This window comes from Engystomops pustulosus, chromosome 6 (assembly GCF_040894005.1).
Source record: "Engystomops pustulosus chromosome 6, aEngPut4.maternal, whole genome shotgun sequence".
Lineage (NCBI taxonomy): Eukaryota > Metazoa > Chordata > Amphibia > Anura > Leptodactylidae > Engystomops > Engystomops pustulosus.
Genome location: NC_092416.1, coordinates 157,313,532 through 157,435,283, shown reverse-complemented (window position 1 = coordinate 157,435,283; position 121,752 = coordinate 157,313,532). Strand labels below are relative to the sequence as shown.

Sequence of the window (121,752 nt, the reverse complement as noted above, 5' to 3'; positions counted from 1 at the left end):
CTCTAAATTTGGGTTGGATTATAGGATAGGAGCCATATCCCTTTTCAACCTGATATCTACCTTTGGAAACAATCTGCAGGTTCCATAAACATGGATATAGGGCCTGTGCCTAGTAGACTTTCTTTTGGCTCAACCAAAGCTGTGGGTTTGCCGTATATGTAATATAGATATGTATATTTTACCAGATATGCCCAAACTAAATAGAGCGCGTTATGTATATGTGCAAAGTTAAGTGTTGTTGGGGTTTTGTCTGAGGATTGTGGAAGACGCAGCTTGGTTGGCTTTTTATTCATTGTTTTTTCTTGCCTTTACCATGTCCTGTAGATGTTTCCATTATTGGTTTGTGCTATGCTTCTGGGTGGTCATCCAGGAGAAGCTGCTCCAGAGGCAGATAAGATCTTTAACCTCCCTGGTCTGGATAACCAACCTTCATTTCAACAGTTTTCCGGGTTTCTTAATGCGTCGGGTGGAAAACATCTCCATTATTGGTGAGTTGACAGCAACGTGTACACCTCAAGCTCTTGTCTCTGTATATCTTCACTATCTCCCACTTTGTAGGTTTGTGGAGTGTCAGGATGATCCCAAGTCTTGTCCTTTAGTCTTGTGGCTGAATGGAGGTCCTGGCTGCAGCAGCCTCATGGGTTTATTGACTGAGCATGGTCCATTCCTGGTGGGTCTAGTAGATCATTTGACAACCTCACAAGATCTTTTTGAGAATTTTGATATATCATGTTCCTATTCATCTGTATAATAGATTCAACCTGATGGCAGGACCCTGGAGAACAATGAACATTCATGGAATAAGGTGATAAGTCTCATGGTCCCATTTTGGCATAATCTGTGTTTCATATTTCATGATCTCCTAAAGGGATGTTAGCTTATCAGATATGGGTTCATTGTCATTGCCTGTAGATTAGCAACAGCTAAAGGATATTTTTTTAATTTTCTATGTGATTTGTAGCTTGAGCCATACAGAATATTATGCTATTCAGTGTGTGTGTATAATACATATAATAATATATACTTTGCCCTTCCTTATTTCTTTTCTTCATGTTGTAGATTGCAAACGTTCTGTATCTGGAGTCTCCTGCTGGGGTTGGATTTTCCTTCTCTGATAACAAAGAATATTACACAGGTGACGCACAGGTAGAAACTACCATTTTTTTTACAAAGTACAAAGTAACTCAAAATAGGCGGACCTGCAGGGATTTTCAATTTACCATTGTTAGAGAAGAAGTTAAAGTAAACTTTATTTAGGGGTCTCCAACCATGAGCAAGATGAAATACACATGGGCTACTCATTGTAACTATGTGTAACTCTGAGATGTCGCTGCCTTTCAGCAAACATCATGGCAGTTCTTAAAATTTTACAGTAAATCGCATTTAGATGAAGATCCGGCATGCACAAACTTTAAAAGTCTAATAGCTGCATTGTCATACCGTGCCACTTTAAGGGGCAGCACTAATAACCAATCCCCTAGATCAGTGATGGCAAACCTTTTAGAGACCGAGTGCTCAAACTACAACAAAGACCCGCTTATTTATCGCAAAGTGCCAACACAGAAATGTAATTTGTGATTTATACTCCCTTCTCTGTCACAGTTTTCATTGATACCAGCACCCTGAGGAGAGCAATAAAGCAGAAAATAGTCCCAGGTAGAGCTCTCACTTTAAAATAGCTCTGTGCACAGCAAGTCCTGGGCCGTCTGGGACTGCAGGAAGATACCTGGAGTCATCTCTGGTGATGGCCTGAGTGCCCACAGAAAGGGCTCTGAGTGCCACCTCTGGCACCAGTGCCATAGGTTAGCCATCACTGCCCTAGATGTTCCCACTAAATTACATCACTTAATACCATCACCGGAAACCAAATACTGTTTTCAGACAATAACTAATATAGATCCCAGACCGTCCAATGAATAATAATAGAGAGCCCAGAGTAGAATATAGTTTATAAACCAGGTAACCAATAATGGAGACGCATGGGTCAGATAATAATAATAATAATAGTGGAGACCCCAGATCAGATAATAATAGACACCCCACAGCAGACAATAATAATGGAGACAGAATAGAAGATAATACTTATAATGGAAACCCTAGAGCAGACAAAATCAATGTAGACCGCCCCCCCCCCCCTCCCAGAGCAGATAAAAATAATAATAGAGACACAAGAGAAGATAAAAATAATAAAGGAGACCCCAGAGCCCCAGAGTAAACCATTTAAAAAAAGAACCCCAGAGCAAATAATAATAACAATGGAAACCCCAGAGCAGAAAGCTAATAGTGGAGAGGCCCAAGGAGTGGTATCTCTTGTTAGAGGTACTTACTGCTAACTAGGCTCCTGTACCAAATACTGATGGAATTGCTCATTGGCTTGTTATTTCTTCCTGAGTTTAAGGACCTGGATGATGATGTCGTCTCATGTCCCTGTAGCAGGAGAACCACAACAAAAAATGTATGTAATTTTTGCCAAGAAATTAAGAGTAAATGGATTAAAATCACAACCCCCAGCATTACATATGATGGAAAACTAGGCAGGTGCATAACCTCCCCTAACCCTTATCCCAGCCCTGGTTTTACAATCTGAGGCCTAGGGAAAGCAGAATAATAAGACTATAGTATGTTCATGGACAAGGCTCTATACATCTCCACTTACCGTAGACCTCAATAGTCTAAGACATTTCTCTGCTGTGCCATGCTGCTCCGTCCATGCAGATTATACAGTAAGGATGAGGTTTATTTGTATATAACATGTCTTCCTTTCTTCTTTCCCAGAATGCTAAGGACAACTACATGGCTCTGAAAGATTTTTTTAGTCTGTTCCCAGAGTTCCGTGATAATGATTTTTATATAACGGGAGAGAGTTATGGAGGCTTTTATTGTCCTTCTCTGGCAGTAGAAGTCATAAAAGATAATAGTATAAACTTAAAGGTAACAAAGCCACCAATGTGTTGTCCAAATATATCTTCCTACTAATATGTTCTTATTTTCTTATTGTAGATAATGGGGCAGATTTATCAAGCTGTCTGAAAGTCAGAATATTTCTAGTTGCCCAAGGCAACCAATCACAGCTCCCCTTTAAAATATTCATGAGCACTGGTAAAATGAAAGCTGAGCTGTGATTGGTTGACATGGGCAACTAGAAATATTCTGACTTTCAGACAGCTTGATAAATCTGCCCCAATGTTCTTCTCTTTCCTTTCTGATGGGGACGGCCATCTTGATTAAGCTCTGTTTACTGCATTTAGTGATAACCCCAATACAAGGGGAAAGTCACATAGACATATAAACATATAAACCATATACTAAACCATGCAGACATTTATTAATCCAAATGACACAATAATAAAAATATAAAAAAAAACCCACAGACAACATGATGTCGGAGAAACACCTCTGTATCACTGCAGAGATAAATGTAGAACTCGGCAGTTGTAAAAATGATTAATTAGCCCTTCCTTTTAAATTTGTGTACCCAAAATAAATACTTCATTAAAAACTACGATTAAAGATTCCAATGATAGCAATGGGGTCCAGTAGATGCAGTGTTTATTGCCCTGCCTCCTTGTTCCTGATTGACAGATCTCACTGCAAGGACATGCTGCTGCTTGGAACATTGAGACAGGGCTCTGTTACAACATTGGCCACTTAATATCATGTGACCAGGGTGGTGTCATTTGAGGTCCTGTTACATTTGCAACGTCTATTCTATGTATGTATCCGATCACGTGAAATCGTAGCATACCTCCATGAAGGATGGGATGGAGTAGAAGTCCCTGGAGGCATGCTGTGATTTCATGTGCTAAGATACATACATGGGGTACACGTTGCAAAGGTGAAGGGCCTAAGATGACATCATCCTGGTCACACAACATGCTGAGAAGAGGCATGGGAGATGGGAAATAGTAGATGCTCCCTCAGCACTCCTCCCTCCCTCTGCCTAATGTAATCTCATTGCTGCAAAGGAGGTTTCAGCACACAGATGGAGGGTGGAGTGCTCCTGCTCAGTGTAACAGCATGTGAAGCTACAGCAAGGAGGGGTTCTGGTAATGTTTCCCCCCCCCCCCCCCCCCGAGAACTTCTGGCTCATAAGCATAATTTTAAAAGTTGATTTTGGAAAGAAGAAGGCCATAGATAACAAATATAAGACGATTACCACGATGCCTGGATCTATGAGTAAGCGGTTTATCATTATGGATTTTGATGTTAGATTTTTTTTTTAAACTGTTAAATATAAGGCATTTTACATAACAATATAAAAAAAATATAAAATTCATTAAAATAAATAAATGCAAGTGATTCTACAAAAAAATGTGTAAAATGTACATGAGAAATAAATAATTTTCTTATAATGTATTCACAATATTTACAGTATTTTTAGTAAATGGGTCACCCAATTTTACCCCACTTAACTACTTGACCCCTCAGGGAGGATATGAAATTACCTCTTTTATGTGAAAACTCATCAGTTTATCTATAACAAGAAAAAAAAAGCTCAATATATATAAGCAAATGAGCTGTGACAAGTGAAGTGAGGGGTGTCAATTCAGGCGCCTCTAACTTTGGTTGTGTAGTCCCTAGGGCAGTGGTGGCGAACCTATGGCACGGGTGCCAGAGGTGGCACTCAGAGCCCTTTCAGTGGGCACCCAGGCCATCACCCCACCACCAGCTGCCAGGACTACACGAGAAGGTGTGGATAGAGATGGATTATCGTTGGAGCTCCTGCTCTGGGTCCCCTGATTCTTCCTCTTCAGGGGACCCTGGAAGGAAGCTATAATTCAAATGTCTCCATCTTCTTTCTATTGTATTGGTGTCCTCAGGATGCCAATACGATTGAAACTTGTAAAACAGCTTGGATCACTAGGTTACTGTCGAAATTGTCATGTTGGCACTTTGCGACATAAAAGTAGGTTTTGTTTGTAGGTTGGGCGCTCTGCCTCTAAAAGGTTCGCCATCACTGCCCTAGGGGGTTGTGTAACAGGAAATATGAATGCTATATTTTTATGACTTTTAGGGCCTTGCTATAGGAAATGGACTTACTGATTTTATATTGAATGATAACTCCGTTTTATATTTTGCCTATTACCATGGTCTCCTGGATAAAAGGTAAGTAACAAGTTATTATACACTCAGTATGTATATAGAGGATACCTGTATGTCTAATCTCTATGCAGCATGCACTCTCACTCGCTAACTTGTATATGGCTTCTTCCCCTGCCAATAATATATTTCATCCTACCGCTGTTGTAGAAATTCATTGAAATTAAGGGTTAATTAACCTATACAACTTTGCTTTGTACATATAAAATCCCTATGGAACAGGAACGGAAAGGGAAGGATGAGAGATTCGTGAAGATGTGAGTATTTTAAAACTTGACTTTTATAAAAATAAATATTTATTAAAAAATTGAATGTTTTATTCCCGTTGATGCAATTGTCAACTTTTAGAATTTAGATTAAAAAAGTATATGTGTCCCCGGCTGCATCCGCTCCTGATCAGGGTCGCCATTAGGTATTTTGGGGCCCCTGACTAGAAGATTTTTCTGCCCCCCACCAGCGTCCATTCCCACATTGATACAAAACATTGTACAAAACATTTGACCAAGCCATTTTTAAGCCATAACTTAGAAAACAAAGCGGGAAATGGGGTGGGTGGGGGGCATTTATAAATTGTGGCACAGGGTCCGTTGTTTTTTGGCATACGAATCGTGCAGTAATTTACACTGGGATGTTAGATTGTGGCACAAGGGCGGACAACCAAAAATGGTCTGAGCCGCCTCCACATTCATGAAGGTGAAGTAGACCTCCGTAGACCAGCTTTTTGCAGCTGTAACCGTGTACCAAAAATTGCGCCAAATAAACTGTCGGAAAAAACTGGCAAAAAGTCAATAATAAATACGTTCCTCTATAGGGAGGGTTTCCCTTCAGAGACGCTGCTGCCCGAGTAGTGTCTTGGTCAGCAGTAGTGGTGGAGCAGTGACTCAGCAGTCATGTGTTGATGGAAGCCTAGAGGAGTCAAACCCGGCGCTCTGTCCTCTAGTCAAGGGACAGATCTCTGTGGTGAGTATCAATGTGAATAGTAACATATACTGGCACACGTTAGGCAGCTGGATCTCAGAAGGGGAACGCTGAAATAGAGATGTGTTTCCATTTTATAATAAGGGTAAAAGATAATGCAAAAGATATATAGGAATGCATTAACCACAACAATGTTCCTATTTCTACCCTAATATTATAGTTCCTTACAATAGAAAAAGGAGCTATGAAGAACCTAAATTATATCAGTGGAGGTTCTAACTAAAGGAAGAACACATATACTTTTTAGTGTAAATTGTAAAAGGTGCCTTCTCCATCCACGGGGATGAAACATTTAATTTTTTAACAGTAATATTAAATATTCCTTGAATAAAAGTGAAGTACACTCACTTCTTCATCCCAATCTCTCCCCTTTCACTTTACATTCAAATTACAACAATAGGCGGTTTACATAGGAGTTTAGTCTACTTGGTAAAGTCCCACTGGGTCACTATTATAGACCTATAGGCTGCATGGTGCCCCCTGGAGATATAAACTTCTAGTAGTAATGGTTCCTATCAATAACCTAACATAAAGCTCGAATATGACAAAATGTGTGAAAATGACGCAAAATACTGATAATTGATCATATCAGAACATAATATCTAATACTTCTCAGTCTGTCACTTCTTGTCTCTCCTGTTGTTCCTGATAGTTCATGGTCTCAGCTGGAATCGGCTTGCTGTGGAAAGAAACAATGTCATATCCTTTTGCCCAACAATAAGGATTGTAAGAAAGAAGTGAGTATTATGGTGACTTTCTTCCACCCAGGGCCATTGCCAACACTGGGCAAGTACTAGGGCCCAGCGCTGCTGGGGGGCCGACATAAGGAATCCGTAGGGGTGAGGGGGGGGGGCTGAATCTAATGAATCCATAGGGTGTGAGGGGACTTTATATAAAATAATCATAAAGGGTATGATAAACTAGAGAATATTTTAGAGAACAGGAGAATGTTTTAGTTTCTAAATTTTTTAATGCTGCCACATTCACTGCAAAGGGGCCCACTGAGGCTCTGTCACACAGGGGCCTACTGAAACCTGGAGCCGACCCTGCCTCCACCGATACAGATATCAGATATATAATAAGTGATAGCTCTGTACAATAATTATACATATGGATGTGACTACATGAGAGTATCACATACACACCAGTCACCTAACTTCATGTAAGTATGAATATGGTTATCCTTCTCCTTCTAGATTGGCTCGGCTATCTCCAAGGCAATAAATCACAACCTGAATCCGTATAATCTTTTTCAGCCATGTATTGAGGGAGAACCTGGTGAGATCAGGTACCTTGATCAAGATGTGTATATACAGACGAGATATACTGTGCTGCAATCCAGAGAGTGGGTGACCACATAGATGCCCTTGGTTACTATATACAGTGCTTCCTCCAATTTAATGTATTTTGGTTTATAAAGTGACCACCCCTTTCATTAAAATTATAATAATATAGTGCACCCTGTATAAAATTTCGATAAGAACTATATACATATAGTGCCTCTATATTAAGTGTCTTAAGTGTCTATAAGTCTATCCAATCCCTCTAACTTTATTATAACTTTACTATAAAATTCAAAGTGAAACAATAATAATTTGTCTAAAAATACAGCATCAGCTCAGTATATCAATACAGTACCACAACCAAGCTCTGTATTTAAATATAGCAGGAATTGTGCTGAGTACATAAATACAGTGCCAGCACCAAGCTCATCCACTTGATTCTTTCACTACATATCATCTGTAGTGCTGCTTTTTGCCTTTCTACATTCTCCTTCTCTCTCTATTATATTATATGTATATATATATATATATATATATATATATATGTATGCAGTAGATCTACATTGTATATATACAGCATTTATTGATGTTTGTATGTATGTATGTATAGTAACTACAACTATGTTCAGCACATGAATATGACATCCAAGCAAAGCTTATTTTATATGTACAGCACTTGTCCCAAGCTCAGTACACAGATACAGAATCAGAACCAAGCTTAGTCCCCAAATGCAGCACCATAAATACAGCATCAGAACCGTGTTCCCTTAAAAGAAATACAGCACCAGAAGCAAGCTCACTATGTTAGTAAAGCACCAGAAGCATGTTCATTACATAAATATAGAGTGGGAGCCCTACTGCAGAGATGTCATTAGTATACAAGTCTTAAACACACAGATACTATTTTTAGATTATTTTATATACTGGAACCTGGAGGGCAGGGGAATCCCCCACCAGTAGCACATGGGTGGCGGCACTCCCCATACAGTGGTAGAAACAGGCCTGCAGAAGTACAATAATACTCATTAACCAATACCTCCAGACAGGTCGCACCCGGGCCCAAGAGGTTTATGGGGCCCCTAGTGGTGTCACTTTCCCATATGAGAAGACTATTACTATAAACCATACATTATAGTCGGGGGCCTGGCACAGACTGTGCACTAGGGCCCATCAACATCTAGTAACGCCACTGCCTGCAGGCCCATTCCTTGACCTTCAAGAGAACCCTACTTACATACAGTGCACAATTTTGTTTGTACACAGGTGTTTTACAACGTGTAATAACAGGCCGAGTGATTTTCCACCTACAAAGGGACTATTCAAGCACAATTAGCACAGATTACACTCCTGAAGGGTCACACATAAGCGTTATTTGTTTTCCTTTCTGCAGAGACCATGGGGACTATATTAGGGCCTATCACCCTGGTATAATGTCAAGTGAAGGTCATTCCCATTTCGTTGAGGTGAGTATTTGAAAGTAAGATAAGGCGCATACAGAATAGCAGATAAACGTGGGAAATCAATAATTAAGTTATTTAGACATTATTAGTAGTTTGTATTCATTTTTCATAATGTTCGTTCACATTCAACAGAGGCTGAGGGATCTGTCCAGCTTAAACAAGCCAATATCCATGGGGGTTCCCTGTGTGAGTGACACAGACATCACTACCTACCTGAACAACCCCAAGGTGCGCTCAGCGTTACACATCCCGGATGAACTGCCCCGCTGGGAGATCTGCAGGTTCATTTTTTTCTGTCTTTTTTTAACCATTTATAACAATATGGAACAAATCCCCACCAGTTTAAATATTGGCTTTTTTGTTAAAAAAGTACACCTTGTATAATTCCACAGTGAAAAGGTGTCTATTAGCTATGCAATGGGGATGGATGATGCACGCAACCAATACCTCCAGCTTCTGAATGAGAAGGTAAGTAAAGCAGGAGCGTGTGATTTTGGTAAAAGGAATTCCCTATGTCAAAGACTGGTCATTAGGTCCTTGATAGTGATACCCCCTAACCTAGCTTCTACAAGGTGTAATGCCCCATAATGACTTGAAACCCCCTCACAGTAAAATTCCCCTAAGGGTACATGCACACGATGTATGCCCGCCATGCTGGAGGGAGAGAGCACTGCTCACCTCTGCCCCTCTCCATAGAGTAACATAGGGCCCGGCGCCGTATTCCATAGAAAGATAGGACATGTCTTATCTTTATACTGGCTAAGGAACGGTACAGTGCCGTGAGGCCATTGCGGTGCATGGGGGACGTATATACACCGTATATATGTCAGCCGTATATACATCCCCCATACGTTTGTTGGAATGTAGCCTAAGTTAATGAATCCCTATTAGGATATTACATCCTCACACAATGTAATGTCCTCCATTAGTGCCCCAAACCAAAAATGCCTCCACTTGGTACAATACCCCCTTTGTGTATAAATGTATAATGCCCCCCCCCCCCATTGTACACTATAATTCATGAAATTGGTATATCCATACAGAATAATATTCCCAAACCATATTACACCCACTTATTGGCCTTTCCACGCAGCCTTTGTGCAAATGAATAGTAATACTTACCTTATCCTGTTCCCATGCAGCACATATCAGATTTCCGTTGTCAGTTCTTGAAGCAGCAAGGTCACTATTTTGTTTTGCCTGCATCCAGCAGTACAAGGTGAAAGGTAGAGCAGGGAGCTGACAACTCCCTGCTTCACTATTCAGATCAACTCTACCTTCTTCTTAAGATGGGGAAATGTTGAAGCACACGTATCTAATTTTTGGCTTGAATTTTCTTTCTGCTTTTGCGAGTTTCTTTGCGTCTCAGACAGTCTCCATTCAAAGTTTGCCATTGTCAACTTTGCTGCCGAGTTATTAACTCAATATAGGGCGGTTTGTGACTTTTTTCAGATTCACTAAAGACCTTAACTCCTCAAATGCTTTTTACAGGCTGTTACACTGTGCAGGACACTTCCCATTTTCAATGTGTGAGATGATATGGAAGGGAAGTGCTGAGGTAGCAGGGGGAGGGTAAAACAGTGTAACAGCCTGTGAAGCTAGAGCATGGGGGCTCTGGTAACACCCCCCGGAGCCCTTCTGTATTATTAGCATAATTAAAAAGTTGATTTTAGAAGGATAACAAATATAAGAGTCATGGTGCCTGGATGTATGAGTAAGTGCCACCGATTTACGATGCTTGATGGTAGTTTCCTTAAAGCAGAATGGAAGACTATTGCTATTTGATGTCACATCAATCATTATTTTATACCCCACTGTTGCTAGGCAAAGCTTTCAACCAATATGCACTATTGTCTATCCATCTCCGCAGAAGTACCGCATCCTGGTGTATTCTGGAGATCTAGACATGGTATGCAACTTTCTAGGAATTGAGTGGTTTTTCGATTCTTTTGGCCTGGAGGTAGGTAGACATAGGTGAATCTCAATTTCACAGTAATTCTGAGATAGGTTTTCCCTGTTTTTGTTGTATCTAACCATCTTCTGTAGGTAGAGGAGTCTTACCATCCTTGGATGTACAAAGATGGCGGCCAGTCCCAGATTGCCGGTTATGCCAAACAATATACCAACCTCACCCTTCTAACTGTAAAGGTATCCACTTGTCTTCCTTAACAGTTTTGTTGCTTTTCCATTTTTTCACTTTATGTTGTTCCTCTGAATTATCATCCTTGCCCAACTTTTCATCACCATTATCTAATCTCTCAGGAACTAAAACAAAAAACTGTAGACATAATTCGGCCAGTATGTGCCCACTACCTATAGATGTTGGGCCTAGATATTGTACTTACTGTTCTGCTCATCTGCTAAAAGTCATCCTGAATAATCAAAAATTTTTTACATTTTTGCTTTTCATTGATTGGCAGGGAGCCGGTCACATGGTGCCTACAGACAAACCATTAGAAGCTTTCCAGATGTTCAGGAGATTCATCAAGAATGAGCCCTTCTAGACCTCACGGCCACACGTATCTCTCTTCATGTTACTGCTCACATATGTATGGGACTTTTGGCTTTTATTCTCTGCAATGATTAAATATCAGAATCAGGTGTGTGAAAACATTAAAAGATTAAATATCAGAATCAGGTGTGTGAAAACATTAAAAGATTAAATATCAGAATCAGGTGTGTGAAAACATTAAAAGATCCTCATGTAATAAACATATGTGTCCACCATTGGCATAGCATGTGAAGTATGTCTTCCTTCTGTTTAAGGACTGGTGGTGCCAAGGTGATGAAATTGGTAGAGGAACCCAAGTGGAACCCTTGAACCAAAACACCAACACTTGTGGGGCACTAGCTATGCTTCTGAAAGCAGACATAACACCATTAAACACCATTCTGGGTGTCTGTGCCTCTGATAAATATAAGACTACCGCTACTAAACCCTGAGCCATTAATATATAGTATGTGACTGCAGACTGAACACTCGTAGATTACACGTATTTGCATTTGGTAGCCCACATGCCTATGAGGCGGCATTAATTGGCAAACTCTCCATAAGGAGAACTCATACTTTCTGACACTACCAGTTCCCTACGCTGTACTGAAGAGACCCAACTAGGTCGAAACAGTGCTGTCTACAGTTGGGAGTCTGTTCCTTCTGGAATAGATCTACTGGTTTGGCTTAAACGCACATTGGGGCTCATTTACTAAGGGTCCATCGGAAGCATTTTCATCGGGTTTCCTGATGATTTCCGTTTTGCTGCGAATTATCCCGGGATTTTGGCGCACGCGATCGGATTTTGGCGCATCTGCGCCGGCTTGCACCCAACAGAAATCAGGGGGTGGGCCGTCACACAACCCGACGGATTCAGACAACGCACAGGATTTAACATTTAGAATTGTGTCACAAGACACGCACTTACAAGCATCAGGAAGAAGAAGGTGAACTCCAGCGGACCTCAGCGCAGAAGCGACGGATGCAGGAACTCGGGTGCACGAGCTTAGTGAATCGTGGCAGACCCCGAATCCTCGCCGGACAACCGCGATCGTGACAGGACCGGGTAAGTAAATCTGCCCCATTGGGGCACATTTACTTACCCGGTCCAGGCCCGATCCTTCGGTGCGTTGTCCGACGAGGATTCGGGTCTGCCGGAATTCACTAAGGTCATGCGCCCAATATCAAGCAGGTGTCGCTGCTGCCCCGAGGTCCGCCGGAGTTCACCTTCTTCCCGGTGCATGTAAGTGCTTGATCTTGCGACACAATTCGTTTTTTTAAATTCTGCTTTTTTTCCGAATCTGTTGGGTTGCACGATGGCCACGCCCCCGATTTCTGTCACTTGAAAGTCAACGCCAATGCGCCACAATCCGATTGCGTGCGCCAAAATCCAGGGGCAATTCGGCGCAAAACGGAAATATTCGGGAAACCCGGCGAAAATAAGGCGTTCGGACACTTAGTAAATGAGCCCCAGTCTCCTTGTCTGGAGAACCCCTAGTTTTCTCCAGGCCAAGCAGCTTCTATCAAGCTCCAGAAAGTTAGGGATAGTACTGCCCTGCAAGTATAACAGTGTCCCCATTGTCTGTCTCTTTCTAGTTTGTATTACCAGAATGGAATGTATGCCAACTCTCCTGCAATGTCGGGGAATCTAACAAATCTGTGGGCAGATCTCCCGAGTTCAGTGGAATTCTCTAATGTCTGTTGGACTCTCAGACCTTGTACGTGTGATATGGGTTCAGTCAAGCGCTTAACTTGCAATGTGTAACATGCCGGTCTGTCTTTAGGTAATGGTAATATAAATTTGTAAAAAAATTTACAAAACACACATTACAGGGAATTACCAATTTGAGCAAATAAAATGATTAAATATTCAAATATTATTCATGCATAATACAGGGAATAGCAATTTCTTTTTCCATAAGCAACCTCCAATGGGTTTCAATGCCCCCCTCCCCCTTTATTTGAATGGCATGTCTAATGATCCACAGGTGGGGTCCATACTAAACTCTGCCTGTAGGTGGCTGGAATAGGAATAATCACTTAAGCCACCTTTAAGCTCATAACCCCTTTAAGAGCCATCAGCCCCTTTATCCCAGTGCTAAGCTATCTTGTGGTAATACATTACTGCCACCTACTGTCCAGACAGTGGGGCACATTTACTTACCCGGTCCTGTCGCAATCCCTGGCGAAGATGATGTCCGGCGCGATTCACCAACATCGTGCGCCCGAGATCCTGCATCTGTCGCTTCCCCCGCTGAGGTCCGCTGGAGTTCACCTCACGGCCCGCCTCCGATTTGTGTCCCGTGAAAGCCGGCGTTGATGCGCCAAAATCCCCTGTTAAATGCGGCGCAAATTGGAAATCGGCGGGTTTCCGCAGACCCTTAGTAAATGAGCCCCAGTATGTTTGTACATGCATTTCATGCTGCTCAGTTACACTGTTTAGCAATAATGTTGCTATTCTGTAACCATCTGGGGTAATGCAGGCTGTCTATTGACTAGCACCCTGGAACTTTCCAGAGTCCTAGAAAATATAAGTATAGGCTCAACCCTCGGTTTAGAGTCTTTTGCTGGAGACACACCACAACTGTGTGCTACTACGGCAGCAGATCTTCCAAGAGATTTGCCCAGCACCACAGATTACTGCTATAGTGCTTTAGTTTTAAGGCCTATTACACGGGAAGATTATCTGAACTTCAACCAGCCACAAGACAGCCAATGGGGAACATTGCACAGCCTGTTACTGCTGCTGACCTGTGTGCAAGTTCTCCTAATAAAATAGTTTTTGCATCATCTCTGTTTCCTAGTGTGAGTCACTGGCTTAACCACTAACATCACGTGTGTCCCCACGTCTAACCAACTGCTGCCAACACTTTTAACCGCTGGAACTTAATGGTCTACATGGAAACAGTTGATTTAAATTAAAATTCTAATTCCCACAGTCCAATGGTTAGTCAACATTAAAAGTCTATCACTTGGCCAAAATGTTTGAATGTACATGTTGAAGCGTCTCTCAAGGTTAACAATCCTGTACCAAGAGCTACAATACCCAAGGACCTCTGGATGTTGGTAACTTACTGTACTTTATCCTTAGGCTACAATACACAGCTATAAATGTTTTCAAAGGTGTCTGCAGTTAAGCTTTATTGTTAAACCTGGTTCTTACGACAACCCAACATTTTTAAAATCCAATTGTTACAGAGACCAAAAAATTTTTCACTGGGGTTACAATTATAAAGTATACAGTTCCGTCTTACATACAAATTCAACTTAAGAACAAACCTGCAGAACCTATCTTGTATGTAACCCGGGGACTGCCTGTACTTACATATCTAGTCATTTCTTCCTCCCACTCCAAAACATACTGGTAGGTTGATTAGATTGTGATCCCCAAGGGGACGGAGACCGATTTGGGAAACTCTGTGCAGCGCTTCGTAATCTGTGTGCGCTATATAAATAAAGAATTAATATTACCTGGTTTTTGGCAAATCATGTGTAGTAAATGGTGCATATTGGATCCAGAAGGGTTTAACTTGACTAAGACATTTTTAGTCTTTCTACCTGAAAAAAAAACACTGGAGAACTTTTACATGTAGATGTAGGACTTCACTGTTTCTTCATAAGGATTGAAGCCAATTTTCTGGTGAGTTATGAGGTTTACTCTGATTTTGATGACAGATATGGAAGTGATTAGTGGTTTCTGTAGATATGACGGTTAACGGGTATTGTCATGTGCAGTTGTCTATAAAGGCTTCTTTCTTAAGCATCTAAGTCATACTTGACTAGGACAAAGACCAGGAGATGGTGAGGATTATTATTATGCCAGTCTTAGCTTCTTAGATCAGGCCTAAAATGTTCATTCTCACTATCTGGTGGACAGTCTGCAGGCTCCATAGAGATGACCATAAACAAAAGACTTTGTTACCTCATCAAAATTTGGTGGGACTAAGAATACATCTTCTAGATAAAGTGATGATTGAGAACATGACCGAATGTGGCTTGGTTGTGATTTTATCTCTTTACATCCATTGCTTCTTTTCTATTTGCCATGTCTTTTAGATGTTTCCATTATTGGTTTGTGCTATGTTTCTGGGTGGTCATCCAGGAGAAGCTGCTCCAGAGAAAGATAAGATCTCCAACCTCCCTGGTCTGGATAACCAACCCTCATGTCAACAGTTTTCTGGATTTCTTGATGTGCCCGGTGGAAAACATCTCCATTATTGGTGAGTTTTAAGTGATGTATACCCCTCAATCCCACTCTCTGTATATCTTCACTATCTCCCTCTTTGCAGGTTTGTGGAGTGTCAGGATAATCCCAAGTCTTGTCCTTTGGTCTTGTGGCTGAACGGAGGTCCTGGCTGCAGCAGCCTTGCTGGTCTTTTGACTGAGCATGGTCCATTCATGGTGGGTCCAATAAAAAATGGAATATTGTTGATCTGTTTCTGAGAATATAGATATATAATTTTCTCATTTACCTCTACACTAGATTCAACCGGACGGAAAGACCCTAAAAGACAACAAACATTCCTGGAATAAGGTGACATTTTTCATTGTCTAATATACATACCATTCATACCATACTTATCTTATAGCAGTGGCATTTTATCATTATTTTATGTTGTATATTGTTCTCCTGATATCCAACATTTGGTCCATTGTGATTGCCTATAGCTCAGTGGCAGTGACTATGGCTCCTTGGGTTCACTAGATAAAATTATTTTGGGGGACTACCTTCCATCAAACCGTAAAAAGTAGAACACAGTAGTCTCCAAATTTGAATATCTTTTGTTGGACCTCTAGGGTCCTATTTTGAGTTTGAGCCTAAACCCATCAAAGGTTTAGGAGCAATTAAATACTTGTTTATACCATGATAACATATTAGTTGTGTGCACACCCTCAAACAAACAAGAAGGGAACATGCATGCCACATATTCATGTTGACTTTGTTGGGTTTCAGTCTCGGACCATATGGCGGCACGACATCAATGCTAACCTTACTATATATTCAATTGTATGTTGTAGATTGCAAATGTCCTGTATCTGGAGTCTCCTGCTGGAGTTGGATATTCCTATTCTGATGACAAAGAATATGAAATAGGTGATGCACAGGTAAGAGCCACCGCTTAATGCACTATTCACACCTTACATACATTTCCAACTCAATAAGGTTATGCTCAGGGCCAGATTAAGACCACCATGGGCCCTGGGCTGTAAGAATATTATAGCCCCTACAAGTCTGGAATCACTTCCAACATCTGGTACTAGAATCAGCTTCTTGGGGAATGGAAGATGCGTCCCTTCTTTCTGCTTTCAGTCTGCGGTTTCAGGACCTTTGGAGGAACTTAAAAGGTCCTGAAATCATTCCTGTGTACATGTATATTGAGAGCATGAATAGATCTATGAGAATTTCATGGGTAAAGGTCTTTCTCAGTATAAAATTTGGTGGGTGGTTTGGGTGGCCATGGGCCCCATAGAAGGCTTGGGCCCCGGGCTACCGCCCAAACTGCCTGTATTATATTCTACTACTGGTTATGCTGTATACTCCATCTATAGTTATAGGGGATAATCAATGGGCATGAACGCCCAGCCCATTACATTTACTATAGTCTATCCCATCTAACCTGGTCAGTCTTAATAAATCCCCCATAATATCTCCTCCTATTTTTTTCCCCAGGTCGCTAAGGACAACTACATGGCTCTGAAGGATTTTTTCCGCCTGTTCCCAGAATTTGCTGAAAATGATTTTTACATAACAGGAGAGAGTTATGGAGGCTTTTATGTTCCTGCTCTGGCAGTGGAGGTGATGAAGGACAGCAGCATAAACCTGAAGGTGAGATAATATCTATAGACATTCATTGTCTATGGATAAATATATAGGAGGAGATTTATCATAAGTCTCTTAGAGCAGAACTGCTCTAGTTGCCCATGGCAACCAATCAGAGCTCAACTTTCATTTTCCCACAGATGTTTATAAAATTAAAGCTGAGCTCTGATTGGTTTCCTTGAGCAATTAGAACGGGTTCACCTCGGAACCTGATGATAAATCTCCCCCATAATGTATAACTATATAATGTATAGGCAAAATACCTGTTGTCTTCATAAAGATGAACTTAAAGGACACCTGTCATCAGGTCTGTGTCACTTGTCCTGTCACTACTACCTGTTGGAGCAGCTCACAAGGATCCCATCCCAGCCTTTATCTAGTTATTTCATACATTAATCACTGTAAAATCATATATTTTTTATCATGTAAATGAGGCTGCTCACATGGTCAGAGGCAGTGATGTCACCCCTGTTCCCCCTCCCCTCTCCTCCCCCTGCTCATGTCTGTGTGTAATGTATAGTAAAGCATGGCTAGTGTGTGCTGCATCTGCTGACATGCCGCATCATCCTAATACACAGGTGAGAGACACAGACATCAGCTACACATGAATCTGACATGTTCTGCTGTAACATGGCTGCCTGGAGCTGCTGTATCTCTCCTATATACACACATGCACACACAGGCTGCAGGGGGTGTGGCCACCAGCACCAGGAAGCACATCATTATACAGCCTCACATCATTATACAGGCTGTCAGTCATGCACTGGGGGTGTGGCTGTGCCTCCCACTCATGAATAGAGTGGACAGCTTGAATATGCTAATGCTTCATTGGACATTTCACAGGTCATTTGCATACAGCTTTAGGACCTCATTGCTTAGGTTAACAGGCATGTAGAGGGACAATGAAGGGATAGAGGCAATGCTCTCTAATGGCAGTTTATGAAAATATATTTAGTTTAGGGGGGTTATTTTGCATGACGGGTTCTCTTTAAGGCTATATTTTACTTTTTTTGATTGTAGGGCCTTGCTATAGGAAATGGGATTACTGATTATGCAATGGACCGTCGCTCTCTATTATATTTTGGATATTACCATGGTCTCATGGATAAAGAGTAAGTAAAAAGTAAGCAGTATTGTGTCCAGAATAGTTTTGCACAATGACATGGAGGCCATGAGCAGAAAACGCCTTCATATAAAATTTGTGGTGTACATGAATACAGTATGGCTGTATAGTCCTTTACAGTGCAGCTATACCACACATATTCATAATGCAGCCAATTGAGAATATATTAAAGGAAATCTACCAAGAAAATCCATCATGATAAACCATGGGTGATTACTCATAGATCCAAGCACCGTGACTGTGGTAATCTTCTTATATTTATTATTCATGGCCTCCTTCCTTCTAAAAGCAACTTTTAAAATTATGCTAATGAGCCAGAATGGCTCTGGGGGGTGTTACTAGAGCCCCTCAATGCTGTAGCTTCACAGGCTGTTACACTGTCTCACCCTCCTCCTGTGCTCCCTCATCAATTCCCTCCTTCCTCTGCCTGCTGTAATCTTACTGCAGCAAAGGGAGTTTCAACACACAGTGAGAGGGGGAAGTACTGTTGCACATAGTTACAGCATAGAGGGGCTCTATTAAGAAGCAAAGGCTCTATTTGGTAGTTTTAGGCTACATTCACACGACCGTAGGGGGAAGTATATATGGGCGTACATGCACCCACCATAGGCCGGCAATGTGCACGTGGAGAGATATGGTGCAGCACACGTACAGCATTGTACCACGGGGAAAAGATAGGACATGTGCACCATTCCTCCTCTCCATCATAACAAACATCAGCGTACATTTGTGTGAATGTAGCCTTGGAATAATAAAGGGGAGACAGCAGGGGGGGGGGGCGGGGCAAGGCATTGTAGCAGCCATTGAAGTTACAGCACAGAGGGGCCCAGTTAACACCCCCCAGTGCCCTTTAGAAGAATGTAGGCCATGGAAAACAAATACAAGAAGATCACCACCATCACGGTGCCTGGATCTAGGGGCAAGAATTTGGAATTTGAACAGGGAAAAACAAAAAAAAAGTGCTGGGTCATTTTAGGCCGTGTCTTTAAGGTGCCCAAAAATTTGCAGACTCTGCTGAGAAATGTATTAAAGGGCCAAAGCCACAGACATTCATAGAATGGGGCGGGCCTAATGATAAATAAACCCCACGGAGTTGGGGAAATGGTGGAAACTACTGACAATTGTTTATGTAACATGATGGCCAACGCTTCTAACAAGTCCATTCTTCTTATTGTATCTCCTGTCATACAGCACATGGGATCGTCTAGAATCCACTTGCTGCGACAAGGACCGGTGCAATTTACTGCAGCCCAGAGGTTTCTTATGCAAAGCGGCGGTAAGTTTTATGGTCGCTATGTGTCATATTATGTCATGTAGTAGCGTCTACTATTGTAAGCCTGATGATTTCCCTCAATATCTTTCTAGATTCGATTAACCCACTTCATGACATTCAAGATGAACCCCAAGCTGAATATATATAATCTATATCACCCATGTGTGGAGGGAGAACCTGGAGAGATCAGGTACATTCATCATATATACACTGGAGCAGGAGACAGGGCCCCATAGCAGACTTCTTAATGGGGCCCCCCTTACCTCTTAAAAAGAATATACATGATGTATTTGCTTACTCACACATGTAAGTTACAATCTTAGGCTACATGCACACTGCCGTTGCCCGCCGTATCGTAGCACGGCGGGCACACGGCAGTGCACAGGGAGAGGAGGAGGAGGTGAGCGCAACTCACCCCCCGCCCCTCTCCATAGGAACATAAGGCGCACGGCGCCGTAACACGGGAAAAGATAGGACATGTCCTATCTTTTCCCGGGCTACGGTGCGATACGGTGCCGCACGTGCATGCACCGTACCGCTCCTGTACGGTGCCGTGAGCCCATAGAAGTATATGGGGGACGTATATCGGCCGTATATATGCCCCCCATACATGTGTGTGAATGTAGCCTTACACAGTAAATACACACCATATTTACATACATAAAAGCATATACACATATACATACAATATCATATACAGGCAGTCCCCGGGTTACGTACAACATAGGTTCCATAGGTTTGTTCTTAAGCTGAATTTGTATGTAAGTCAAAACTGTATATTTTATAATTGTAGCTCCAGACAAAAATTTTTTTTGCCCCAGTGACAATGCAGTTTCAAAATTTTTTGCTGTAATGGGACCAAGGATTATCAATAAAGCTTCATTACAGACACCTTACAGCTGATCATTGCAGCCTGGAACTATAGTAAAGCATTCAGAGAGCTTCACCAGAGGTCACAGTGGGAAGAGGGGTCTGTCTTTAACTAGGGGTCGCAGTAAGTCAGGTGTTCTTAAGTAGGGGACCACCTGTACACCCATGCATCATATACACAGACATACAGCATATACACATAACACATACGGTATACACATATGCACGCAAATATAGAGCATATGCACATTCCATATATACACACATACAGCAAATACACACATAATACTACAATACCATATAGAGCATACACAAACACATACAAATACAGTATATACATACCACACAAACATACAGCATTTTCACACCCAATACCCCAGATGTAGGGGGCCCCTGACAGTGTGGACCCCATAGCAGCTGCTTAGTAGTTATACCCCTGCACTGGAGTTAGTGAACAGCACACAAATTACTAAATTTACTAAATGTCAAGGTAATTGGGGGTCATTTACTAAGGGCCCGATTCGCGTTTTCCCGACGTGTTACCCGAATATTTCCGATTTGCGCCGATTTCCCCTGAATTTCCCGGGATTTTGGCGCACGCGATCAGATTGTGGCGCATCGGCGCTGGCATGCACGCGACAGAAATCGGGGGGCGTGGCTGAACAAAAACCCGACGGATTCGGAAAAACCGCCGCATTTAAAACAAAAAATGTGTCTCTGAGCTTGGACTTACCTTCACTAGGAATAGGCCGGTGAACTTGAGCGCGTTCCGATGCTCTTCAGCGCAGCAGCGCCACCTGGTGGACGTCGGAGGAACTGCCTTAATGAATCCCGGCCGGACCCGAATCCACCGCAGAGAACGCGCCGCTGGATCGCGAATGGACCGGGTAAGTAAATCTGCCCCATTGTGTATTCCTAAGCGAATATATCCTAACATGAGTAAAATAGCAGGACATTCACCAAAATTAGGGAACACTTTCAGTTACCTGCAAGTTATCGGTGTTAATCCGGCACCTGGTGCTAATTTCCTGGATTATCTGGGAAACCCTATTTAGCTGGTGCCTAACTTTCCAGTTTTCACTGACTGGTGTGCTGTACCAAAGTGACTGAAACCCCCTGACAGCAGGTTTTCTAAATGAAAGCCAAATAGGTGACTCTATCAGCCATAACAAGAGAAGTTGGTTGTTCCAAGTTTGTGATTTCTACAATATTCATGGTTGGATAAAGGTTGGTGGCGGCACCTGGGCCCAATATCTGGTGGAGGCCCCAAAGAATCTAGCCAGGACAAGATACACATTTATTATCCATGTAATAGGCCCCCCTTAGGATCTGGCCGTACATGGCCCCCCTTACGTTCATGTGCAATGGTCTGGGTGAGCAACCATTTGTTCGTATGCATGAGCCTTAGAGGGTAATCCATCTAATAGGCAGAGTACTGTATAAAGAAACCCCTAATTGATATATGCAGCACCCCATTATACAGTTATATATTTATGACTGTAGGGTTGGAAATAAATATATATATATGAATTATATAACTATACATAATGAAATATAAACAGCCCCCAATTAATCACTACACAGCCCTTTAGTAGTGAATAAATATACAGCCCTCCAGTAATTAATAACCAGACCCCCAGTAATGAATATCCAGACCCAGTAATTTATATACATCCCCCCAGTAATTAATATCCAGCCTCCAGTGTTTAATATATCAGTCCCCAGTAAAATAATAAAGCTGTACTCACCTTCTCCTGTTCCTCCGATGCACAGCAACCTCCTCCTCTTGCAAGAGTCAGACATCACATCAATGATTGCAACCATGTGGTTTCTTCCTTGCGTTCATGTCCCCTGTCACACAGCACAACTGGGTTAAGCAGTTAATTGAAACGGGAAACATTGAAACAATGAAATGACCAGCCCAAAGTCCTGACCTTAACACTATAGAAAATCCTTGCTGACAAAGTTATGGCCAAGAAACTGACAGCAGTCACAGAACCCACATTCTTTGTCAGGGAAAGACTGACAAAAGAGTCGAGCAACATCCCGGCAGAGCCGTGTGAGAGACCAGTGATGTCCAATGGCAGCAGATGTGCTACAGTCATTCACAGCAAAGTCCTGAGCCCCTCCTGGTGACTGGTGTAGCCTCCAGAAAATATAGTTATAATCGTTCTGTGTGCTACAGTGGTAATCGGTAACTTTGTAAAACACTGATCTAGTGGCAGAGTGTACATTAGAAAAAAAATCCATCAAATGTTGATCAATTATTTCGGAACAAAGCATTTGATCATACATTGTTCTGTAATGTTGATGTCCATTGTGTCTATCACCTCTATGTCTGTGATGTCTTAAAGGGTCATAAGTATTATGTATTTTTAAGGGACAAAAGTGTTTGACCTTTCTTACAGTCTTTTATATATGATAGGTTTTATTCTTTTGTTTCTGCAGAGATTATGGGGATCATGTTAAAGTTTATCACCCTGGTACAATGTCTATTGAGAGCCATTCCCAACTCAGTGCGGTAAGTATGAAGGCAAGATACCAAATCCTGAATAGGCACATTGGTGATAGTAGGTAAACATGAAGAAATATCCAACCTGCTCATTCTATATATTTGACTAGATAATTAAAAACATATTCTTCCATTTTCAACAGAGGATGAGGGATATATCCCGATTAAACAAGACAATATCCATGGGGGTTCCCTGTGTAAATGACACAGACATCACTACCTACCTGACAAACCCCAAGGTGCGGTCAGCGTTACACATCCCAGATAACCTGCCCCGCTGGGAGATCTGCAAGTAATACATTTTAATGTTTTTCCTTTTACTATTCTACCAAAAATTCTCATTTGCTCAATCTACTTGGTTGGTAACCCACCAGATGACTGTATTCTACTCTGCATCTTACTTTTGGAGCTACCGATTGATATTTGTATGTGTATTATTGTTTTACAGTGAGGAAGTGTTTCGTTACTTTGATAGGGAGATGGAAGATTCACGTGAGCAATACCTTCAGATTATAAATGAGAAAGTAAGTAAAGTAGGGGTCCGAAATCACATTTTCAGTCTTCATCTAACATGCTGTGAAACTCTGCCATAATGAAATCATGATTACTCAGGCAAGCGTGGACCAACACAACTATAGGTTATGTTACCAGGCTGCAGTGCTGTTCTAAAAGCCAGACAAGGGTTAAAACATCGGGTGATTAACTCATTATTCTAATGTAAATCCTTCTTTGAGGCTGCACTTCTCTGCCAGTGATTTGACTTACCTACTCTATTGTATTTACTCTGTCTGACCAGAATTTTAGAGACCTTCTTACTTTTTTGTTTTCTGGCCATCCCTTGCCTTGTGATTCTGTACTATGTTGCCATCTGGTTGTGATCTTGTTTAGCAGTTTTTTATTAACTATGTATTCTCTGACATATTCACTTAATTTGACTTGGGCTTTGGCTTACTTTTTCCTATTTTTTCACATTTTCAGTGTTCTATGTGGAATGGAAAGCTTTAATTAATTAATTGCTTTAATGAGAACATATTTTACAATATTCAGTGACAGCAGTAGATGAATAGAATGTACAGGACTTTATAAAAATATTTGATGATGGCCATATTTTGTGCTTGGACATTGGGCATACTCAAGGAAGCGAGCTGCACTGACTGCAGCTGACTCAGTTATCCAGATCCCACTAACTTTACCACCTGGAATCTGAATGAACCCACTTACCTAGGAATAGTAAAGGATTGGGACCCTAAACAACCAAAGTTGCATGACGCCCTCTAACTGGTTTAAGGGACTCAAACCTACTGACATGCACCCTTTAAGGAAATATTTAAGTAGGTTGAACTACACTATTTCCATGGCTTCTGCGTAAAATTAAAATTACTATTAATAGTTGTCTATCTCTATATGCAGAAGTACCGCATCCTCGTATATTCTGGAGATACAGACATGGCATGCAACTTTCTGGGTATTGAGTGGTTCATTGATTCTCTTGGCCTGGAGGTAAGTAGTCTTTTATCAATTTTCAGATTCTTTTTTTGTTTAGTATATGTATTCCCTGTATATTTATGTTCTTGCTGTATCTAACCTCTTCTGTAGGTAGAGGAGTCTTACCATCCTTGGATGTACAAAGATGGTGAGCAGTCCCAGATTGCTGGTTTTGCCATACGATATGCCAACCTCACCCTCTTAACTGTAAAGGTATTAAATGTTTCTCATTTTTGGGCTTAATACATATTAATAAAAGATCTTTGTCAACACAAGGCAAAATGACTGTTCTTGGTCAGTAGATGTTCAATTGCTTCCACCTTCTGGACATTCTCTGTCTGGAGCATCTATACCCTGAATGATTAAAGAGGTCAATAATTTTTATATTTTTGCTTTTTATTGATTGGCAGGGAGCCGGTCACATGGTGCCAATAGACAAACCTCTAGAAGCTTTCCAAATGTTCCAGAGATTCATCAAGAACGAGCCCTTCTAGACCTCACGCTACAGACGGCTTTATATACATATATATTGGACCTTCTGCTTTTATTCTCTGCAATGATTACATTTCATTCATTACTTCAAAGAATTATTAAATCACCTGTTGCATGGAAACAATGAAGTGACCTCTTGTAATAAAAGGATTTGACTTCTCGTAATAAAAGGATGTGTTGGCCTTACGTTTAGCCAGGGTTTTCCTCCCTGTTCACTGATACCGTATCTGTTTTGAGACCTCATTTATGCATCTGATCGTGCAATTTCTATGTGCCTAAGGCTACTTTCACACTGCCGTTGCCCGCCCGTACCATACCGTAGCGGGCAACGGCAGTGCACGGGGAGAGGAGGAGGAGGTGAGCACAGGTCACCCCCGCCCCTCTCCATAGAGATACATGGCGCACGGCGCCGTATTACGGGAAAAGATAGGACAGGTCCTATCTTTTTCCCGGGTACGGAGCGGTACGGTGCCGCACGTATATACGTATATACGTCGGCCGTATATATAAGTCCCCCATACTGTAGTGTCAATGTAGCCTAAGTAAGCATCTAGTAAGAGGGCACTACCGTACTACTGCACCTGTAAGTATCACGGTGCCCCCTCTATTTTTAGGTCTCATTTATGCACCTGGTCATGTCCCTGGGCCGTGCCAAGATTTGTTTAAAGGGGCACAGACCTGCTATGAGCTCTGTTTCAGGCCTGGCCGAGGTGACCGTCAATGCTCACCCCATCATGCACAGATATATGGGGACATGTCCAGAGAGACAGTGGTGCGGGACACTCAGGGCGTCGGAGGAGTTGAGTACAACTTTTTTTTTAAATCCCTCCCCAACCTACCTGCAGAATTTTTTAAAAAGTTGGACAACGCCTTTAATTTGACTTAATTTGGTACCACAGCTATTGATGACCAATCATATCTGAGCAGATTTATAACGTGTCACTCTAGCAGGTAATCTTTGGTAAAGCCAAAAAACTGTTAAAGGGAATCTACCACCAGGATGAATGACTGTATGCAAATGAGCCTGAGGGGCTCCAGGCTTTATAATTGTCAAGGGAGCCAGGAGCCCTTCAGGTTCATTTGCATACAGTCGTTCATCCTTGTGGTAGATGTCCTTTAAAGCCGACTAACACCGGCCAGTACCAGACAGTGGAAAAGGAGATTAACTTATTAACTTTTGTAGTACCGTAGTTCTCTTTTATATTTTATAGTTGATCGTTTTGAAGATGTTAGCTTATTCATCTTGTAAAAAGATACCTAAGAGAGAGGTCAATAAGAAGAACTGGCACACAACGTAACCCCTTGAATTCCAGGGTTTTTCAAGTTTTTGTGTTTCAGTTTTTCACCCCCTCTTCCACAAGCCATATCCTTTTGATTTTTCCATGTACAGAGGGCTTGTTATCTGCGGGACAAATTGTGCATTCTAGTGACACCATTTAGAGGAAACCTACCATTTTTTTTCATGCATTATGAACCAAACATTCATTGAGAATGCGGTAGCTACCCTGATGCAGAAACACATCTTGTTTAATCCCTGATCTCAGTGGCTTTGCTGAAAAAACAATTATAAAATTCAGGATCTTGGGAAAGCTGGGTTGCATGTTGCTAGCCATTCATAAACACATTACACAGAGCTTCCTGAACTGTCCAGACAGGACTAATCAACCTAAGCTGGATCACTCATACACAGCACCTGGGGGATGGTGCAGTGATTGATTACTTCTGCCTGTCAGGCATAACACAGTGATTACATCATTATCTTGAGCAGTGTAAAAGGAAAAGAGCTGAGCTAGGCACAGGAGTGACAGAGCCTCATTATCCTGAATTTTATACAAAACCACTTAGCTCAGGGATTAAACAAGATAAATCACAGGGGCCAGATGGCATACACCCCCGGGTTCTACATGAACTATGTACGGTGATAGACAGACCGTTATTTTTTATATTTGAAGATTCACTGAGGACTGGTTATGTTCCACAGGAATGGCGCATAGCAAATGTGGTACCAATATACAAAAAAGGATCAAATAGCGATCCTGGAAACTACAGACCCGTGAGTCTAATTGCTGTGGTGGGGAAAATATTTGAGGGGTTTGTTAGAGATGCTATCCTGGAGTATCTCACTGTGCACAACCTTATAACCCAGCATCAGCATGGGTTTATGAAAGATCGGTCCTGTCAGACTAATCTGATTGGTTTCTACGGGGAGCTAAGTTCCAGACAGGACCTGGGGTACTCTGTAGATGTTGTATATCTGGACTTTTCAAAGGCATTTGACACTGTGCCACATAAAAGGTTGGTATATAAAATGAGACTGCTGGGAATAGGAGAAAATCTGTGTATTTGGGTAAGTAATTGGCTTAGTGATAGAAAACAGAGGGTGGTCATTAATGGCACATTCTCAGATTGGGTTGACGTTACCAGTGGAGTGCCACAGGGGTCAGTATTGGGGCCACTTCTTTTTAATATTTTTATTAATGACCTTGTAGTGGGTTTACACAGTCAAGTTTCAATATTTGCAGATGATACTAAGCTGTGTAAAGTAATAAATACTGAGGTCGATAGTTTAGCATTACAGAGGGATTTGTGGAAGCTTGAGGAGTGGGCAGAGAAATGGTTGATGAGGTTTAATGTAGATAAATGTAAAGTTATGCACTTGGGCCATGGAAACAAAAAGTATAATTATGTTCTAAACAGTCAATTACTTAGTAAAACTGGAGCTGAAAAGGACTTGGGGGTATTGGTGGATGGTAAACTTAATTTTAGTGACCAGAGCCAGGCGGCTGCTGCTAAAGCAAATAAAATTATGGGATGTATCAAGAGAGGAATAGATTCTCATGATAAAGACATAGTTTTGCCCTTATACAAATCGCTGGTCAGACCACACATGGAATATTGTGTACAGTTTTGGGCACCAGTGTATAAAAAGGATATAGTAGAGCTGGAACGGGTGCAGAGGAGAGCAACCAGGATTATTAGGGGAATGGGGGGACTAGAATACAATGACAGATTACAAAATTTGGGATTATTCAGTTTAGAAAAAAGACGACTGAGGGGAGACCTCATTACAATGTACAAATACCTGAACGGACAGTACAAGGATCTCTCCAAAGATCTTTTTATACCTCGGCCTGTGACCAGGACAAGGGGGCATCCTCTACGCTTAGAGGAGAGGCGATTCTACCATCACCATAGACAAAGGTTCTTTACTGTAAGAGCAGTGAGACTTTGGAACTCTCTGCCACAGGAGGTTGTTATGGTGGACTCTATGTACATGTTCAAGAGAGGCCTGGATAGACCTGGAGATAGAAAATATCACGGGTTATGGGGATAAAACATTTATTTAATTCTTAGAGGTTGGACTTGATGGACTTGTGTCTTTTTCCAGCCTTATATACTATGAAGATATGTTTCTGCATCAGTGTAGCTACAGCATTCTCAAGGTATGTTTGGTTCATTATGCATGTAAACAAAGGGTAGATTGCCTGTAGATTCTGTGCCAGTTACTGGAAAAAAATTCCAAATGTGGTGGAATTATCAAAAAAGGCATTGAGCTGTTTTCTGATGGGCTTTATTTTTACAGTTTTCACTCTGTGGTCCAGTTGACCTCTTATTCTTTGGCTCAGTACGATCACAAAGATCGTACTGATACCAAAGATACCAAAGATACCAAATGTATAAGGTTATAATAATTCGAATTTATAATAATACATTTTTTTATTATTATCCTTCGAAAAATTGTACAAAATTTGCATAAAAAAATGGTATGTTCTGACACCCATAACTTTTTAATATTTTGGTATATATACGGAACTGGGTAAGGTGTCATTTTTTGTTGGTATGGGATGAGGATTTCAGTTTGGACAACTGTACAACCGTTAGATCAGTTTCAATTTAAATTAGCAAAAATGCGAAAAAAAAATAAAAGTATGTATAAAAAAAAATGTGTATACATTTGGAAACTTTTTTTTCCATTAAAGCGCTCAAAACGAGGAATAATTGTTTTAATATTCTGATAGAATGGACATTTTGTGACCGAGGGATTCCTAACAAGTTTGTGATTTTTTTGCTTTTATTTAGGGCTCAAAACGTGTCAGCTTTTTTTGTATGGAAATGAATTTTAACGTTTAAAGAATAAAGTGGAAAACATTTAACACAGTGCTGGATGATCTTTATTATACCAGCAAGGTAAAGGAGGATTATTTAAGGTTTTTTAAACTTTTTTTTACTACTATTTTAGTCTCCCTAGGGTTTGAACTACAAGGTTTTTAAGGGAATTGCAGTATACCGTATTGTGAATATGCAGTATGCCGAATGATAGCAACAGTACAACAGGCTTCCAGCTGTCACAGCAACCAAATGGCTTCACAGGGGGTGCAGATTGGAACTTAAATATTGCAGCACCCACCAGCAGCGAGATTAGGTGCCGACAACCCTTGATGACCAACCCGTTAATTTACATTGGTATAGTTAAATATTCATTTATACATATTGCTTTATTCATAAGGACAACAGCCTTATCAGGTTTACTTGGATTCTGAAAACAGATATGGAAGTGATTAGAGGTTTCTCTAGATATGACGGTTAACGGGTATTGTCATGTGTGGTTGCCTTTAAAAGCTTAATCATAGAGTGTAATCTAAGTGGTACTTGTCCAGGACCAAGACAATGAAATGGTGAGGATGATTATTAAAAGTGTGTTTTAAGACAACTTCTGGCAGCTTCTTAGATCATGTCTAACATACTCATTGGAGGAAATTTATCAGGGCCTCTGCTCCCTAAAATAATTGCAAATGCTAGTTTATAGATAGCTTGGTGATTATTTCAGTTGTTATCAGTTGTTTTTAAGAATTAATATATCAACTGCTGCATAGAAATAATCAAAAATCCTTTGGCTTCCATCACCAACAATTGAGTTTGGGGACACCCTTTTCATTTTGCTGCAGGGTTGTTAAAGGAAACTATTACTTATGCAAGATCAGGTACCAGACTGGTGTAACAGACAAAGACAATGAACCCTTAGACTAAACCTGCTTCCCAGCTACTTTTGCCTAATTTGCCTATCTACCCTATGTAGTATAAAACAACTGGTCAACAATCCTTTTGCAAAAGAGCAAACACATTGACAAAGACAAGATAATATGGACAAAATAACTAGGCAAAAGGATAGTCAAAAATCAGTCAACATCATCAACGTCAAAGATACCAGCATACAGAAGTCAATGAGATGCCCAAGATGATTGAATAGGTTCTCTAATATCAGACAGGGAAGCAATGACAGTACGGATAGATTCTGTCCACCGCAGTGGATTAACTGTAAACTAGTGCAGAGTTTACATGTGCAAAGACAGATGGGTGCGGTGGAAATCAATCACGGCTGCTAGGAAAGAAGTAAACCAGTGGTCAGGCTAGTAAGGACAGAATGGAATACAATGACAATTATCAGCGCATCCATAGCCATACTTTACAAACAGATTATGACAAAGGCATAGATGTTACACTATGCCATCAGTCCTAGCTTAAAGCGTAACTGTAAAGTTACTGACAAAAAACTATTTCAAAAATACTTATATCATGCTTCTGGCTTCTTCCTATCCTAAGATATATCTGGCATATTTAACATTAGATTCAGATTCAGCTTATCCTGAAGTGGGAGGGCAAGTTGTGATATCAGCTCAGGGCAGTGAAGTCAGAACAGGACAGCATGTTTGTAATTGGCCGATCTGAAGCATCTGATGAGCCACATGCTTGTGACATCATTGAAGGTCTCTTGCCAAAGCACTAAGAACTTTCAAAAAAAGCAGGACAGCATGTTTGTAATTGGAGAACCTGAAGCATGTGACTCATCACATGCTTGTGACATTGCAACAGGTCCTGCAGCCCCCCTCAACAAGCCTCCTGTCGTCTCTAGCTGTACTATGTGGTTTCGCATGGCAACCAGAATACATGGCAAAATGAGATTAGCCTGGGGGGCAAGGTAAAACCCTGGTTAGCTGCTAAACACCTACAGATAGCTAATTATAGTAAATTATAAAATTGATTATTGTGAAGAGTTAGGCAAAAGTTTTTATACTTTAAACAAAGTCCCTCCATATCAGTGCCTTACTTTCAAAAAGCCTATTGAAAGATTGTAAGATAAAAACCAAACAACTAAGCCTCTTCGAAAAGGACTAGACACTGAACTGTATCCCACATTATGTCATTAGGCTTATTTTGGAATTATATAGCATTAGGAGTAGCAGAACAAAGCGAATAAAAAATAAATTACTCCTTAGACATGTGCCAGTTAGTGCTTCTCGGTGACTGGTGAGTAACTGGAGAGTTACTGAGAGTACAGCAGCTGTAGTAGGAGCTTTATCACAGGAGAGATCCAAATCACATGCTGCTCACAGAGAAGGAGAAAGATTATCAACACCACCTCAAGGTGCAGGATCAAGTGTCCGTAAGGCTGGATGAAAGTCCAATCATAGAGGCCAGGAAGGCCTACAGCAAAGAGACTACTAAGAAGCCTCAAGGACCTAGACTTAGATATAAGGGTCAAGAGGAGAAAGATAGAACCACAGGAACAGGGGAGTGCTGCACCCTCAGGATTATGGTTATATGTATATTCTAGTAGCTGTGAGCTTGGTCCTTAAAGGCACAGGGTTATCCCTGCAGCCAGTATATGCCTCTATTTTATGGTCATTTGTAACCACTAAGCTTGAAGTAAACTGACTTGTGAGATGCTTGTTGGTTTTCAACACCTGCCTTCTGGTTCTTATTTCAACATCAAGAGACCACCATTCATCTGTGGGCCAGGAGAGCCATTGGGGGTACACCACCCTACACCCCATTTTTCACTATAGCGAGCCCTACAGCAGACTTCAGAGACCAGTGGGATTAAACTGTTAGCCAGCCACCTTTAAGAAGCAAGTAGGGACCCTCTACTATAAAGTCTCTGTGGGGGTGCAACGGCACCCTCTTTAACCCAACTGCAGCCACCACCATATTTGAATTGGTTCTGATTGCTGACTTCTACCCACGGGCAAACAAGGGTTGAGCTTTCTATACTTACTCTCCGTGGGGCATATTTATCAGGGCCTCTGCGGCAAGACCCCGAGTGACCCTTTTAGTCTCTGCATGTAGAGTTTGCCGTTGTTTCCTTCCTTCTCAAATTATTTTTCGTGTTGCACATGCATTATATCAGCTTCTATGTTTCTTATCAGTTAGTGATATCATATCACGCCTGCAGAAAGATAATAGGGTGACCTCAAATTGTAACCCTGTATGTAAATTACATCCCAACTGAAAATGCAAGACATAGGGGCTCATTTACTAAGGGTCGTGGATTGCACTTTCATCGGACTCTGCAACCTTTTTCGTGGATTTGCGCAGGTATTTATCAGGTGTCTGTGCTGGAATTGTGTTGCACGAGATAAGATTTTGGCGGCTTCCATGCGACACAAATTAAGGGGCGTGCCGCCGGATGCTCCGACTCATTCGGACTGAGCGCGGGATTTAACTTTCAGATTGTGACGCAAGACAATGCACTTACATGCAGTACTAAAAAGATGGTGAACTCTGTCGGACCTGAGCGGGGAAGCGACACATGCAGGATATTTGGCGCACAATCTTAGTGAATCGCGACATGGTGCATTATACACTATGAACTCCTCGGACCAGGTAAGTACATGTGCTCCATAGAATGAAACTGGGGCTACCCAGAGAAAGACTACTGGTTACAAGCAAACTTAGCAATGATACTCAATGTCAGGCAGCAAATTATATTTTTAGATCTAAAACTTGACTATAGAACTTAGTTTTAAATTCCATATTGTAAAAAGGAGAGGATAGCTGGGGGGTGGGGGAGGGGTGACAGGTGACTGGATGTGTACCTCCCAACTTTCAGAAACCTGAGAGCACAGATAAAAAAAAGTTTATGTGTTAACCCCATCCCCTAGTCTGTTCACCTTGGTGGAAAGAAGCCTTGAAAGTGATTTTAGAAGGGTAGATGGATAAATGGACATCCTTTATGGATGACTCAGTTCGCATCTTTTAGGTTACTCTTCCACTACATAAGTTATTTAAGATGTTTTTGCAGACTAGAACTAGTGGAAATAAGTAATCGAGATATGAAACTAGCTTTCCGTGCCTGAATCCTAATTTTAAATGTCACATTTTTAAAAATATTTTTGATTTCCATTGATCGGCCGGTCGCATGGTACCAACAGACAAACCTTTAGAAGTGTTCCAAAAGTTTAGGAGATTCTTTAATAATGAGCCATTCAAGACCTCACGGCCACAAGAATCTCTCCTGACATCTTAATGTTACATATATGTTACATATATTACTTTTATTCTGTGTAATTAGTTCAAATTTTTGATTCAATTTCAGAATTAAATCATCTAACACCTGAAACAAACCTCTTTAAAGCCTGAATGTAACATTTTTTTCCCACAAATCCGTAGCTCTTGGGATGTAGAATAACTTTGTCTATTATCTTTATTACCTACAGTACATCCAGCAGTTTTTTGCTATCCTCCTCAGTTTAGCTTGACTCTATTCTAGCTGGGTCTCATTCCATGTCCCTTTACTCTTATGAAGCATATATTTTTTTAAAAAGATACAGCGTGAACTAAGAGAGGGGTTGCTGTTCACAGAGGAGGAAGAAGGGAGAGGTCATGTGATATTGTTCTGTGTGTGTAGCAGAGATGAATGTGTTCAGTGTTGTTGATACAGATGTCTCCTACACAGAATAGTGAGGTACAAGATCTCCCCTGTTCCCTAGCAATCCCTCCATCTATCTGTATTTCTACAGAACTTTCTCTGTTCACCCCTCATGCTACACCCCCTTTCCCATTTTGTACTCACTTTCTGTACTACACAGAGAAGCTATTAACATTTTTTACTTTTTACAACTTATTAGATGTTCTATGATCCACCATGTCAGGTCCATTTCTTCCACCTGACGGGGCCCACTCCCCACTCACCTTCGGATGCTCCCTGCAGCTCCCCTTCTCCCCTTTTTTAGAGACAGGTCTGCGAGCTCTGCACATGTGCACACTATGATGCCACCTCATGACATAATAGTGTGTGTGCATGTAGAGTGCATAGGTTTGGCTCCTCCTGCGTTACTGCTGAATAAGACGGGAGAAGAGGAGCCACAGGGAGAGCCGGATGGTGAGTACTGGGTTTATTTATTTTGTACTGGGGGGAGTGTGCTGGGGCTACCTATATACTGGTATAATAGGGTGAGTGTATTGGGGGGCTACTTGTATAGTAAGGGGCAGTGTGATGGGACTACCTATATATTGGGGGAAGTGTCCTGGGGCTTCTTATATACTGGGCGGCAGTGTTCTGGAGCTACCTATATACTGGGGGCAGTATTCTGGGCTACCTATATACTGGGGGGCAGTGTGGTCGGGTCACCAATACACTTGGGGGAAATGTGCTTTGGCTACCTATATACTGAGGGTATGTGCTTGGCAATCTATATACTGGGGGGCAGTTTGTACTTCTTTCAGTGATACCGAGCAGTAATTATATAATTGCATAGTATGCTGCCTTTCAAAATAATTATTGTTTGGATTCTATGAAGTTTTCTCTCTATGGTGTCCAGTGGCGCAGTGCTCCCACCTTAGTAGTGTACAGCGTGTGATCATTGATATGTTTACAGAAGCACACACACATATACACACACACACATATATATATATATATATATATATATATATATATATATATATATATATATATATATATATAAAGAGAGGGGCTGGTCTAAACTGTGTGTCACATTTTGACGCACGCTTCATGACTTTTTGAGCTAATTTCCTTATGGCCATGCCACTTTCTTCAAAACCACGTCCCATTTATGGGACTACTCCCCTTTTGTCGGGCGAGTAGGGAAAAAGCTCTAAAAAAATAGTCTAAAAGCTTTCATAGACGTGTCGGGAGGCATTTTAGATATTTTTATTGTAAGATGTCATTTTCGTGCAATCATGACTAATTCATGATATTAGTGCACAGAATTAGTCCTGGTGCTGTGTTCCTGTATGAAGCTCAGTTCTAGTACTGTACTTATGTATTGAACTCCATACTGGTGCTGTATTTATTCATTCATTCATGGGATGTACTTTTAGGAACCTCACTGGATTTGCTGCTAAATTACTGAATGATAGAACCGAATGCCATGACTTTGGTAAGAAAGTAACCCAATAGAACCATTCTGTTTTTAGAGGAGGAATCACATATGCCAATTTGGTAAAATCATTCTAATTTCTCAGCCAGGAGGAATCTACCATCACATCTACTTCTTCTGGTAGATTCCTCAAGGTAAGTTTCCTTTAAGACTCTAGACTGGTAGTCTTGTTGTAACGGGTCACACAGACAACAGAACTAAAAGTCTCTTTGGGAAGAGTCCAGAGGGAATAGTCTGTGGACCTGTGGACCCTCTGGATGGTATGCAGCCCGCAGTGGCAGCCAAGGTACAGGGATGTGCAGGAAACAGTCCAAGCCTGGGATGACAGCAGCAACACAGAGGAACACTGGTGACACTGGCACGGAATGGAGACACCGCTGGACTGAAGACAGGAACACCAGGAGCGTATGGGAACGCTGGAGACAGGAGACACAGAGGCGTCTGGAAACGCTGGAGGAACACTGAGGCGTCTGGAAACGCTAATGAGCAATCACTTCAGCAGGAACCGCTGTGGGGAGCGAGGTGTGGAAACCTTGGAAGTTCCATTAGAATGCCGAAGATCCGGCCAGGAAGGAAGGGAGGTGCCGGATAATAAGGGTGAGCCGGATTAGCAGGAGCCAATCAGGAGGACGCTGGCCCTTTAAGGCTTGAGAAGTCCGTGTGCGCCCCCTAGTGGTGAGAGCGCGCGACTCCAGGCAAGCAGGCGTGCGGCCTACACGCTGGGAGCGGGAGCAAAGACAGGAGCCAGGAGAGGTAAGTGAGGGCAGGGAGACGGGGACCGGCAGACAGCGGAGCACAGATGTACCCGCGATCCGCGACATGGATCGCGGGAGCACACATGACACTTGGGCTTCTTTTATTTTTAACCCAAGATTCCAATTTCTCTTTTACTAGGAATATCTCCCAGTCCATATTTCTGCAATTCTATTAATTTTGCTGTGGAAAGCAGACAGAAGTTTGTAGTCCGGCTACTACTAGAAAGAAGATGTGATATGCGGTGAGTATTGCGGTCGTGTGTAGCTACTATTTATATGTGACTCATCACGCGTGGAAACCATTTTTTCTGTGTTATTGGCTACACTATACATGACAGATTATTATAATGAGCACCAGGCTTGGATGTATTGGTTTCAAAGTGCAGTGTCGTCATATGTAGGACGACCACAATGCTGCCAGGACTGCCAGTGTAATTATAGAGTAGTTGATACATGAAACACATACTATATAATTAGTAATAATAACCAACTGAACAAACATGGGGTGGATGTCATCTTAAAGGAGCTGCAATTTTTTGCTTCTTTTTGTTTATTTGTTTTTCTTCGGGACAAATTCTACTTCCATTTCATATTCTGTGCAAAATGTTCTGGGAAAATGGAGAAGGGGTTGTCAGAATGCGTGGTACCGCCTGGTCCGCTTGGATTGTCCTCCGGCCTACACCTGCTCTACGTGATTGGCTGTCCGCAGGCGGCGACCTTCATATACCAAGAGTGTAGGCTCGGGGCAGGTAACGTTTCCATCATTCACTCCCCCTTCCTTCCCCTGCTTCCCTTTATCCTTACCTGGTCTTTCCTAAATCCCACTACCCTTCCCCATCTGGTCTTGTTGTCTGTAAACCCCCCAAAGTTTATCGATTATCTTTAGCAGGTTAAACTGTTGTTTTGTTACTATTAATATTTACCTACTATATCAATTGTGATGTATACTGCTCTCTGAATGCACATACTCAAATAATTCTTGTATACATGCATATCTGTCAGGCGGTCTGTCGGAGCTGTGGCACGCCCACCCATCCCTTGTACCAGCGCTGTATTGTATGGCGAGGTCAAGATCCAGGCACTGTGACTGTGTAGTCTTCTTATATTTGTTATCCATGGCCTCCTTCCTTCTAATATCAACTTTTATAATTATGTTAATGAACCCAAGGGATACCATTGCCGCTCTGTCCTCCGGCTTAACAGACTATAACATACTGTCACCATCCCCCCTGATCCTTCAGCTCTTGTGCAATAAGTAAGAAACAGGGAGAGTTGTTTTAATTTTTAAGGTTTGGTTTAAAGGGAACCTACCACCCCGATTCTACCTATAAAGGTAGAAGGGGTGGTAGGTGGATGGATGGGACGTGAGGATAGCCCTTTTTTCCGGCTACTGGGGCGTGGAGTAGCCGGACATTAGGCTACTAGTCGCGGCTACTCCACGCCCCAGTGTGCAGCATATAAAGTGCATTTTTGATAATCCGCTATTTTATCCATATTATGACACTGTTCACTAGGGTTCACTGTTTATCCTTAGCATAGCTGCTTTGTAGAGATGAGAGGACCCAAACTTTAAGTTCGCGTCCATAGGTCAGGGACACCCCTGACCAATCACAGCTATGGCTAGTAGGCAGGGGCGTCAATTTGCCGGATTGGCTGCACGCCCGCTAATCCAGCAATATGTCTGGGTACATTGGAACACACACGGACCCCCGGACCCAAAAGGAATCCCACTCATCTCTACTGGTGTGCACTATTGTTGAAACTCTTGATGAGTTTTTTAGCTTTTAGTCTCAAGAAATAAGTAGGACATGGAACATCTGGCTCTATTTTTGTAGGGCACTATTGACTTTGCATTATATGTATGTTGCTATATAGTGTGGGACACTTTAGGGGGCACTATATGTACAGTAATCTTTATTGTAAAGCCCTTTACTGCAGTACAGTATTTTGGGGCACTAAGCCACATGGCATGATGCGGCACATTTAAGGGCCGTGCGCCAGTTTTCTGTCGGACTTTGCACATATTATTAGGTGCAAACTGCTTGAACAGGTATTTAAGAAGTATCTGTGCCACATTTATGTTGCACGCGACTGTTTTGTGGCGCGGCTGCACTAAGCATCATGTGACATAAATTAGGGGGAGTTCCGGTGCTCGGTTGGACCATGTGACACATTTAACATGCAAAGTCCAACAGGATGGTGTTGCATGTTAAAGGTGCACCAAAAAAAAAAGTGGTACACTCTGTCGGAGCATAGCAGGGGGCATCAGATTCATGAAGAACGGTGCTAGAAATCATGAATAGTTGGTAGATCATGGTGATAGATTTCCTTTAGGGGGACACTGTGGGGCACATTTACTTACCATCTATGATGCTGCGTGCAGCGATTCACTAAGATCGCGCGCCCGATATCCTGCATGTGTCGCTTCCCCGCTTAGGTCAGAGTTCACCATCTTTTTGTAGTGCAATTTAAACAAAGGGCTTGCGACACAGTTTAAAAGTTAAATCCCGCGCTCAGTCTGAATCAGTCAAACCATCCGACGGCATGCCCCCTAATTTGTGTCAAATGGAAGCCAGAGCAGCTGCGCCACAAAAAGGGTCGTGGGCGCCACAATCCAAGCTCAAATACTTCTTAAATACCTGTGCAAGCTGTTTAACCCCCGAAAAAGGTGTACCGTCCGTCAAAAGACAAGAAAAGAGAGAAGGCCACAGTATCCAATATGATGAAAAAAGGTTAAACCAAAAATCTGCAACGTTTCGATTCACCATCAATCTTTGTCAAGCATCAGTGCGTCAAAAGTGCGCAGTGTGACCTTAGTAAATGAGCCCCTGTATGTATTAATTCATTATAGGCCACTTAGTATATACGTAAATAAATTAGCGGGTGCTCTATGTATGTTCTGGTGCTGTCTTTCTGTATGAAACTTGCTTCTGGTGCTTTATTTATGCATTAAAAATTGTTCTGGTGCTGTATTTATGGTTTGAGCATTGTTATGCTGTTATATTTAAGGTATGAGGATGGTTCTGGTGCTGTACGGAGCTCAGTTTTGGAGAGGTATTTTTGTATGGAGCTTTGTGCTGGTGCTGTATTTCTGTGCAGAGGCAATATTTTATAATTTGAGGAAAACTTTAGACATTTTAATTAAAATGAATTCAGGGGACGCATTGGATAAACTAAGATGGAGCTGCATACACTGTGGTTTATATTTTTAATGTTATTTTGTCGTTATGTCCTAATTATTATAATCAATCAGGGGTGTGTATGCATTTTAATTGCTTCCTGGGTTGAGGGCACTTTATTAAGATTTCTCTGGACCTAGACACTTCCCAGGCTATATGGTTAGTGTATATGGTACCTGGTACACCTGTGTGGCCCTACTTGAAACTCCCATAAAAGTTAACACGAGTTGCCCAATAAACTAAACTAAGTAAACTAGTCTTTTAATGCCTGTTCTAGAGATAGAGGTAGGACCTTTGGAACTGATATATACTGTATGTTGTCTTACACACACAAAAGTTCTGACCATATCTACAAATTACAAAATGTTGAATATTTCTTTATTTTTCATACGGCTGACCTGGTGCTAGAAGACAAGTCTGGAGAAGCGTTCATATGTTCAGTCATTTCTCTAAAAACAGGTCCTTGAGGACTTTCCTCCTAAATCAGAGCTCCGCATCTCCAGACTGTCAGTATTCTGTATGTTACATGTTAGTTAAGGATTGTTATAAGATTATTCACACGTGTTAAACAGATTTTCCCTTTGATCTTCAATCGGTAAATTCCTCAAGTGATTGATTTCAGTTTAGGATCGTTAAATAGTCCTCAGTTTGGTAGCAATAAGTGGTTCTCTGGATCTGTTTCTACTTGATCACGAGACATGAGGTTTCTCTGGAAGATAGCGACCTCATAGCGGGGCCCTTTTATAGTCTAACCACATCCATGGGGAAGTCCTCTATACTGTGGTACTGGTTTGGGTGAGTTTTATGATGTCTTTAAACTTGACACCTTAGATTTGTGATACCCTCACACAGAACTATCTCTTAGATGAACCTCTAGAAGCCATCGAGGATGGTCATGATATTATGGATCTCAGATAGCATTGTTGGTCCCTTGGGTTGTTTCTGGGGTGCCAGTTGGGGCTGGACGATATTTGTCAATGACTTCCCGGAGACTCATGGAGAAGTGCAAATCACCACCAATGAGAATAAAACCCTAGAGAGAAGAATAGTAAAACTTAGACAAGAATAAAATCGCCTCAAATATATGTCTGAAGAAATTTTCTGTTCTATCCAGACCGGGCTTCTAAGGCAGGCTAACTGTCAATCACTTTGTGTGGGTGGGGTAATTAAAACTCTCCTGCCAATCACAATTTTTTTGGGCGGGTTGAAGGGGTTGTCCACTTTCAGCAAATAACTGATATGGTTTGTGTAATGAGAAGTTGTACAAATTTCCAATATACTTTCTGTATCAATTCCTCTTGGTTTTCTAGATCTCTGCTTGCTGTACTTTTATAGAAAGCTTCTATTTTTACTTCCACTTGAGCACCTGCTTGTCCATCACAAGATGATGGAAAGATTTCTATCCACTGGAAGTAAAAATAGAAGCTTTCTATAGCAAGAAAGCAAGCAGAGATCCAGGAAACCCGGAGAAATTGATACAGGAAGTATATTGGATAAATGTATAACTTTTCCTTTCACAAATAATATCAATTATTTGAATTATCTGAAAGTGGACAACCCCTTTAATCGCCACTTCTCACTGTTAATCACTGTGTGTGTGTGGGGTAATCAGGACTCTCACCGTCAATCACTGGGTGTGAGCAAAGTAATCACGACTACCATTGTTGATCTTTGTATGTGGGCGGAGTCATTAATATTTTCACTATCAATCACTGTGTGTGGGTGGAGTAATACAGACTCTCACTTTCAATCACTGTGACTGGGGGAAGTAATCAGGACTCTCACTGTCAATCACTGTGTGTGGGACAGGTAATCAGGACTCTTGCTGTCAATCACTGTGTGTGGGGGAAGTAATCAGGACTCTCACTGTCAATCACTGTGTGTGTGTGGGGTAATCAGGACTCTCACTGTCAATCACTGTGTGTGGGGGAAGTAATCAGGACTCTCACTGTCAGCCCCTGTGCATGAGAGGGGTAATCCAGACTTTTCCTGTCAATCACTGTGTGCGGGAGGGGTAAACAGGACTCTCATTGTCAATCACTGTGTGTGGGTGGGTAATCAGGACTCTCACTGTCAATCACTGTGTGTGGGCCGAGTAATCAGGACTACCATTGTTGATCTTTGTATGTGGGCGGAGTCATTAATATTTTCACTATCAATCACTGTGTGTGGGTGGAGTAATCAGGGCTCTCACTGTCAATCACTGTGAGTGGGGGAAGTAATCAGGACTCTCACTGTCAATCACTGTGTGTGTGTGGGGTAATCAGGACTCTCACTGTCAATCACTGTGTGGGGGAAGTAATCAGGACTCTCACTGTCAATCACTGTGTGTAGGTGGAGTAATCAGGACTCTCACTGTTTAATCACTGTGTGTGGTAACTAGGACTCTCATTGTCAATCAGGACTATAACTGTAAGTTACTGTGTGTGGGCAAGGTAATCAGGACTCTTACTGTAAGTTATTGTGTGTGGGCGGGGTAATCAGGACTATCACTGTCTCTCCTAGGAGTCCTGTCAGGATTTATTCTTCTTTTACTAACAAATCTTGTTCCAAATGACATAAGCCTATACATAAGTTCACCTTTTCTCCTCTTAACATGAGTACTACAACTTACAGCATGGTGGGTAGTTGTCTCCCGAGTAAAATCCAGTCCCTCTGGTAGAGGTATGCTGACACCTCTCTTTGTTCTCTCTGCAGAACACATTTCACACAAATATTAAAAACTTGTCATTCTCATAGATAGCCGGATAATACACTAGCCACAACTTACCATTGAGGACGGGCATCACTGCCAACTGTAGAAGGGTCTTTAAGGGGCCTTGTAAGGGTATGAGCTGTAATACAAATGTGAGTTACTATAAAAATATAAACATATACAATATATATATATATATATATATATATATATATATATATATATATACGTAAAGTATTTAACTTACTGCCAGAGACTCCAGTGCCGACTTGTTAGAATATATTCTGAACCTGCAGGTAATTAATAAGGTTATGAATTAATTAATGTAATTCAACTCCATTAGAAGGCTGTGGACTAGGGAACAGATAAATGGTATTACAGGTAACTTACCTCTTGAGATCCAGCTGAACCTGAAGAGTGGTTCTCTTCAGCGTCACCCTAGCATTCAGGCGTGATTCCTGGGGAGACATAAATGATTGGAAGCCATTTTTTTATATGAATGATATGAATCCAATTTATGGCAGAGTCTGTGGCAGGGTATATAACATGGATCCCGTGCTTAGCATGGCTTTCGCAATGATGTGTTGACTATTGCAGCCATTCACTAGCCTCAATGGAACATGACCACTGAGGCCAGTGATTAATTACCGTATATACTCGAGTATAAGCTGACCCGAGTATAAGCCGAGGCCTCTAATTTTACCACAAAATACTGGGAAAACCTATTGACTCGAGTATAAGCCGAAGGTGGGAAATGCATTGGTCACAGCCCCCCAGTATATAGCCAGCCAGCCCCTGCCCCAGTGCATATAGCCTGCCAGCCCCTGCCCCAGTGCATATAGCCTGCCAGCCCCTGCCCCAGTGCATATAGCCTGCCGCCGCTGCCGGACAGATCGAAGATATACAGAGGTCGCCGGAAAGGTAAGTTTAGATATATTTATTTTTTTGACTCGAGTATAAGCCGAGTTTGGGTTTTTCAGAACATTTTTTGTGCTGAAAAACTAGGCTTATACTCGAGTATATAAGGTACATATCGTGTGGTTTATACAGCACAAGCTCAGCTCAGCTAAATGAGAGCAGTGGAACTGGTGACTAGAGGTGCAATGCCCAAGCGACAAGAGATCAAACCAGTGAGTATGATTATTAAATAAGTTTTCATTCAAAACCAATATGTTTTCAACAGTTTAACACAAAAAACTGTCTTTTAGACACTTCTTTGACAAAAAGGCTTTAAAGGACATCTACCACCAGGATGAAGGGTTGTAAACCAAGCACACTGACCTACTGGTGTATACCCCCTCTGTCAGGATCCACTCTTATTTTAGTTTCTTAAGTCCTTGTTTTTATAAAAAAAAGGTTTAAAAAATTATGCAAATATGACTGAGGGGCTCTGGGCTCCATAGATGTCAATGGAACCTGGAAGGCCTACCATTGTCATGCTGCTCAGCTGCACCGGGGGCTGCTTTTCCGGAATCAAGTAGATGTTCAGTATGGCGTTCACCGATACACTGGTTCCGGTTGGCTTTATGGTAAATCGTGGAGGGGTAGAGACACGCAGGTCTAGTTTCATGGGGGCCTCTGCCACAGATGGGTCCTGCAATAATAGCAAAAAAACAGTATTGAGAGTTATCACATGTAAATTTACCACAGCTATACAATGTATACAATTCTACAATGTGAATACCTACCGTATGTGGAGCGATTTCTATGCATACTACCATCTGTAGTGCAGCACTACCATTTTTGCTTGATGTTATCTAACACTAGGCCCATACACTGATTGGGATCAGCTGCAGGAATGTAGTAATAATAATGTCTTTCCCTTATTTCCATATTGTAATTGCAGATGATAGTTTTGCAAAAATCACCACTGTAATATGTTGAGGCAGTAGCCATTAATAGAACATAGTGATTTATGTAGCAAAAATATCAATACAGTATTCAAGAACACATTACAGGACTGGTAACTGGTATAAAAAAGCACTAATAGTTGAAAGTAAGACTAATAATATACAGTGTATAGTAGTCTTAAAAGAAGAAAAGTAACACCTATGGTATACAGTACATAGTAACACTAATAGCAGAAAGAAATACTTATAGTACATGGTGTTTAGTAGCACTATTAGTAGAAACTAAGACAAATAGTACACAGTGTATAGTAGCACTAATAGTGAAAAACATAACACTAATACTACACAGTGCATATAGGAAGCACTAATAGAAGAAAGTAACACTAGTAGTACAGTACAAAGTAGCAATAATAGTAGAAAGGAATACAGCTATTAAACAGTATATAGTAGCAATAACATTAGAAAAAGTAACCCCAACAGTAAAAAGTACATAGTAGCACTAATAGTAGAAAGTAATGCTAATAGTACACAGTGGGGGTCATTTATTAAGGGCCCGATTCGCGTTTTCCCGACGTGTTACCCGAATATTTCCGTTTTGCGCCGCTTGTACTTAAATTGCCCTGGGATTTTGGCGCACGCGATCGGATTGTGGCGCATCGGCGCTGGCATGCGCGCGACGGAAATCGGGGGGCGTGGCCGAACGAAAACCCGACGTATTCGGAAAAACCGCCGCATTTAAAAACCGAAAATGTGTCGCATAAGGACCGCTTACCTTCACCTGGTCCAGCTCGGTGCATTCCGGCGCGATGAGTTTACTTTCAGCGCAGCAGCGCCACCTGGTGGACGGCGGAAGAACTACCTTATTAAATCCCGGCCGGACCCGAATCCAGAGCGGAGAAGCCGCCGCTGGAACGCGAATGGACCGGGTAAGTAAATTTGCCCCAGTATATAGCATCACCCATAAAAGACAGGAACACTAATAGTACATATTAGCACTTATAGTACATAGTAGAGTTAGTAGTGCACGGTATATAGAAGCACTACTACTACTACACTTTACATAATAACACTAATAGTTTACAATACAAAGGAGCCCTAACAGAACATAGCACCACTTCTAGTACACTTGTGAAATAAAGCCTACAAAGTGTTAAAATCTTCTTACCAGAAGCATGAGACTTCCGAAATATGATGTCCGCAGCAGGACTTCCAAGTCTTTAGGCATCTGCATGACAGATCACATTAAATCACAGAACATCCCATACGTTACAAGTAACAGAAGCAGGTCATATGGGACTGCTTTATTACTAGGCTATAACATATATTTCAGATCTATAGATTTTATGGTGAAGGGGTTTTTCTTTTTTAACAGGTAATAAGTTTCTGATCTGATCACTGGCAATGGCCACTTATGGAACACACTTGGCAAATACTGTCAGTCCCATAGAGATGTAAGAGTAATTGTAAAGGTTTTTTTTCCACATATCAATAGCTCTTGGGATGTACAACAACTTTGCCTATTATCTTTGTTACTTATGTGCAGCAGTTTCCTTACTATATACCTCAGATACTGCATTGCTGTAATAGCTGCTTCATCTGCCTGTGCTGATAAGCCCTGGAGTCCGTACTTTGTTTATCGTTTGTTTATCTTTTGGTCTGAAGAAAGGGGAGGGGCTGCTGCTCATAGAGGAGGTGGTCATGTGATAGAGCTCTCTCTCTCTGTGTATGTAGCAGAGCTGGATGTGTTCAGAACAGTGGATACAGATGTCTCCTGCACAGAATAGTGAGGCACAAGTGAGGCACAAGATCTCCCCTGTTCTCTATCAGTCCCTCTGCCACAGTCTGTGATTCCATAGAACTTTCTCTGTCTCTCTCTGCACCTCATTCTGCTCCCCTCCCCCACTTTGTCATTAGCAGTATCAGTTCTATGCAGATAAACTATTAACCCTTAGTGGTCACACAGCACAGGCTACAGACTTCATGTAATTGGTTTACTTATGATTTCTTCCACTTATTACATGTTCCCTGCATATACATGCTGTATGTGCAGGGTGCAGAGTACAGTGGATTTACTTGTGGGAAACTAAAGGAATTTAATGCTAGATTACTTTGACAGAGGACACAAGGCATTATGGGATCTGTGGGCAAGCTAACTGGCCTCAGTCTGAGGGCATAGACTGACAGACATTAGTCTCCACCCGCTTCACCTTTAGTGAGAAAGATTTTTGTCAAACACTTTCAGAACTGAAAATGCGAAGAAAAGGGTGAGGAGCACAATATGGCCATTGTTCTGTTTGTTTTTAAAGGGGGATTCACATATAATTCTTTGGTAAAATCACTATAACTTTACAATTATGATATAAAGGGACAGGTAAATCATAAATGGAGCGGTTCACAGTCATCCATCGTGTCACCTGGTGGGGGGTAAAGTGATTATTTGGGACAACCCATTTAAGCACTAGAGTTTCTACCTTGTGCTCAAATTAGTACATATATAGACACAAAAAGACACTTACCTGTTCGTTTTCAATTTCCAAACTGAGGACGTTTGATTTGTAATAGGCATACATTGCCGAATCAAAAAAATATTCGGACAGAGCGATGTAGACCATACGTTCATTCTGCTTTATTTGGAGTGCGGGGGATGTGTTGGGGATTGTGTCGTTCTCAGCATTTAATGAGTAGAACATTCCCTAAAAGTAATAGGAAACAACTTTAGTAGAGCTGATACATGACCAGACACAGAGAACAGACCATGAATGGGCAGAAGATAATGGGGCAGATTTACTTACCCCGTCCATTCGCGATCCAGCGGCGTGTTCTCTGCGGAAGATTCGGGTCTTCCGGGGATCCACTAAGGTAGTTCCCCCCGATGTCCACTAGGTGTCGCTGCTGCGCTGAATTCCGTCGGAGTTCACTGAAGTTCACCAAGCCAGGCCGGGTGCAGGTAAATGCGTGTCAAAACCCGACGGGTTTTCCGACGGCCATGCCCCCGATTTCCGTTGCGTGCATGCCAGAAAATCGGCGCAAAACGGTAAAATTCGGGGTAACCCGACGTAAAAACGCGATTCGGGCCCTTAGTAAATGACCCCCAATGTATCCCTTTTGATCAACATTGGTTTACTAAGTCAAGTAGTGGCAATGTTTACTAGAAAAACTTTCCGAGGTCAGCCAGGAGTAATGTCTACTAAAGGGATTCTGTAAAAATACAGTTTGGTAATGTTCTACGGGTCCATACTGGACTTCCACATGTCTACCATTTTACACAGGGGCACACAATGGGGCAGATTTTCTTACCCGGTCCATTCGCGATCCAGCGGCGCGTTCTCTGCGGTGGATTAAGGTCCGGCCGGGATTCATCAAGGCAGTTCCTCCAACATCCACCAGGTGGCGGGTTTTCGTTCGGCCATGCCCCCCCGATTTCCGTCGCGTGCATGCCAGCGCCGATGTGCCACAATCTGATCGCGTGCGCCAAATTCCCGGGGCAATTCAGGGGAAATCGGCGCAAATCGGAAATATTCGGGTAACACGTCAGGAAACCGCGAATCGGGCCCTTAGTAAATGATCCTCAATGGCTCTCATATACTTACCCTAAAATCCATATCTAGGCTGTCCTCTGACACATCAGGATCGCTCAGGAGGGAATAGTCAATGCCGATGTAATCATCCACTGTTTTCTTTACTGCAAAGATAAAAGAAATATAAAAAAATCTTCCTAGATGCCAAAGGCAAACACCACAATTCACAATGCAGCCATCTCAGGGTTTGTGGTATGGCAAGTGGATAGGATGACATAAAGAGTTATTGTAGGGGAGAGAACCTCATATAATGTTCAATAAAAGCCTTAAAATATTAATATTATACTCGAAAATAGAAGTCATGTCATTTTCTATTAATTTTTATAGCGGTCACAAAGCAGATTATATAATTACTTCTGTTACATAAATGGGGGAAATTGCTGCTGTTATATACAGAAGGGTATATTCCTGCTGTTATATACAGAAGAGTACATTACTGCTATTATCTATGGCAGTGGATTACTGCTGTTACATGAGTAGAGGACATTATTGCTGATATCTACAGTAGAGACATTGATGTTAGTATCTATGGGCATTGCTGTTATCTCTGTTATCTAGGGTAGTGGATTACTGCTGTTATCTAAAATATGGGACTCACTGCTCTCATCTACAGTAGGAGACATTACTGGTGTTATCTACAGTAAGGGAATCAGCAATGACTGCAGTTATGGACATTATGATCCAATGCTAACATCTATAATGTATTAAAATCCAGAATTTTAGCACACATGAAGCTTTCGACTATGTAACATTAATGGCTTTCTACTCACCGGGAATAGTGTTAAGCAGAGAATTTAGCAGGACCATCCCAGCATGCCTCAGTGCTGGGCAGATCTGTAACAGAACATCAGCTATTATTATGGGGACTCTGCATTCTAAAATACATACGGGATAAGGACAAATGTTCATATTAATGTTTGCTTACCCCTTTATCCTATTTAACCCTATATTATACATCTTTGGCCACAGTGATATAGAATATCAATGGGTATAGCTTTATTTCATTCTGGATATCTGGTTGGATTTTCACCGATAGCTAAAATACTAAGGGAGATTATTGGAGGATACATTTCCTCCATTGTAAACAACAATCTGCTGGGGATTCCCACGTGTTCTCAATAGACAGAGTAGAATTATCGCTGAAAGTCTCCTTTTGGAAGTGACTTATCTATCTAACAAAGTCAATATACAATATCCATATTTCCAAAAATGAGTGAAAAGTTGGAAAGGCAAAATCTAAGGCTACATGCTGTTCTTAGACCTCAAACAACAGATCCGGACCCCCAAGTATCCGCTTCCATGTAATGAGAGCAAAAAAAAGACTGCCCACATACAGATCTATGCATGGGCGCCATATAAGATGGCCAACCGGAGATGCCAAATTTAGTGTGTTTGGCCAGTGTTTGCTTTATGTATATGGCCACATTAAGAATAATACCACAGAAAATGTTGATACTACTTTGATAGGGATCATTGACATTCAACACGTGTACTTACCTGCTGGTTTACTAGAAACCTCATTCCTGTTGTTATAAAGGAAGCAAGAAAGTCATAGACCCTCCTGAAATGAAAGGAACCAGAGTAGGTAAGAACAAGATATATGTGGAAATGGCACAACTGTATGTTGAATAATTATATTGGATATTTATGTGGTCGCTTTATGTGACCTATGTTCTGTTATCTATGGGTATGGTATAGAGATGACCTCTGTTATGTTATCTATGTGTATGGTATACATATGACCTATATTCTGTTATCTATAGGTATGGTATAGATACGACCTATGTTCTGTTATCTATGGGTATGGTATAGATATGACCTATGTTCTGTTATCTATGGGTATAGTATAGATGTGACCTATGTTCTGTTATCTATGTGTATGGTATAGATATGACCTATGTTCTGTTATCTATGGGTATAGTATAGATATGACCTATATTCTGTTATCTATGTGTATGGTATAGATATGACCTATGTTCTGTTATCTATGGGTATGGTATAGATATGACCTATGTTCTGTTATCTATGGGTATAGTATAGATGTGACCTATGTTCTGTTATCTATGTGTATGGTATAGATATGACCTATGTTCTGTTATCTATGGGTATAGTATAGATATGACCTATATTCTGTTATCTATGTGTATGGTATAGATATGACCTATGTTCTATTATCTATGGGTATGGTATAGATATGTCCTATGTTCTGTTATCTATGTGTATGGTATAGATATGACCTATGTTCTGTTATCTATGGGTATAGTATAGATATGACCTATATTCTGTTATCTATGTGTATGGTATAGATATGACCTATGTTCTGTTATCTATGTGTATGGTATAGATATGACCTATGTTCTGTTATCTATGGGTATGGTATAGATATGACCTATGTTCTGTTATCTATGTGTATGGTATAGATATGACCTATATTCTGTTATCTATGTGTATGGTATAGATATGACCTATGTTCTGTTATCTATGTGTATGGTATAGATATGACCTATGTTCTGTTATCTATGGGTATGGTATAGATATGACCTATGTTCTGTTATCTATGGGTATGGTATAAATATGACCTATGTTCTGTTATCTATGGGTATCGTATAGATATGACCTATGTTCTGTTATCTATGGGTATGGTATAGATATGACCTATGTTCTGTTATCTATGGGTATGGTATAGAGATGACCTATATTCTGTTATCTATGTGTATAGTATAGATATGACCTATGTTCTGTTATCTATGTGTATGGTCTGTATGATCACATCTGGCAACAATATGCAGGAATCCAGGAGCTGCTCTGCACCTGTAGCTACATCTGGACTCACTGCACTTAAAAACATCTTTTGACAGGGATTAAAAATGGTTTTCCATAGGATAAATTATGATAAATGTTGTACTTTAAATCCTACAAATCATGAGAAGGGCTCCCCTGTTCCTCATCACTGTATGGCTGCAGTTAGAGTAAGTTTTACAAAGCATCAGTCGAATAAGTGGCCAGTTTGTGGCTGTGATCAGTGTGGACACAGCAATAATGGATGGGAGCTTAGGATTCCTTGTGTTGATGATCGGTGGGATTTTCAGCCATTGAGCCCAGTGTGATTTGACATTAATGTTGATATTTAACCTCTAAATAACTGGCCTGTTCAAATAATCCATTTTTTGTTTTTTAAGACCATTGCACACCAAAAACACTAGGAAAGAGATCAATCAAAGTTTTGGAAAGCAAAACTGTTCTAGTTCATGGGCACCAATCAGAGCTCAGCTTTCATTCTCCCACAGCAGTTTACAAAATGAGATCTGAGCTCTGATTTGTTGCCATGAGCAACTAGAACAGTTTAGCTCTCAGGCTCTACTAATAAACCTCTCCTTGTTTCCATTAGTAGATATATATGCTTGTTTTTGGAAGGACAGGTCAAAGTCAGGGCCGGCTGCAGGTTTCAGTAGACCCCTGGGTGACAGAGCCTGAGTGGGCCCCTTTGTAGTGAACTCACATAGTGGCATTAAGAATACAGAAACTAAAACATTCCCTAAAATTTGCCCCAGTTTATCATCCAAAAAACCACCTCATAGTTAAATTATATTATTATATTATATAGCCCCCTGCATGGGTTCTATTATATATAGGCCCCTCATAGTGTAATTATATACAGCCCCACATGGTTATATTCTACCCTGAGATTCGGTCATGTGGGCCCCCACCAGCAGCTCTGGGCCCCCGGCACTTGTCCGGAATGCCTGGAGCTGGATCCGACCCTGGTCATAGTGTTTAATGGTGCAATTTTAGGCCCCATATATCTATATGCTGCTTTCCTAGAGGGAATAGTAAAAAATAGCAGAAATTCAATGATTTTATTTTTAGTATTTCAATTTTGCAGCTTAAATAACATTTTAACGATACAAAAAAAGGTAGTTTCTATAAGGTTTTACATGGTTTTTAGCAGTGTATAGCAGCTCTCCTCTCTTGCCTATAGAGGGAGCCAAGACCAAGGCAATCCCATATAATAACCTTTATGGTGCTTTTCTATAGAAACAAAATTAGGCATTTTTTGGCAGTTCTTATTGAGAATTTACGGCAACTTATAATTTCCTTAAAATGTTTTCTTAGTGAACTTACTTAAGTGTCCCGCTGAATCCGGCCCTCATTCTGTTGATAGATGCATTACACGTCATATTGGAAATTTTTAAGCGCCCTTTTGAATCTTTGGTGAGGTCCAGATCGGTTTTAATGTGCACTCCCTCCGCTGAGGCGTTGATTGTCCCCACGTCGTAGCTGAAGAAGACAATCCATCAATGTGTTATTAAGGTAAAGTATATGGGACCTGTGTAACACTAGGGATAGAATGAGGAAAATACTTACAAGAGCCAATAGAGAAGTTTCCTATGGAAATTGAGGCTGATAGACGCGTTATTAATATCTAACACCAGTTGTCTATTTGGCTTAAACAACAAATCGGACTGCGAAAGCTGTAAATGTGTGACACGGACACTGCGGAAGAGAGAAGGAAACAAGAGAACAGCCATTTATAATATAATGGGGCAGATTCATTAGGTTCATGAAGGAGACTTACAGATTACTAATTTCTGGAAACAGTGATGGACTTGGGCCCACCAGATAAAACTGTTCTAGGCAGGGTCGGCTCCAGGTTGCAGTAGGCCCCTGGGCGACAGAGCCTCAGTGGGCCCCTTTGCAGTGAACTCATTTGGCGGCATACAAAATTTGGAAACAAAAACAAACAGTCTCCTGTTCTCTAAAATATTCCCTAGTTTATCATCCTAAACAGCCCCCTCATGGTTATTTTACATAAAGACCCCCATGGATTCCTTATGTACAGCCTAATGTGGGCCTCCTTCCCCCAGGAGCTTTGGGCCCCGTCACTTTCCCAGGTATGCAAAGTGCTGGTGCCGGCCCTGGTTGTAGGGGCCCATGCTCCATTGAACCGTAAGAAATAGACCATAAAAACCTCCAAATTAGGTTGTCTTCAGCTGGACCCTTGGAGTTTCGTATCAGGATACAGTATGGATACAGTATGTATCCGGGTCTCAATGGTCAGAGCCTGAGCGATCTGGAGGTTATCCCATTTTCTCAGTCAAGGGCATATGTTACTTTTGTATGAAAACCTCTTTAATTCATGACGAGCTCACCTACATGATGTGCACCACAGCAGCTTTGTTTAGCTTGCCCAAAAAGGGTGCAGAGTTTAACAGAAAGGGCTTATCAATAGTGAAATCGCATATATACTATTGGCAGTATAAGAACATGATCATACAAATAATATATACAGACATAATAGTAGAAATGTTACAAAGCAGTATATATATACACACAAGAGACCATGCACTCACTTGTTTATACTGTAGGTAAAACTCCCCTCGGTTCCATTAAGATCTGGAATTGTGATATTCTCCAGCTCCTGTTCCACAAACTTCAGTCCTTCATGTTTCACTAATAGAAAGAAGAGTTAATTCAGTCTCCACATGATACAGGACAAGCCCCCTATGTGTTCTACATGTGCAGATAAGAAATGTACGCATCCGTGCAATGTATTGCCTATTGGGCTTTTACTATAGTTCTACGTATGCTCAGGAGCTGTTCTTCTCAGTAGAATATAGACAGGTCCACTCCAATAGATCAGGTAACGCTCAGATCAATGGAAAGAAATTTTATCAAAAGAAATGTCACAAAAAAACAGCTATTATTTTTATTCATATGACTCATTTTCTTAAAGGAAATATACCACTGACAAAAACAAAAAAGGCTACAAACTCACCTCCACTCCTCTTGGTGTTGACCCTTTATAATTAGCAGCCCGGAGCGCAAGGACAAGATGTCTGGAGCATCGTGCTACTTATTATGCACGCCCAGGCACCTCCCTCTCCCATTCTGGAGAGGGAGGTGATGACACGCAAGAGGCGTAAATTCACATCTCTTATGTGACAGTACCTTGCTCTCCCTTGCTCCTAGCATGGGAGAAGAGGTGAGGGGGGGGGGTGCATAATTAACAATCCAGAATGCCGGACATCTTGTCCCCGTGCTCTGTGCTGCAAATTATTAACTTTATATTCTAGGTGATCCCCGACGTGTCAAGTCTAGCAAGGGACAGCGCAGCGATCAAGATGAAGAGGCGCGTGGTAATTTTTTTTAGGGTTTTTTTGTTATTTTCAGTTGTTGATTTTCCTTTTAAAGGGAGCCTTCTAGCAACTGCTTTAAATCATGGGTACATCAGAGTCCTGTGTCATCGTCATTATCTTCTCAATGCATTCAGTTCTCCCCATCCCCCTCCTTCATGTTCCCTCCTAATCCCTCCCTTCTGGAGACATGAGCCGTAGAAATTTGCTTGCAGCATGGGGTCAGCTCACGGTTGCATGAGGGAAGGGGAAGGAAGAGAGAACTGTGATTGCTGTGAGAAAATACTGACTCAATGCAGTTTGCTGGGAGGGAGCAAACAGTAATTTACATTAATCATTTTTTTTTAAATTATTTTTGTCATATTCCATTTTTTTAAATAGATAAATATATTTTGAGCAATTTGTTTGTTCCTTGTTGCTTAAATTACAGAGTCAAATATGTCAATCTTGGGGTTGAGCATGTGCATGGACTTGACCAACCACATGAAAGTGATTTATGATGTGAGTTCCACCCTGACTATGGCTCACCTGGTTCATACTGAAAGGTTCTGAGTGAAGGAGAGTAAAGTCAGGCTATAACTCATAGATTCCTACAATGCAGAGAGTTCAGTGTAGCTGCAGTCAATGTAGGAGATGTACCCGTCACATGGACTTCCTGGACCACACATGGCCATATGATTGGTACTTTAAGGTTCTTTGTTTAAGTTTTACCTCTCCTGGGTCAAGCGCCTATTGAGGTGCGTCTATCTTCATCTTTGGAGCTCCAAAGAAGCAATGTGAACATATCCTGGTTTGTCTCTGTTACCCATAGTAATCAATCAGAGCTTAGCTTTTATTTCCTCTGTAGATTAATAAATGAAAGCTGAGCTCTGATTGGCCACAGTGTCTACTTTAGCCATATAATGTCTTATAAGATACCATAAATACATACAGATAGATAAGCATTTAACTATACATCTCTAGGTGTGTGCTTCATAGTATTGGATGCCATGTCTTTGTTATCAGTATGTGGATACAAGAGGAAAATAGTGGTCGACAATTTCTTCTTACCAAACTGTAGACCTTTGGAAGTGATCCGTATTCTGCAACCAGGGTTCTGTGAAGACGACTTTGACAACACAAATGGTAGGACAAGTAAAAGTAGGTACACCAACACTGCCATTGCTTCTTACAACCTGCAAAAATCATCAAAAAAAGAATCAACATTGTAAATACCTCTCCATTGTTGTAGAACAATGTAGAAAGTAACAATGTGTGAGTTTTCCATATGAAATTATCTCCTACAAGTGAGAAGCTTTAAAATAAACCATATGGTAAATGAGGCCTTGTAACTGCATAGGGGTTATTGTAAAAAAAACGGGTCCCAACCCAAGATGTTAGTCCCATCCTCCTTGTTACCAGGGCCGGTTTTAGACAAAGTGGGGCAAAACTAAAAGTGGGGCCCCAAACTATTTTATGAACAGTCACATTCAGTAAATGGCTCCTTTGGCCCTGCACAATAATAACACTTTGTAGTTGCAAGCAGTAGTATAGTAAGGCAATGTGTAATATGGGGCTGTAAGAGAATTTTATTGGAGAGACAGATGATAGGGAGATGGATGATAGAAGATCAATATGAAAGATGATTTATAGATGCATAAATATAAAGTAGATAGCTAGATAGAGGATATATAGATAAATATATAGATAGGTAGAATACAAAGATACAGTCGAAGAAAGATAGAAGATCAATAGATAGATAGATAGATAGACAAATTATAGGAGATGGATAACTAGACAGATAGATAATAAGCATCTTCTCCCAGGCATTCAACCAAGGGGTATTAAAGGATCAATACATACTCATAAAAGTCTACATGCAAGGGGCCCCTTTCGGACAAGGGGCCCTGGGCGAATGCCCAGTTTGCCGCCCACTAACGCCTGCCCTGCTTGTTACTGCATGAGGACATGGGACAACTGTTGCAAGAGGAATTGTTTTGTCAGTGTCTATTCATACTGATTTTGCAGTGCATGTCAAAGGTTTTATACATCAGGAAGAATTCTCACCATATACCTCTGATGGAGTCCATCACTTTATAGGTATCTAGTAACATACATATGAGATAACAGACAGTATATTCATATAAGCAAGTATGTCCAAGAGTTCGTGTTTAATTATGAAGTTCAGGCAGAAGTTCAGGTTCCGCTCACTAACCTGCCATTGGTGGTAGCACCAGTCGCGGGTGTTACCCTTTAAATGCCGCCAGCAAAGTTGCCTGCGGCAAATAGATCCCAGCAGTATGTGTGCACTGTTATTTATTTGTATATGCCAGAGCAATGATCCTCAGTTAAATGGTTGCAGCATGTAAAGGGTAACAGCCATGGTTGATGCTGCCAATTATCAAGGGTGTTACCAGTGGGGGTGCACGTTTGGGTTCAGTAACCGAACCTAAACCAGACTTTAATGGGTCCATTCTTCCCTTATCGTGTTGGCACATAGGCTGCCTATATGAATAATGACAATACTTTAGTATACCGGGTATACCAAGGTATCATATCAGTGATCATATATGATTCCTCATAGTGGGACATAAAGAAAATTGTTAAATAAATATACAAAAAAGTAAGTCTAAAACTATCTAAAACTCATATACATAAAAAGTTCAACTTGTCCTCCAACTCTGTGGAAACATTGACCAAGCAATAAAAAGTTGCCGCCCTTAGACCATGGCAACATAAAAAAAATATTTAAAAAACTGATTTTCTTGTCCAAAAATGTAAAATCTAGACACATTGGATATCACTTTAATTATAGCAATGATGAATAATAGTAAAATGTTGTTTATGTTACACGGCGTATGGCAGAACATTTAAAATGAGACAAAAAAATTGCTCAGAATTGCTGTTCCCTTTTTTTTTTTACCGTCCTCCCACAGAAAAGGTTTGTGGCGGGCTCTGGTGAAGACCAGGTGCCACTTAGACTCCGGTCCCAGGTGGCTAGTACCACCTCCCGCGGTGGTCCAGAGGATCCATACATCCCGAATCCTGACAGATATCACTCTATAGCAGTGATGGCAAACCTTTTGGAGACCGAGTGCCCAAACTACAACTAAAATCCACTTTTTTACCGTGAAGTGCCAACATGGTATTTTAAGCAGTAACTTATTGCTACCTGTTCTTCCACATCTTTCAATTCTATCGCCCCCCTGAGACAACCAATACAGTTGAAAGAAGGAGGGCAAATTCAGACTCTCGTTGTAGCTTCTCTCCGGGGTCTCTCTGTAGAGGAAGAATGGTGGGTCCAGAATGAGAACCTCTAAAGATATTGCAGTTCTGTCCACACCTTCTCACTTTTACAGCAGTTTCAAACAGCCAATGAATTTATTGAATGAATTTAAAATAGCACTGAGAGCAGCATCTCTTAAGTTGCCTGGGACTTGGTGGATTTGGTCCTATTTGGCAAACTCTGTCCTGGGGTGATGGTCTGAGTGCCCACAGAAATGGCTCCGAGTGCCACCTCTGGCACCCGTGCCATAGGTTCGCCACCACTGCTCTATAGGAATCGCAATGGCTCATAGTAGCCAAAACAAATTTTTCAAAACTTGATGAAAAAAAAAACTGCTTATAGTTATCGTTCAGCAAAGAAGAAAGGTCACAGAAGGTTTACCCTGACATGCCCCCCCCCAGGGTACAGTCATAGGGGCCCCCGCTCTGGTCTTGATCACTGTTACTTCAGCAGATGTGGTCAGATGATATTCCCAGAAGAACAGCCTCTTACAGATGTTGGAATCTTGTGATCTGATCTCCGAAAAAGCAGGTTGCACAATAAGCATTACAACATCTCTTAATGTCTTTGATAAATGTCTGCAGATGACTATGTGAAAGTTTACAAGCGAGAAACCCATCCCAGACCTCGGTTATAGCTGGACGCTTATACAACACCACATCATACGCTTCAACGACGTAACATTAGCCGCCTCCGTCCCTGTCATTATGCTTAGAAAGCTTGTGTGGCCAACCAAACCCAGAGCAGATACTTTCAGGGCACATTTAAGCCCCTCTTTATGGTTACACAACATACACCCTACGTAATGGCAGCTTTCATGGACCCTATTTACAACCATGTCATTTGTATAGGTCGCTTATAAAAGAAAACATTGCAGTAATTATAATAAAATAAGAATTCTCCTAACACAACACTGTCCAGGGTGAAAATCCCATTCCCTATTAATAATTAGTTAATAAACTTAGTTAATAAAGAGGTGGTTATAAAGAATGTCACTCACTCCCCTGTCCTGTCTGCACATAGAAATCACATTGCTTTGAAGGCAACTGTTACTGTCAAAACAAAAAGAAGATCAGGAAGAAAGGGGGCACAACCGAAACTCTTGTGAAGCCCACAGACGATATATGTCCTCAGAGATGGTAGATTAGAGTAAATGAGCCCATGGGTGGTGCTCAGCGTGCAAAGAACTAGTATAGCAAATGGTAAAGAAGAAAAAGCACATGCGGCACTCACCCGGAGGAAGCGATTCTTTATTGCGTTTTCAGGATAAAACGGTCCGACATGGTACAGCCATAATAGGGGAGAGGTAGGAGCAGGGGGTCAACAAGGCGACAGCCGTTTCGCGCCTACCGGCGCTTTCTCTAGCTGTGGCTAGAGAAAGCGCCGGTAGGCGCGAAACGGCTGTCGCCTTGTTGACCCCCTGCTCCTACCTCTCCCCTATTATGGCTGTACCATGTCGGACCGTTTTATCCTGAAAACGCAATAAAGAATCGCTTCCTCCGGGTGAGTGCCGCATGTGCTTTTTCTTCTTTACCATTTGTTACTGTCAAAACCTGTAATGTAAAAGGGAATCTATCAGCAGTTCTGACCATACAAAACATTGTTAGGTATTGTCCATGGAGATCATGTTGCTTTAAATGTGTATGTGTTGTTGTTAATAGCAGAAGGACTGTGAAATATGCATTTATATTCCAGGGTTGTAGCTAGACTTGAAGCACTAGGTTGTACCCTTCTGTTATATATCTTCATTAAACACAGCATGGTCCCTCCCATTTGGCTTCTGCTTAGATATTACAGTAAAGGAGGTTGAACAGGGGAGAGATTGAAGACAACAGCAGTGTAAGGACACTCCGCTAGTGTTCCTTGTCCAGCTACAATACCAGAATATAAATGCATTTTTCACAGTCCTACTAACAACATGCACAAATGTATCTCCAGGGCCAATACCTAACACTGTCTGCCTCTCTGTATGGTCCAAACTGCTGACAGATTTTCTTTAATTATATAGGAATGAATGTGCATGAGCCATGCTCAGATTACATGGATTAAGTACCAAATAGTGTAAGAAGAAAGCTCACAATTACAGATCATAAAGGAAATCTAACACCAGGATGAAGGATTGTAAACCAAGCCCATTGACATACTAGTGTGTGCCCCCTCTGGCAGGATCTACTCTTCTTGTAGCTTGTTATGCCCTTGATTTAAAGGAAAAAAAGGTTTTAAAAATTATGCAAATGAACCTGAGGGGCTCCAGGCTCCATTGACATGTATGAGGTCTATTGTAGGAAACTGAAGGAATCAGTGTCCCGCTGTGTGTACATGAGGAGTATCACTGTCTGTGGGCTTAATGTGACTAGTAATCTTCTATTTCTAAGAATGTTTTGCCTTTGTAGGTCTCTGTAATTTAGCAATTGTCTCAAAACTGCTGGGTGGAGTCCTAGCTGCTGTGACTCACTCCCCCCGCCTCTCCATAGACCTGCTATGTAATCTGTTATTAGTGAACTTCTGTTGTGGTTCTATCAGAATTCAGGGAAACTTTCATTGTAAAACACAGATTATGAGGGAAGAAGGTTGGAATGTAAGGAGCCACAGTAAGCAGATGATTAATCACTGTGCTCTGATAAAAAATATATTAAAAATGTTTTTGCATTAACTTCAAGTTTTTGGAAAAGTAACAGATGGGGTAAGGTGGCAATAAAACTTAAGCTGAATGCTTTCCGGGTACACAGCTTTACTTTATGACTCTTGGGTTTGGTAAGATTTAAGGCTTGGACTGGCTGATATTTCAAAGGTTCTCAAGGGGCTTAAAGGGATTGTCCAGTTTTGGCAAATAAGTGTCATTGTCTGCGTAATGAAAAGGTATACAATTTTCCAATATACTTTATCAATACTCTATCATTTCCTCATGATTTTCTATATCTCTGCTTGCTGTCATTCTGTAAGAAGCTTCATTGTTTACTTCCTGTGAATAATAAAATGCTCCCTGGTCACACAAACTCTGATAACTCTCTGTGAAATAACGAGCCTTGCATCTGTGTGACATCACATGACCAAGGATATAACGAGCCGTGCACCTGCGTGAGATATATTGACCAGGAATATAACAGGCTGTGCCCTTGTGTGAGATATTTTGACCAGGGATATAACAAGCTGTGCACCTGTGTGACATCAATTCACCAGAGATATAACAGGCCGTGCACCTGTGTGACATCAATTCACCAGAGATATAACAGGCCGTGCACCTGTCTGACATCAATTCACCAGAGATATAACAGGCCGTGCACCTGTCTGACATCAATTCACCAGAGATATAACAGGCTGTACACCTGTGTGACATCATATGACCAGGGACATAACAAGCCGTACACCTGTGTGACATCAATTCACCAGGGATATAACAGGCCGTGCACCTGTGTGAGATCTATTGACCAGAGATATAACAGGCCGTGCACCTGTGTGACATCACATGACCAGGGATATAACAGGCCATGCCCTGGTGTGACATCACATGGCCAGGGATATAACAGGCCATGCCCCGGTGTGACATCACATGGCCAGGGATATAACAGGCCATGCCCCGGTGTGACATAACATGGTCAGGTATAGAATGACAAGCAACCCCCTGAGGGATTAATGCAGAAAATGTATTGGAAAATTGTATAACTTTTCATTTTACAAACAATAACCTTTATTAGCTGAAACTGGACAACCCCTTTAAGATGCTGGCACACATATTGACATCCTATCTCACATGCAAACAAAGGATTGGCCATGTTGAAATCCAACATGTTGAACCTTTCTGACCCACAAAGTTATTATATGGTTGCCTCATCCCAATGGAAGCCGTGGTCTTGGCATTGTATATATTTAGATGCCTTTGGCCTTTTTTGTGATCTGAGCCCCAGACCAGATACTACATGTCTACATGAAATTCCTAGAAGAAGCGTGACCTTCTCTTCCAATCCTTATAAGATTCTCTAGGCTTTGCTAAAATGATTTGTCTATCTTTCAGATGGTGTCAGACAATATTGTAGGCCAATGTTATGTCTTCACCGCTCATCTGCATCAAAGGGCCTTGAACTGAAGCAAAGTTCTACTGCGTGACATGGACTACAAGGCCATAAAAGTGACTTTCTATCTACACTTATGACTTAGATATCCGGATTCCAAAATCCTCCTGTCTGAAAATGTAGAACAGAGGGATTTTTACATTTATATACATCCCAAGGTCCAGATGTAGCAGTTCTACAAGGCATTGGGTCCTGAGGGGCTGTAAAGCCTCATAGCCAAAAGATGAAATAGTATGAAAGATGTGCATATATGGTTGGTGGAGTGCTAGTACATGCAATAGATTCCTCTGTTACCTTAAAGGGGTTGTCCACTTTTAACAAATAACATAGTAATCTGTCCACGGTCATGTGATGGAAGTTGCAGGTGCACGAGCCGTCTAAGAGCAGAACTCTTCTAGTAGTCTATGGTGACCAATCAGATTTCAGCTGTTTATAAATAAAAGCTGAGCTCTGATTGGTTTCCAGGGGCAACTAGAACAGTTTTACCTCAGACACTTCTGATAAATCTCCCCTATAGAGAGTAATCAGAGCTGTGGGATTATAACGGCTCGTGCACCTACATGTCCATCACATGACCATGGACAGATTTCTATACACTGGAAATCAACATAGAAGCTTTCTATAAAAATAACAGCAAGCAGAGATCTTGAAAACGGTGAGGAAATGATACAGAAAGTATATTGGAGAATTGTATAACTTTTCCTTACACAAACAATGTCTATTATTTGCTGAAAGTGGACAACCCCTTTAAAAATGTCCTCAACCCTGCGTGTATATAGCTGTGTTTCCTATGGATTAACAGTTCTAAATCATTTTCTTGTAACTCTGTCTTGTCTAGTCCCCTAGATATTCCTCCAAGACATGCATAAATATGTTAGAAATATATTGGGCGTTACTATTACAGCACGGTCCGGCGTTTCTATTGTACAGGTTTCTGATAACTCTACCAGTGTAACACTGCTGCATCTGTTGTAGCACTAGGAGCTGCTTACTTTACAGGTGACAGGTCCTCTTTAAGCAGAGTTCTGATTGGTTGCTTTGGAAGGCCTTTACTGCCTTGTAGATAATCTCTAAATTTTCAGTAAGTGATACTGCTAATTACTTTTCTACTGTGGGCAGACCATTTTGGAGCTCTACTGAATAGGAGGAGCTGCAGCAGGAGAGTATGAGTCACCCAGCTTTCTCTCTCCCTATCTCTGTCAGTGAGGACGAATGTGAGAAGGAAGGGAGAGACAAAGGGTGACATCACATGGATGACCTGGAGCAGCAAGAGAGAGGGCAGCATGCTGAGAACAGCGAAAGGCTGCAGCTTTTAAAGGAGGCAAATGAACGGGTACATATGCTTGCAGAGATATGTCTAATAATAATAATTATATAGCGCCTACAGATCACGTAGCACTACACAGAGCTTGCCAAATCGGTCCCTGTCCCCAATGGGGCTCACAATCTTTTTTGGAGTGTGGGAGGAAACCGGAGGTGGCCAATCCCTTTGAGAGCCTCATTACTTTAAAGATCTTTGTATACAGCCAGTAAATGAAAGCATGCAAATATATAGGATACAGGTCTCATAATTGACACAAATCCCCTGGGGTCGTAACTATAAACAGCTCATTCATCTTGAGAATGTCCATTTTGTTGCAACTGCTTATCATAGCACAGTTTCTCTAGCGATAAGTGTATAAAGTTGGAAAACCCCTTTAAATCTAGAGGATGAATCCCTTCCGATGGCGGAAGGCTTCAGTCCAATTGCTCTACTTCAGACACTTTGCCGGTTTTTCATGACTCCATTCAGATCCTGCCAAAGCATCTCTATTGGGTTCAAGTCGGGACAATAACGTAGCCTATCCGAAATGTAAATGATGTTTTGCATCAACTAATTAGATGTGGACTTACTTGTGTATTTTGAGGCATGGACTAAACACATATCATGATTCCTTCAAAGTTACTGTGTAGCCCTCGGCTTACTGTGAAAATGACTCATATATTGTATAATAATAATCTATATTTATATAGAACCATCATATTCCGTACACATCAAGGGGGTGACACAAGAGCTTATAGTCTATGAGGATAAGGGGTGACACAAGAGCTTACAGTCTATGAGGATGAGGGGGTGACACAAGAGCTTACAGTCTATGAGGATGAGGGGGTGACACAAGAGCTTACAGTCTATGAGGATGAGGGGGTGACACAAGAGCTTACAGTCTATGAGGATGAGGGGGTGACACAAAAGCTTACAGTCTATGAGGATGAGGGAGTGACACAAGAGCTTACGGCCTATGAGGATGAGGGGGTGACACAAAAGCTTATAGTCTATGAGGACGGGGGTGACACAAGAGCTTACAGTCTATGAGGACGAGGGGGTGATACAAGAGGTTACAGTCTATGAGGATGAGGGGGTGACACAAGAGGTTACAGTCTATGAGGATGAGGGGGTGACACAAGAGCTTACAGTGTATGAGGACGAGGGGGTGATACAAGAGGTTACAGTCTATGAGGACGAGGGGTGACACAAGAGCTTACAGTCTATGAGGATGAGGGGGTGACACAAGAGCTTACAGTCTATGAGGATGAGGGGGTGACACAAGAGCTTACAGTCTATGAGGACGAGGGGTGACACAAGAGCTTACAGTCTACGAGGATAAATGGGTGACACAAGAGCTTACAGTCTATGAGGATAAATGGGTGACACAAGAGCTTACAGTCTATGAGGATAAATGGGTGACACAGCCAGTCTTGAAGTACACTGAGCCAATGGTATATGAGACCAATGCCAGATATGCACTTTAATTCACACCCAATGTCCTGAAAGTCATCCTAGAAATCTCCTAGAATCCATTCTTTTTTCAACGCCAAACATTTCTTAGATAGCAATTCCTAGTTCCTAATTCAAGTTAATGTCAGGTCATGATAAGAAATGACTTTTCAGGACAAAGTCCTCATAAAATGTCCCATGGAGAAGAACAATAAGTAGAAAGGAAGCGCCCAAGCCTTGAAAAAAAATGCAAGGGAATGAAAAAATTGGGGATATAAATATTTTTGCATGATGTTTTTTTATGGAGCCGGAAAAGTCCAGCAAAATATGTCTTGTTATTGAAATGCATTGATATTATCTCTCTAAGGAACTGAATGTCTTTGTTTCTGGAATCAAAACACTAAAAGACTTGGCTTACGGCCTGAGCCTTGGGATAAAGGACACTCTCTGATGAGCTTTAGGTGGTTTTTTTTGTGTTGTAAATCTCTCTAAAGTATCTCTCTAAGTATCCCAAAGCTTCACGTACAAGGCAGGTAGAGCTTTGCAATATGTCATCCACTGACTGGCCACATACCTTAGGGTAGCTCTGAATATAATCACAAGTAGTTGAACCTTAATATATTCTGGCATTGTATCTATCTATCATTGTAAAGTTCCAATACAAAAGTTTTCCAGGATAGGTACATAGCTTCTGGGGGGGGGGGTCCCACATAAGACTGTATATAAGGGATCCATGGGGGTAAGGGGGCTGTATCTAATGAATCCATAGGGGGCTTTATATAAAATAACCATAAGGGAGCTGTTTGGGATGATAATTTAGGGAATATTTTAGGGAACAGGAAACGGTTTTAATTTCTTAATTTTTAATGCCGTCACGTAAGTTCAATGCAAAGGGGCCCACTAAGGCTCCGTCGCATATTGTAGTGAGCCTGGCAAACTTTCTCAGCAGTCAGTAAGAGCCGCGAGTAACACCCTTTAAATTTGGATAGTGAAGCACATATTTAGGAGCCTCCATTGTGTCAAAAATTACGGATGAAAAAACCCATGAATAGCAGAGATCTTTAAGAAATTCAGTGGATCCCATTATAGTTCTGGGATCCCTTAGGATCTATCTGCATTTTAAGATGGATCCATCTCTGTTGAGATTTAACATTCACTGGTACAGAAAAAATAATCCAATGAAGATGTAAATACAAGATAAAAAATGTTGGTGACCAGAGATGAGCGGATCGGACGTTCGCATTCGATGTTGGCCCCTAGCAACTATGCAGAGCCAATCATCACCATGGCTAGTTGCCAGGGGCGTCCAATTTTCCAGGATCGTCTGTTCAGCCGCAAAAACAGCAATATGTCCAGGTTGCGCAGCCATACCCTGAACGTGAACGTCTGGTCTGCTCCCCATTCACAAGCAAGCAATGTTGTTAGTTCAGTATCCAATATGCTAATTAGACCCTCTCCTGTCAGGTGGGCGGTCCTAGGCTGGAGCTCACCCACTTGACAACAGATGAATTTATAAGCATATTGGATGACAAAACAAATGGTGCCTATAAAAGTATACAAAGAATTGGAGTTGGTGGAGAAGGTCAAAAGTCCTCTTAAACACGGAAAAGATCATGTTATTAGACAGAATTGGAAACAGAGCAGCAGATGGCGCACGACTGACCTAAATCTTACCTCACGTTCTACAATTGCTTCTCATAAAACCTCTGTCAATCTGTCAAGGCTTTGTCTAACACCAACCCAGTCATTGGCATGAATAAACCAGACCATATCTGGCTTATTGGTGGCCTTCTTAAAATTTAGTGCCATAAAGTGAGGTCTGTTGTGAAATCCATATAACATGATTAAGACAGTAAGTAAGGATAGGATCACCGCTGTATATGGAGTCTACAACGCGCCCTAACCTGTAGAAACTAATGCTTTGAATTTTACTGATGTCAAAGCTATGCAGCATGTAGGTCAAGATGAAGATCAGAAGAACATCAGGTGATATCACATGTCCTCATCCAAGGTCACCACAGGTGGAATATGTCGTCCATCACCACACAAAACACTAATAGTCTCTAATAATTGATAATACTTCCATATTATCAATCGGGAAAAATTATCGGGAAAAATTGAGAACATTTTTGTAAATTAGTAATGATCTTGATCTACAGATGGCTTCTGGAATTAGAAGCCTGGGGCGGACATTCATTCCTAGCTGCAAGACATGAACGCATATGACTGCCAAGGACATGACATACATTTACATATCCCATAGAGGTATCTGTATAGGGGAGGTATCCCATTACTAAATAGTAATAAAACTGCCCGCTGCCCAGACACCGTATAGGTAACACATAGACATCTTAGCAATGCTGAGCTGGAATTCCTAGAAAAGAGCAAATCATGTCTCGAAATTGTTCAATCTTGCATTTGACTCTAAAAATACACTTCTGTCTGGCAATTTGACCGAGGTAAAAAATTAGAGGAATTTTAAAGGAATTATACATCTGCCAATAAAATGTCAGCTATTCTTTACATAACAAGTAAGGTAATACTTAAAGGGATGGGACCAGATTAAGAAGAAATCACTTATAATTTTGGTGATTGATGGGGGGGGGGGGGTGTCAACAACTTTACCAAGTACAAGGAACTATGTAATCAACTGTATGGGAAAGCTGGAGAAAGTCAAGTGTTGTTCTTACTATAGGTGGGGGTCCGAGATCTCGGGCTCCCACCGATCAGCAAGTTAACATCTATCCACTTTTAACCTTGTCAAACCCCATTAATACAAAGAATTTATTAAGTAACTTAGCAAAATATTAAATTGTACCTTGTTTATGTAGCTCCGCTAAAGAGGGGTACAGCCTGTTGCCCACAAGTGAGTTTCGAGAAACTTTTCATTCCCAGTAATCACTGAGCATTCTCAGCAGGGTTTTACCCCACTAAACTACTAGTCCACTCAGGTAGGCGATGAAATATCATTTCTAGAATTCCTTCTTTTATGTTAAATCTCTCCAATTTACCTATAAAAAATCTCCCCCAAAGTTAGGCAAATATGACTCTTCTCACCTCATTTTCACATGAGATGAGTCATTATTGATTCTGTTCTGTAGTACCTAAATATTTGCTTCTTGTGTCATATTAAAGATAAGAATCTCATCTTTCAGATATTATGGATTTGTGGATTTGTGATCTACAGCACCAGAGATAATGGCAGCTAAAGACATAGTTGGAAATGTATGATGCAGATAAAGATCCAGTTCCCACTTATCTTTAAACCGTCTGTATGTCCAGTTCAGTGGATCACAGAACCATCAGCTTGATGGGCTCTAAAAGAGATGTCTATCTTTAATATGATACAATAAGCTTGATGGGATATACAAGATGAGATTCTTATCTTTAACATGACAAAATCAGCTTTTTTTTAGGCACCAAAGATAGGAGTGTGAAGACATCTGCTGTGACACTACTCCTACAACCACTAAACTTGACTCATTTAATCTGAAAGAGTCATATTTGCCTGACTTTGGAAAATATTTTTTTTTAGGATAATGGGCAAGATTTCACAGAAAAGAGGGAATTCTACAAAGGACATTTCATACCCTACCTGAGGGGGCTGGTAGTTAAGTGGGGTAAAACCTGGTGATAGATTCTATTTAAGGATGCGTTCACAGTGTCATGGAATCTATTGTGATTTTCTTTATGGGTCAAATAAGCCATTGAAAAATGGATCCCAAGAGTTCCTTACACTGAATTCAGTGGGGCTTATTTACTAAGGGTCCGCGGATTGCATTTCCGTCAGACTTCCCAACATTTCCGGGATTTGCGCTGCTGTGTACAGGTGATTGTGTCGCATGTGATTGGATTTCTTGCAACAGAAATGGGGGGGGAGTGACATTGTACGATCCGACTGATTTGGACTGATTTAACATTCAATTTGTGTCGCAAGACAATGCACTTATATGTACCAGGAAGAAGAAGGTGAACTCTGAACGGGGAAGCGCCACAAGCAGGATATCGGGCGCACGGTCTTCGTGAATCGCCGCAGATGTGCATTCCGGTCAGACAATGCACTTTTGGGGATCGCGCAGGGCAGTTAAGTAAATGTGCCCCAGTGTATTATTTGTTGCACTGGACCTTTCCTGGAGTCAGATCCGAAAACCTACAGTATTTTTCTGCCTGGCTCCTCGCAAGGACTGACACCGAGCCTAATAGCAATGGCAGGTGTCTCGATTCTGGCATTAGTTTCCCTCCAGCTTTCTATAGGGGATATACAGGGGGATATACACTGTGTACATCAGAACACGCCAGAACACAGTTCCTTCTGCACTGTTGATCCAGAATAAGACAATAATCCCAATAGGGTAAGAGCCTGTAAGAGTACAGGGGTATAGTAAATTCATGGGTCATGAAGGTGATAGAATATACAATCTTCATATATATATAGGGATAGAGAAGATCATATATCAAAAGAGGGGGCACATCTGTAGATCAAGGTAACAAGAATGGGGGTTACATAAGTCTTAGCAATAGCTATAGGATACATCAAAAGAATCCATGTACACATCTGTATCAGTTAACCCTTTATGCACCAAACTACAATAATCCCAATAGGGTAAGAGCCAATTTTCCTCAGTTTAGGAATACGATTCATTTTTGATGTAAATCACTGGATCAATTACCAATATATTCAGGAGAGGGAAGAACAAATACATGTGTGCACAGGCATCAATAAACCAATCTCCTGCCTAGAGAATACATTAGATAATAAGAACATGTCCAGCGCTCGGCTATAGGAGATAATTTATGTTCTCCTGGAAAATGCTGCTAACCAAGCTACATAGAAGGGCATCACGATAATATATACAGTACAGGGGTATAGTAAATTCATGGGTCATGAAGGTGATAGAATATACAATCTTCATATATATAGGGATAGAGAAGATCATATATCAAAAGAGGGGGCACATCTGTAGATCAAGGTAACAAGAATGGGGGTTACATAAGTCTTCGCAATAGCTATAGGATACATCAAAAGAATCCATGTACACATCAGTATCAGTTAACCCTTTATGCACCAAACTACAATTTTTAGTCTTTTAATAGACCATTTAATTCTCAAGATTTGCCATCTATTGCTTGTAATGAGCATTCATTTCTATAGTGACATAGTGATGGTCACCCCATGGCAGCACCCTGTGCACACTCACCTGGCCCCTGCGCTGACTTGGACTCTGTGGATGGTGCGGTTCCTAGACTGCTACTAGCCCAGATCGCAGCCTGCGGAGGCTTATATAGAGCACACTCATACACATTCATACACACACCACGCAGCGCCCCTCCTCCTTCCCACAGACCACACAGCTGGACAGGGAACAGACCCTGAGGCAGCATCTCATCGTGTAATAGAGACTGAAGCAGGAAAAAACACACGGCATGAAGACATTACATACAAACATAGTAAAACCGCAGGAGGCGTAAAAAGCTGCACACAAAAGAAGGAGAGCTGGCAGCACACAGCGGTGACAAACACCAATTATACACATAGGGCGAGCTCAGGATTGTCATCCAAATTGAGTAAATTTGGATAACAAATTTAGAATAATTTAATTACGATTATTGTGGCGGGATTGGAGAACCTTCTGAAGTGTATGGCGGTGCCCTGATTCTTCCTAAAAAAACAAAGGATAAGGGAAAGAAGAACTGGGCTTGTGGTGACAGTTGCTATTCCCCTCTTTCTATTATGAAATACATGCATGCTTAGCCGAGCTGAGTGTGCAAGTGTATAGAGTTGGAAGAATACCTGTTTAAATTACAGCTATAAACGTTTTATAGTCTGCTTTATTAGGTTTTCTTTTACAATATATAAGATTAGGGATAAATGATCGGACTTCTGCAGCCCATAGATATAATGAGAATGTTGGCCGACAAGTGCCCCATGTGATATACAATCACTTCTATGAGACTTCTGTAGATTGCAGTTCCATAGAAGTGAATGGAGTCCTGGCTAAGGCTTCATGCACACGAGCATAGAATTCGTCTATCTGCTATCCATTGATTTAACAGATAGTACACAGACTCTTTTCTATGTGCTCATATTGTATACACGCCCAGTGTGTGAGACGACTGTCCAGACCACAAATTATAGAGCAGGTCCTATACATGCCTATGTCTGTGGCTCCCTTCTCATGGGGTACCCCAAAGGATTTGTCGAACCCCATATTTCTGATTGTGGTGGTTACAGTAAACGGACTTTGGATATAGGTTGTGTGTATATTGTAAGAAAACCATTAAGGAGTAATAGGACAACTGTAATACTGCTGCATTTCAGGTTAAGTACTTCCAAGGGCCTTGAAATTTTTGGGACTTCTGCTCTATGGAGGTTCTGGTGTTATATCTACAACATACATGCTTACATCTATGCGAGCACTCAACATATGGGCCCCTAAATAACCTCTACAGTGTAACCCAGCTTAAAATCTTTTAACATGCCATTGCGAGATACTTTTTCGGGGTCATTCCCGGGTAACCCTCTTCTATTAGAGATGGATGTCTTGGACTGGAGGACCCAACATCTTGTGATTTCAATGGGTATTCTGCAATGCTTTGTTAGACCTGTGATGGCACTGCAAGGAATTGAACACTGGCTATCAGGTACCCCCATATCAGTGGTGGCGAACCAATGGCACGGGTGCCAGAGGTGGCACTTGGAGCCCTTTCTGTGGGCATCCAGGCTTTCACCCTAGCACAGAATTTGCTAGACATGACTCAAGGTTTCCTCCTCTGGTCCAAAACTATTTTAAAGCGACACTTCCTTGTCTGCCAGGACTACACAAGAAGCGAGAAGGTATGGATGGATTATGGTTGGAGCTCCTGCACTGGGTCCCCTGATTCTTCCACAGCAGGGCCGGCTCCAGGTTTCAGTGGGCCCTTGGGCGACAGAGCCTCAGTGGGCCCCTTTGCAGTAAACTGGCGTAGCGGCATGGATTCATTGTATACAGACTCCTCACCCCCATGGATTAATTATATACAGCCCAGGCCCCCCTCACCACCCATAGTTTAATTATATGCAGCCCCTCTCCCCCCATGGATTATATGCATCCCCTTCACCGCCCAGTATATGCAGCCCCCTGCACGCACCCCCGATTCATTATATCCAGCCCCCTCCTCATCCCCCCCATTCATTCTATACAGTCCCTCCTCATCTCCCCATTCATTCTATACAGCCCCTCCTCATCTCCCCATTCATTCTATACAGCCCCCTCCTCATCCCCCCCATTCATTCTATACAGCCCCCTCCTCATCCCCCCCGTTCATTCTATACAGCCCCCTCCTCATCCCCCCCATTCATTCTATACAGCCCCCTCCTCATCCCCCCCATTCATTATATCCAGCCCCCTCCTCATCCCCCCCATTCATTCTATACAGCCCCCTCCTCATCCCCCCCATTCATTCTATACAGCCCCCTCCTCATCCCCCCATTCATTCTATACAGCCCCCTCCTCATCCCCCCCATTCATTCTATACAGCCCCCTCCTCATCCCCCCCATTCATTCTATACAGCCCTCTCCTCATCCCCCCCATTCATTCTATACAGCCCTCTCCTCATCCCCCCATTCATTCTATACAGCGGCCTCCTCACCCCTCTAGTAAATGTGACCGTTAAAAATAAAGAGAATACTACTCACCTCAGTCTTCTGGTCAGGTCCGGAGCTTCCCCTTCGCCGTCCTCCTCCTCCTGCCGGCGGCCTCACGCGCAGCATCCTGCAGCAGACGGAGCGCCACTTTACGGCGCTAGAACCCGGCACGGCACTACTGCTTCGGACGGGAGTTTTGCTGCACGGCAGGGTCTTGCGGTAAACGGAGCGCCGCTTTACGGTGCGGGCCCCGGCACTTGCCCGGGTTTGCCGGGTGCTGGCGCCGGCCCTGTTCCACAGAATGTATTGGTGTCCTCAGAACGACAATAGGATTAAGACTTATGATACAGTTGGGATCAATAGGTTACTGCTTAAATTGTCATCTTGGGACTTTGCGACATAAAAGTAGGTTTTGGTTGTAGTACTTGTTGTACTTACCCGGTCTTCCTGCGATTCACTAAGGTCATGCGCCCGATGTCCACCAGGTGTCGCTGCTGCGCCGAGGTCCACCGGAGTTCACCAACCTATTCCTGATGCATGTGAGTAATTGATTTTGCGACACAATTTGTTTAAATTGCGCATTTTTTTCCGAATCCGACGGCACAAAACGGAAAAAGTCGGAAAACCTGACGAAAGTTCAGCCGCGGAGCCCTTAGTAAATGAGCCCCTGTGTGTCTAAAAGATTCACCATCACTGCCCCATATTTATCAGAAATGGGATAACCAATGATTGGCTGATCAATAGAGGTAGCTGTATGTGATTTATGATCTTATGACAACTATGTAATGTGGATTCCTGTGTGTCTCACACACAGGTCAATATGTGGTACTTATAGCAGTATATACCGTATATATACCGTAAAAGCCGACGCCCTTAATTTTACCACAAAAACCTGGTAAAACCTATAATTATTTTTACTCAAGCATAAGCCAAGTTTGGGTTTTCAGCACATTTTTTTTGTGCCGAAAAACTAGGCTTATACTCGAGTATATATGGTAAGTGTAATGTATGGACCCATACTACCACATTATCCTATAATAATGTGAAAAATTGTGCAACTTTGCAATTTTTCAACCTTAGTAAACTTAGTAAACCTTAGTACACCAAAAATAAAATTCTGTGAATCGGCCTTATCTGTTTTCTCCAGAAAAGCTGATGTATGCACAAAAATCAGACTGCCCATATTTACTTGAAAGCACAACCAGCATGTGATAGATCTCATCTCAAAATCTACCCATATAATGTACAAGGCAATTAGGAAGTCACCTTAAGATGCCATTTATTAGAATATATTTTTAAGGACCTGATGAAGTTTAGATTAAGGTCCTGGAACCCGACCACCTATCACAACATCACATGGGAGAGGTGACCATGCTCTATGGGACCTTCAAATATAGAATAAGGTGGAGCAAACCACAGGATTCTCCAGGAACACCCTATAATCTACATCCATTTCACTTCACTTTTTATTTTTCTTTATTTCTGGTGTTTTTGGGTGTTTCCTCCTCTCCTAAATGCACACACACATTTTTTATTTCCAAGAAAAAATGCAATAAATGTACATGTTAGCTGGATTTCACAGACCAACCACACTGCGGGGAAAAATTATGTATCAATATAATGCTCCGAGTCCCATCCTCTGCACTGTGGTCTATGGGGAAAATCCAGCAACCGTGATTCACGGACTGACCACGGTCGTGTGCTGATGGCCTTAGAAACTCATGGAAAATTTCCTTTGGCTGGGAATACACTGAGCAGATCCACACCAGACAATGTCAACTGCGAAGGGCTAGCCCCCATCTGTGACCTGGAGAGGAAAGGGACTAACTTGCTGATCATGGGGGTCTCAGTGATGATATCCCCACAGATCACGAGAACGAGGGGTCCAATGGGGTCCCAGGTACCTCCATCGGACCCCTCGTCGCTTCCTGAGATGTGCAGAGAAGATGGCTGATCATCAATCTCCATCAGCTCCATAGAGAAGAATGGAGCAGAATGGTCATGTACGGCCACTCATCACTGGAAACGACAAGGGATCCGACAGAGTAGCTGGGACCCCATCAGACCCATCTTTCTTGTGATCCTCTTTCTCTTCACTGAGACCAACACCAATCAGCAGGTTAGGCCATATCCTGTGGATAGCTTAACTTGGTGGGAAAACCCCTTTAAGGGGCGTATTAACCTTTGCACTTAGGGTACTGAGCAAAAGTTAAATGGTGGGGGCTCATTTTTCCTTAATCCCCTAACCCTATGTTTGGCTCATTTATCCCCATCCTATTCATACCCACACACAGTAATAGCCATACAGTGCATAAAGCCCTACCCACACGTGGCATCTTACGGCAGATGATTTTGAAAGGTGGGCAGAGGTATAGCACAGTTGTGTGGCATGGGTGGGCAGTGTTTTGGCATTTGTGACTTTGTGTATGTCCCAAGTATAATTATTATAAGCCCCACCTATCAGAACCACTGGGACCTCCACTGATCACAAGAATGGGGATTCTATTCCCCTGTGATGGAGGGGCAAATTGTTACTGGTCATGAATACGCTTTTCAGTCACAATTCTGTCATCGCCGTGTCATGTGAGATGTCTGGGATATGTCTGGGGCAGCACAGTAAATTCTGCTGTAAATCACTTATGAGACAACATCCTCTTATAACCCACGGCCATTGTACTGCAATGAACCCAAGAGAAACAATAAGACATCCTGTAGGGTTATGAACTAAGGTCACTCACCTAACTTGTACTTTTACTCCATATTCTTCTTATTCTGTGGTGAACATTAGTCATAGTAAAAAAAATTTGATCATTTTATTCTTGAACTTTGTGTTACTTATTTTTTTTATGTTTTATTGCCCATATTTTATCTCACATCCACCCCCCACGCCCCTTTTCTCAGGATGTGACAAAAAGGAGACCATATCGTTTATGCAAATTGGCAAGAATGGTTTTTAATAGAAAAAGGTGAACAGCAGTAGTAAAACATAGGGAAAGATTAATTATTCTTTGTTCTGAAGTTATGAAAATTCTCATGATACTTTAGCACATTTTTAAAGGGGTTGTACCAACATTGATTGTTGTTGCCTATCCACAGGACCCCCATGAATGCATTCAGTGGTCCCATTCCTGCTAAATGAAAAAAGCATCAGGCCAAGAATATAGGGCACATTTACTTACCTGTTCCCGATCCCCGCTGTGTGTTGTCCGACGATCATGGACTCAGATCGTGCGCCCGACATCCTGCATGTTTCCCTTCCCCGCTCAGGTCCGACAGAGTTCACCTTCTTTTTTCCTGGTGCATGTAATCCCATGCTCAGACCGAATCCGTCAGATCGACCGACGGCATGCCCCCCATTTCTGTCGCATGAAAGCCGGCGCCGATGCGCCAAAATCTGATTGCGTGCAGCACGATCCCCTTCTAAATCGTTGTCCAGGCGGCGTGATCCCCAAAAAGTCGGAAAACCTGACGGAAATGCGGCCGCGGGACTCTTAGTAAATAAGCCCCTATGTCCTTCCATTTAGGGCCTTCCAATGAGAGCGCCAAAAATTGTTGAGCATAGCGATCAGTTATTTCTAACCTCATTCACTCTCTATGTGAGGGCTTTGCCTGACTTGCTGATTGGGTGTCCTGTTCACACTAATGAAATCAAATTCATGAACTGCAAGGGTCCTTTCTAGTAATTGGTAGGGGTCCCAGAAGTTGGACCTCAAACTCAAAGTTGGTACAACCCTTTTAAGTCTCTTCTGTCCACTTTCTACACCACCCCCTGCCTGAGTAAGATTACAACAATTTTTGCAGGTTTTTTTTTTTTAATTAAATAGTGTTTTTTTATAGCCTGGCAATGCTATCAAAATATTTCTGTACAATGTTGCAGCATAAAGCATAGCTCTACATGATTAGGGAATCTGCTGGCATGGGCCATTGTCTGTGGTTCAAGTAAGTCAATGGGTGTTATAAAGGAACACATGGCTAAACCAGGGACACTTACTCAAAGATCCAGGCACTGTGACTGTGGTAATCTTCTTAAATTTGTTATCGATGGCCTCCTTCCTTCTAAGATCAACTTTTAAATTTATGTTAATGAGTCTGAGGAGCTACCTCAGCCGCTCTGCGTTCTACCTTTACAGACTGTTACACTGTCTCAGCCTCCCTGGAGGTGCTCACCGTACAAGTGCTGAGGGAGCAGGGGGGGGGGGGGGGACAGTCTGTAAAGCCAGATTACACCGGCTCATTAGCATAATTTTAAAAGTTGAAGGAAGGAGGCCATGGATAACAAATATAAGCAGATTACCACAGTCACAATGCCTGAATCTATGTGCAAGTGTCCCTGGTTTATCATGCTTGATTGGTAGATTTCCTTTAACCTCTTAACGACCTGGGACATAAATAGGTACAGGACAAGCTGATGTTTCCATTCCTACCATTTGTGGGAATGAACCCAGGCTCAGACTGGCCCACAGGTGAACAGGTGGATCCACCGGTGGGCCCCCAGTCCCTGCATAAGTAGTGCTCGTCGAGGTACCCTCTCTGTCATTTATACATATATTTAGCATAAAGCATCTCAACTATCCTACGTATTTATATGATTATATTAATAGATTATGCAACAAACATATAGCTGTGGTGGGCGCCAAGATCAGATTTTACTGGTGGGCCCAAGGTTTCCCAGTCCGATACTGATTGGTCCTTTTTGATATTTTTATATGTGGCAATTTTTTCTGTTACATTGTCCATCAGCAGGATTAAACGTTTTTTTAATTTTGATAGATCTGACATTTTGTATATGTGAGTATACGTAAGATGATTTTTTTTAATTTTTATTTCTGTTCTACAGGTGATTTGAACTTCTAGGGGGTCTGATAACTGATACAATATACTGCAATACAGTATATTGTGAATTTGCTGTATCTGATCCAGCCAAATTACACCAATGGATCAGTGTCCCCCAATGACAGCACAAGAGGCAATGATCCCTGCCAATATGGCGCCAGAATCGATTGTGGTTGTTAGTGGAGGGGGCAGACACCCACCGTAACATACTATTCTGTCACATGTCTGTTACATTATGTATGGCAACTTCAACCCACTCAAGGCAATGGTACTGAGTTGCATTACCACAACACATTGGGACACATGTACTAGAGGTCCGTCGGATGCATTTCCGTCGGGATTCCCGAATTTTTCTGTTTTGCGCTATATTGCCCCAGGTTTTTGGTGCACGCGATCGGATTGTAGCGCATCGGTGCTGGCTTTCATGCAACACAAATCAGGGGGCGGGCCGTCGGACAACCCGACTGATTTGGACAAACCGCGAAATGTAAAAATCAAATTGTGTTGCAAGATCAGCACTCACATGCACCGGGAAGAAGAAGGTGAACTCCGACGGACCTGAGCGGGGAAGCGACACATGCAGGAAATTGGATGCACGATCTTAGTGAATCGCGACAGGCCCGAATCCTCGTCGGACATTCCGGATCGGCGGAGGCAATGGGACGGGTAATTAAATGTGCCCCATTATCTGATCCATTCAGCAAAGGAAATATACACAAGAAATCCAGTATGTCAAATATTCTTTAATCCTTAGGAAAATTGGGTCAGAAACAGCAGAATTAAGTACAGATTACACCTTGTGATTGGCAGATTGAGAGGGGGGGGGGGGGGGGGGGTAAGGGGGTTGCATTTGGTTGGTGCGGTTGTATTTCTTTATTGTATTGTAGATGACCTATAATAACACGGACTGCTTGGTGACAGATGCCCCTTTAATAATAATCTGCCGGATACGATTGGTAAACACAACATGCAGGGGCTTAAAGGCGAATTCTACAGCTGTTGCCAGGCAGTGGTTTCCATGATCATTTACAGGCGGCTGTGTCGTCATAAGAATTCAAGTGAAAAAGAAAGCAACAAATCCATTCTACGCACAATTCACACTGGCACTCTTTCGCTTTTCTCTCTCTCTTTCACTCTCCCACAGTCCAATTACTGTTGCTATGGTTTATCTGTCAGCCAATCAGAACAAAGGAGGAGGCTCTTGTTTGTTTTCCAAAATCAGCCAATGGAAATAAGCCTCCTTCAGCCAATCAGCAACTAGAGCAGTTAGTGATGTCATATGAGAAGGTAGGATCAGGCGGCCATATTGAGTGTGGCAGTTCTAGAACCACAATAGAAAGGATGTAGCTTACAGTGACATATTCAGTGTGTGGTGTGTGCGTGACGGCGCTGTACTCCAGGTGCCAGGCTCTGTGCATGTATTTAATAGGGGTGGCGGATACATTTTTCGGGTAGTTTTATACTTTTTATATTCATATTGTAATAACATTTTATGTTTCCAATTCGTGTTACATGTTCATTTTACTCTGTATTCTGCCTTCAGTCGCATTCAGAACAAGCTTTACCTATCCAAATGCAGGATTGCTAGAACTCTCAAAATATTAAACTGATTTTACTAATTCCTCTGATTCTTTGAGAAATTCATATCTGACACAATATAAAATCAGAAGATGAAAAAATTCAAAGGTATCACCCAGGAATAATCATTTTTTAAGACATTTCTGACCTGACCTGGTCAAGGAAAGGGGTTAAATATTCTACCACATTTCTTCCTTCCACTTTGTGAAAACTGCAGAAGTATTCACAACATGTAAATCACGCTGGCAATATATAAGTGCAAAATTCAGCATGAGCTCCATCTACCCTCTATCTACTGTCTTCCTGCCCCGTCCGTGGTAGATTAACCCACTTACATGCGGATAGTGACAGTAGATAGATAGATAGATAGATAGATAGATAGATAGAAAAAGGAGAGTCCGAAGCAGCACAGATAAGCAAGGGTGCAGCAGCCGTAGGTCCCTTGGCCAGGGTCCGTCTAGTTAACTGTAGGAAAGAGGCAGCACTCCAAGGTACGTAGAAAAGGGTGAAGCTTAATTCCATGTGCAACGTTTCAGCGTTGAAACACGCCTTTTTCAAGCATGTATAGTACAGTAGATAGATAGACAAAATATAGTACAGTAAATAGATAAACACAGTATAGTACAGTAGATAGATAGATAGATAGATACAGTAGATTGATAGAAATAGATAGAGTAGATACATACATACAGTATAGTACAGTAGATAGATAGAAGCTGAAAGTCCAGGTAGCACGTTCCAAACAAACAGTAATGGGTGCGAGCTGTGTAGGACCGGGGCAAGGATCCTTCATAGACAAAAAGATTGCCGAGTGGCGTGCTAGGCAACTTCCATCAGCTCCATAGCGATCGAGCATAGGTCATGTGCGGCCGTCAGGGACAACACAGTGATTACATCATTCTCTGGGGCAGTGCATAATTAGTGTAGGAGGAGAAGAGCTGAGGCAGCCACAGGAGTGACAGAGCCTCATTATCAAAAATCTATCATTGTTTTTAGACAAAACCACTCAATTCAGGGATTTCAGTGCAGCTACAGCATTCTCATGTTTGGTTCATAATGCATAAAAACAAATGGTAGATTTCCTTTAAAGATAGACCTTAGTCAAAGCCATAATTCCATGGCTGAAAAGCTGCAAGGGGTTTTTTGTAAGGCATGGAGGGTCCCCTTCCTAGTCATTTAGTTTACATCACTTTAAAATGTCTTAAGCAGTCAAATACTTTGGGGCACATTTACTTACCCGGTCCATTTGTGATCCAGTGGCGCGTTCTCCGTCGAGGATTCCGGCTTCCGGATTCGTCTTCCGGCGATTCACTAAGGTCACGCGCCCGATGTCCACCAGGTGTCGCTGCTGCGCTGAAGTCCGCCGGAGTTCATCGTCCTATCTTGGGTGCAGGTAAGCGCGTGTCAAGCGACACATTTTGTTTTTTTTTTAAATTCTGCGTTTTTTCCAAATCCGTCGGGTTTTTCGACGGCCACGCCCCCGATTTCCGATTTTGCGCCAAAAAACCGGGGCAATCCACGCAAAACGGTAATTTTCGGGAAACCTGACGAAAAATTGCGATTCGGCCCTTAGTAAATGACCCCCATAATGTTTGCAGCTTTTATGTGCACTGTGTGTTGAGCTTTTATTGTAACATGTATGTGTTCTGCTGAACCATGTTCATTTTACCTGTTTAAAGTAATCTTAGTAGTCATGGCCTCCAGGAAGGTGATGCCAGGATCGGTGCCATACACCGACATGGAAGGACATTGGCAAAGTTACTCCACACATATTTTTTTACTATATTTTACTTTAGAGTTGGTTACATTCTCGCTATTATTAGAATGTCTATTACCTGGAGTCAGCTCTTACCAACAAGTAAAAGGAGATGGCCCTCAGTTTAACCGGTTCGCGTCCGCCCGCCGTGTATTCACGGCGGCGGTCGCGTTCCGATGCATGGAGAGGGCTCGCGGGCCGAGCCCTCTCCATAGCCGGTAAGTCTCTGCTGCATATTGCAGCAAAGGCTTACCGGTAACACCCGCGATCGGCGCCGATCGCGGTGTTTTCTTGCTGATCGCCGTCGGCAAAGCTGCCGGCGGCCTCAAACAGATGGCGGCGCATGGGCGCCGTCATCTTTCCGAGGATCGCCGCTCCCCGCGACGTCATCGGGGAACAGCGATCCGTCGCAAAGGTAGCTTCGGGTCTCACGAAGACCCGAAGCTACTTCGGGTTAACCCATTCATTACAATGTGCTATCAGCACATTGTAATGTATGAGGAGTAAAATCCCCATATACTGCCATACTGTAGTATGGCAGTACATGGTAGGATCGATCAGACAATCTAGGGTTAAAGTACCCTAGGGAGTCTGAAAAATAGTAAAAATTAAAAAAAAGTTATAAATAAATATAAATAATAAAAAAACCTAAAAATTCAAATCACCCCCCTTTCCCTAGAACTGATATAAATATAAATAAACAGTAAAAATCATAAACACATCAGGTATCGCCGCATCCAAAAATGCCTGATCTATCAAAATATAATAATGATTTTTCACTGCGTTTAACCCCGTAACAGAAAATCGCGTCCAAAGTCAAAACTGGCACTTTTTTGCCATTTAAAAAAATTTTAAAAATTCTATAAAAAGTGATCAAAAGGTCGTACAGTCCTAAAAATAATATCATTGAAAACATCATCAAAAGTCGCAAAAGATGACACCACCCTCAACTCCATACAATGAAGTATGGAAAAGTTATAAGCACAAGAAGACGGCAAAATAAAAAAAAAATTTTGTTCATGAGGTTTTAGTTTTTGTAAATGTATGAAAACATTATAAAACCTATACAAATGTGGTATCCCTGTAATTGTACTGACCCAAAGAATAAATTAGATGCGTCATTTGTGGCGTGAAGTGAAAGCCGTAAAATCCAAGCCCACAAGAATACGACACAAATGCGTTTTTTCACCATTTTCACTGCATTTGGAATTTTTTTCCCGCTTCCCAGTACATGGCATGGAATATTCAATGCAATCTTTATGAAGTGCAATTTGTTATACAAAAAATGAGCCGTCACATAGCTTTTTACGCGTAATACGAGTACGAGTTATAGATTTTTGAAGGTGGGGAGTGAGAAATGGAAATGAAAAAACGGGAAAGGGCCCGGTCCTTAACCGGTTAAGTGTTATCCTCTGACCCAGGGCATGAGGTACTGATCATTCTCTATGGCACTTCCAAATGTTATCTTTGCTGTTCTATAGATAGCGCCAATTTATTAGGGAGATTGGGACCCCTTGTTCTTGTGATCCGTACCCCTTTAAAGAAATCCTGTAAAGGTTTTCAAATCCTTAAAAATGGGATGGAATTAGAAGCATTGAAGGTCACACCAAATTGTTTGACTAAAGGTTTCTACTGATGACCCCCATATCCAGATATGTTATCTTTAATCAAAGATTTTCTCACTTAAATCCCAGTTCTGGAGAGATTTGTGCTCATACCAAAATCTCCTCATCCAAATCTTAAACAGCGCAGCTAGATTGGGTAGTGATTGGCTTTTGGCTGTTAAATTTGCTTTCACAATGTCCCATTGTAGGGAGAACATGAACACTCTCTGTGTGCAGACACCACCTGAATGCAAAGCGCCCAGATCTGCTAATCTGGGAATAATCCCACAAATAATAACCCTAAATCACCTTCACAAAGAGTCAAGCAACTACACGACACATAATGCAGTCACTGTTATAATATTTGTATGGACACTACAAGAGGGGATTCAGTATCACAGTATGATGAAAGCATAAAATGTGACACAAATCACCAGCCATCACATCAAGCCTAACGATGAAAATCAGTCAAATGTGTGTACATGAGTTATACCATGGTTTCTGTGCATTATGGGAGTTACTTTTCATAGTAGTCCCCTGTGTGTAGGTTGCAGTCCTGTTTGTTGGTCGCAGTCCTCTGTGTGTAGGTTGCAGTCCTCTGTGTGTAGGTTGGAGTCCTCTGTGTGTAGGTTGGAGTCCTCTGTGTGTAGGTTGCAGTCCTCTGTGTGTATGTTGCAGTCATCTGTGTGTAGGTTGGAGTCCTGTGTGTGTAAGTTACAGTCCTCTATGAGTAGGTTGCAGTCCCCTGTGTGTGTAGGTTGCAGTCCTCTGTGTGTAGGTTTCAGTCCTCTGTGTGTAAGTTGCAGTCCTCTGTGTGTCGGTTGCAGTCCTCTGTGTGTAGGTTGCAGTCCTCTGTGTGTAAGTTGCAGTCCTCTGTGTGTAGGTTGCAGTCCTCTGTGAGTAGGTTGCAGTCGTGTGTGTGTGTAGGTTGCAGTTGTGTGTGTAGGTTACAGTCCTCTGTGTGTAGGTTGCAGTCCTCTGTGTGTAGGTTGCAGTCCTCTGTGCATAGTAAGTTGCAGTCCTCTGTGTGTAGGTTGGAGTCCTCTGTGAGTAGGTTGCAGTCCTCTGTGTGTAGGTTGCAGTCCTCTGTGAGTCGGTTGCAGTCCTCTGTGAGTAGGTTGCAGTCGTGTGTGTGTAGGTTGCAGTCCTCTGTGTATAGGTTGGAGTCCTGTGTGTGTAGGTTACAGTCCTTGGTGTGTAGGTTGCAGTTGTGTGTGTAGGTTACAGTCCTCTGTGTGTAGGTTACAGTCCTCTGTGTGTAGGTTGCAGTCCTCTGTGTGTAGGTTGCAGTCCCCTGTGTGTAGGTTGTAGTCCCCTGTGTGTAGGTTGCAGTCCTGTTTGTTGGTTGCAGTCCTCTGTGTGTAGGTTGCAGTCCTCTGTGTGTAGGTTGGAGTCCTCTGTGTGTAGGTTGGAGTCCTCTGTGTGTAGGTTGCAGTCCTCTGTGTGTATGTTGCAGTCATCTGTGTGTAGGTTGGAGTCCTGTGTGTGTAAGTTACAGTCCTCTATGAGTAGGTTGCAGTCCCCTGTGTGTGTAGGTTGCAGTCCTCTGTGTGTAGGTTTCAGTCCTCTGTGTGTAAGTTGCAGTCCTCTGTGTGTCGGTTGCAGTCCTCTGTGTGTAGGTTGCAGTCCTCTGTGTGTAAGTTGCAGTCCTCTGTGTGTAAGTTGCAGTCCTCTGTGTGTAGGTTGCAGTCCTCTGTGAGTAGGTTGCAGTCGTGTGTGTGTGTAGGTTGCAGTTGTGTGTGTAGGTTACAGTCCTCTGTGTGTAGGTTGCAGTCCTCTGTGTGTAGGTTGCAGTCCTCTGTGTGTAGGTTGCAGTCCTCTGTGCATAGTAAGTTGCAGTCCTCTGTGTGTAGGTTGGAGTCCTCTGTGAGTAGGTTGCAGTCCTCTGTGTGTAGGTTGCAGTCCTCTGTGAGTCGGTTGCAGTCCTCTGTGAGTAGGTTGCAGTCGTGTGTGTGTAGGTTGCAGTCCTCTGTGTATAGGTTGGAGTCCTGTGTGTGTAGGTTACAGTCCTTGGTGTGTAGGTTGCAGTTGTGTGTGTAGGTTACAGTCCTCTGTGTGTAGGTTACAGTCCTCTGTGTGTAGGTTGCAGTCCTCTGTGTGTAGGTTGCAGTCCCCTGTGTGTAGGTTGTAGTCCCCTGTGTGTAGGTTGCAGTCCTGTTTGTTGGTTGCAGTCCTCTGTGTGCAGGTTGCAGTCCTGTGTGCGTAGGTTACAGTTCTCTGTGCGTAGGTTGCAGTCCTCTGTGTGTGAGTTACAGTCCTGTTTGTGTAGGTTGCATCCTGTGGGTAGGTTGCAGTCCTGTGGGTGTAGGTTGCAATCCTCCGTGTGTAGGTTGCAGTCCTCTCTGTGTAGGTTGCAGTCCTCCGTGTGTAGGTTGCAGTCCTCTCTGTGTAGGTTGCAGTCCTCTCTGTGTAGGTTGCAGTCCTCTCTGTGTAGGTTGGAATCCTGTGTGTGTAGGTTGCAGTCCTCTTTGTAGGTTGCATCCTGTGTGTAGGTTGCAGTCCTCTGTGTGTAGGTTGCAGTCCTCTGTGTGTAGGTTGCAGTCCTCTGTGTGTAGGTTGCAGTCCTCTGTGCGTAAGTTGCAGTCCTGTGTGTAGGTTGCAGTCCTCTGTGTGTAGGTTGCAGTCCTCTGTGTGTAGGTTGCAGTCCTCTGTGTGTAGGTTGCAGTCCTGTGTGTGTAGGTTGCAGTCCTGTGTGTGTAGGTTGCAGTCCTCTATGTGTAGGTTGCAGTCCTCTGTGCGTAGGTTGCAGTCCTCTGTGCGTAGGTTGCAGTCCTCTGTGCGTAGGTTGCAGTCCTCTGTGCGTAGGTTGCAGTCCTCTGTGCGTAGGTTGCAGTCCTCTGTGCGTAGGTTGCAGTCCTGTGTGTAGGTTGCAGTCCTCTGTGTGTAGGTTGCAGTCCCCTGTGTGTAGCTTGCAGTCCTCTGTGTGTAGCTTGCAGTCCTCTATGTGTAGGTTGCAGTCCTCTGTGCGTAGGTTGCAGTCCTCTGTGCGTAGGTTGCAGTCCTCTGTGCATAGGTTGCAGTCCTCTGTGCGTAGGTTGCAGTCCTCTGTGCGTAGGTTGCAGTCCTCTGTGTGTAGGTTGCAGACCTCTGTGTGTAGGTTGCAGACCTCTGTGTGTGAGTTGCAGTCCTGTGGGTGTAGGTTGTAGTCCTGTGGGTGTAGGTTGCATCCTGTGTGTAGTTTGCAATCCTCCGTGTGTAGGTTGGAGTCCTCTGTGTGTAGGTTGCAGTCCTCTGTGTGTAGGTTGCAGTCCTCTGTGTGTAGGTTGCAGTCCTCTGTGTAGGTTGCAGTCCCCTGTGTGTAGCTTGCAGTCCCCTGTGTGTAGCTTGCTGTCCTCTATGTGTAGGTTGCAGTCCTGTGTGTAGGTTGCAGTCCCCTGTGTGTAGCTTGCAGTCCTCTGTGTGTAGCTTGCTGTCCTCTATGTGTAGGTTGCAGTCCTCTGTGCGTAGGTTGCAGTCCTCTGTGCGTAGGTTGCAGTCCTCTGTGCGTAGGTTGCAGTCCTCTGTGCGTAGGTTGCAGTCCTCTGTGTGTAGGTTGCAGTCCTCTGTGTGTAGGTTGCAGTCCTCTGTGTGTAGGTTGCAGTCCTCTGTGCGTAGGTTGCAGTCCTCTGTGCGTAGGTTGCAGTCCTCTGTGCGTAGGTTGCAGTCCTCTGTGCGTAGGTTGCAGTCCTCTGTGCGTAGGTTGCAGTCCTCTGTGCGTAGGTTGCAGTCCTCTGTGCGTAGGTTGCAGTCCTCTGTGCGTAGGTTGCAGTCCTCTGTGCGTAGGTTGCAGTCCCCTGTGTGTAGGTTGCAGTCCTCTGTGTGTAGGTTGCAGTCCTCTGTGCGTAGGTTGCAGTCCTCTGTGCGTAGGTTGCAGTCCTCTGTGTGTAGGTTGCAGTCCTCTGTGCGTAGGTTGCAGTCCTCTGTGCGTAGGTTGCAATCCTGTCACCTAGCCGCTGTGACTCACGACACTTACTCCCTTTTCAAAAGTGCTGCCGTATAATAAACACCCTTGTGATCTGCTTGCTAGCAAGTTGGAATTGAGTCCAAATTTCAGAGTTTAAAGCAGGTTAGGATAGGAGATAAGAGACAAAGTGGAGAAATGTGCACTTTGATCTGCTTAACCCCTTAACGCTCTGCGCCGTAGCTCTACGGCGCAGAGGTATAAGGGATGTGTGAAGAGGGCTCACGGGCTGAGTCCTCTTCATACAGAGGTGGGGGTTTTTGCATTTTGCACAAAACCCCCACCGCTAATAACCGCGGTCGGTGCTTGCAAAGTCGCCGGCGGCGTTTAAAAGACGGCGGCGCCGCCATCTTTTTTTTCGATCGCCACGCCCCCGAACGTCATCGGGGGGGCGGCGATCGGTTACCATGGTAGCCTCGGGTCTTCTTTTGACATGAGGCTACATGGTTTATGCAGGTTCGTTACAATGAGCCAGTGGCTCATTGTAATGTATGACCTGCAAAAATGCCATATATTGCAATACTGTAGTATTGCAGTATATGGTAGGAGCGATCTGACCATCTAGGGTTAATGTACCCTAGATGGTCTAAAAAATAGTGAAAAAAAAAGAAAAAAAAAAGTTTAAAAAATAAAAAAAATTAATAAAATCACAGACATATTAGGTATCGCCGCGTCCCAAAATGCCCGATCTATCAAAATATAAAAACTGTTACGGCCGGCGGTGACCTCCGAGGCGGGAAATGGCGCCCAAATGTCCGAAATGCGACTATTACACCTTTTTACATAACATAAAAAATGAAATAAAAAATGATCAAAATGTCGCACAGACCTCAAAATGGTAGCAATGAAAACGTCGCCTCATTTTGAAAAAAATGACCCCTCACACATCTCCGAGCGCCAAAGTATGAAAAAGTTATTAGCGTCAGAAGATGGCAGAAATTTTTTTTTCTTTTTTGTACACATTCGTTTAATTTTTGAAAATGTATTAAAACACAATAAAACCTGTATAAATTTGGTATCACCGCGATCGCACCGAACCAAAGAATAAAGTAGGCGTGTTATTTGGAGCGAAGAGTGAAAGTCGTAAAAACTGAGCCCACAAGAACGTGACGCACGTGCGGTTTTTTTTCAATTTTTCCACATTTGGAATTTTCTTCCTGCTTCCCAGTACACGGCATGTTAAAATAAATAACATTACGGGAAAGTAAAATTTGTTACGCACAAAATAAGCTCTCACACAGGTCTGTACACGTAAAAATGAAAAAGTTATGGATTTTTGAAGTTGGAGAGCGAGAACTTAGCCGAAAAACCCTCTGTCCTTAAGGGGTTAAATATCTTACAAAGTGTTTTGGATTTATTTGTACTTAAAGGACATCTACCACCAGGATGGATTGTAAGCCAAGCACACTGACATACTAGTGTGTGCCCCCTCTTACAGGATCTGCTCTTCTTTTGGCTTCTCATGTTTTTAAGAAAAAAAGGCTTTAAAAATTATGCAAATCAGCCTGAGGGTGCTATTAGCCTGGAGCCCCTCAGGTTTGCCTTTTTTTTTGTAAATACCAGGGCATAAGAATCTAAAAGAAGAGCAGATCCCACCAGAGGAGGCACACACTAGTATGTCAGTGTGCTTGGTTTACAATCATTATCCTGGTCATAGATGTCCTTTAAAGGTTTTTTCCCACAAAACAAGTTAGGTCATATCCAAAGGCTAAGGCCTAACTTGCTCATTGGTGGGGGTCTCAGTGGTGAGATCCCCACAGATCAAGCGTACAGCGGGTCCGATGTACCCCTCGTTGCTCCCTGAAATGAACTGAGAAGTTGGTCGTGCATGCCCCGTTCATCTCTATGGAGCTGATAGAGATTGCTGAGCGCTGTATTTGGCAATTCCCGTCAGTTCCATAAAGATGAATGGGGCAGACCCGCTGCTGCATCCTGACACGTCCCCACCGCGCTGTTCTTTGTGCCCGCGCATGTGCAGTAAATGTAGGAATGCCGCCGGCTTCTCTGGAGCCCTGCGCATGCTTGTTTATGATTCAGTGTTTGCATTGCATTTAGAAACGCAATGCCAATGCCAGGAGGAGGGGCTTGTACGTATGTACAATGGGGATGTATGTATGCACAATGGGGATGTATGTACAATGGGGATGTATGTATGTATGTATGTACAATGGGGGTGTATGTATGTATGTACAATGGGGATGTATGTACAATGGGGATGTATGTATGTATGTACAATGGGGATGTATGTACAATGGGGATGTATGTACAATGGGGATGTATGTACAATGGGGATGTATGTATGTATGTACAATAGGGATGCATGTATGTACAATGGAGATGTATGTATGTATGTACAATGGGGATGTATGTATGTAGCTGTCACCATAGACATGTGTTATTATGGAGAGAAATGTTTCCATTTTCAAAAATCCATTGAGCGATCAGTAACAAGCGCCACTTGTTTTGCGTTGTTTACAAAAAATTAATCTGTAGTACACGTGGAAACCACCCGCACGTATGTAGCTAAGCAATGGGTACCTCTACATAATACCCAATGTCAATGGTGACAAATAAACTACAATGGTCTAAGATTTTTAGGACTGCAAAGTTAGATTTTGTTGTGTTTCTTTTATGATAAGACTTAGTAAAGTTACATTGATATGTGTACAAGTCCTATCACTTCTGACACTGCAACTTTTACATTTACTACTGCAGCCCCAGACGTATGTATATCCTGCTATTGGAATGGCTATGTCGCCACCAAGTGGCCAAAACTGAATTACTGTTTCATATTGCGATGCAAACCAAGTGAGTGTCCTGGGTTGGGCTTACTGTGGCGAACCTATGGCACTCAGGCCATTGCCCCAGAACAGAGTTCACCAGGCAGGACTCAAAGGATCTTCCTGCAAACCACGGCAACTAAAGAGATCCCAGCACTACTTTAAAGCTACGTGTCCGTGGCTGCTTGGGACTGCAGGGAGAGTGAGAATGTATGGAAAGGGCCGGATTATCTTTGGAGGTCCAACTGCTGGCCCCAAGATCCTACAGAGAAGTTACAGAGAAGCTGAATTTGCCCTCTTTCTTTCAACTGTATTGGTGGCTTAAGGGGGCTGAAAGTTTTGGAAGAACAGGGAGCAATAAGTTACTGCTTAAAATGCCTTGTTGGCACTTCATGATAAAAAAAGTGGGTTTTGCTTGTAGTTTGGGCTCTTAGGCCCCTTCCACACTTGCGTTGCAGATCACGTCAGAGTTTGATCAGGGAGCGATCAGGGTTTGGTCAGTGAAAAACGCACATTTTGCATCAGAGTTCAATCAGTTTTCAGTCAGAGTTTGTTCAGTGTCTCAGTGAAAAGGACTCAGGACTGAGCTCCATCTTTTCTATGGCAATTGATGCGTGAAAAACGCATTGCACTTGCATTGCACTTGCCTGTGTCTCAGAGTGCAATGCGTTTTTGATGCATCTCCATAGACTTGTATGGTGCGTTTTTCACGCACGTGACTTGCAAAAGTAGAGCTTGTCAAGATTTAAACGCGCGTTAAAAAAAAACGCGCTTGTGTGCGTGAAAAAAGATGCAAGTCTGAAAAGACCCATTGGTTACAAAGGGTCAGAGTGCAATGCAAGTTCTGCGCGTCAAAAGCACACGCAGAACACGCGCGTGAAAAACGCAAGTGTGAAAGGGGCATAAGGCCGCGGTCACACGTACCGCTAGGCGTCCTTTCATAATGCGACGCTAGTGCACAGGGGGAGGTCCTCGGCCCGAACGCACATGCGTTTCCAGGGAACCGCATGCGATTGTTACTGTCACTGTTCTACTCCTTCATTGGAGTCCAACTGTGTTTAATTAAACTGATTGGACTTTATTATAAAAGGCACACACCAGTCTACATAAGACTTCACAGCTCACAGTGCATGTCAGAGCCCATGAGAATCATGATGTCTAAGGAACTTCCCAAGGAGCTCAGAGACAGAATTTTGGCAATGAACACATCTGGCCAAAGTTACAAAAAGAATTTCTGCAGAAGGAGTTTGGAACAACCACAACTCTTCCTCCACCTGCCAGCCAAATTAAGCAATTGTGGGAGAAGAGACTTGGTGAGAGAGTTAAAGAAGAACCCAAGATCACAGTGGCTGAGCTCCAGAGATGCAGTAGGGAGATGGGCGAAAGTTCCACAAAGCTGCTTCTACTCAATCCTGGGGCTCAAACAAAGGGGCTGAATACTGACCATGTGATATTTTAGTTTTTCATATTTAATTAATTAGCAAAAATATCTACCTTAGGCTACATGCACGGCGGGCACACGGCAGCGCGCGGGGAGAGGAAGAGGAGTTGAGCGCAGCTCACCCCCGCCCCTCTCCATAGGAACATATGGGCCACGTAATACAGTAAAAGATAGGACATGTCGTATCTTCTCCGAGGGCACGGTGCCGCACGTGTGCTGCACCGTACCGCTCCCGTATGATGCCATGTGCCCATAGAAGTGTATGGGGTGTTGGAGTATGATTAACCCCACAGTGCAATAAGACGTACCTGTAAGTATTGCTGCGCATGGGGGAGTATGAAGAGAGCTCACGGGCTGAGCCCTCTTCATACTCACTGGGTGCTTGCTTCACAATGAAGCAAATGCCCATCACTAACACCTGGGTGTTAACCCTTTGATAGCCACCGGCAAAGTTGCGGCGCCATCTTGGCTCCGATTGTCACTCCCCATGACATCATCGGGGAGTGGCGATCCGTTGCCATGACAGCCTCGGGTCACACAAAGATCCAAGGCTATCATGTCTTAGGCTACCTATTACAATGTGCGATTTGCAGATTATAATAGATAGTGTGCAGAATCTCCATATACTGCCATACTGCCGTACAGGCGGTCCCCTACTTAAGAACACCTGACTTACATATGCCCCCTTGTTACAAACGGGCCTCTGGACGTTGGTAATTTGCTGTACTTTAGCCCTACAATAAACAGCTGTAACAGTTATCACAGGCGTCTATAGTTAAGATTTATTGTTAATCCTGGTGCTTATGACAATCCAACATTTTTCACATAGACCAAAAAAATTTGACTGGGGTTACAATAATAAAGTATACAGTTCTGACTTACATACAAACTCAACTTAAGAACAAACCTACAGAACCTATCTTGTATGTAACTCGGGGACTGCCTGTATATGGTGTGATCAATCAGACAACCTAGGGTTAAAGTACCCTAGGGAGTCTGAAAAATAGTGAAAAATAAAAAAACTAAAAATTTACATCACCCCCCTTTCCCTAGAAGTCATATAAATATAAATAAACAGTAAAAATCAAAACACATTTTTTACCATTTTAAAAAATTCAATAAAAAATGATTGAAAGGTCGCACAGTCCTAAAAATAGAAGCATCGAAATCGCAAAAAAATTACACCACCCACAGCTCTGTACACCAAAGTATGAAAAAGTTATTAGCGGCAGAAGATGGCAAAATGAAGAATTTTTTTTGTACAGGAGGTTTTAATTTTTGTAAATGTATGAAAACATTATAAAACCTATAAAATTTGGTATCCCCGTGATCGTATTGACCCAATGAAGGAAGTAGACATGTCATTTGGGGCGCACAGTGAAAGATGTAAAATGCAAGCCCACAAGAAAATGGCGCAAATCTGTTTTTTTTTTAATCATTTTCACTGCATTTGGAATTTTTTCCCCGCTTCCCAGTATATGGCATAGAACAGTGGTGGCGAACCTATGGCACGGGTGGGCACCCAGGCCATCACCCCAGAATGAAGTTCACCAGACAGAACTCAAAGAATCTTCCTGGAGAATCTTCCTACAATATTAGACAAATTTGCCCTCCTCCTTTCAACTGCGTTGGTGTCCTTAGGAGGCTGAACGATTGAAAATTGTCAAAGAAAAAGGAGAAATAAATTAGTGCTTAAATTGCTGCGCTGGCACTTTGCAATAAATAAGTGGTTTTTAGTTTAAGTTTGGGCACTCAGGCTCTAAAAGGTTCGCCATCACTGGCATAGAATATTAAATACCATCACTATGAAATGCAATTTGTTACGCAGAAAACAAGCCATCACACAGCTCTATACACGGAAAAATAAAACAGTTATAGATTTTTGAAGTTGGGGAGTGAAAAATAAAGACGCAAATACGAAAAAGGGCTTGGTCCTTAAGGGGTTAAATCCCCACCCCTCCAAATATGCCGCAGCCTGTGAGCTTTCACTCTCCGGCCCTGTATCGGCTCACTTCACCGATAATAATAATCGCAAAAGGGATAATAATCACAATGCCTGGCGGATCGCTGTTTTCTAGAATACAATCCCTGTTAAATGTCCCCCATAGTTAGGAATGCTTCCGATTCCAACATTGGATTGAAAATTGGATCTTTTGGTATTAATTATTGATTCCTCCACAACCGCAATAGATTCCAACAATAAAAAAAATATATCAAAATCTGTTTGTGTTAGTTTTTTAAGACAGATCTTTCCTTATGGTATCAATCTCCTCCAAAATATGTTATACACGTGTACAGCATTGTTCCATCAGCCTTTCCCAGGTTCAGCTACAGATGCAGAGGGTGCATGTACTTCTACAAAGAGAAAGTGAAAGTCTCCTGCAGCTTCTTCTATATTCTGCATTCAGCTGATAGGCTGGAGGGGGCGCACTACAAACACCTATATCTCCTGAACCCTTGCACCTAGTTTAATATGGGTTCATTATGACACAATTCTGGTGTCATATTAAACATGATAATCTCTCCTTTGATATGATATAAGGATTGTGTGTTATGCTTCACAGAACCAGGAGATATCCACTCTTAGGCTGCATTCACACGTCTGGTGCCCGCCGTACCGTAGCACGGCGGGCACACGGCAGCGTGCGGGGAGAGGAGGAGGGGGAGAGCGCTGCTCACCCCCGCCCCTCTCCATAGGGATATATGGCGCACGGCGCCGTATGCCCTGAAAAAATAGGACATGTCCTATTGTTTCACGGGTCACGGAGCAGTACGGTGCCGCACGTGTGCAGCACCGTACCGCTCCCGTAGGGCGCCGTGCGCCCATTGCCGTCTATGGGGGACGTATATCGGCCGTATATACGTCGGCCGTATATACGTCCCCCTTGCGGTCGTGTGAATGCAGCCTTAAAGTTACAATCAGAAATAGAAAGCTGCACATTAAAATCAAATGATTTTAGTACAAAATTAAGAGTGGATATCTCCGGTTCTCATAAGCACCCATACACAATCCGTATATCATATCAACCCCTTACCGATGTATGACGCAACTGTATGTTACATGTAGGCTCCCCCTGTATGCAGAGGGCTCATGGGCTGAGCCCTCTCTATACAAGGTGAGCATTTGCTGCATATTGCAGCAAATACACACCATTACCACCCGCAATTGGTGCTGGCACCGATGGCGAGTGTTGAGCCTGTAAATGCCTTCAGCAAAACTGCTGGAGGCATTTAAATCCCGGTGGCGTGTGGGTTCTACCATATTGGATTTGATCGCTGCCCCTTGGGAAGTCTGGGGGGGGGGGTGGCGATTGGTTGGGCTGGTGGCACATGTGGGTAGTTTCTAAGCAGTCCGTTAAAAAAACGCATGCGTTTTTCAATGGACTGCTTAAAAATGGCCCAATAACGGGTTCAAAACTCCATGTGTGCCACCAGCCTTACTATGACAACCTTGTGCCCCCCCCACAGAGGCTGTCGTGTTTTATCCCATCTATTACAGTAATATATTGTATATATTGTAATATATGATGTGGAAAATCGTATCATACTGTAGAATGGCAGAATATGGTAGGATCAATCAGACAACCTAAGGTTAAAGTATGCAAGGGTAGGGGTGTCTGAAAATTAGTAAAAGAAAAAAAAATATGAAAAAACTAAATATTTGAATCCTTTCCCTAGCACTGATATAAAATAAATGCTAAAAATCACAAACACAGTATCACCGTGTCCAAAAATGTCCAATCTATCAAAATATAATAACAGGTTTTTCCGTTAGGTAAAATAGTGCACAAAGTAAAAAATGCCACTTTTTTGCCATTTTGAAAAATATAAAAAGTTCAATAAAAAGTGATCAAAATGCCGTATAGTCCTTAAAATGGTAGCATTGTAAAGGTCATCAAAAGTCACAAAAAATGACACCACCCACAGCTCCGTACACCGAATTATGAAAAATTAATTGCGCCAGAAGATGCAAAATGAAGAATTTTGTTTTTTGTACAGAAGTTTTTAATTTTTGTAATAGTAGATAACATTATAAAACCTATACAAATTTGGTACCCCTGTGATTGGCCGACCTAGAGAATAAAGTAGACATGTCCTTTGGAGCGCACAGTGAAACCCATAAAATCCAAGCATCGGTTTCCCGGTACATGGCATGGAATATTAAATACCATCACGATGAAGTGCAATTTGTTACACAGAAAACAAGCCCATACACAGCTCCTTACATGGGAAAATAAAAAAGTTATAGATTTTTGTAGGTGGGGAATGAAAAATGGAAATGCCAAAACAAAAAAGGGCCTGGTCCTTAACCACTTAATGACCGCCGTATCGGCTTTTTACGGCGGTCATTAAGGGTACTTCTTCTGACGCGTACGCCTTTCTACGGCGGTGCATCAGAAGAAGATTTCTGGACACCGGGTCTCGCTGGTGCCGGTGTCGGGCTGTGATATCACAGCCCAGACCCGGCACTAACACCCGGGATCGGGAAAACTCAGATCCCGGGTGTTTAACCCCTTACACGCCGCGGTCAAGCATGACCGCGGCGTGCAAGTGTGTCCCCCGTGGATCGGACCCCCCCCCCCCGGTGACCCGGGGCTTCCTGCTTCTCTCCCCGCCGGGTTCTGCCTTCCTGCGCAGCATGCTCAGTTACTTACAATATACACTGCAATACAAGTGTATTGCAGTGTAAAGGCTTGAATAAGCGATCGGATGATCGCTTATTCAAGCCAAGAAGTAGAAAATGTAAAAAAGTTTAAAAAAAATAATAAATCTTTTTATAATATAATTAAATAAGTAAAATAAGAGTCCCATAATCTCCCCAGTAACACATAAAATGCAAATAAAGTAAATAAAACACAAAAACACATACATATTTGGTATCACCGCGTCCGTATTAATCTGTACAATAAATCTAAATCAATATTGAACCCGCTCGGTGAACTACGTAAAAAAAAAAAACTCGAAAAACTTCCCATAATATACAATTTTTCATCAAACACCATCACAAAAAATGTTCTAAAAAGTGATCAAAAAAAGTTACGTTCCCTAATATGATACGACTGAAAAGAACAACTGTTTTTGCAAAAAATAAGCCCTCAACCAGGTCTGACAAGAGAAAAATTCAGAAGTTATGGCCCTGAAAATTTGTCAATAGTAAAAACAATGCGATTTTCTCCAATATTGGTTTTGCTCAGGAAAATTGAGCAAAAATAAGAAAAACTATATAAATGAGGTATCACCGCAATCGTAGTGAACCAGAGAATAAAGATAAAATATTATTTTTACGTTACGACGAGCGGGGGAAAAAAATGCTAAAAATCCAAAATAAAAATTGATGATTTTGTTTGTGTCCCCCATTGAAATAGTTAATAAAATCTCATGAATAAGCTTTAGACTCCCAAAATGAATTATCTATACATTGTATCTTACCACGCAAATAATAAGCCTTCATATGTTTGCATTACCAAAAAAAATAAAAATGTATAGGTCGTACAATGTGACAATACAAATCTGCAGTGAATGGCGCCTCCATTCATTCTATACTTGGCCGTGCACCCGTACAGCAGTTTACCACCACATATGTGGTATCAGTACTCGGGAGGAATTGGGCATCAAGCGTTGCAGTGCGTTTCATCATTTAATTTATTCTGAAACTGTCAGTTTGGCCTAAATGAATGTATTTTCCCAAAAAAATTCTAGTTTCTAAATCGCAGGTCCATATTTTTTAACCCATGTGAAACACTTAAAGGGTTAATAGACTCAATAGAAGATGTTTTACATATGTTGAGGGGGTGAACTTTCTATATTGGGGTAATTTATGGGGTTTTACTATTATTTAGGCTTTTCCATGTCACTTGAAAGCTGAGTTGTCCCTCAAAATGTGAGTTTTGGCAATTTTCATGAAAATAAGAAAAATGGCACCTAAAGTTCTGCGCCTCATAACATCCTAGAAAAATGACTGGAAGCATAAAATATCATCCCAACATAAAGCAGATATTCTGTAAATGTTAATTATCAAACTTTTTGGGTAGTTTTACTTCCTGTCTGGAAACCAGAACATTTCAAACTTGGAAAATGAAGAATTTTTACAAACTTTTGCCAAATTTTCACTTTTTTTCAGAACGAAACACAAAACTTATCACTTAAATTTTATAACTAACATGAAGTACAATGTGTCACGAGAAAACATTCTGAAAATCACCGGGATATGTTAAAGCGTTCCGAAGTTATAACCAATTATCGTGAGACATGTCAGATTTGAAAAATCGAGTCTGGTCATTGAGCTGAAAACTAGTGTCGGTGATAAGGGGTTAAAGGGCAGATTATCCTGTTAAATATGGCACCACAAACAAGTCGTTTGAAGTTGGTCACTGTCAAGACGTTTATAAACGTCCTTTCTGCGCGGGGCATGTGGAAATAGGATGTATATTGCTGTACGGCAACTGTGAAAGGGTTAATAGAATAGGTGCAGCTGTGATCAATGAATCAGGACCGCCAGCCATTTTTTTGATGCCTCCCCTTCTCCCACTCATCACTTTCTCTCCACTTTTATGCTCCCATCTCACTTTGAGGCGGCCTACTCAATCTGATTATCTCACCTGACCAGAAGTCTGTTGGGATCTAAAAGAGGTTCTTATCTTTAATATGGCACCTGTAAAGCTGTTTCTAGGTGCTATAGAATCAAAGATAAGAGTCTAAACTTGACTCTTCTGAGGCAAAATAGGACTCTTCTCTGCTTATTTTCACATGAGATTTTATTATAGCTAACGATTGGGGTGTCAAATAAGAGAGGGGATTCTAGAAAGGTCATTTCATCCCCTACCTGAGGGGGACTACTAGTTAAAAGGGGTTGTCCGAGGGTATAAAAAAACCCCTTGGGTGGCCTCCAGTGCTGCAATCTATCCAGTCCATGCCCCTTGTAAACAAACAGGGGCACAGAAGCCTAAGAATGGAAGCGCTCCGTTTAGGCCGCGGTCACACGTACCGCTAAGCATCCGTCATAACGCGACGCTAGCGCACAGGGGGAGGTCCTCGGCCCGAACGCACATGCGTTTCCAGGGAAACGCATGCGATTGTTAAGCCGATCGCATGCGAGGACCTCCCCCTGTGCGCTAGCGTCGCGTTATGAACGGACGTCTAGCGGTATGTGTGACCGCGGCCTTAGCTTACGGCTGGCTGAGGTGGACGGCTACACCCACCCGTCCCTATTCCCAGCGTTGTATCATGTGCGATGGGGAGCACAGCGCGGCTTCTGTGGGGAGTTTGCAGCACTGGAGGCCAGGAGGGACCGCGGAGGCAAGTACATGTTTATTTTTTGTAACCCGCCCCATCACAGCCACCCAAGGGTTTTTTTTTTAACTCTCGGACAACCCTTTAAATTAGGTAAATCTGATGACAGGTTCCCTTTTAATGATAAGTAACGGGGTTGGAGTGGGAAGCAGGTTATGGGCAGGTTGAGTTGAAGTTTTTATTAATACCATAGGGGATACGCTCGACTTTTTGCTGATTTTTTTTTTATTCCATTGTTCGTACGGCAAATAGTCAGTCTTTTATGACGTCTGCCAAAATTTTTAGCCGGAGTTAACCCCTTCCTGACACCTGATACACCACAACTTCATAGTGTATTGTGCAGTGTAATCCATTCAACATTTATTACAAAAAATGGACCTAGTGTCACGGCAGGGAATTTATCATTAAACACAAACTGCCGTTGGCAGAAGAGAGTTTATTTATAAAAAATTACGGTATTTATATCATAAAATGTCACTTTTATTATTCATAGACCATAAAATGGCCGTAGCGTTGCTAATGGGGGCTCAATGGAAAAGTGTTTAAAAACACAGATGGCCTAGAGCAGCGGTGGCGAACCTATGGCATGCGTGCCAGAGAGGGCACGCAGAGCCCTCACTGCTGGCACGCGCCCCATCCTCCCAACCACTGCCAGGTGCGGACAACCACTGTCCACACCTGGTTGTCATGGCTGTTAGCAGTATCGGAGCTGCGCTCCGATAATGCTAACAGCCATGACAGAGCAGGGCGCTGACACTGCCTGCTGTCACTCTGATCACTGCAGCGCACAGGACGGTAAGCATCCCCGCGCTGGCAGCGAAATGATGTCATTACGCTGCCAGCGCTGGGCACCTTACTCCGTGTGCGCTGCAGTGATCAGCCGGAGGAACGAGTCTGAGGTGAGTGTATTTATTTTTTTAATTCAGCGCATCCACGCATCCTGCCCGCTCCCGCACCTCCCATAAAACTCCGCCCACAACCGGGCCGAAACTCACGGCCCAAACTGCGCCCGCTACCACAAGCCCCCCCCCGGCGCGCCCGAACCCCAGCCTGTTATGCCCGCTACCGCAACCCGCCGCAAACCCCCCCCCCCCCCCGGCAAGGACTCCGGCCGTTCTCACTCCCCCCCCCCCCTTCCCCCGCTCAACTTCGGTCACTGCCCCCATCACCCCCTCCCCTGGAACTCATGCCTCATAACCACACTGAAACGAACTCCAGATGCTGCACCCCGCCCCCCCCCCCCCCCCTGGAACAACAGACACCTGAGCAAGAGTAAGTAACATATGTATTTTTATGTATGTAATTATGTATATGCATATTATATTATATATTTATATGTGCATTTATATATACCTGTGTGAGGGCTTATTTTTTGCATAACATATTTTACTTCTCATTTATTATTCCATGTCGTGTACTGGGAAGCTGTAGATGTTAATACTTTCGCTGTGCGCTCCAAATCATTTGTCTCCTTTATTCTTTGGTTCGGTCCTATCGCAGTGATACCAGATTTGTAGGTTTTATTGTGTTTTAATGCTTTTTCTATAATTAAAACAGTGTACGAAAAAGAAAATAGTTTCGCCATCTTGTGACGCTAATAACTTTAGTGCACGGAGCTGGGGAGATTTGGGTTTTTTTGCTTAATGAGCCGTTGTTTTCATTGCTACCATTTTGAGGTCTGCGTAACCTTTTGATAACTTTTTATTACTCTTTTATGTGATGTAAAATGGTGTAAAAGTGGCGTTTCAGTGTGTATAGGACTGCTGGAATCCCAGCTCAGGCAGTCCTGTGTAAATTGATTCTAAACTAAACCGTCAGTTTTCTGGTTAAATAGCCGTACTGGCACTTTGCGATAAGTAATAAGGTTTTGGGTTGCAGTTTGGGCACTCGGTCTCTAAAAGGTTCGCCATCACTGGCCTAGAGTCTGGAGCAGTGCAATTACTAATAATGTATTGAGCCATCTCATTGAGTGCAGCTCTGGACAGTATGTATAGTGTGGCCAATAATGTAACACACCAGTGTGGTCATAGAGCAGTAGGTGAAAGCCTTTCATGTCACGGTGGGCAAAAGGGCTTGAGGTGCTACATTAGGTGGTCGATATCAACAGTTTTAATATTGTGATGACAAATGCGTTGGATTATTATCATGCATCAGATTGTGTAAAATGCATGGATTTTGAGATGGCTCAATACATTATTAGTAATTGCACTGCTCCAGACTCTTGGCCATCTGTGTTTTTAAAGGCCGCGGTCACGCGTACGGATGCCTAACGGTACGTGTGACCGCGGCCAAACACTTTTCCATTGAGCCTCCAGTAGCAACGCTACTGTTATTTTATGGCCGATGAATAATAAAAGTGACGTTATGATATAAAAAAAATAAATTTCTTGTCCAGATATGGGTAGCTTTTTTGTGTCTAATTGTGTAATGCATTCAAGCACCCCCCCCCCCCCCCAATAAAAAGAGCTAAAATAAAAATAAAATAGGAAATAATGAAAAATAAATGAAAAAAAAACACAATGGTAAAGATTGAGTTCAGCGTAAATACGGATTTGCCATATATTACAATCCTATAACAGAAAATATATGCAGTGTGTGAACGAAACCAATCAACAATATCCAGTTTTTTCCAGCTTGTTAAAAAAAATGTTGTTTTTTTTTCCCTCCTAGTCCTAAAAAACCTCTGTGAGGGCAGCTGCTTCACACTGAATGAGGTTATTCAGGATATCAACCTGCGCTGGGGATCAAGGGGCTCAGCATCGGGGATCTGCAGCAGATTCCACAGCCAAATCTTGCCGCGTCTGTGTGAACATAGCTCTACTAGTAGTTCAGCGACCCCCTACATAAAGACTGGCTGTAGCCCCTTCCACAGCACGAGACGGGACAGCACACAACACGACGAGCGGCCGTCTCTGCCACAACAAATATGGCCGCCCCGCGCAGCCGTTGAGTTCTGTGGGCAGAGCATGCGCACTGGGCAGGGCCGGGGTTGGAATACAAGATGGCGGCCCCGGCGGGGAGGGAGAGGCGGAGGCGGGATAGCAGTGAACGGACAGGAGTCAGTGACGGAGATTGCCTCGGCCCCAGGTGAGGCTCCCGGGGCGTCCCACGCTCTGACACCCGAACCGTCTGGCGCCGCAAATACCCGAGCAGCTGCAGAGCTCAGCTCCCGCTCCCAGCGCGCCCTAATAACCGCGCAAAATGACTGCAACCGCTGAGCCGCCAGCGCAGCTCCCAGCGCCATCTTTGTCACCGCCCGGGGAGCGCGCGGCGGAGGCGCGAGCACGAGGGGGGGGAAACAGACACACACAGAGAACCAGCCCGCCAAAAATGAGAGCCGAGCCGATAATAAGAATAAATCTGAATAAATAAAGTGTATGATGGCAGCAGCAGTAGCAGTAGTAGTAGTCATGATAATAGGGGAGGCCAGCGCGGGCTGAGGCGACGACACGGAGCAGCACGTAGTCAGGCAGCAGCCGCTTGTTTATCTGTAAACATGGCCGGTCTGTAGCAGTGTCCCCCACACACAATGGCCCCCAGAGCGGGCTGTGAGGAGGAGGTGTGTGCCCCTAGAGTCCACCATGTTATACCTACAGTGATGGAGACTCGGGGCTATGGGGGAAGACACATGTTAGCCCCATTTCTGTCAGTAGTATCTGCTATCAGCATATCCCTGTTAGCTGCTGTTCACACTGGCGCAATGATTAATGGTTTCATAGGAGATGTGACCGCTTTAGCTAGAATGATGTCTGATATGGACTGGATTACAGCTGTATCCTGCATCATTGTGGATCGGCACCAATTCACGGCACAATATCTGGCTACGACTAATATATATATATATAAATGGTAAAACCGCATCCAATTCAGGCGTCCCTTCTCCCTGGTTAATGGTAACCCTCCCCAAGAAATAAGACATGTATCTACTACCCTGGTACAAGGTGTAAATCGTTGGACAAACCCTTTAAATAAATGTAAAACTGTAATGGAAGCAAAAACATTTTATTTCCAATGTGTTTGATGTTGTGTTAAAATATATGAATATAGATGATAAACGAACACATTTTATATACACACACACACGATAAACTAACACAAATTATATATATATATATATATATATACACACACACACACAGAACCTGCACATGAAAAGACCCCACTCTGATCCCCCCATTGCATTGGTCTAGATCTTGTGGGGGTCTCGGCTGCTCTACACTTCCAGTATCCCCCGATACACAGAGTAAAATACTCTGAGATTATCATTCAGCCAATGGCTATGAGGCAGCTCTCCACCTCGGCCAGTGATTGGTTGACATGGCTTTTCTAAATATTTCCTGCATATAGATGTGGACGGGAGAGAGATTACTGTCTACTAATTGTATGTTGGTTTGGAGCTGCTATATATTGCACAAACATAATATATATATTTAATTTAATATGATTTTTTTTTACTAAGATTTGTTCCGCACCACATTTCTTTTATTCAGTGTAATGTACGTAGCTTCCAGCAGATGCAATAAAATAATTGAAAAACTGAAGCCGTTCATAGATAAAGAACAAAAGATACTGTGCTGTATAATAATTATAAAGCATTAGATAGCGCCATCATACTCCACAATGCTGTACACATCGTGGGGATCATATACAAGCCATATAAGACATTGTAGAGTAATAACACTAGAGCACAAGAGCTGACGATCTGAGGTATAGCAGCCTCCCTATCTGGTGGAAACACAAACTCTGCTGGATACTGTGTGAATGTCCGGAGGTCGAGGGGTCATTCAGTGACAGCTGTCAGGAGCATTCCTGGCATCTATGATAAAATGAACCACAAATTAGGTTGTAAATGAAACCTTGTAAGGGAGCGGTCAGTAATATACGATCATATGCCATCAAACCAACTAAAATGTGAGCAGTGACCTAATACAACATTTATCCACACAATGTACGGCAGGATATGACATTTTTACCAGACATGTAAAAGGTAAAACCCCATTAGATACAGATACAATTAAAGGAAAGCTTCTGTCAAATCTAATTAATTGAATAATGCCTGATGCAGGGCCTAAGGGGAGGAGCAGGACTCATGCGTACTGACACAACCAAAACACCACATGTAAATAAGTCATAAGTCTACCGGTACCTGAATCCCTGGGGTTGTACTCAGCGCTGTATAGGAGATGTAGGTTGTATGGTGGTCACCTGTGGCAATTGCATTTAGAAATGCAATGCAAATGCCCCCGGGGAAGAGCTTGGCCCGATCACATATGCCTTTCCATTGAAATGCATGTGGTAGGTAACAAGCGCCGGGTGTGAATGCGGCCAAAAGAAGTCGGGTCTGCTTTTGATTGGACGCCATATAGCGGTACACTCAGAGTAGTAATGGTGTACAGAGCTGTAATGACATTCGCTTTACATGTGATTGCATCACACGACGGAGCTCAGCAATTATAACCTGATAGAATGTAGAATGTCCCGCCTCGAGCTGTAGTAAGTGTTACATCCCAATTGTATCATAATAATTACAAGTCATAAGATTTATTATATACAGGCAGGGCTGTCAGCTAATTAGTACACCGCTGCTACTCTTACTACGCGCCGCACTAGACAAGGTGATAGCACTAGGTGCATAGACATTACTAGGGTGGGTGATACTGCCTGTAAATTTTGTATATCGGTGATATGGTCCAGTTTATATGGTGACACCAGCCTGGTGCCGCCTGCTGTTTGTGTGGCCACTTTTGTCTTGACAGATCTCACCTGATAAAAATGAAACAATTGATGTAGAGTCGTTTTCTTCGTATCCATTTTTTAGGCATCCACTTTGGAGAAATGTTTTACAATGGGGATAGCTGCTACTGTCCCTCATCCCTGAGCTTAGGGAGGGTGAGGGAACATGGAAAAATAGGAGCTTTTCATAAAACATCTATGTTTAGAGGGCGAGAGGGGGTTATACTTCCCCCAAGACAACCGGAGCGATATCAGTGCATTTTGACCAGAACCAAATCTTTTGAAAACTTTGGCAAAGCAAGTAGACGATTCCCTCATCTCTAAAGACATGGAGTTATTTAGCTGCTGCGTAGAAATACAGTAGAACATTTGGTCATTAGAACCGGACAGCAAACAGGAGGAGAACCATTTGTATTATTTTCACCCATCCAATAGAAGAGGACAAAAAAATTTCCCAAGGGAAAAATTGTAAAAGAAAAAAGTCAGTGCGTGTGAGGGTGGTGGCACAAATGGAGTTTTGAACCCGTTTTTAGTCATGTGTTTTCAGACTGTTAAAAAACACATTACTAAAAATGGACTAAAAACAGTTTCAAAACGCCATGTGTGTCTTCACCCTTAGGCTGCAGCTATGATATGCCATCTATGTTAGCAGTGAGATCATCGAGACCTTGTGTTGGCTCTTAGGCCCCCATCACCTGAGCGTCGTGAGGACATATATCCGGCTGCAAATTTGCAGCTCGTTATACATTCCCAGACGCCTATGGCATCTGGCGGCACGTTTGTTACTGTACTGTGCGCTGGGAAAATAACGTGCTGTATCCTTCTCCTTGTTTATGGCCGGGCGCCATGTATCGCTATGGAGAGGGGAGGGGTGAGCAGCAAAATACTGATCAGCAAAACACAAATGAAAATACTGCATCACACAACGCAATGCAATGAAAAGGCAACAGGAACGACAGCGTCTTTATTTATGCGTCAAAAACGGGACGCAATGCTTCATGTGAACGCGGCCTAAGGGTGAAGACACACATGGCGTTTTTGGGCCGTTTTTACTAAGTGCGTTTTCAGATCGTTAAAAACGCATGCGTTTTTGTCAGTTTTTCCTAAATTGCGCAATGAAAAACGGACAAAAAAAACAGATGCGTTTTCAAAAAGTAACTAAAAACGGCCTAAAAACGCCATGTGTGTCTTCACCCTAAGGGTGCTGTCACGCTGTGAGTTCTTGGACCGTTTTTTAAACATACAAAAACACATGCGCTTTATATGCTTACCCTGCACTTGGCTGGTTTGAATCTGGCATTTAAAAACAGTCCAGGAACACATTGTGTGACCACAGCCTTAGGCTACATTCACACAAACTTATGTGGGATGTATATATGTGCCCCATACACTTCTACGGCCTCACAGTGCCATACGGGAGCGGTACGGTGCAGCACAGGTGCAACACCATACCATTCCATAGCCCGTAGAAAGATAGGACATGTCCTATCTTTCTACGAAATACGGCACCTGCACTCATCCCCTGCTCCTCTCCCTGGCGCCGATGTATGTCTGCTGTACTACGGTACGGCGGGCATACATCGTGTGAATGTAGCCTAACAGGTACAGAATGTAGACTTAAAGGTGTTTTTTGGAGGTTGATAAACATGGCTGGTTTCTTCCAAAAACAGTACAACATCTGACTGTGGCGTGTGGCGGTATTGCAGCTCAGCTGTACAGATGAATGGAGCTCAGTTGCATTACCACCACTAACCTCTGTCAGGAGCTTTTTTTATGAGAAAGCTTCCATGTTTTTCAGCCTACAGATGACCATTTAAACACCATCACTACAGCCAACTAAACAGACCACCGAGGAGCACCAGACCACCCGTCTACATACAATAGCGGGGGAGAGGACATTTGCCAAATGATGTTTGCGTTTATAAAATGCATGTTTAACGCAATAAGTTTACAATGTGGTGGCGCTTCTCTGACAAAACATCAAACGTAACACATTTATACACGTGGAGCTTGTTCCCGGTCTCAAGCGTTTCAGTAGATTCGCATCTGCAATCCGGCCAGACCCTTCCTCGCAGCCTTTGTGTTTTGTTTCCAGACGCTGCATGTGACCTCGGTCTTTTATTATTTTACTATGTCTTTTATTTTTCCCATTCATTCCCGGTTCAGGTAATGGGTGCCGCCATTCTAGTAACCATTTGGTAAGGTCGTCATCAGGAGGACTGTGGATAAATGATCAATGTTTCCATGATTGTGATATTAAGCTTCCTGCACACTAACAAGGGCCGTGTGGAGCTCTGTTTGCATCCCGTGTGTCATCCGTGGCTGAGCTCTGCTCACACGCTGATGACCATTGAAAATCACCGCCCTGGGCAGGAATAGGACCTGTTCTAACTTTCGTCACTCAGGCAGTCCTCACATACAGGGGGCCACAAAATCCACAGCTCTGTGCATGAGCCCATAGAAGCAAATGAGGATGTGTTGTAGCTGTAGAAACATGGCTAACACACATCCTCATTCTCTCGTCGTGTGCAGGTAACCTTAGGCCAGTTCCACACTTGCGAGTGTGAAGCGAAGAACTCGCATCACACGCACAACACGTGCTGCCCGGATCTCTCGGCCCGAATGCTGCAAACATGCTAAGTTCAGTTCCGGTTTGCAGCATTCAGGCCGGGAGATTTCATCGCATCACACTCGCAAGTGTGGAACGGGCCTTAAACCTACAGGTCATCAGTATTGCATCAGTTGGGGACATACACTAGGGATTTCAGCTGGGCTGCCATTTACTTGGATAGGAGCTCAGCTGCAGTTCCCAGGGCTATCTGATTGGTTGGGATCCTTAGGGTGATGCCACACATCGCGTTTTGTGGACTGTTTTAAAGTATGCGTTTTAAGTGCGTTTTTAATACGTATGCATTTTTAATGTATACCATGTGTTTGGGTGATTAATAATAAAAATTCCTTTATTTACATAGCGCACACAGATTACGCAGCGCTGCACAGAGCTTGATAAATTGGGCTCACAATCTAATCACCCTACCAGTATGTATTGGAGTGTGGGAGGAAACCCACGCAAACACGGAGAGAACTTACAAACTCTTTGCAGATGTTGACCCTGGAACTTGAACTCAGGTCCCCAGCGCTGCAAGGTTGTAATGCTAACCACAAAGCCACCGTGCTGTCCTGCCATGCGTCACATTTTTGGACCGTTTTAAAGTATGCGTTATCAGTCCTTTTAAAAATGAATGCTTTTTGTAATGTTTATCTTGCGTTGGGCTGCATTGAACCTGATTATCTTCATTTCTAGTAGTGTAGGCAACTGTGAAACTGATTAAAACAAAGCCAAACACATGGTAAACCTTCAAAAAGGCATGCATTTTAAAAACGTATACGTTTTTTAAATGGACTGAAAACGCATGCTTTAAAACGGTCTAAAAATATGACGTGTGGCATCACCCTTTGGCTGCTTTGAACCCGTTTATCTTCATCTCTAGAAGTGTAGGCAGCTGTGAAACAGAATAAAACCAGCCAAATGCATGGTAAACATTCAAAAAAAAGGTCCAAGAAGGTGACGTGTGGGAGCACCCTTACACCTCCAGCGACCTGCTATTCATAACCTGTCTGATGCCAAAGCCGTCAGTAATCGTATCATAATCCTGGAAAACTGGTGACCGCAATGAACTCTTTAATGTAAAACTTCTACTCTGAATCAAGACAACCAATCTCTTAAATGACGTGACCTTTATCTACTCGCTGGGCACCATGTATCTCGTGTCATGAAATTGCTAAATAAAATGGGGGGTTTTGTTCTGAATATCATTGATTTTTTTTTTTTGCTATAAATAAGTGATGCTTGGGAATATGCAATGAATGATATGCTGGTGTTACTAATATCTCTATGTAATAGGACATGATATTGTGTTCTGCACATAGGATTATTGTTCAGACTTTGCTGTAACAATATGCACATTTATATACACAGCGGTTCACTATGGTATTTTACTTTACATATCATACATTTTAACATAAGTTTCTGTTTTTTTATTGGCAGCGTGACCACACAAAAATGGCGCGGGATAACCATGGTAGTCCTCAGGAGGATGCCGCCTTGATCAGCCTCTCCCCCAGTACATCAAGCTCACCTCGGCCTCAGCGCGTCTTCTCTGATTTGCCAGGTAACCCAGAGCCCTCTGAGGATGTTGTACTGTAAGGTACAGTATGTGACTTTCATATCTGCCTTGTTTCTCCAGATGAGCTGCTGCAGGCCGGATGGGAGAAGTGTTGGAGCAAGAGGGAGAGCCGACCTTATTACTTCAACCGCTTCACCAACCAGTCCCTATGGGAGATGCCTGTGCTGGGCCAGCATGACGTCATTGTGAGTAGCAGTAATCTGTCATTGCAGAGTTTGGAGTTTTTGAAGTTTCAATCCGTAGGAACAAGGATTATCAATAAAACTTCATTACCGACACCTTACAGCTGATCATTGCAGTCTGTGACTATAGTAAAACATCCAGAGAGCTTCACCAGAGGCCACAGTGATCACAGAGGTCCATCTGTAAGTCAGGTGTCTTTAGGTCGGGACCCTCTGTTTATGGTCTTTATAATTTTTTTTGGAAGAGTATTTATCATTGTCAATCTCAGTTTGTATACAGAGACTAGCAATGATGGGAACCACAATGCTAGAGGAGGGAAAAACTTTGTCTTTACCTGTCATAAATGCACAGCAAGAAGATGTTAGCTTTCAGACAACTTGCACCCCCTCACCCCCTTGTCTAGAATGTGGAAGGAGATACATTTAATAATGGAAAAAATCCTATAAGTAAAACACAATAAAGTGTATTGCCTCAGGATAAGCGACATTGGGGGCTATCACTGATTACTAGAATATGGGGTCTTGTATGCCCCAGGAGTGTGAATGCATTGGATTATGAGCGTGTGCGCTGCTACATCATTCATATTCATTATGCTGTACTACTATGATAACCTTTGGTCCTCCCCCTCCTTCCCCCAGTGATTACATTTATTTATCATCTATCCCTTAGATAACCCCATCAAAGTGTTTAAATAGTGACAAGTCACAGCATGCACACATTTCCCATAATGCATTTTAAACTCTTAAATAGAAAAGGTAAAACTTTAATAGCTGGTAGTGTCCTTGGGTCAAACCCATAAATGTGCAGTATCTATACTTTCATCACAAGTCTCAACCCTAGCACAGAGATCAGCTACTGTGTAAGGTATGGTACTAATTTCCACATCCCCAAAATAATGTTGTGATGAGTATTTATATTTTTTGATGGCTGGTTAATGCCGCTGCATCACTTTATAGGATATTTGGAAAAATTTGACAATTTGGCGCCATATGGAAAGGAGGAATTCAAAGGTTTATTTTTTTTAGATAGAATTATGTGTTTCGGGGAAGAATTTCTCTCTTTGTCCAATCCAAGCACCAACCGGTTGCGGGGGAAAGACTGTACATTCATGTGTTGCAAGTTCCCGAACTCAGGTGTTTGAGGCTGCGTTCACACATGGCGTTTTCTTTGCATTTTGCAATGCAATTAAACAGCAGTGGAGAGGAGATTTTGCCTAATTACATAGCGTTTACATTTGCATTTCCAAAACGCAGCGTTAAAGCGTTGTTAACATAGCATTCTGTATATGCAAGTGTTAACGCAATGTGATTAGGCAAATATCCTCTCCACAGCTGTTTTATTGCATTGAAAAATGCTATGTAAACGGCAAATGAGAAAGCAGCCAAAGTCTAAACATACCTACATTTGAGAGTAAGCACTCCCAGTTGAAAACGCAATTCAAGTGCTAGGTGTGTACGCTGCCTTTAAAGGGAACCTGTCACCAGGTTTCACTCCACTAAGCTATCAGCCCCTCAGGTAGGGTTTGGAATGTCCTTCCTAAAATTCCCTCTTTTATGTGAAATATCACTTATTTGCGTATAAAAAAAATCTCCCCAAAAGTCTTCTCATCTCATTTTTAGTCAAGTTTAGTGGTTGCAGCGGTTGTGTCACTTCACATTGTGTTATATTAAAGATAAGCATCTCATCTTTCAGATCTCGTCAGGCTTGTGGGTTTGTAAATCTACAGAAGCGGAGATACAGGCAGCTAAATGCATAATTGGAAATGCAAGGGGAAGATCCAGTTCCTGCCTATTTTTAACTGTCTGTATGTCCAGTTGTGTATGTAACAGAACCATAAGGATATAAGAGATGAGACTTTTATGCGGCTGAGGGTCATTGAGGCCTGATTTTCAAGGCCAATTTTTGCAGTTCCATGACATGTGAGACTTGAACTTGATAGGATAATTTTATTCATTACATTTTTTAAGTAGTTAAAAAATGACTACAGATGTGAAAAAATAAGCTTTTTTGTCATTTTTTCAGTTAAACGTTTTTCAATAAGTAGTAAAACTGAATAAAATTTTACCAAAATATGTTATAAATATGTACAGCATCATCCCATCCGCCTTTCCCGTCATTATGCCTTCAGATGACAGACTGGAGGGGGGCCTGAACCCTGGCACCCAGAAACACTATTTTATATATGTGTCATGTTAAACGGGAGAATCTCCCTTTAATGTGAATATCTGAATTGTGTGTGATGCTTCACAGAACCGGTGGTACCCACTCTGTAAGTTATAATTAGAAATCTCAGAAAGCAGTGTATAAAAATCTAAATCTTTTACTACAACTTTAAAGGAAATCTTTCATTTGTTTTTATGCATTGTGAACCAAACATACCTTGAGAATGCTGTAGCTACACTGATGCAGAAACATATCTTCTTTAATCTCTGATCCAAGTGGTTTTGCTTTAAAACTATTTTCAAATTCACGACCTGTGAAAGCTGGGGCAGACTGCCTGATTACATAAACACATTACACAGATTCCTGAACTGTCCAGACAGAACTAATCAACCTGAGCTGGATGACTCATACATATCAGAAGGCGGGATGGTGCAGCGATTGATTACTTCTGCCCGTCAGGGAAAACACAGTGACATCATTAGCATAATTGTATTATTGTTTTTTTCAGCAAAAATAATCAGTTCAGGGATTAAACAAGATATGTTTCTGCATCAGTGTAGCTACAGCATTCTCAAGGTATGTTCGTTTCACAATTTATAAAAACAAATGGTAGATTTCCTTTAAGAATGAATATTACTGGTTATGTGAGGCTCATATTAAAGGGGAGATTTTCTTGTTTAATATGACACCAAAATAGTGTTTCTGGCTAATGCAGAATGTAGAAGAAGCTGCAAAGAAGAATTAGCTTACAGTTTGCAGAATTGCAGAAGTACATGCACCCTCTGCATTAGTAGCTGAACTTGGGGGAAGGAAGATGGAATTCAGAATCCAAGGTTCAGGAGATATGGCCGTTTGAAGTTCGTAACTGTCATATTTATAAACGTCCTTTCTGCACAGGGCATGTGCAAATTGGACGTATATAGCCATATGACAGTCTTAAAGGGGTTAATTTGACACATAAATCTTGTTTCTAGGTACTATAGAACCAAAGATAGAGACTTGTAATGTGACAACCTCCCTGCAACCACTAAACTTGACTCATCTCATGTGAAAATAGGGAGAAGAGAAGAGTCATATTTCCCTGACTTTGGCAAAGATTTTATTATTTAGGTAAATGGGAGAGATTTAACATAAAAGAAGGAATTCTAGAAAGGACATTTCATACCCTACCTGAGAGGGCTGGTAGTTTAGCATGCTAAAACCCGGTGACCGCTTCACTTGAAGACCTTTTCTTGGCCTCTAGGGAATTATATAAAAGATATATATGAAACCGGCAGCTGCAGGCGGATATCAGCTGTTTAATGCCGCCTCTGTCACATACAGAGTGAGAACTGCCTGCTTGTTTAGCAGATGTGGACATAACATTATGTTTTTCTGTTTCTCTGGAAAATAATACAGTTCTCAGTTCCTGGCAAGAATAAAAGTCCTTTAAAAAAGCAGCTGGAATACAGGTTGTGAGAGAGAGATGTATGTTATGTGTTTTATAATAGACATCAACAAAAATAAATAAATGACAGCTTAAAAAATAATCTCTCCTTATCGATAGTCGGATCCCCTGGGCCTCAATGCAGCCCCGGTGCCTGCAGGAGAGGGAGGAGTGCCCACAACACCCAAGGAAACCAAACCACCAAAGAGAAGGTTGTCTGAGGAGTCAGCAGCGACCGATGTCACAAAAAAGCTAAAGGTTAGTTATTTTCTGTCTTCTGTCCAGATACATTACTTTTTGGGCTCATTGACATTACCCCCTTTTTTTTTTTTTTAACATTTCTAGATGGAGCCTACTCCTACGCCCACACCAGCTGTACCCTCTTCACCTGCCGTCCCCGGGGTATCTGTGGAAGAAAAGCAATTTGCAAACTTGATAAAAACTACAGAGTGAGTTAATTACATATAAGTCAGCAGAGAACTTATTTTTCTTCTCTGATAACAAAGATCCACCATGATCATTTATCCCGTGGATAGGGGATAAACATTACTAATGGCTCAACCCCTTTAAGGGCGAGATTGATTAAATATAGTAAGGGAATAGGAGATTTCTGAAAGTCCATGGGCCTGCCAATTTAAAGATATACAGGAGTTGTGTGACTATAATAAAAATTTAGGAGCAAGGCTGGGGAGGGCTTATTTAAAAAAAAAAATAAAGTTGTACTTACCTGCTCGAGCTCCCCCGGTGTCCCTTGCTGTGGTCCACTGGAGCCTTGCCCTGTAAACATGGAAGCTCCATTCCAACAGCTTCTGGCCGCCTGGCACACCCACCTTACCATGTTCCAGTGCCTGATACAGCACTGGGACAAAGGGGCACTTGGGCATGTCAGGTCACCCGAAAGTTTGAGTGGAGTTTCCATGCCCCTGTACGGCTACAATGGACTGCAGAATGGAACACCGGGAGAGCTGGAGCAGGTTATTACACTTAGTGCACGTTCCCAGCCCGGAACCTAAATTTTTATGACAGTTGGACAACCACTTTAAAGGTATTGTACCTAGTTAGCAGGATAGGGGATAACATGCTGATGGGGGGGGGGGGTCCTCCCTCTCCACCAATCTGTGATAGATATTGCAGAGCACAAGTCTGTCTACGGCAGTCTCATCCAGTAAGTTAGTGGTGTAGATGGCGGCGTGCCATTCTCTGGCAAGCTGCTAGGGGTACTGGTCACGTGATTGTTGACCATCGGACTCCCATCTATCAGGGTGTTATTCAGGCTGTAGCTTGCTAATATAGCTACAATCCTAGAATATTGTGGAATTTTTTTCACAGTCTTGCTACTATGAACAACAAATGTGTCTGACAACAGGATGAATGCCTATCACACTATGCTGCTTTACTTTAATATGTGACAACATAAAAATAATGTTCTTATCATTCTCTCATGCTATTAGTGTATACTGGGATTTGGACATACAGAGTAATGTAGTGGTCAAGCCGCCTCCGACCTCGCACCTTCTCCCACCCCCTTCCCAGTCACTACCACCACATCCCGAAGTGGAGCTGCTCCGGTCACAGCTCGTGCTTAAACTACGACAACATTATCGGGAGCTTTGTCAGCAGAGAGAAGGTAATTGAATGAAACTACATCCTATATACGTGTGCTTGGCTAAATGTTTGTTTTTCGTGTTGGACAAAAGTATATTTTTGAACAATTATGCGTCCTCGTGCATATTGAAGGCCTGGTTCAGACGTTTGCTCAAAGCAGAGCCCTGACTTGTTTATATATTGCAGCTCCCTGTGTCTCTTCTGGTACATGTAATTGTCGGTCAACAAAAGAAGAAGTGGCATATTAACTCTATGCTCTGTCTGTATTGATATTTGTGCTTACTCGTCAGTACATAATGCAATAACAAAAGAAAGTGCAGTGCAATAACAAAAGAAATATACCCCACCCCTAACACCACCCCCCCCAACCCACCCAGAGTCGTTCGACTTTGTTTTACTCACATCAGTATAGGACAAGTTTAGATCTATCTGATGAGCCGCAATTGGGTCGAAGGCTGCAGCTACAATTCTCTGAGGTGTGCTATTCATGACATATTTCGGTGTGAACCAGTGTATGTACTTGTGAAATTTGTTTGTGCTTGGTTGCTAGTTACAGTCCATGTCATCTAATGTACATAGTCATAGTTCTCCATTCTACAAAAATATAAGTTGTTTGGGTTACTATAGTTTAGGCTTAGAGGTCAAATCTATGCTACTTGCAGATCTTCTTTTATGTCATTTGCTTTCTCTATCCTTCAAAGGATCATATTATCAGAAATGACCTGTCGCTTAACGGGGGCCTTTCACCACCTCACATATGGTACTGAACATAACTTTCTGTAGAGGCTGCTACACAGATACTAGGGCACTTTGAATCTGCTTTCTAGCCCCATGATTGCTGATATTAAAGAGGACCTGTTACCCATAATTTCGGCACTAGGAGCTGCTTACTAAAGTAAGCAGGTCCTAGTGCTTGAACAAACGCCGCAGTGTTAACACTGCGGCGGAGTACAATGTAATCGTCGGACCGCTCTCAAAGCGGTCCGATGTATTCATGAGGGGGCGATCCGAGGCGCTGCCTCTTCCCCGGACCGTCTCGCTCGCTCCATAGGCCGGTGGTGACAACACCCCAACCCCCCGCCCTCATGAATACGTCGGACCGATTAGAGAGCGGTCCGATGATTAGGCTACATTCACACTGCCGTATGGAGGACGTATATACGGCCGATATACGTCCTCCATAGACGGCAATGGGCGCACGGCGCCCTACGGGAGCGGTATGGTGCGGCACCGTACCGCTCCGTACCCGGAAAATGATAGGACCTGTCCTATCTTTTCCCGTAATACGGCGCCGTGCGCCATGTATCTCTATGGAGAGGGGCGGGGGTGAGCTGCGCTCACCTCCTCCTCCTCTCCCCGTGCCCTGCTGTTGCCCGCTATGGTACGGTACGGGCGGGCAACGGCAGTGTGAATGTAGCCTTACACTGTACCCTGCCGCAGTTCTAGATAGTGTTACCGGTAACGCTATCCTTCTAACACTGCGGCGTTTGTTCAAGCAGTAGGAGCTGCTTACTTTAGTAAGCAGCTTCTAGTGACGAAATTATGGGTGAAGGGTCCTCTTTAACCCCTTAACGCTCTGCGCCGTAGCTCTACGGCGCAGAGGTATAAGGGAAGTATGAAGAGGGCTCACGGGCTGAGTCCTCTTCATACAGAGGTGGGGGTTTTTGCATTTTGCACAAAACCCCCACCGCTAATAACCGCGGTCGGTGCTTGCACCGATCGCGGCTATTAACCCTCTAAACGCCGCCCGCAAAGTCGCGGGCGGCGTTTAAAAGACGGCGGCGCGCGGGCGCCGCCATCTTTTTTTCGATCGCCACGCCCCCGAACGTCATCGGGGGGCGGCGATCGGTTACCATGGTAGCCTCGGGTCTTCTCTTGACACGAGGCTACATGGTTTATGCAGGTTCGTTACAATGAGCCAGTGGCTCATTGTAATGTAAGACCTGCAAAAACGCCATATATTGCAATACTGTAGTATTGCAGTATATGGTAGGAGCGATCTGATCATCTAGGGTTATTGTACCCTAGATGGTCTAAAAGATAGTGAAAAAAAAAAGAAAAAAAAAAGTTTAAAAAATAAAAAAAATTAATAAAATATTAAAAGTTCAAATCACCCCCCTTTCCCTAGAACGGATATAAAACATAACAAACAGTAAAAATCACAGACATATTAGGTATCGCCGCGTCCCAAAATGCCCGATCTATCAAAATATAAAAACGGTTACGGCCGGCGGTGACCTCCGAGGCGGGAAATGGCGCCCAAATGTCCGAAATGCGACTTTTACACCTTTTTACATAACATAAAAAATGAAATAAAAAATGATCAAAATGTCGCACAGACCTCAAAATGGTAGCAATGAAAACGTCGCCTCATTTCGCAAAAAATGACCCCTCACACATTTCCGTGCGCCAAAGTATGAAAAAGTTATTAGCGTCAGAAGATGGCAAAAAAATTTTTTTCTTTTTTGTACACATTCGTTTAATTTTTGAAAATGTATTAAAACACAATAAAACCTATATAAATTTGGTATCACCGCGATCGCACCGAACCAAAGAATAAAGTAGGCGTGTTATTTGGAGCGAAGAGTGAAAGTCGTAAAAACTGAGCCCACAAGAACGTGACGCACGTGCGGTTTTTTTTCAATTTTTCCACATTTGGAATTTTTTTTCAGCTTCGCAGTCCACGGCATGTTAAAATAAATAACATTACGGGAAAGTAAAATTTGTTACGCACAAAATAAGCCCTCACACAGGTCTGTACACGTAAAAATGAAAAAGTTATGGATTTTTGAAGTTGGAGAGCGAGAAATGAGCCGGAAAACCCTCCGTCCTTAAGGGGTTAATCCTGGTGTCTGACCAGCAACATAACACGCTCATTTCCTAGGTGGCTACTTGCTATGTAACATGCTCTTTACCTAGTGGCTACTGCTGGGTAACAGTTCTTTCCTTCAGTTAAGCCAAATACCCATAATTGTGTGTAGCCCATGGAAACTGGCACGGTTGCCCAATCCCATGGACTACAGTGTAGTCCTTGCATTATACCAAAATATTTCGGCACTGGAGAAATTAATAGACTACCAGCACTGCAGTATGGCCGGCAGATGGGAAATCCTTGCATCATATTTTGGTGTAATTCAATGACCCCCCTTTTGTACATAGATGTGCAGTCTATGGGATTGGGCCACCCTATGGGCCTGTCTCCATGGGCTGCACATGATCGTGTGCATGAGGCCTTATTGTGAGCCAGAACCAGGACTGGTCAGATACAGAACAGGTGCAAGTCTTTGCTTTATACCTTACATCTGTGTAGTTGCCTTGGTTTTGGTAACTAAAGAGCTCACAGATGTGATGTGAAGTGGCCCTTGGATGTAAATCTTTGCGGGACGCCCTGGCATTTTCATTCATACCATTTATGTATCGGAGTGGCAAAAAAAGTTTTGTTTGTGACATTTGGTCTTTTTTTTTTTTTCAATTACGACATTCACCGCAAGGACTTACCATTTTTACATTCTTACTGGTGGTAAACCCTAAGGGGTCTGATCACTCATACAATACACTACAATACAGTAGTATTGTCGTATATTGTGAATATGAATTAGACCCTGGGTCTATTTTATTCCATGACAGCTATGGGAGGTGTTAGCCGACGTCCTTCACATACATCCTTCACAACGCTGTGGCATAATAGTTAACCCATCAGAAAACCAGAACACATGGAGACAAACACTATTGTAATTGTACATCTATCACTCTCAGGAATTGATTTTGTACTACACTTGGGATCCTTGAGGCTGGGTTTACACAGAGGGTTCTGATTACAGGTGTTTCAGTGGCAACGCCTTTGCGCGGCTATTCAGAACGCAACATAAACACTGCATGTAAACCCGGCCTGAGACCTATGTGTTTTTTTAATTTCCACCTATTGATATTATATACAAACTCCTGTACACCTTCAACCTTTGAGTGGTGGTAGGAGGGGATCAGACTTTTAGCTGCAGACATTAATTTTTATGCAAAAATTACATGAAAATGCATGCAAAGTGCACCTGAAGTGGCAGTAGAAACTTTCCACAGAAGTTACCGTATTTTTCGGACTATAAGACGCACAAAAAATACTTTGATTTTCTCAGAAATCGAAGGTGCGCCTTATAGTCCAGTGCGCCTTATGTATGAACCGTACTGACGGACAACAGCTGCCTTGAACTGTGCACAGGTCTGCCACCTGCTGGTCATTCATTCTTATAATCAGGTGCGCCTTATAGTCCAGTGCGCCTTATATATGAACCTAGACATTTTAGCAGGCATTTATTGATGGTGGGCCTTATACTCCGGTGGGCCTTATAGTCCGAAAAAATATTGTATTAGTATTGCAGGAAATCCAGCCTTCCGAAGAATTAAAAGAACTAAAATTCATGTGAAATGTGTTTTGTAAATGTGACCTTTTTATTGACCGTGGTTTTATTGGTGACCTAACACTAGGCGGCCATCCACTTATTGCAGAAAGGGTTTTCCCGTATCATTTGTGATGTCTTAATCATATGAAGCTCAGTTGGCTTATGTTCTGTAGTTGAAATGTAGAAGATATAAATTTTTAGGCTACGTGCTGCCCACAAACCACTGATCTCATGTCCATTTTTGCAGTCTTTGTGATCTCAGTATTTTTAAAGTTGCTGAGCTCTAGGTCCTCAAAAACATTACTCATATTATCTGTACGCCATGTATGTGATGACATGACTATTTTAATAAACGTTCTTTTTTTTGTTGTTCAACAAAAACTGGGAAAAATAAGACATCCCCTGGAAATAAGACCTAGTGCATTTTAAGATACTTCCTTATCTTAGGGTAAACACAGAAAGAGTCTATACAACAGCACAAGTCATTTAGTACCGAAAATGACAGAAACTCAGTATTGAACTGAGTATGAAAGTATCAAACATGCAGCCCTATTCTCAGATCCTTCTATGGGAGGGCAGAGCCACAAACCTGGACAGGCATAGGACCTGCTCTGAGTTTTCAGTCACAGAGAAATAGAAAGTTACCGCCCCGTTGGCTCCTATGAGCTAAATGAAGATGTTGATTTACTTTCTTTGAGCACCACTGCCCCATCAAACAGAAGACATAGATGGGGGAGTGCAGGCTGGTAAGTGATGGACACACCAAAGTGATGTTAATGGCTCATCCTGGGGATAAGGTTGTAGCTATTATAAAACCAGAAAATGAATTTAATGTTTAACACTGCTAAAAGCATTTTCCATCATCATCTTTTTCAAGGCATTGACCCACCCCGGGAGTCATTTAACCGCTGGTTGTTGGAGAGAAAGGTGATAGATCGTGGGCCAGACCCACTGCTCCCCAGCGAATGTGATCCTGCAGTGTCTCCATCCATGTTCAGAGAGATTATGAATGATGTTCCCATAAGGTAAAAAATGCACACATGTTTGTATACAGAAAGATATTTTTCTCTTGAAAGTTTTCCCATAAATTGTTTGTTGATCCACTTTTTAGCATTTTGTAAAATTGACTTTATTTCTTTCAGGTTATCACGTATCAAGCATCGAGAGGAAGCAAAACGATTGCTATTTAAATATGCAGAGGCTGCCAAGCGACTGATCGAATCCAGGTGAGACCCTTAAGAGTAAAGGTATTTTCCAATATTCCTAGGTTATCTCATCAATATTTATTTACAGACGGACAGGCAGCTCTGGGTTTTGGAACTAGAACAATGCACTAAGCCAAAATTAGACCCTTTTTGGGGGCAGTTTTAGAAGTTAGACCCACCCCAATAAGTCATATGAATTTTAAAGTATCCATTCTGATGTGTATCGCGTGTGTATACTAGCTGTAAGTCCCGACATTTCCCAGAATAGTAAATAACTGCTCTTAGCTATAATAAAATAGAATGGGTTAACAAAAAATATTTTATTTGTTTCTATCCCTCTCTTTGCCTGTCTCTGAACATTTCTGTATCTGAGTGTCTCTATCTGTCTCATAATGTCTCTGTCCCCAACTGTCTCTTGCACTGACCGTCTCTGTCTCTGAATGTGTCCATCTCTGTCTGTGACTGTCTCCGTTTCTGACTATCTCTGTCTCTGACTGTTTTTCTGACTGTCTCTGAATTTCTCAGAGTGTCTCTGACAGTCGACGTCTCTGTCTGTCTCTGACTTTCTCACTGTCTTTGATTGTCTCTGACTTTCTCTGTATTTGTCTCTGACTGTCACTTTGTCTATGGGGGATTTATCAGAAGTGTCTTTAAGAGCAGAACTGTTCTAGTTGCCCTTTTAGTTGCTGTTTATAAAATTAAAGCTGATCTCTGATTAGTTTCCATGGGCAACTGGAACAGTTTTACCTCAGACACTTCTGATAAATCTCCCCTATCTCTGTATCCCTATCCATATTACCTCACACATAAGCTGCCTTATCCTCATTGCTTATCACTGCAGATGAAGGGTCATGTGAACAATCGCCCTGCCAGGACCTTATGAATATTGATGGCGGGGAGATTGTTCATGTACAGATAGACATAACATGACCCTTCTTCTGCAGCCATTTCATGTGATCAGAACTGACTATTAGCAATCATCCTGCCAAGACCTTATAATAGTATTCAGAAATATAAGCTTAAGGTCCTGGCAGGGCAATTGTTCATGGACAGATAGAGATCAAATCATCAGGAATGTCTGGCTGATGAGGTAAAAGACAGGAGACTTCACTTTACATATTAAGAAAGCGGAGCAGAATTTATAATAGATGTATATTGGTAAATTACCTCATATCCTGCCCCCCTCCCACACACTTGCACACACATTACAAAAAACATGAGGTAAAGTGGCCAACTCTTTAACTTTAGGATGTATTTGACAATGACATGGTGTTGTGCCAGATATGACAAACTTCCCACAAAATCTGTGAGCAGTCCAATTTGTATAGGAGCATATGATAATGGAAGAGATGCATGAAATGAGGTTATAATGTTATACTGTAATCTTGATGGCTTATCAGACCTGAAAGTATATTGCTTCCTAATTTATGTACACATTCATGACAGACTGACGATGTATGTTTATATGTAGGTTGGAAATTAGAAATCCCTCAGTTGATGTATAGCTCATGTGTATGGCCTGCCTTAGATCTGCAGCCGTACACAGAAGTCAAGTTGATCTAAAGAAACAGATAAGAGCGGAAAAAACCTGATGGCAACAATCAGTTCTGCTTAAAATAATAGCGAAACTGTTATAGGTGAACAGGGAAGGGCATATTCAGATGTTTTAAATCGAAACAAAAAAGAAATCTAGCAATAATAGGAGGAATAAACCACAATTTGGCCGCACCATATGCATTTACCCTTAGTTGGACCAAAATGAAACCCCCATATGTGACATATATCTGTATTGATTAATAAGAGGGGTGATAACGTTAAGGAAAGTAACCCGTAGGTATACAAGGTGACAGAAACAGGTTGTGATAACTATGAGTTTAACAACGAGTTTCTCCACATTAAATATTGCACCTAAAATAATGTTATTTCAAACCTAAGACTCTGCTCTGTAATGTAATACCAGGATCTAAGCTGCAGCCTAAATATTCAAAATGGTGACTTGCATTTAGCTTCAGTCTGCATCAGAATGACTATAGTTACATGTTGCTCACCCTCCCTGTTTCCCTGTAGGAGAGCCTCTCCGGATATAAGGAAAGTGGTAAAATGGAACGTGGAGGACACATTCAGCTGGTTGAGAAGAGACCACCTGGCAACCAAGGAGGATTACATGGTTAGTGATGCCTGTTAGCTGCTCATAACCTGTCTGCAGCACATTTTAGCAACGGAGTTTTATGATCCCCCATGCGGCACCCTGACATAATAATAGTACGTCCGCTATCAGAAGCAGCTGGTGTCAGCTGAATATCACTGCTGACACTCCGCTCTAACAGCTGCTATCAGAGATGTCTTTATATGCTGCAGTCAAGCATGACAACCACAAGTTGTGGTTTTCCATAGGGATTGGATCCCCTAGTGCCACTTACCAGGTTGGTTCTGATCCTCTTCGGGCTGCCCAATCAGTCCTGTAGACTGTAAACTGTCTGCACATGCGTCTCATTGCTCAGACAGTTTACACTGCTCAACAATGCATTAGTATTGCAGTGCACTGACTTGGACTAGAACCAATGATCAAAGGATCAGTGGTTCAACTCCAAGTCTATATACCGTATATTCCGGCGTATAAGACGACCCCCCTACTTTCCTGTTTAAAATATAGAGTTTAAGATATATTCGCCGTATAAGACTACCCCTTTTCCAACGCATACAAAACACCGGTAAAATTTTTTTAAAAAACAGATTTGAATTTAACATGGTCCTTTTTTTAATTTAAATTCTTATGACATGCAGGTATATAGCAGGAAAACTGTCGCTCATAAACATAAGGCATACAACAACAACATTACCATTACAGCACAGCTCCCAGTAGTATACAGCACAGCCCCCAGTAGTATACAGCACAGCCCCCAGTAGTATACAGCACTGCCCCCAGTAGTATACAGCACAGCCCCCAGTAGTATACAGCACAGCCCCCAGTAGTATACAGCACAGCCCCCAGTAGTATACAGCACTGCCCCCAGTAGTATACAGCACAGCCCCCAGTAGTATACAGCACAGCCCCCAGTAGTATACAGCACAGCCCCCAGTAGTATACAGCACTGCCCCCAGTAGTATACAGCACAGCCCCCAGTAGTATACAGCACTGCCCCCAGTAGTATACAGCACAGCCCCCAGTAGTATACAGCACAGCCCCCAGTAGTATACAGCACAGCTCCTAGTAGTATACAGCACAGCCCCTAGTAGTATACAGCACAGCCCCCAGTAGTATACAGCACAGCCCCTAGTAGTATACAGCACAGCCCCTAGTAGTATACAGCACAGCCCCCAGTAGTATACAGCACAGCCCCCAGTAGTATACAGCACAGCCCCCAGTAGTATACAGCACAGCCCCTAGTAGTATACAGCACAGCCCCTAGTAGTATACAGCACAGCCCCCAGTAGTATACAGCACAGCCCCCAGTAGTATACAGCACAGCCCCCAGTAGTATACAGCACAGCCCCCAGTAGTATACAGCACAGCCCCCAGTAGTATACAGCACAGCCCCCAGTAGTATACAGCACAGCCCCCAGTAGTATACAGCACAGCCCAGCCCAGCATTAAAAAAATAAATAAACTTATATACTCACCCTCCGGTGGCCCCGATGTGCAGCGCTGCTCCCCCGATGTCCGCGCGGCTCGTCTTCAGTCTTCCGCGCCGTCTTCTTTCTTCTGCTGGGCGCCGCCATGTTTTTCCCGGCAGGCGCCTAGTATGACGCGCCGCTGCTGGGAAAAACATGGCGGCGCCCAGCAGAAGAAAGAAGACGGCGCGGAAGACTGAAGACGAGCCGCGCGGACATCGGGGCCAACGGAGGGTAAGTATGCGCCCCGATGTCTTTTTGAGGCTGCCGGCAGCCATCGCTGTGAAAACACCCGCGATCGGTGCTAGCACCGATCGCGGGTGTTCCCGGTAAGCCTTTGCTGCATAATGCTATGGAGAGGGCTATGGAGAGGGCCCGTGAGCCCTCTCCATGTACTGGGACCCGACCGCCGCCGTGAATACACGGCGGGTGGTCGGGATTACCAGCGTATAAAACGACCCCAGAGAAGACAGAAGATTTTTCTGTCTTCAAAAGTCGTCTTATACGCCGGAATATACTGTAATAAAGTACAAAAAAAGTTTAAAAAAACACAGTGAAAAACATTTTAAGAAAAGTTAAGGTCCCTTAAATGACACATTCCCATTTAAAAACCTAATAAAGTATAATACAAATACACAAAACCTCTCAGATTTGGAAATACTGCATCCATAACAATCTGGATAATAAAACAGAATCATTATTGGACCCGTGAGGGTTAGTGATGCTAAAATTGACAAGTTTTCTCAAAGTTCGATTTTATTCAGTAAAATTGGGAAAAAGTAAAAAAGATATATAAATTGATGATTTTCATTTCCTCCAAGAAAAAGTTAATAAAATCGACTCAAAATGATGTACCTGAAAACAGTATCTCATCTTGCAAAAAAATAAACCCCGATATATCCACACTAAACTAAAATAATTATAGCCTGTACAATTTAACAATGCAAATCTGCTCCTTCCATTCAAGGCCCTGCTGTGTGCCCATACAGCAGTCACCATCACATATGGGGTATCAAACTTTGTGCAGCTTTTAACATTTAATCCATT

At 42.5% G+C, this 121,752-nt stretch overlaps 4 protein-coding genes across 4 annotated transcripts in view; 3 read left to right on the top strand and 1 right to left on the bottom strand.

Annotated features, from left to right (window-relative positions):
- The first annotated feature begins 324 nt into the window (after positions 1–324).
- LOC140066146 (lysosomal protective protein-like) lies at positions 325–11,504 on the top strand. The gene is made up of 14 exons (XM_072113683.1): positions 325–488; positions 559–670; positions 755–805; positions 1,060–1,146; positions 2,776–2,931; positions 5,015–5,106; positions 6,731–6,815; positions 7,275–7,366; positions 8,752–8,824; positions 8,954–9,102; positions 9,214–9,289; positions 10,692–10,785; positions 10,872–10,969; positions 11,242–11,504. The coding sequence occupies exons 1-14, from the start codon at positions 325–327 to the stop codon at positions 11,323–11,325; spliced, it is 1,413 nt and encodes a 470-aa protein (XP_071969784.1). The 3' UTR covers positions 11,326–11,504.
- Positions 11,505–15,052: 3,548 nt separating this feature from the next.
- Positions 15,053–25,050, top strand: LOC140066145 (lysosomal protective protein-like). Its single transcript, XM_072113682.1, has 15 exons — positions 15,053–15,113; positions 15,369–15,532; positions 15,602–15,713; positions 15,796–15,846; positions 16,332–16,418; positions 16,984–17,139; positions 18,154–18,245; positions 19,448–19,532; positions 19,622–19,719; positions 22,848–22,920; positions 23,055–23,203; positions 23,360–23,435; positions 24,322–24,411; positions 24,508–24,609; positions 24,807–25,050. Exons 1-15 carry the CDS (start codon positions 15,111–15,113, stop codon positions 24,888–24,890), a joined length of 1,422 nt encoding a protein of 473 aa, XP_071969783.1. The 5' UTR covers positions 15,053–15,110; the 3' UTR covers positions 24,891–25,050.
- Positions 25,051–39,364: 14,314 nt separating this feature from the next.
- On the bottom strand, positions 39,365–68,682 carry PLTP (phospholipid transfer protein). Its single transcript, XM_072112009.1, has 16 exons — positions 68,549–68,682; positions 54,311–54,435; positions 52,478–52,577; positions 51,492–51,620; positions 51,249–51,404; positions 48,624–48,687; positions 47,897–47,960; positions 47,139–47,230; positions 46,065–46,241; positions 44,714–44,773; positions 43,128–43,292; positions 42,089–42,156; positions 41,946–41,988; positions 41,774–41,837; positions 41,618–41,694; positions 39,365–40,036 (listed from the first exon to the last, which is right to left on the bottom strand). The coding sequence occupies exons 2-16, from the start codon at positions 54,420–54,422 to the stop codon at positions 39,914–39,916; spliced, it is 1,494 nt and encodes a 497-aa protein (XP_071968110.1). The 5' UTR covers positions 54,423–54,435; positions 68,549–68,682; the 3' UTR covers positions 39,365–39,913.
- Positions 68,683–99,160: 30,478 nt separating this feature from the next.
- PCIF1 (phosphorylated CTD interacting factor 1) overlaps positions 99,161–121,752 on the top strand; it is a 29,459-nt gene continuing 6,867 nt past the window's right edge. Inside the window, exons 1-9 of the mRNA XM_072112008.1 lie at positions 99,161–99,284; positions 105,979–106,102; positions 106,178–106,302; positions 110,010–110,147; positions 110,235–110,338; positions 111,341–111,516; positions 116,766–116,913; positions 117,031–117,114; positions 119,161–119,260. Of these exons, the coding sequence (XP_071968109.1) occupies positions 105,994–106,102; positions 106,178–106,302; positions 110,010–110,147; positions 110,235–110,338; positions 111,341–111,516; positions 116,766–116,913; positions 117,031–117,114; positions 119,161–119,260 (984 nt within the window). The 5' untranslated portion in view covers positions 99,161–99,284; positions 105,979–105,993. The remainder of the gene's footprint in view (positions 99,285–105,978; positions 106,103–106,177; positions 106,303–110,009; positions 110,148–110,234; positions 110,339–111,340; positions 111,517–116,765; positions 116,914–117,030; positions 117,115–119,160; positions 119,261–121,752) is intronic.

What these genes read in the sequence shown, in the direction of transcription:
- LOC140066146 (XM_072113683.1), top strand. Translation starts at nt 325, where the DNA reads ATGTTTCCATTATTGGTTTGTGCTATGCTTCTGGGTGGTCATCCAGGA. An exon ending in ATAAGGATTGTAAGAAAGAA is followed by an intron (nt 6,816 to 7,274) that starts GTGAGTATTATG and finishes TTCTCCTTCTAG; the next exon opens with ATTGGCTCGGCTATCTCCAA. An exon ending in TCCAGCTTCTGAATGAGAAG is followed by an intron (nt 9,290 to 10,691) that starts GTAAGTAAAGCA and finishes CCATCTCCGCAG; the next exon opens with AAGTACCGCATCCTGGTGTA.
- LOC140066145 (XM_072113682.1), top strand. An exon ending in GGAGAACCTGGAGAGATCAG is followed by an intron (nt 19,720 to 22,847) that starts GTACATTCATCA and finishes TTGTTTCTGCAG; the next exon opens with AGATTATGGGGATCATGTTA. An exon ending in TTGATTCTCTTGGCCTGGAG is followed by an intron (nt 24,412 to 24,507) that starts GTAAGTAGTCTT and finishes CCTCTTCTGTAG; the next exon opens with GTAGAGGAGTCTTACCATCC.
- PLTP (XM_072112009.1), bottom strand. Translation starts at nt 54,422, where the DNA reads ATGGCAGTGTTGGTGTACCTACTTTTACTTGTCCTACCATTTGTGTTG. An exon ending in GGATTCAGCGGGACACTTAA is followed by an intron (nt 48,688 to 51,248) that starts GTAAGTTCACTA and finishes CTTTCATTTCAG; the next exon opens with GAGGGTCTATGACTTTCTTG. An exon ending in CGGCACTGGAGTCTCTGGCA is followed by an intron (nt 41,838 to 41,945) that starts GTAAGTTAAATA and finishes TTTGTATTACAG; the next exon opens with CTCATACCCTTACAAGGCCC.